Source organism: Erpetoichthys calabaricus, chromosome 12, assembly GCF_900747795.2.
Source record: "Erpetoichthys calabaricus chromosome 12, fErpCal1.3, whole genome shotgun sequence".
Taxonomy (NCBI): domain Eukaryota; kingdom Metazoa; phylum Chordata; class Cladistia; order Polypteriformes; family Polypteridae; genus Erpetoichthys; species Erpetoichthys calabaricus.
This window is the reverse complement of record NC_041405.2, coordinates 17,122,158-17,266,336: the sequence shown is the minus strand read 5'-3', so window position 1 is coordinate 17,266,336 and position 144,179 is coordinate 17,122,158. Positions and strand designations below refer to the sequence as shown.

The 144,179-nt window shown below is 40.5% G+C and overlaps 7 protein-coding genes across 9 annotated transcripts; 5 read left to right on the top strand and 2 right to left on the bottom strand.

The window, feature by feature from the left end:
* Positions 1-22,904: 22,904 nt before the first annotated feature.
* Positions 22,905-34,216, top strand: LOC114663023 (DELTA-sagatoxin-Srs1a-like). Its single transcript, XM_028816798.2, has 3 exons — positions 22,905-22,984; positions 25,307-25,439; positions 33,396-34,216. Exons 2-3 carry the CDS (start codon positions 25,312-25,314, stop codon positions 33,838-33,840), a joined length of 573 nt encoding a protein of 190 aa, XP_028672631.1. The 5' UTR covers positions 22,905-22,984; positions 25,307-25,311; the 3' UTR covers positions 33,841-34,216.
* A 21,316-nt stretch (positions 34,217-55,532) lies between these two features.
* On the top strand, positions 55,533-61,508 carry LOC114663025 (DELTA-sagatoxin-Srs1a-like). Its single transcript, XM_028816800.2, has 2 exons — positions 55,533-55,692; positions 60,916-61,508. Exons 1-2 carry the CDS (start codon positions 55,565-55,567, stop codon positions 61,346-61,348), a joined length of 561 nt encoding a protein of 186 aa, XP_028672633.1. The 5' UTR covers positions 55,533-55,564; the 3' UTR covers positions 61,349-61,508.
* Positions 61,509-65,851: 4,343 nt separating this feature from the next.
* Positions 65,852-70,170, top strand: LOC114662998 (zinc finger protein 3-like). Its single transcript, XM_028816759.2, has 2 exons — positions 65,852-66,424; positions 69,028-70,170. The coding sequence occupies exons 1-2, from the start codon at positions 65,992-65,994 to the stop codon at positions 70,026-70,028; spliced, it is 1,434 nt and encodes a 477-aa protein (XP_028672592.1). The 5' UTR covers positions 65,852-65,991; the 3' UTR covers positions 70,029-70,170.
* Positions 70,171-87,228: 17,058 nt separating this feature from the next.
* LOC114663003 (uncharacterized) lies at positions 87,229-93,457 on the bottom strand. Its single transcript, XM_028816764.2, has 3 exons — positions 92,714-93,457; positions 89,935-90,204; positions 87,229-88,205 (listed from the first exon to the last, which is right to left on the bottom strand). The coding sequence occupies exons 1-3, from the start codon at positions 93,300-93,302 to the stop codon at positions 87,706-87,708; spliced, it is 1,359 nt and encodes a 452-aa protein (XP_028672597.1). The 5' UTR covers positions 93,303-93,457; the 3' UTR covers positions 87,229-87,705.
* An 8,022-nt stretch (positions 93,458-101,479) lies between these two features.
* On the bottom strand, positions 101,480-111,684 carry LOC114662991 (zinc finger protein 658-like). Of its 3 annotated transcripts, none has more exons than XM_028816750.2 (2): positions 111,001-111,684; positions 101,480-103,592 (listed from the first exon to the last, which is right to left on the bottom strand). In XM_028816750.2, exons 1-2 carry the CDS (start codon positions 111,626-111,628, stop codon positions 102,712-102,714), a joined length of 1,509 nt encoding a protein of 502 aa, XP_028672583.1. In that variant the 5' UTR covers positions 111,629-111,684; the 3' UTR covers positions 101,480-102,711. The 3 variants fall into 3 exon arrangements, with proteins under 3 accessions (XP_028672583.1, XP_028672584.1, XP_051790404.1); XM_028816751.2 differs by having other exon boundaries at positions 101,480-103,589; XM_051934444.1 differs by having other exon boundaries at positions 101,481-103,576; positions 110,997-111,684.
* Positions 111,685-119,793: 8,109 nt separating this feature from the next.
* LOC114663019 (uncharacterized) lies at positions 119,794-125,372 on the top strand. The gene is made up of 2 exons (XM_028816793.2): positions 119,794-120,476; positions 124,025-125,372. Exons 1-2 carry the CDS (start codon positions 119,909-119,911, stop codon positions 124,231-124,233), a joined length of 777 nt encoding a protein of 258 aa, XP_028672626.1. The 5' UTR covers positions 119,794-119,908; the 3' UTR covers positions 124,234-125,372.
* Positions 125,373-128,419: 3,047 nt separating this feature from the next.
* On the top strand, positions 128,420-141,783 carry LOC114662990 (zinc finger protein 37-like). The gene is made up of 3 exons (XM_028816748.2): positions 128,420-129,432; positions 135,473-136,466; positions 141,463-141,783. Exons 1-2 carry the CDS (start codon positions 128,883-128,885, stop codon positions 136,462-136,464), a joined length of 1,542 nt encoding a protein of 513 aa, XP_028672581.1. The 5' UTR covers positions 128,420-128,882; the 3' UTR covers positions 136,465-136,466; positions 141,463-141,783.
* The last annotated feature ends 2,396 nt before the right edge of the window (positions 141,784-144,179 follow it).

The following is a 144,179-nucleotide window of genomic DNA, read 5'->3' as shown; positions in this document are numbered from 1 at the left end:
GCTGACAAGGCTCTATGTGATTAAAAAAAATAAATAAATCAATAAATAAATAATAATAAAAATGCATTACTCTCACTGACCATATTCTCGTCCATTCACTGTGTTCGTGGACGAAAAAGGGGGGATTAATGAATGCAGTTTTAACGCAACCACATACAGACAAACAAAGTGCTCATGAGCCCCCTAACAGTAAAGGTACCTCACACCGTTCGTTCTATTTTAGTAGAGGATTTAAGACCAGCGCTGGCAAACCGATCCAACATCAAAAACTGATTGAATCCCTCTTAGAAGCTATAACTAAACCATCAAAGTTAGCGATCGCTAAATGTCAAGCTCACATAGGAAAACAAGATCCTGTCAGCAAAGGAAACGAATTAGCTGATCACTTTGCTAAACAGGCTGCATATAATAACACACGAATTTCTTTATTCCAACAGAGAAATAACCAGGACCCTGATAATCAACTTGTTTCTTTACAGAGTGCAGCCACGGACAGAGAAAAAAGAAAATGGTCCAAAGAAGGGTCCCTCTCTGATGGAGTCTGGACCCATAGGCAAACTAACAAACCTTTCCTCCCAAAGGCTTCTTTCCCAGGTATGGCAAAAATCGCTCATGGTCTAGACCATGCTGGAAGGGACGCCATGATTCAGGATGTTGAAAAACACTGGGAAGCTGCAGGCTTTTCTACATATGCAGAGCAGCTGCAGGCGGTGTGCATTATGTCAAAAGTCTAATGTAGGAAAGGGCACCCAGGTAAGTCCAGGTAAGTCCCGCCATTACACCTAATCCAATGGGTCCGTTTGAACACCTCCAAATGGATTTTCATTGAACTAACTCCGTCTAAAGGTTACCGTTATTGTCTAGTAATTGTTGATGTGTTCTCCCGATGGGTAGAATTTTTTCCTGCTAAACACGCTGATGCTAAAACTGTAGCCAAAGCTTTAATCAAAGAAATTATTCCTAGGTGGGGCATACCACAGAAATTGCAAATTGATAATGGCACCCTAACATCTAAATTAGCCAAAATCTGTGAGCAGACAACTTTATCCTGGCCAGACACTTTGCCTCTGGCCTTAATGAGATTGAGGGCAAGAACACACCGGCAATTAGGACTGTCGCCGTTTGAAATTCTGACCGGACACCCATGCCGTTATGTGAAATGTTAACCTGCATACTGTGGACAATGATCTTCTCTCTTGTCTTACAGGTCTCCGAGCTTCTCTGAAAGAAGTCCACGAGCAGGTTAACCAGGCCTGGAGGACTAATCTTCCATCTAAAGACACGCCGATTCCCTTAGGCACTTGGATCCTCATCCATGACACTCGGACGAAACATTGGCATCAGCCGAGGTGGAGAGGACCGTTCCAAGTTCTTCTATCCACACCACATGCAGTGAAAACGGAAGGATTGCCCGCCTGGATTCACGCCTCACATTGCAAGAGATGGCACCCTTGATTGCTGTGCTACTATGCTTTCTTTTCCCTTGTCTACTGCCCTGGTCACCTTGACTTTCCTGTTAGGAATCACCACATCAGTGCAGGTTGATTTCTGCTCTATTATCAGCTGTGGGACTGGTCGACAAGCCCAGTGGACCTGGTCTGACAAATACATGTGTATGACTGTTACGAGGTATTATTGGGGGAGTAACTGTGACACCTGGCAATGGGTTTTTGCTAACACTGGAACTGAGAACTGGGGTTCTCAACCTTTTGAGGCCCAAAAATACGGTTTGAAAAATCGATTTTCTATCATAAAAGGACATGCTTCTCATAAATGTGTTGACAACCATTGTAACCCCTTGATCATCATTTTGAAGAACCCCTCTTTACATGACTCAGGAACCTATATATTAGGGGCATATGTATCTGGAACAGACCCTTTAGGGAGATTTCTAATTAAGATTGACAACCCTGTTACTAACACCTCATTCTCCTGCACACACACTTGTCTCCCCAACTTCTGGTTCAGACTTTTCTTCTGTTAAGATTATGAATATTTCCACCCTCTCATCCACTTTTTCAATTGAAACTGGCTATGGCGATCAGAACCGTTGGTTACAGTGGGTATTATATTTGGCTAAGCAAGTAAATCAATCTGATTGCTACGCCTGTGCTACGGCCAGGCTACATTTGGCTACCGTCCCTTTCCCTCTTTCTAATATTTACCCTGTTGGTCTTCCTTGTCTCCTTGCCCTTTTTACCTCTCCGTCCACACCAAAAGACTCTAACTGCATTACACTTTCTCTCCTCTCCCCCCCCACTCCTCAAATGACTCCCCCGATGTTCCAGTCTCATGAAGGCAATTATACCTGCTTCTCTAGTAATTATAGTTCCCCCTTCCAAAGTACTAATGTTGGTCATATCCCTTCTTCCTTCTGTTCCCAGACTTTCCAGGTTAACTCCACCTCATTTAATTCTACATTATCACTTTTCCTGTTGACACAGTCCACTCCGCGTGCTGATATTTGGTGGATGTGCAGTACATTAAAATTACTTGATATTCTTCCCCCTGTTTGGACTGGCACATGCACATTAACCCAACTTGTTATGCCATTCCACCTCCTCCCTTTGAATTCTCCTCGCGTGTCGTCCAGCTCTGGCCGACGTCGTCGACCCCGCTCTGCTGACCCCTCCACATTCTCTCTTCACGGCCCTGGTGTTTACTTTGATTCCATTGGTGTCCCTCACGGAGTCCCTGATAAATTTCAAGCGCGAGATCAAGTTGCTGCCGGATTTGAGTCTATTTTCCCCCAAATTACAATAAATAAAAATGTAGATTGGATTAATTACTTATATTACAACCAACAGCGTTTCCTGAATTTTACTAAAGAGGCTGTTGAAGGGATACATGAACAGCTTGATAGAACATCCCTTATGACTTGGCAAAATCGATTAGCATTAGATATGCTCCTTGCCGAAAAGGGGGGTGTACTGTATGTACTATGTTTGGTGATGCGTGCTGCACTTGCATCCCTAATAATACGGCTCCCGATGTATCAATCACCGTGCTTTGCCAGGTTTAACTGCCCTTTCAAATGAATTAGCTACCACTTCTGGCATTTCTAGCCCCTGGGGCTGATGGCTCAGGTCAGTTTTTATTTCACTGGCCGTTGCTTTTATCATTCTGTTACTTGTGGCCTGCTGTATAGTCCCCCTAATTAGATATATTGTGTCCCAGTATTTCACTAACTCCGTGGCCAAGGCTTATATGTTACATGAAGAATGCATGCTTCCCATTTCTAAGCTCAGCGCACAGCTTGGTCATATTACAACCAGAGGGGCGAACTGACAACGTGGTATACAAAGAGATCCTTAACAAATAATTATTGGTACATTTTCCCTCAGTTTATTATTTAAAATTTTAAAGCAGTACTTCACCACTGCGAAGCGTGGGTATTTTGCTAGTTTAACAATATTTTAGCAAAAAAATGCATGTATTTTGTATATTATGAGCATACCACTATATACATAACTGACATGTGGATGATGCAACATGAATAACATGAGATTTTCATTTCTACTTTGACATTTCTTACATTGTTTGCCATATTAGCTAGTATTAAATCACAAACTTTTTCTTTCAATTCTGCATGATGGCATGAGTAACATATTTCTCAGCCTTCATTTCAAATTACATTGGATTTTTGCTTTTTTTTTCATTTTCAGAGCTATTGATCTGCAGGAACTCTGAGTTTACTGGTCATGCAAAACATCTGGAAATCCTGAGTGTAGATGAAAAATTCACAAGACAGAGGAACCACTCACTCTCCTGAGGAGACAACCCATTTGTGGATCTGAGATAAACAAGTGAGGATGCTGAAATTCCATTTCTTGGCAGCCACCATTACCCCAGGTACCAGAAAAAACGGAATTGAGGTGAATAGTAAAACACCTGCCATTAATAAACAATGCCAAGCTGTTATGTTCACAGCAGGGAGTGTGCTACCTGACATTTTTTTCTGCAACCCTGTTTACATTGCAACTAAGTCACTCACCAAGCAACTTTTCTATTTGTTTGCACAGACTAAATCTTCATGTTTTGTATGAAAATGTTTCTAAAAGTAAGGGCGTGAGGGAACTTCGAAATGTTACCCTAACTGGTGCAACACTTTTGCAAAAGTGGATAAAGTAGAAGGTTGCAGTGGCATGCAATGCTTTAGTAGCATTTGATCACTTTAACAGTTTAATTCTGCCAACTTGCAATGGGCAAACACCACTGAATTTGCTTTGCCACGAGTTTAGTGAAAGTGCAGAAATGATCAGGAATTTTGGCAAACTCTGCAAAATGATTAATGTCAAAGGAGATGGTGAAACTGAACTAGCTTTGACTAGATTATAATGGAACAATAATTTTTTAACTGTGCCTGAGGGAAGTGTCTTCCAACTGTGATGAACCGATTATGGTGACCAAAAATATGATACTATAATAAATGACATTATAAAAATAATATAAAATTATATTCCGAGTTTACAGTGCTCTGAGTTCTTCATCTTTTTCTGTATCTCCCAAGTTATTTTCCCCACAACTAACACCCTCACAACCTGTGATGCAAGGGATAAGTGGGGACTGTCTCTGTCATTACACAATCTGCACCACATAACAAGGAGCACAACAGGCTTGATCCAGCCAAGACCAGAATGAGACCCCCACAGGCCCCTTAAGTGACTTAGCTCCTTATACTTTTAGCAATTTAACACTCTGATGGACACAGGGTCTTTTACTGCAGTGCAGTATTTCTAATTCTTGATTGTTTGGTCATTTCAATCCTCGAATAGTCCAACAAATTCATTGAGTGGCCCGGGAGGGTTTTGGAGCAGGGGTTCTTTTTTTTTTTTTTTTTTTTTTTTTTTAATTTTATTTATTAATTTTATTGTAATCATTCCATACAAATAGATGAATTTATAACAAAAAAAAATTGATTGAAGACAAATCAAACCCCACCCCTGAGAAGGAGAGCTTAGCCAAAGGAGAATTGCTTAGGGCTTTTTAATAAGGCAACAATAAACAAAAGAAAGGAAGAAATATATATAGGTAAATAAAAAATGGAGAAGGAAAATAAATACGGTAATAGTTATTTCTCTTATTCTAAAATAATATTGATTAGATCCTGCCAGGTTTTGAAAAAATTCTGTACAGATCCTCTAACTGAGAATTAGATTTTTTCCAGTTTCAAATAATATAAAACATCGGTTTCCCACTGACTTATCAGAGGAGAGTTAGGATTCTTCCAATTTAACAAAATAAGTCTGCGTGCCAAAAGTGTAGTGAATGCAATCACCGTTTGCTTGTCCTTCTCCACTTCAAGTCCGTCTGGAAGAACACCGAATACAGCTGTTAATGGGTTAGGAGGGATTGTGACCCCAAGGCTGTCTGAAAGGCACTCAAAAATTTTGGTCCAAAATTATGTTAGTTTGGTGCAGGCCCAGAACATGTGACCCAGTGAGGCAGGAGCTTTTTAATCCCAAAACTTTTCCAGGTGTTAAAAACTGGATATGTTTGCAAGGGTTGAAAGAGATGGTTCTCTTGCAGAGGTGCTGCAGATAAAAGATTTCCCATCTTAAAATGCTTTCTAAGTTGGTTCATATTCTGAGTGAATAAAGCACAATTGGGTTATTAGTATATTTGCGATAACTTGCATTTATTGGAGAGCAGAGCAGGGAGTATAAAGAAGTACTACAGGATTTTACTTCTATTGCGGACCAAGCCTGTGTATGTTCATTTTTTTGTGTCCAGGTTTTTATGGCTTGTATGTTTGCTGCCCAGTAATAAAACTGAAAATTAGGTAAAGCCATGCCACCTTCTGCCTGAGGTCTTTGTAGAGTCGCTCTTCGGATACGTGGGTGTTTTGAGTTCCAAATGAATGAGGTTATTGTTGAATCTAATTGCTTAAAAAATGATTTATTGATATATATTGGAATGTTTTGAAATAAAAAAAGAAGTTTAGGAAGGATATTCATCTTAACAACGTTAATTCTTCCGGCTAGAGTGAGATGAAGGGTTGACCATCTATGCAAGTCTTGCTTAATTTTTTCCATACAGACGGCAAAATTTTGTTGATAAAGAGCTTTATGTTTACTTGTGATATTTACCCCTAGGTATTTAAACTGATCTGCTATGGTAAAAGGTAGGGTGTCTAATCTAATATTATATGCTTGTGAATTCATTGGAAAGAGTATACTTTTATTCAGATTAATTCTTGAGACCAGATATCTTTTGAAATTCTGTTAGTGCTGTTAGAACTGCAGGCACAGTGTTTTCTGGGTCTGATATATATAAAACCATATCATCTGCATATAGAGAAATTTTCTGTTCCAGTCCTTCTCTGATAATCCCCTTTATCTGATAAGAATTTCGACAGTGAACTGCCAGTGGTTCAATGGCAATTGCAAACAGCAGTGGTGACAAGGGACATCCTTGTCTGGTACCACGTTCTAGCTTAAAGTAGTCTGAGCAAATGTTATTAATACAAACTGTAGCTTCTGGATTGGTATACAGTAGTTTGATCCATGCACAAATATTCGGGCCAAACCCAAATTTCTCCAATGCAGTGAAAAGGTAGTTCCATTCAATCATATTAAATGCTTTTTCTGCGTCTAATGAAAATGATATCTCTGGGGTGTTTGATTTTGCTGGTGAATATATAACATTAAACAAGCGTCGGAGATTGGAAGATAAGTGTCGGCCTTTAATACATCCAGTTTGATCCTGTGATATTACCGAGGGCAGCACTTTCTCCATCCTTCTAGCTAGAATTTTTTAGAGTATCTTAACATCATTATTCAGGAGTGAAATTGGTCTGCATGATGCACATTGTAACAAGTCCTTATTTTGTTTAGGAAAGACAGTGGTTAATGCTTGACAAAATGTTTGAGGTAGTATTTGGTTGTCTCTAGCTTCTGTAAATGTTGCCAATAAGAGGGGAGCTAGCTGAGTGGAGAATTTCCTATAAAATTCTATGGGGTAACCATCAGGGCCTGCTGATTTCCCGCTTTGAAGTGACTTTATGGCATCTAGTAATTCTGTTAGCGTCAGAGGTTTATCCAGTTCCTCAGCACTTAAAGCATCTATTTGTGGTGTATGTATTGTATCCAGAAATGCATTAGATTGTGTGTTGTCTTCTTTGAACTCAGTAGAATATAAGGATTTATAATAATCTCTAAATGCGTGCATTATATTTTTATGGTCAATGATTTCTTCTCCATTCGTGTTGGTGATTACTGGTATTGCATTGCGAACTTCTTGTTTGTGAATTTGTTGAGCTAAAAGCTTATTAGCTTTTTCTCCGTGTTCATAGTAATGATGTCTTGACTTATAAATAAGTTGTTCAGTTTCTTTAGTTGTTAAGATGTTAAGTTCTATATGAAGGGCCTGCCTTTTCCTTTGAAGAGCTTCACTTGGACGCCTGGCTTGTTCTTCATCTGTTCTAGTAATTTCGCTTCTTAGCTCTGACACTTTCTTGGTTTCTTATTTATTTCTGTGGGAAAGATATGAAATAATCTGTCCTCTTAAGAAGGCCTTTAGAGTTTCCCAGAGTGTTCCTGCAGAAACCTCTGTGGGCGTGTTTGTCTTTAGGAAGAAGCAGATTTGTTTGGATATAAATTCTGTGCAGTTCTCATCTGCCAATAAAAGAGGGTTAAGACGCCATCTGCGAGGTGAGTGTGAGGGGCTTAATGATTTTAGCTCCAAGACTAGAGGGGCATGGTCGGAGATAACAATTGTGTCATATTTGCACGATTTAATCGTAGGCAGGAAATTATTATCTATAAAAAAATAATCAATTCTTGAGTAGCTATAATGCACTGGTGAGTAGAACGAATAAGTTCTTGAGTTTGGGTTAAGAAACCTCCAGGGGTCTGAAAAGTTGTGGTCATTTAAAAACTGTGTAATTGTCCCCCCTGTCACAGGAGTCCTATCTAAGAGTGGATTTAAAACACAATTAAAGTCCCCAGCCATTATAATTTTATGAGTGTTCACATTGGGAATGGATGCAAATAGATTTTGCATGAATTCCTTATCATCAACATTGGGTGCATAAACATTTATCAAAATCATTTTACTGTTAAATAAGTTGCCCATGACCATCACATATCTCCCTTCAGGGTCCGATACTACATCTGATGCTACAAATTGAACTGTTCTGTGTATGAGAATTCCCACCCCTCTAGTTTTCTTTATAAAGCTAGAATGGAACATTTGGCCAGTCCAGTTTTTTTGTAGTCTGAACTGATCCTTGCTTAGTAAGTGGGTCTCCTGTAAAAAATACTATTTTAGCATTTAAGCCTGTTAGGTGAGAGCATACTTTCTTTCTCTTTAATTCGTGATTCAGTCCTTTAACATTCCAGCTCACAAAGTTAACTGTCCCATCATGGAGACATTGATTCTGAGTTTTTAATGTCATTTTATAGTCTTAACTGGTAGTGAGGCAGTTTTAATCTTAATTTCAAAATTCCCCATGAGTTATTGCATTTTAGCCTATTGTTGCATTGATATTAAAAGTTATAAGGATTAGAAGAATAGATTAGATATAGCCTGCTCTCCTTCTCTGGAGCACAGGTTCTGAATTGGTGAAAAGGCCACTGCTGTCATGAGTCCCAAGGCGCACACTCAGAACACCCTGATGGTGGATTTACCCCTGAAACTAGCAGTGAAGACATAACATTCAATGAATCTACACAAGAACAATGAAGTATTTTCATAATATTCTGATTCTGGTCGGCTGATGTGCCCTACAAATAAAGCTATTGTGAAGGTTTTTTTGTTTTTTTTCTGGTATATTTTTAAACACATACAGGGTGGGCGGCACTGTGACGCAGTGTTAGCGCTGCTGCCTTGCAGTTAGGAGACCTGGGTTCGCTTCCCGGGTCCTCCCTGTGTGGAGCTTGCATGTTCTCCCCATGTCTACGTGGGTTTCCTCCCACGGTCCAAGGACATGCAGGTTAGGAGCATTGCCAAACCTAAACTGTACGCTGGGTGTGTGTGTTTGTGTGTGCCCTGTGGTAGGCTGGCGCCCTGCCCAGGATTTGTTCCTGCCTTGCGCCCTGTGTTGGCTGGGATTGGCTCCAGCAGACCCCCGTGACCCTGTAGTTATGATATAGCGGGTTGGATAATGGTTGGATGGATGGACATACAGGGTGGAAATCCGTCTGGAGTACAGATTGGGTAGTGACATCACAATGTAAATTGTGTGGTGGACTATACTTATAGTACGCATGTGTGAAAGTTCTGTGTTTACACGATGCAAATCGTAATGGACAAGAATTCAGTGTTTTAAAGAAAATTACATTTCTGAATGTTGCTTAGTGTAATGGGCTATAAACCAGTGTTTTAAAGAAAAAGCAAAATTCCTGGAAAATTCTGCTACAGGTTATTGTTGATGGCTATCTACAGGACATAAATATTTACTTGTCTTGCAAAAGAGTCACCTGCTTTGAATAATTAGACTGATTTGATTAGTATTTCCTCCACGCACAATGTAATGATACAGAACTGCCTGCTTTCTTGGAAAATTAATGAGTTCTGGTTTCTATTCAAGTACTTCTTGATAGCTAACAACAATACTATTGTTGAACTAAAGTAAATGTGTTTACATTATTGTTCTGCAGAGGAAATTGGCATGCACCATTGTTTAACTGATCATCATGTTGATCTAGAGGTATGGTCTGAGACTCGTGACTACGTCCTGCTTCTTTTATGCTTTTAACAACATGTCGCTGTGACTACACCCTGTAACAGCAATGGCTTGTGCCTGGCCCAGGTTCCCCTAGGCCTGAAGCCGGTAACAAAAGTGCAGATCAGGTAGTAACATTTGTATCCAATATGGTTCTAACAGTTCTGGCCTTGAAAAGCATCATGGGGTGCTGGGAAAAAAAGAGGTCATCCAATTTTCAGAGAAAAATTTGGAGTACGGGGTTACTGGCGAGCCCAGCAAATATACTGCAAGAAACACTTTTGAGAATTTTGCCAAACAACACAACTGCCAACATCTAAGATCATGGTATTATGTTTATTTGAGAAGTTACTTTCTTCCAATTTGCACCCATTCTTGCAAGAATCCTTTAATATATATCCTGTCACACATGCACACCGAAGGGTCACTTGTCAGGCTCACCTAAAGTAAGTAGGGGTGCTGTTGCTAACGGTCTTGTCTCCTTTTTCCTTTACAGCCTTGAGGGCAATGAAGCCAAGAAAGCCCCACCTCTTCCAGTCCGCCATGTATAAAAGGAGAGACGCTCCTGGAAGGTGGTTTCTCATTTCGGAGTGCACCACGATAATGTGCATGATAATTTGACTGTCTGTCCTGTTGCACTGTAGACCCCATAGCCTACTTTGATAAAGACCATGCTTCATTGGCATTAGTGAGAGGTAAACAGGGATGGACTGGCATCATGAATTGTCTCTGTACATTTGTCTAGACTGGCACGCCACTATTGGACAGACACAAGCTATTCTTGAAACCCTTCAATGGATGTGTTGATTTAAAAGTTAAGTTGTGTACTGCGCTCAGGTTCAGTCCTGCAGACCTTTGCCCTGCTGCAGGTTTTTGTTTCCAGCAGATTCACAATCAGTGAATCATTTTTACTTTCGTCAATCTCATTTTTTTTAATTATCTGGCTTTTACTCATTCTCTTGTTCTGCATTCATTACCATTCAGTAATGTCAAACATGTTAGAACAATTAAGAAACATCTGTATTTCTGCCATGACTTTACACGTGTAACTTTGTTTTATTGTTTTCTTTATAACTCTCCCTCAATTTGGTCCAAATACCAAGAGCCGATGATAAGCACATCAGACTCCAGGGCCAACAACAATGAATGGAAAAGGACAGCGGCTATTTCAGTGTTACTCACTTATGCCCTTGTTAGTAAATACTGTCTTAAATAGCCACAATATTATAAAGCAAAGAAATAAAGTAAATAAAAATAAATAGAAGACTGGTGGGGCGGCACAGTGGCGCAGTGGGTAGCGCTGCTGCCTCGCAGTTGGGAGACCTGGGGACCTGGGTTCACTTCCCAGGTCCTCCCTGCGTGGAGTTTGCATGTTCTCCCCGTGTCTGCGTGGGTTTCCTCCCACAGTCCAAAGACATGCAGGTTAGGTGGATTGGCGATTCTAGATTGGCCCTAGTGTGTGCTTGGTGTGTGGGTGTGTTTGTGTGTGTCCTGCGGTGGGTTGGCACCCTGCCTGGGATTGGTTCCTGCCTTGTGCCCTGTGTTGGCTGGGATTGGCTCCAGCAGAAACTCCCGTGACCCTGTGTTCGGATTCAGCGGGTTGGAAAATGGATGGAGAAGACCGGTGTCCTTCAACATCTGCAATAAGATGCTGCAGATGTTCTATCAGACGGTTGTGACGAGTGCCCTCTTCTACGCGGTGGTGTGCTGGGGAGGCAGCATAAAGAAGAAGGATGTCTCACGTCTGGACAAACTGGTGAGGAAGGCAGGCTCTATTGTAGGCACGGTGCTGGACAGCTTGACATCTGTGGCAGAGCGACGGGCACTGAGCAGGCTCCTGTCAATCATGGAGAATCCACTGCATTCACTAAACAGTATCATCTCCAGACAAGAGGAGCAGCTTCAGTGACAGACTGCTGTCTCCGTCCTGCTCCACTGACAGACTGAGGAGATCGTTCCTCCCCCAAACCATGTGACTCTTCAATTCCACCCGGGGGGGTAAACGTTAATATTATTTAAAGTTATTGTCTGTTTTTCCCTGCATTTTTATTACTCTTTAATTTATTATTGTTTTTTGTATCAGTATGCTGCTGCTGGAGTATGTGAATTTCCCCTTGGGATTCATAAAGTATCCTATCTATCTATCTATCTATCTATCTATCTATCTATCTATCTATCTATCTATCTATCTATCTATCTATCTATCTATCTATCTATCTATCTATCTATCTATCTATCTATCTATCTATCTATCTATCTATCTATCTATCTATCTATCTATCTATCTAAAGATGCTGCTAAAATCACTTTAATTGTATTCACTATAGTAAGATCATCATTTCCATTTTTCAACCCACTTAGTCATGAACAAGGTCATAGAGTGGTGCTGGAGCCTAACCCAGCCAGCATAGGGCACAAGGCAGGAGCAAATCCTGTGGGCGCCAGTCCATCACAGGGCAGACACACACCCACCACACACAAGGGCCAATTTACTATCATCAAACCACCTAACCTGCATTTCTTTGGACTGTGGTAATAAACCATGCAGACACGGGGAGAACATGCAAACTCCATGCAGGGAGGACTTGGATGTGAACTCTGGTCTCCTTACTACAGTAAATTGCTATAAATAAACAACAAGCACCCCAATGTCATTGCTGGTAAAGGTAAGGGGGCAGCATTTCTCCTAGAAGATCATAGATAGATCTTAGAGAAAAACAAAAGGGTCATTTTGGGGCTGCATTTCCTACAGCTCTGAGAAGACCAAATGGCTTGGTGAGAATGACCCCAACTATGACAATCTACAAAGAACCACGACTGCTGGGCTTCAGCAAACACTCTGCATAGCCTGAGACTAACAAACAACAAAGGATTTTGCAAACATATTGACACAATTGGACTCTTAAAGGCCTTACAGGAATTGTCCTTCATTTGTTTCATTTACAGAAGAAAGAAAGATGATTTGTCTTTCGATTTGCAGGGGAATCAAGACATATGTTCATGCATTTGTTCAAATTTGCTGCACTAAATAGTAGATCATAAGTGATTTTACAAAAATACTTGTATGCTTCATATGCAAAGCAAAACTCTGGCTAAGCAAGTCTGAACAAAATCTTTAAATAAACCAAACACGAGAAGGTATGCTTCTCATTTATTAAAATGCTGGTATATTTGCATAACACAAGTAACTTGTATGTGCAAACCAGCTGAGGTACATTTGAATAACCTTTCTAAGAAAATGAGAACTTTAAATGTGGCCATGATAGACAGTTGCTTACATGAACTGGAAGGACTTAACTGTTGGCTGGCTTGGAGTAACATAAGCTCAGATGTCCACCTTCATAAACTCACTTAGGCAAGAAGAAAAGACCAAGTCATGGCTCTATTAGGTTTTACAGAGGAGTGTGAGATTGTGACAACCAGTGTTTTATTATATGGAACATTTCACGGATGAGCACAGAGGGGTAGCTACAGTGGTTTAAGTCCCTGCTGATTTCCTCTCATTGGCCCAAGTGCCCTTTTGCTCTCATTATGACATAAATGACCAGTTTTGAGTACACGTGTGCCCATCCTTTTCATCGTAGGAGACTGAGAAAAAACAGCAGTAAGTAATGTTTCTTTTTAAAGCTAGGTAGGCTACTCTTTACTATCCCATATTGAAATGATGGGTGGTTTTTTAAAATGATTGTGATTAACTACACAAGAAATGTGTAATAGATATTTGTATGCCACTCATGTTTGTATGAAGTTATGACAGAGCAGCTGGCTATAATGTCAGCACACAAGCCACACAGACACTTATTGAACAAATTATTAGGAGCACGTGCAATTATCTGTGCAATTATCTAAACCAGCGGACTCAAACTCTGATCCTGGAGGGCTGCAGTGGCTGCAGGTTTTCATTCTAACCCTTTTCTTAATTGGTGACCAGTTTTCTGTACTAATTAACTCCTTTTTCCTTCATTTAATTTGACTTGTTTTTTTAAGATTTGTTCCTCTGAATTGCTTCATGTCTTTCCTTAAATGGAACCCAAACAGAAATGAAATGTAAAGTGAGGGAGCCAACAGAAGACCAGCTAAGTCAGGGCCTCAAACTCCAACCAATTTCACTCCAACCAGTTGCTTCATTAGGTGCCGATTCTCGTTGTTAATTAAACCCGTTCTTTAATTCCATGGCTTGTTGCTGCTCTCATTGTGCAATAGCAGACATTTCTGATATTGTTGATTTCCCCTTTTCCAAGAGCACTGGTAAAATTTTTTGTGGATCTGAGCAGATTAGAATTCTTTATTTTCAGATATTGCATGATGGTCACAGTCTGCTGGTCCTGTTTTGGTTAGTTTTGTATCTCATTATTGTTTGACTGCTAATTAAGGAAAAAAAAAAACAATTGAGGGGTCTACAAGAGCAAGTCAATTAAAATGAATGCCAAAGAAGTTAATTAGCAGCGGGGTGGCACGGTGGGGCAGTGGTAGTGCTGCTGCTGCCTCACAGTAAGGAGACCCGGATTCGCTTCCTGGGTCCTCCCTGCGTGGAGTTTGCATGTTCTCCCCAAGTCTGCGTGGGTTTCTTCCGGGTGCTCCTGTTTCCTCCCCTAGTCCAAAGACATGCAGGTTAGGTGCATTGGCGATACTAACTTGTCCCTAGTGTGTGCTTGGTGTGTGTGTGTGTGTGCCCTGTGGTGGGCTGGCACCCTGCGCCCTGTGTTGGCTGGGATTGGCTCCAGCAGACCCCCATGACCCTGTACTTAGGATATAGTGGGTTGGTTAATGGATGGATGGATTAATTAGCAGCAAAAACAGGCCACTAATTAAGAAAAGGGTTAGAATGAAAACCTGCAGGCACTGCAACCGTCCAGGACTGGATTTTGAGACCACTGATCTAAACAGCCAATCATGTGGCAGCAATGCAATGCATAGCATCTTGCGGATCGTGGTCAGGAGCTTCAGTTAAAGATCACATCAAAACCAGAATGAGGACAAATGTGATCTCCGTGATTTTGATCATGTTGTGAGTGTTGATGCTAGATGAGCTGGTTTGAGTATTTCTGTATGACAACTATAAAACTTGCTTAGAATGAGGTAAAACAAACAAAGAAATATCCAGTGACCAGTGTGCAGAAATGCTTTGATGATAAGAGAGGTCAGAAGAGAATGCCAGACTGGTTTGAGCTGACAGAAAGACAACAATAACACAGATAAGAACTTTGTACAACTGTGGTGAGCAGAAAAGAATCTCAAAAAACACAACCTTGACGTGGTTGGGCTACAGCAGAAGATGATCATGTCAGGTTCCACTTCTGTCAGCCAGGAACAGCAACCCGAGGCTGCAGTGGGCACAGGCCACCAAAACTGTTGTGCTGAAGACTCTAAAATCATAGCCTGGTCTAATAAATATCACCACAACCACAAATGGTAGGGTCAGAATCTCGCACCAACTGCATGAATTCATGCACCCAACAGTCAACAGTCTAGGCTGTCCGTGGTGGTGTAATAGTGCTGAGAATGTTTTCTCAGGATACTTTAGGCCAATTAACACTAACTAATCATTGCTTGAATGCTATAGCGTGTTTGAGTATTCTTGCTGAACATGTCCATCACTTCCTGGCCGCATCTTCTAATGACTACTTTCAGCATGATAATGCATGTTACAAAACAGTACTGCACTGTTTTTGTGAACACAAAAATGAGTTCAGTGTTCTTCAGTGGCTCTCCCAGCCACTGGATCTGAATCCAATAGAACATCTTTTGGAATGAGTGAGGCAGAATGGAAGATTCACAGCATGAATGTGCTGCTAACAAATCCACAGACATTGTGTGATGAAATCAAGTCAACATGGACCAGGATCGCAAAGGAGTATCTTGAGGAATCCATGCCATGAAGAACAAAACAAGGCGTTCCTAATAATTTGCCCTTTGAGTGTGTCTACTCACTTTGCTTATAGTGGCAGATTTTCTATTTAGTTTGTTACTCTTATCAGGTGCACCTCATTTTTGTCACATTTGTTAAATAAGTGTTTTTCACAATGCACAGCATTTTAAGCCTATCAGCTCAAGTGTATTATAACCATCCATCCATCCATCCATCCATCCATCCATCCATCCATCCATCCATCCATCCATCCTCTTCCGCTTATCCGAGGTCGGGTCGCGGGGGCAGCAGCTTGAGCAGAGATGCCCAGACTTCCCTCTCCCCGGCCACTTCTTCTAGCTCTTCCGGGAGAATCCCAAGGCGTTCCCAGGCCAGCCAGGAGACATAGTCCCTCCAGCGTGTCCTGGGTCTTTCCTGGGGCCATCTCTCGGTTGGACGTGCCCGGAACACCTCACCAGGGAGGTGTCCAGGAGGCATCCCATACCCATAGCTCATGACCATAGGTGAGGGTAGGAACATAGATTGACTGGTAAATTGAGAGCTTTGCCTTACGGCTCAGCTCCTTTTTCACCATGACAGACCGATGCAGAGACCGCATCACTGCGGACGCCGCACCGATCCACCTGACGATCTCACGGTCCATTCTTCCCTCACTCGTGAACAAGACCCCCGAGATACTTGAACTCCTCCACTTGAGGCAGGATCTCACTCCCAACCCTGAGAGGATTATAACCAAGCATCTTTAAACAGTGGGCACATCTTCTGTGTATGCTTGCCATGAGAGATTAAAAATATTGGCATTGATTTCTGTTTGGGTTTCAAATTGTCTAAAACTTGGTTGGGTCTTCTAACAGAGCTTAAATCAAAACTCAATGTGGATAACGGCTCTCTGGTCTCCTGATTCTATCCATAGAGAAATCACCATTAACAAAGTGTGGTACAGTGTGTCAGCGGCTTGTGGCAGATCTGGGTTGGGGCAGGGTTTAATTTAAAAATAGTGCATCTCAAGCACATGAGTGTAGGTGAGCATAATCATGAAAAGAAGGGTGGCCACAGAGTGCTTAATGGGTAGAATTGGATGGTTAATTAATCAGCAGATGCCCTGCGTTGGAGCAAAGGGAAAGGCACTATGGGGGCAGATCTCACTCCTTGAGTGGTTCAGAGCAGGGGAGATCCTGGGCTCCCAGATCCTGTGGTGACTAATTGAGGTGGCAGGCTTGGTGGAACCCAACCAGTACTGGAGGAGATGGTTGGGATGAACATCACAAGGGGGAATGCATTCACTGATGTCTCAGTCCTGCTGATCAGGGGAGCTGAGAGAGAGAGAGAAAGAAAGATGCACTGAAGACAAGATGGTTCTGACTTGGAATTATTTATTGGTTTAATTTTACTTACAGAGCTGACCATGATGGTCTCTTATTGAACTATAACTATACCAAACTTTGATACTGATTGTTGTTAATGAAATGCATTTTGCACTTTTGCACTATAAACTTGTTGAGTTCTCACTTGCCATAGTCTATAGTAAATGGGTGATGCCCATGACTGTGGGAATGGAGCATCACACAAAGATAAAGTCATTGGCATCTATCTAAACGTTGGATTCAAAAGTAAGATTATTCAAACAAAACCCAAAAGCAAAAAGGTTTTTTGTTTTTTTTTTGTGTCTCAGAGGTCTTACTATGTAAAGTATATTGAAATTGTACTACAGGGTTTTGAAACAAATCTTGTTAGGTAAAATATCTCGTTTTGAGCTGTTGCCAACCAAAACGTCTTTGCGTACCACTGCAAATTATTGAATTCTTCAGATTTTTGTAAGTGGTGATGGTGTGTAGAGAGTTTACTGGTTGCACGACATTTGCCTTGGGTGTTGACAGATCTGTCTGAACAGCATGCATGCCATCAATATTTAATTCAGCCTTCAACTGTGTGTGCAGAATGCTGAATGTACTGAAGCTGAAATAAAGAGAGCCCATTGCAACTAAAAGATGACCTCATACTTAGAAATCCCAGTTGTTCACTAGAGATGAGGAGCCATCCCATACCTCAAACGGCTAAGCCATCCCGAGTTCATCTTCAGCAGTTCCAAATAATGACACTCAACTGGGAATGGCACTGCCTGTGTGATCACCCTGTTGGTGACACTGCGCTTGCTGTTCTTAACAAGAGAAAGAAGATTTGACCTCTTCTTACTTCCACAGAAGCTCTCAAGCCAGAAGTTCTCATGTGTGTGTTTTGTTACTTTGCTACAAAATTTAAACATTCTTTTTTTTTCCTTGAGCTTCTGTAAAGAATTATTTTTTTCTTGGGTACAAATAGTTTATCTATCTATCTATCTATCTATCTATCTATCTATCTATCTATCTATCTATCTATCTATCTATCTATCTATCTATCTATCTATCTATCTATCTATCTATCTATCTATCTATCTATCTATCTATCTATCTATCACAACTGCACCATTTCCATTTGCCAGGTAAGCCTTCATATCATCCCTTGTCTAGACTTCAGACTCAGTTTACTTCTGACCATGAGACAGCTGTAAAACCTTTAATCACTTTTGCTACTGGGGTGCTACAACATTCCCATTACCAGCTTCTGAAATCCATGACCCCATATTAAGGTTTCGAGATCCCTAAGCTCTAAGTCTCCAAAGCATGTCCTGAGTTGCTCATTCCCTCCAACCAGCAACTTTTCGCCTTTAAGTCATGGTCAGGGTAGTACCCACTATAATTTAAGGCATTAAGAGACTATTGGCATCCTGAACGTTCTCCCACACCATGACCTTAAGTGAACATTTACTCACCTTTCAAATGAAGATAAGACTCTTGACCATTAAATAAGGGGGAGAGGCAGATCTTCAATTCAAAAATGTAATCCCATGTTTCTTATTTGTGATTTGTGCTGATTTTTATGGAAGTATGTATTTAACAATATTTCAGCAAAAAATGCATGTATTTTGTATATTATGATCATACAATTTTATACATAACAGACATGTGGATGAGGCAACATGAGTAACATGAGATTTTCGTTTCTACCTTGACGTTTCTTAAATTGTTTGCCATATTAGCTAGTATTAAATCAATTTTTTTTTTCTTTCAATTCTGCACGATGATGTGAGTAAAATGTTTCTCAGCCATCATTTCAACCTGCATTTGGTTTTTGCATTTTGTTTTTTTTTCATTTTCAGATGTATTGATCTGCAGGCACTCTGATTTTACTGGTCATGCCACACATCTGGAAATCTATCTATCAATCTATCTTGCCAACTATTCTAAAACTAAACCCTCTATCTATCTATCTATCTATCTATCTATCTATCTATCTATCTATCTATCTATCTATCTATCTATCTATCTATCTATCTATCTATCTATCTATCTATCTATCTGATAATAACACAGTGGTGACTGTGGCTCCCTCATGGTTCCAGCAGTGTCAGGTGACAATTTGTGAGGAGCTTGGAAGTTTTCTTCAGGTACCCTGATTTTTCTCTCATACTTTCATATCTTTCAAGTATTTTACCATGATTATTCAAGGAGTGTCCCAGTCTCTATTACTGACTATTTATAAATCTCCAAAATGTAATGTGTCTTTTATTGAGAAATTCTTAGACATAGTATCTAAAATAATAAATAACTATAACAGGTTCCTAATTGTAGGTGATTTTAAAATTCATTTGGGTAACTAGTGTGACGGGCGGCACGGTGGCGCAGTGGGTAGCGCTGCTGCCTCACAATTAGGAGTCCCTGGTTCACTTCCCGGGTCCTCCTTGCTTGGAGTTTACATGTTCTCCCCGTGTCTGCGTGGGTTTCCTCCGGATACTCCAGTTTCCTCCCACAGTCCAAAGACATGCAGGTTAGGTGCATTGACGATTCTAAATTGGCCCTAGTGTGTGCTTGGTGTGTGTGTGTGTGCACCCTGCAGTGGGCTGGCACCCTGCCCAGGGTTTGTTTCCTGCTTTGTGCCCTGTGTTGGCTGGGATTGGCTTCAGCAGACCCCCGTGACCCTGTAGTTAAGATATAGCGGGTTGGATAATGGATGGATGGATGGATGAACTAGTGTGACCCGAAAGCAAGAGAATTCCTGAAGTTACTTCACTCTTTTGATCTTAGTCAGCACGTCAGCCAGCCCACACATAAGGAGGGGACACACGCTGGATTTAGTGATTTCACTAAAAGATTAAAAGATGACATGAGGCAGTTTGTGGATATTGGTATGTCGGACCATTTTGCATATTATTTAATTTAGAAATACTGATAACTGCAACTAATGAGAAGCGAATTGCTAAAAAATTATTTTGATACATCTGCAGCTTCAGTGTTTGCTATTATCCTGAACAAGCAGTCCAATTGTACTGCTTACCTCAATCGTGCTAATAGTGTTAACAGTAAGGTGGAAAATTTTTATGCTAAAGTGAGAGCTGCGGCTGACATAGTGGCAACAGAAAAGACGGTTAAGAAATCCTATTATGCCTTCAATGACACAAAGAGTTTCTGAGTTAAAGAGAATATGCCGGAGAGCTGAGCGTAAATGGAGAAAAACTAAACTGACAATCCGCTATGAAATACTGAAGGCTAAAATAACTAAATATAACAACACAGCCTGCCTGGAGAGTCAGTCCTATTTCACTAAAATTATAAATGATAATGCTGGTAATCCAAGAGTTTTATTCTCAGCTATTGATCTTTCCCAGATCACTCAATGGATACCTTCTAAAAGTACTAGTGAAACTTGTGAGGCTTTTTGCTATATTTTGTAAAAACAAATTAAATTATATTAGAAATAATATAGTACTACCCCCAAAGTTCATCCAGATGAATCCCAGAATGCCCTTTTAAGCAAGCTAAATTCTTTCACTGGAATATCCGAACTACGTAGAATTATTTCTCAGCTGAAACCCTCCACCTGAACCCTTGACCAGTACCAACAGGATTTTTTTGAAGAAGTCTCCGATGTCCTTACTGATAGTGTACTTGACATAGTGAAGTCATCATTAGATACGGGGGTCTTCCCTGACAGTCTTAAGACTGCAGTTGTTAAACTCTTGCTCACGAAAAATAATCTGTCTTTGACAACTTTAGACCAGTTTCTAACCTGCCTTTCTTAAATAAAATTCTAGAAAAAGCAGTAATTAAGCAGCTTACTGATTATTTGAATAAGCTTTATATTCTTGACAAGTTTCAGAAAGGTTTTAGAAAAAATCATTTTACAGTTACTGTGCTGGTTAAAGTAGCAAATGATTTGCGTGTTAATGCGGACAGAGGCCGTATATCTGTTCTTGTTCTCTTAGACTTGAGTGCAGCATTTGACACCATAGGCCACAGTTTTCTTAGAAATTACCTTAGACAATGGGTGGTCCTCTCTGGGAGCATCTTAATTTGGTTTCAAGTCTTAATGAACAGGTAGAAAATTCTTTGTTAGTTGTGGTGATTGTACTTTGGAGACCCATGATATTATACAGTATGTGGTGTACCACAAGGATCTATTCTGGGTCCGCTGCTTTTCTCAATCTAAATGGTTCCATTAGGTCAGATTATCTCAAAGTACAAGGTGAGCTACCACAGCTTTGCAGACAACACGCAGCTTTGTTTATCTATAGGCCTGATGACCCTGATACTCTTGGCTCTCTGATCCAATATTCTAGCAGTATTTCTGATTGGATGAGTAGAAACGTTTGCAAACTACTTAAGGAGAAAACAGAAATCATAGTGATTAGCCAACATAGAAATAGCGAGGTTATTAGAAATAAACTTGATCCCTTAGGTTTAAAAGTCAAGGCGGAAGTAAGGAATTTAGGGGTAATCATTGACTCTGACCGACACTTTCAATCACATATAACCAGATTACTTGGACAGCATTACTTCACATAGACCTCTTAGCATTACAAGACGCTGAAAATTAATTCATACTTTTGTTTTTATTTTACTAGATTACTGTAATGCACTCCTTAGAGGACTACCTAAGAAGACATCAATCAACTGCAATTAATGCAGAATGCAGCAGCAAGAATCTTAACTAGGAAAAAAAACTGAGCACATCTTACCAGTTTTAGCATCCTTACATTACATACATTGGTTATCATTTAGAATTGGCTTTAAAATTCCATGTCGTAACTTAAATCTTCTCATGGTGGTCTGCTTATAATTCCTAAAGCCAAGCTTAAAAGAAGTGGTGAGATGACCTTTTGCTGTTATACACCTACAACCTGGAATACTTCACCAACAGAAATTTTCCAGGCTAATACTGTGGAACACTTTAAAAATCTGCTAAAACAACATTATTTTCATATGGCTTTTTCGTAGCTACATTTCAGTTGAATCCCTAATAGACTCTATGGGCGTAGAATTTGTCATATTCTTCAGGGATCTGCATCTCTACTAATCCCCACCATTCTCTGCTTTTTTTTTCTGGTTCTTCTGTGGTGGCCACCACGTGATCAAGGCACCATGCACCCCCCCCTGAAATGAAGTAATGAAGGTGGGTATCCAGTTGTCCATGTGACCAACTTCATCAAATCCTATCACGTGAAGCATGAAAACAAAGGGGACTGATTTTGGAGCATTTATGTTAGATAGGTTACCCAGGTGAGGGCTGAGCGGTCTTTTTGGCCTTGGAACCCCTGCAGATTTTGTTTTTTTTCTCCAGTCTAGCTGAAGTTTTCTTTTGTTTTTACTGCCCTCCCAGCTGTCTGACCTTACCTTTTTTAATGTTACTTATTCTTTAATATTATTGCTTAATCTTACTTGTTTTTCTTTTCTTGTAATGTTCTCTTTGACATCTTTGTTGTATGAAAATGTGCTATGGGAATTAATGTTGTTCTTGTTGTTCAATGGAACTTTATGGTTCTTTACTAGATCATGTGGTTCCTTGACAAAGCACTACTTCACGGTGGTAAGAGTTCTTTGCTTATGAAATTTGTTCTTTGTGCTTTCAACAACTTCCTAATACAGTTGAAGTCAGAGGTTTCCATGCACTTAGGGTGAATTCATTTTAAAACTCACTTTATAACCCCTCCACAGATTGTATACTAAAAAACTGTAAGCAACTATTTTAATGTGCCACATCCTTTAATCCATCCATCCATCCATCCATCCATCTTTTTTCTCAGCTTGCTTACCCACATGTCATTATCAACAGTGCTATTCATACAGCTCCATGTTTTTGCTTTAAGAAAAAAAATGTGGGGAAAAAAAGTAAATGTCAAAGCTTGTAAAAACTTATAAGGTGGTGTTTACTTTTCTCTCCATTCAAAATTCTTTTGGTTACCTAATTTTGAAATGCGATACAAACCTGGCAATGACTGGAAAAGGGCGTGTTGAAGACTAGTACAGAAGGGCGTATAAAGAGAAGCGAGACGGCCAAAGGAGAAGAAACTTTTTGATATCTTTTTTACCTTCGTGGATCCGCAAGTCTCAATTATAAAAAAAATAAAAAGAAAGGTAAGATATATTTTATTGTTTTTTGGAAATATATTATTATCTATTGTGAGTATGCCAGTGTATGAATGATCAAATATGTCTAAAGCTAACTTAAGTTACTGAAATATATTTTAGAAAGATGTATTATTGATAGCAGTGGTAAATTTCATTGTTACAGCAATTCACTCTTATTAACAGTAAAAAAAGAAAAGAAAATAAAACTTAAAATATTTAAAGTCTGAAGAGTAAATTAAATAGGTTCACTAGCTATTAACAATTTAAAATAATAAAAAAAAAGAGTTTAACCACATGAGGGGTTGTAACATCTTATGACTTGCAGTTAAAAGGCCTCCATGTCGGAGTGCTACTGATTCAGTTTGGGCCTGCAGTGCTCCGCAGAGGGACACGGGTGTCATAAATGGGATTGGATTGCTCTTCATGGAAGTTGCAGCATTGCCATTTTATTGTATCTTAAGACTGGAAAAAATAATAACATTGAGTGTAAGATTTTAAAACCATAAAGGTATCAGTAGGTATGCATCTCTCTCTCTCTCTCTCTCTCTCTCTCTCTCTCTCTCTCTCTCTCTCTCTCTCTCTCTCTATCTATCTATCTATCTATCTATGAAAAACTTCTCAAAAACTAAAGAGAGTACAGGCAGGGTGGAGCTGGAGGAGAAGAAGAGTGTCAGGAGTGACTAATAACAGACAGGTACCAACAAGAGTGAAAGGGAAGGCCTACAGCAGCATTTCTCAACCTTTAAGTATTTGCGACCCAAGTTTTCATAACAGTTTTAATCACGTCCCCCTAATGTTTTTTTGAAAGGAGCCCACTAATACCAATTTGTTCTTTTTTAATTAATGATATGTCATAGATGCATATTTTATTATACCTACTTAACTTTTATCGACATTTATCTAACTCTATATTTATTTTTCTAGTATCAGAATGTAGTTCAAGTTAATTTGTTTTGGTTTCAACAGATGTATTTTTCATATTTTCAATTCTTGTTTTCTTTTTTTCACATCTTTGCGCCCCCATTTTTGTTACTTCGCGTGCCCCTAGGGAGGCCCGCCCCACAGTTTGAGAACCACTGGCCTACAGGTTAGTAGTGAGACCAGCTATGTTATATGTATGGGTGACGGTGGCACTAACGAAAAGACAGGAGACAGAGCTGGAGGTGGCAGAGTTAAAGATGTTAAGATTTGCATTGTGTGTGATGGGGATGGACAGGATTAGAAATGAGGACATTACAGGGTCAGCTCAGGTTAGACGGTTGGGAGACAAAGTCAGAGAGGTGAGATTGTGTTGGTTTGGACATGTGCAGAGGAGAGATGCTGGGTATATTGGGAAAAGGATACTAAGGATAGAGCTGCCAGGGAAGAGGAAAAGAGGAAGGCCTAAGAGAAGGTTTATGGTTGTGGTGAGAGGGGACATGCAGGTGATGGGTGTAACAGAACAAGATGATGAGGAAAGAAAGATATGGAATAAGATGATCTGCTGTGGTGACCCGTAACAGGCGAAGAAGAGAATGAAAAAAGTTGTGTTGTTATTTATCAAATTTTTAGGTGTTTTCTCCTCATATAAAACATGATTAGTACATGCAAATATTCTGTTTTTGTTTTAATTTCATAATATTTAATACAATTGATATTTGTAAAACAATGTCTCTTTGAAGGTGTCTACATCTATCTATCTATCTATCTATCTATCTATCTATCTATCTATCTATCTATCTATCTATCTATCTATCTATCTATCTATCTATCTATCTATCTATCTATCTATCTATCTATCTATCTATCTATCTATCTATCTATCTATCTATCTATCTATGTCTACACTATTCCCAGATTATTGTTGTCTTGGTAATTTGTATCTATAATTACTGGATGCCAGGTGGGCCACAGTGTTAGCCGTGCAGCTCAACTGATCCATCATCCTAGTCTGTGTGGAGTTTATGCATTTTCTCTGTATCTGTTTCGTGTTTTCTCAGAGTATCCCGGTTTTCCTACTACATGCATATCTTACCTCAAGTTCTGAACTGACCCATGTGAGTGTGGTGGTGTGTATGAAGTGGCTTGAGATGGACTGGCACAACTGTTTCATATCTTTCACACAAAGATACTGGAATAGACTCTGCCTCCTCACAAATGTGAGCTGGATTAAGAGTGTGAATGTTAAGTTGCTAATGTATAATGCATGGAGAGTACTTTGGAAAGACATTAGAGTTACATCAATATTTATTCAAGGGCTAAACAGGCTTATTTATTAAATAAGCATGACAATTTTAGAATTCCAAAACATTCAATTTTGCTGCATTTTATTGCATGTTTACTTTTCAGGCACAATGAATCTTGCATTTGGAGCCTCCCTTCAAGGCACGTCTGCAGAGCAGATTTCCAAAAGCATCAAAACCAATAGAAATGTGGTGATTGAAATATCCAACAATACAACTAAGTTCCTGACTAATCCGAAGTAAGCTTTTGTCTTGTATCTCTTTTCTTCATTGTTGTTCACGTCTGCCTGAATTTTATGAAAAATGTACTGTTTGTTTAAGAGAACATGATGTGTTCTTCATGTATACAAAGCCTCCGCAGGGTGTCTGGACTTTCCCTTAAAGATAGGGTGAAAAGCTCAGTCATCCGGGAGGGGCTCAGAGTAGAGCCTCTGCTCCTCCGCATCGAGAGGAGTCAGATGAGGTGGCTCGGGCATCTGATCAGGATGCCTCCTGGACGCCTCCCTGGTGAGGTGTTCCGGGCACGTCTAACCGGGAGGAGGCCCCGGGGAAGACCCAGGACACGCTGGAGGGACTATGTCTCTCGACTGGCCTGGGAACGCCTTGGGATTCTCCCGGAAGAGCTAGAAGAAGTGGCCGGGGAGAGGGAAGTCTGGGCATCTCTGCTCAAGCTGCTGCCCCCGCGACCCGACCTCGGATAAGCGGGAGACAATGGATGGATGGATGGATGTGTTGAAGCATTAGTTGTCAGGCATGCCTGACTTGTAATAAATGTATAAAGTCTATTTACAGTAAGCTCAGTTTGCCACACGTATGGGCGTGATGGGGTTGTGCAGTAAAACCGTTAAAACCCCAGCCTGGACTTCCTCCTTTTGCTCATGTAACAGTTACTCCCATCTTCACTTCCTTTATGTTCATTTATGTTGGGTAGAATGCCCAGAGGGGGCTGGGCGTTCTCATGGTCTGGTACCCCTGCAGATTTTATTTTTTTTCTCCAGCCGTCTGGAGTTTTTTTTGTTTTTTCTGTCCTCCCTGGCCATCGGACCTTACTTTTATTCTATGTTAATTAGTGTTGTCTTATTTTAATTCTTACATTGTCTTTTTTTTCTCTTTTCTTCATCATGTAAAGCACTTTGAGCTACATTATTTGTATGAAAATGTGCTATAGAAATAAATGTTGTTGTTGTTGTATCTATTACAGGTACATTGATTATGATACTATGAACCAACTGCAAGTGTATCTACAGTAGTAGCTATTGTCTGATTACTGATTTCTTGATAATCTAAGCCCATAATTAATGTATACCAGTATGGCACAGGGGCACAATGTCAGCCTGCAGCCTAACTGATCTAGCATTCTGGGTCTCAATACCATAACCCGCTGTGTGTGTGATGGTCTGCCCGGGGATATTCTGTGCTTAACACCTGCCATTACAGGCATAAGCTATATCTCGTAAAATTTTCCTCAGAATAAGGCAGATTTAAAAAAAGGGATGGTTTCAGGGTTATGCAGTGAATAACACAGCTGCCTGATCGACTCACAGTCTTGTGATGAGTGGTCACAATTTCCTTTAGGTATCCATGATGAACTAGCTGTTAAGGATCTGCAAACAATTTTTTGTATGCACTCACATTAAATGAGAACGGTACTTACTGTTATTTTCATTCATGCCTATTTATTTGTTTACCTGAAATGCTCAGCTCCCACTGGGCCAGTTTTATTGAAATTTGGTGTACTAAGATAGGAAAATTCAGTTTTTGTTGAGAGTCCCATTTAGAAAACATTAGCGACTGTCTATCCAAAAGGAACATTTTCTACAACCTCAATACCGGGTTCATTTATTGTTTTCATTTCAACTTGAGAGAGGCACTTTCAGCTTATAAATTTGTATACTTTTATCTTTTATAAGTCTGACAGCTGCTCCCAACAGCAAATTAAATCCCAATACAGGTTAATGCGGCATTGCACATACGTCTGGGAACACGAAATCACATTAGTAGGCTATGCAATCCTCTCCTATACCAGCTCAGTTCTTCTGCTGTTTGAAGCTGTACCAAGTAATCTAAACAACAGAGTGAAGAAAATGGAAAGCAAAATGTCCCTTTACTAATATAGAAATGCATAGAAGAGGAAACAGACTTCCTAGGTGTAGCTCTATAAGCACAGTACAGTAAGGTAGTGTGTACACAGTATTTATCTTACACTAAAAATAACCTTGTGGCTGTATTTTCTGCACATTGTAATAATTCCATGTAACACTGTCGCTATAATTTACCAGGAAATTGCCACAATAACTTGATATTTTCACCTACATCATATTGTAAGTCAGGTCAGGTTGGGGAGCATGCACTGGTAGAGAGCATTGCTGTACCCATAACATGACAAAACAGTTTGGGATCCCGGTTGGAAACCCCCGGGACACACATGCAGTCCAGTCCCATTTCCCGGTAATGACCCTCTATCTGCCACAGCCAGGTGTTACGTGGGCATCCCCTCGGCCTGGTCCAGTTGCTCGGGTCCTCAGCAATGAGGATCCTGCAAGCCAGATCCCCCTCGGGGAAATGCGCCAAATGGCCGCAGTGCTGTAACTGACAATGCAGGTAATGTGCCTCATTTGGGACACCATGAACAACACAAAGTCAGACCAGCGGTACCCAAGGATTCTCTGAAGAGACACAGTACCAAAGGAGTCCAGTCTTCTTCTCAGGTCACTGGATAGCGTCCATGTCTCACCACCACATAGCAAAACAAGAAACACCAGGACTGTAAAGACTTTTGTATAGATATCAGGAGCGCCACACACCCGTTTCCAGCGACCTCATGACCCCCCATGCTCTCCTAATTCGTCTACAGATATCATAGGAAGAGTCACCAGAGGAACAAATGTCACTGCCGAGGTAAGTAAACCTCTCAACAAGGTAGACACACTGATGATGGCTGTGCCCAAGAGGTCATTAAAGGCCTGGATTATATGGTATTGCGTCATATCGTAACATGGTATTAATGGCAGGTATTTTATGTTCTCTATGTCATGATTTCATTTTATGCTAATTGTTTAGTATAATCTTATACACATATCGTGTTTATTTTCTGAGGTCATGGATTCCGATTCCTTTTATTAACTGAATGGAATTTATAATGGTTTCAATTTTGTGTTTTGTTTTGCAACACCTTGGACACCATTTTGGGTCCTCAATTGCTGAAATTTTTAATTCCCATCATTAAGTCCACTTCCCATTTTTCTAGGAGGGAGGCCTCTGAGGTTGCAACTGGTGCTTAATCAATGCAATGGGATAAAAGGGCAACTAGGAACTCAGTTCTTATCTGATCTGCAGATACCAAAACTCTCAGACAAGCCTTTTGCAAACTCTACTTGCATGTTGCATTCACTTTTAGCCTCTTGCTTGTTTTCTCAACCTTGAATATTATCTGTCATTATGGCTTTCATTTCCTTTTGTTTTTAACCATTATTTTTTTCCCTATGTGCATCTTCTGCTCTTGCAGAAATTGCATTTTATTACCACTGTTAGTTTTTAATCCATCCATCCATCCATTCTCTTCCGCTTATCCGAGGTCGGGTCACGGGGGTAGCAGCTTGAGCAGAGATGCCCAGATTTCCCTCTCCCTGGCCACTTCTTCTAGCTCTTCCGGGAGAATCCCAAGGCGTTCCCAGTCCAGCCGGGAGACATAGTCCCTCCAGCGTCTCCTGGGTCTTCCCCGGGGCCTCCTCCCGGTTGGACGTGCCCAGAACACCTCACCAGGGAGGCGTCCAGGAGGCATCTTGATCAGAAGCCCGAGCCACCTCATCTGACTCCTCTCGATGCGGAGGAGCAGCGGCTCTACTCTGAGCCCCTCCCGGATGACTGAGCTTCTCACCCTATCTTTAAGGGGGAGCCCAGACACCCTGCAGAGGAAACTCATTTCAGCCGCTTGTATTCGCGATCTCGTTCTTTCGGTCACTACCCATAGCTCATGACCATAGGTGAGGGTAGGAACATAGATCGACCGGTAAATTGAGAGCTTTGCCTTATGGCTCAGCTCCTTTTTCACCACGACAGACTGATGCAGAGCCCGCATCACTGCAGACGCCGCACCGATCCGCCTGTCGATCTCACGCTCCATTAGTTTTTAATATAACTAATAATTATTATTATTAATAGTAATTATAAATTATTAGTTTAATAACTAATAATAATAGGGGCAGAGTGGTGGCTTTGAGGCTAAGGATCTGTGCTGGTATCCAGAAGGTTGCCAGTTCGAATCCCCGTCACTGCCAAAAAAGATCCTACTCTGCCTGGGCCCTGGAGCAAGACCTGTAATTGCTCCAGCGGTGCTGTACAATGGCTGACCCTGTGCTCTAACCCCAAGGGGTATGCGAAAACCAACAAATTCCTAATACAAGAAATTGTATAAGGCGAAATAAAGAACAAAAAAAAATTACAAAAAATATTGAATAAACAAAAATGGTATATCTATCTGTTTGATGAAGCAAATGAATAATAAGTAAAAAGCTACACCTTAAGTCCCTGAATACATATAAATATAGTATTGTGCAACTTGTACATTTCTAACTTAACTATATTATTGAAACAACATCTCTTGAAATGTTATTGTATGATGTTGAAAATTTTAGAATTTGTTGAATAAAATCTTTCCACCCATCTATCTTCCAAATCTGCTTTATCCAACATCCATCCATCCATCCATTTTCCAACCCGCTATATCCTAACTACCGGGTCACGGGGGTCCACTGGAGCCAATCCCAGCCAACAAAGGGCGCAAGGCAGGGAACAAATCCTGAGCAGGCCGCCAGCCCACCGCAGGACACACACACACACACACACACCAAGCACACACTAGGGACAATTTAGGATCACCAATGCACCTAACCTGCATGTCTTTGGACTGTGGGAGGAAACTGGAGCACCTGGAGGAAACCCATGCAGACACGGGAAGAATTATAGTGGACACCTAAACTGAAATGTGATTAGAGGAGCGTCCAAAAATTCTTCTTGATAAAATTAAATCTGAGTCCCCTAGATCCCTTCCACATCTCAGAAATGTGGAGTTTTAATTGATTGGAGGTGTCAAATAAGCCCATTATCTATAAGTGTAGGTGTGCTAGTGGTTCCACCCTACATTGGACTGTCACTCCACTCAAGGTAGCTTTATCACTTTAGAAAAATGCTACGGAATACTTCCCCACCACCATTGCTCTGTATAGAAAATGGAGAAAATCACTTTGACAGTAACCACTTCACATAACCACCACTTCTTCAACATGTAGACATTATTCATTCCTCACTGAGGGACTTTGTAGCTCCCACTTGCAACAAAAAGACAATTATCTCTGTACCCATGAAAACTAAAAAGGATCATCTCAATGACTACAAACTGGTGTCACTCACAGCCATTGTCATAAACTGCTTGGAGGTACATGTTCTGAGATGCAATCAATAGAATATTCCAAATATGAGGGACGTTCAAAAAGATTCCACACTTTTTTAACTCTATTTATTAAGAATTTCAAAAACAAATTACATCACTTTTCTACATGGTCGCCCTCATTTGCGATGCAATTTTCCCAGCGTCATACCAACTTTTTAATACCCAATTACTACTCCTCCCGCCTTCACCATTTCCAGTAAAAACATAAAAATGCAGAAACTTTTTGAATATGCCTCATAGTATGGCCCATTTCCAGTTTCTATGTTTTTATAACATGTTCTGCACTTCATATCATCCTGGTATATCTGGATAATAAAAACTGCCCTGCCAATGAACTCATGACAGCTTGACATTTTACACTATGTTGCACCATCAAAGCTGATCAGCAAGGTCCTAGATTTGGGACATCATCTGCAAGTGGATTTTGAACATCCTAACTTGCAGACCCTAGCACATGAAGAGCAGCTGCATCATAATGTTCATGTTGATCCTGAACACGGGTTAGTGTGCTGAGTCCCCTTCTGATTTTCATTTTCAACTAAATTTGTTGATGTCACCACTGCCATTTGCATGATCACCAATAATTATGAGAAGATTTAAAGAGAACTCATTTGCCTTCTGACACAACATTACCTGGACAACAATATATCCTTTGTGAAATGAACAGCCTCGACACCCACAAAATGGTTTGGGGCAGCCATCCATATATTGTCCCTGGCCACAAAAGGGTTTAGAATGAGCACTCAAGTGCACTGAATCGAGTCCTGAACTGAATTACTCTTCAAAACATGTAGGCTTTAAAGGCCTTGACCGGAAGTGACATTACAGAACCGGAAGTGACATTCCTCTGAGCGCTGGGGCCGGAAGTGACGTTCTTCTGGGTGCCAGAACCGGAAGTGATGTATTTACGGGTGAATCAGGCAGGTTTTCCACCCCCTGGCCTGGCGTGGAATTACCTTCACTTGGTCCATACAGCACCCTTCTACTCGTACATGTGTGACACCTTTAATGTCAGCAAAACTGAGGAGCTGGTCACAGAGGTCAAGAAGCACTGGCAGAAGACACACATCTGCTTAAGTAGAAATTTTTGGAGCCACCATCACTGAAAACCAGAAGTGAAAAGAACACATCCTAACTATTGTCAAGAAGGATCACCAACACCTTAACTTCCCTAGATGTCTGATGAAGGCCCACATTTGTCTGTCCAAGCTAACCAACCTCTACAGGTGCACAGTGGAGTTTTTCCTCAATAAATATGGCAGCATAGTATGGCACTTGATAAGTGCAGGGCAGCAAAACTACTACAAAGGGCACTATAAGGGGGTGGTGAAGGCAGCACAGAATAGTACTGGCACACAGCTCACATTTGGCCAAAACATATACTGTATAACAGTTTTAGTGTATTTTGTGGTCTACTTTATCTGTTTTGGTGTACTATTTCAATCACAAGTGTGTTTAGATATGCAATTAAGAATTTCAGAGTACTTTGCATACCTGAAAATAAATTTGAACTTGAATATGAACATGCTCAAACCACCTACACCTGAACACCAGCAAAACCAAGGAGCTGGTGGTGGATTTTAGGAGGCCCAGACCCCTCATAGACCCAGTGATCATCAAAGGTGACTGTGTGCAGATGGTGCAGACCTATAAATATCTGGGAGTGCAGCTGGATGATAAATTAGACTGGACTGCCAATACTGATGCGCTGTGCAAGAAAGGACAAAGCCGGTTATACTTCCTCAGAAGGCTGGCTTCCTTCAACATCTGCAATAAGATGCTGCAGATGTTCTATCAAACAGTTGTGGCGAGCGCCCTCTTCTACGCAGTGGTGTGCTGGGGAGGCAGCATTAAGAGGAAAGACGCCTCACGCCTGGACAAACTGGTGAGGAAGGCAGGCTCTACTGTTGGCATGGAGCTGGACAGTTTAACATCTGTGGCAGAGCGAAGGGCGCTCAGCAGACTCCTATCAATTATGGAGAATCCACTGCATCCACTTAATAGTATCATCTCCAGACAGAAGAGCAGCTTCAGCGACAGACTGCTGTCACTGTCCTGCTCCACTGACAGACTGAGGAGATCGTTCCTCCCCCAAACTATGCGACTCTTTAATTCCACCAGGGGGGGTAAACGTTAATATTTAACATTATACATAGTTATTGTCTGTTTTTTTCACCTGTATTATTATCATTCTTTAATTTAATATTATTTATTGTATCAGTATGCTGCTGCTGAAGAATGTGAATTTCCCATCGGGATTAATAAAGTATCTATCTATCTATCTATCTATCTATCTATCTATCTATCTATCTATCTATCTATCTATCTATCTATCTATCTATCTATCTATCTATCTATCTATCTATCTATCTATCTATCTATCTAATAGAAAATCCATACAAACGTGAAGAGAATATGCAGACGATTCAGGTCTCTGGAGCCATTAGACACGAATCACTATGCTGTTGTGCCCCCCATTTTGTCCACCTGTAAATATTTACTCAGTTGTTTAATACACAAAATGTACCATTTTTATGAAAACAGGCCATGTCCTGCCAAATGCCTTCAATACATTTTCTTACAGGGCCAAACTAAAGAAGTGGCGATATCCATAATAATGTAAGATGGCAGCATCTTTTGAATAAACTGTAATCTGTTCAAATTAGAAAGGGTGGGTTAAGATGGAGTTTTTGATTTTATTTAGTTGCCTAAACATGAGTTGTTTGTATCTTGTGTCTTCGAACAGGTACCACTGTCACAGCGGGTATAACAACACCCCTCTTCAACCTACAATCGAGCCGAAAAGTAGAGAGGCCTGCTCCTTCAGCAAAACGGGCGACTCGGCTTGTGGAAGTGTGGGAGTGATGACGTATGACATCTGTGCATCACCGAGACAAAGCGGCAATATGAAACTGGCTATCATGTTCAGTGTGCCTTATGATTATAGTTTGTACGAGAATTGGTTTGCAGTGGGCTTTTATGACCTCAGTAAGGGGTGTGATCACCATTTGTATCACGAAATGTACCAACAGGTCAAACCAGAGTTTAAAAGAGCCAAAGCTACCCAGGGCACTCTGAGTCATAGTGCCAACGGCCTTGATATCAAAGCAACAATGTCTAATGCCAAGCAATCAATAATGCAAGTGGAATTGTGGGAAAGCAATGTCAATTATTCTTCAGGGTATCCATGAAAAGCACAGCAGTCTTACATTCTTTGGGAATTGGCTTCATTATCAAATTGATGTGCTTTTAAAAATAAAACAGCTTTAGGCAATGAAATTCTGTAATTTCATAAAAAATAAAATGCTGTATGTCTTCCCTATGCTTGTGTGAGATTTCCAATGGAGAAGTTGGCCTCCTGTTTTCGCTTTGTCATTCTGGGATATTGAGTGCTGCTTGATGAGGGAAAAAATGAATTTATATAATTTTAGCATAAGACTGAAACATAACAATATAGTAAAAGGGCTTGAATACTTTCTGAGGGCAATGTGCATGTATTCATTTGTTTTAAAAATACTTTTAACAGTATTGTACCACAGTATCTGTTTAAATATATGTTTTCATGTATTTTATGGGTGTTCTTATAGTGTGCTAGTTAGTCGTAAGTACATTCTTTAAAATGCCATAAGGGGATCATTTTCGGTTACATAGAAGCACCAGCAAGACCCTTGATTTACTGTATTTAGATCCATAACAGGTTCCATCAATAATCATCAATAAATGGTAACAGATTTGGGAAACACCAGTGAGTTCCTGAGTATTTACCTTCACAATAACACAAGCTAAGCTCAGGTTATCTTCACTGTTGGTATCATCCTTGATAGCCTCCTAAACATGAAAGATTTCTGTTTTTCCACATATTAGGAACCTTTTCAACGCCTAAAAAACAACTTTACATGTAAAGAACTGTTCACAGAATGAAATGGTTCTTTGTCAAGCAAGAGTGCTATGGGGAACCACACAATCTAGTAAAGTGCCATTATGGAACCGTTATTTCTGAGAGTGTACATGAATACAAACGTTGAGCCATGAAGCAAGACAACTGTGACGAAAATACAGTAGTAAGCGAGCACAGAGAATGCATGCAAAATCCAAACTGATGCAAAGCGGACATACCTACTACCTTTCCAGTAAAACTCCTGTGTACTTGTAAAAATAAAGGTGCTTAAAGGGGGTCCCAAAAAAGCCATCCACATGAAGGCTCCAAAATGAACCTTTATTTATATAGATCCACTACAGGTTTAATAAACAGCCATACATATATGGTGTAGGAGGAGAAATGGCATTCCGGCTGCAAAAGAGAAGAAGCCATTACCCAGATGGGAGGCCAGAGCAACGACACAGCTGGATTGGCTGGTGGAACAAATAAATGACTTTGTACCCGGCCGGTGTAAATTAATGGAAGGACCAGAGATAGCGGGGCGGCACGGTGGTGCAGTTCGCTTCCCGGGTCCTCCCTGCGTGGAGTTTGCATGTTCTCCCCGTGTCTGCGTGGGTTTCCTCCATGTGCTCCGGTTTCCTCCCACAGTCCAAAGACATGCAGGTTAGGTGCATTGGTGATCCTAAATTGTCCCTGGTGTGGGTGTGTGTGTGTGTGCCCTGCGGTGGGCTGGTGCCCTGCCCAGGGTTTGTTTCCTGCCTTGCACCCTGTGTTGGCTGGGATTGGCTCTAGCAGACCCCCGTGACCCTGTAGTTAGGATATAGTGGGTTGGATAATGGATGGATGGATGGATGGACCAGAGATAGCTGGGAGTTGGGAGCAATTCAATCCCCCAATTTGATAGGTGGCAGTGGTCCTCACATAGGATCCTACTCAGTTGGGACAACTGTAGGGATGCTTGGGAGATGGAGTCTGGAAATGCAGCCCTTCAGGAGTCCGTACAGGCTGATAGAGGGCGCTGTCATGGGGAGGATCTTTCTACGTTCTTTATGTCTTGGAAGTGCTTCGAAGAAGATACAGCATGACATCGGAAACATTCTTGTGTCCGGCTTAAAAAGGAGCTCGCTGCCACTCATGGACAAGTCAGAGTCGGGGGGCAGCGAGCAGCACTCAATGGGAGGTAGAGAGGAGGAAGAATAATTGGTTATTATTTTGCATTTTGTATTATTATGGCTGATTACTGGAGAAGAGAAGTGCCTTGTGGAATAAAATCCTTGATTTTATTCATAAAGTGAGTGCTGTATTGCTGTGTATGTGGTTTGTGACTTTCTGGCGTCCCCTTGTGGTCACAATGTGATATATTTGATCGTGATTTTAAAGTGACTCCTGCTGCACACAATAACACTGAATACATTCAAGATTTTTTTTTTTTACTTTACATTATAGATGTGCATGTTAAACAAATATTAGGATGCTTTACCAAGCCCATAATAACACATTTCCTACGCAATGATCCCGTCCCAGACAGTAATTTTAGAAGCAGTCATTTTAAGAGTGTAAAGCAACTGCTGATTCTCTAGAACATAACATTGCTGCAGAGCAAAGCGCCGGGTCCTCTCACCGCCACGGGCTGACCTGCAGTTTCCAGTCAGACGTAACTTTACCAACTGGTGACAGGAGAGCATCCGTTACGTGTAAGGTGTAATAGTGAAATCTTAAAAAAATCACAGAAAGTACAAATTATGAAAATAGCACGTCATTTAAAGTTTTTGAATTTGAAGCAGAATTAGTTAATTTGTTTACAATAAAACCTATTGCAACTTTAATGTGAAGACATGAAATAAACGGGCCCGGTTCTCGAGGCGAAGCCGCCATCCTGCCATTTAATTTCATCCGCCCCCTCACCCTATGATACCTTCACTCGTTTTCTAAACCAGTGTATTTAAAATTTAAAATTTTCGCAATTTCCTTAATGTCACAATAAAATTAAAGAAAATTTCTTCGTAGGTAGAAGAAAACTTGACTTACGCATTTAACGAATCGGCGACAAGTTTAATAAATTCATCAGTAAAATTCCGAATATAAAGCGAGTGCCGATTAAAGACAATTTTCTTGAAAAAGACGCCGCCTCGTTTTCTCGCAAATACAAAATTTAACAAAAGTCTATTTCTTCACATCACAGCTGTGAAAGACATTTATAGGAAAACAAAATATTAATATGCATAAAAACAATTTGAAAAGTAAGAGTTTATTATTAAATTACATGTATTATAATTATTCCACTAAATAAAATATTACATTAAAATTGCACTCTCCTTGCTTTCTTACTTGCAAGTTTGTCAATAATGCCATCTAAGTTAATTTCTTCTGACAAATCTTGCTCTATTGCAATTAAACCTAAATTACTCAATCTCTCTTGGCACATCGACGATCTTAAGTAAGATTTAATTATTTTTAGTTTAGAGAAACTTCTTTCGCCTGTTGCAACTGTGATAGGCAGGGTTAAATATATTCTTAAGGCTACAGAAAGTTGGAAAATGATGAAATTAAACTATTTGCTTCAATAAATTTTTTTAAAGGATCAGTAATATCATCATTGTACATCATTAATTCATTTTCTTTGAAGCAATTTACCAACATTCGACGGGAAAAAATGAGCCCCGCTCCGAGTCTGCATTTTGTTGAGGGCGGCTATGTTCGGCCGCCTTCGTGCGCATCTTTGCAGAACCGGCAGAACCGGGCCTGTGAAATAATGTTTAAAAAACACAATTATAAACTTTTTAATTCTAAATTATGCATAAAAATCGTGAAATTGGTCAGTCAGATGTGAATTCTGAGAGCGTTCATTTTAATGATGATCTTTATAACAATTTTTTGGCAGCTCAGCAAATTCTGGACTTTGTTTTCATCCTGCGGGACTCTGCCGCGCCGGGCTGCCCAAAGTCATTTCAGCTATAACACAGTAAGAACTATCCATCCATCCATGTTCCAACCCGCTGAATCCGAACACAGGGTCACGGGGGTCTACTGGAGCCCAGGGCACAAGGCAGGAACCAATCCCGGGCAGGGTGCCAACCCACCGCAGGACACACACAAACACACCCAGCACACACTAGGGCCAATTTAGAATCACCAATCCATCTAACCAGCATGTCTTTGGACTGTGGGAGGAAACCGGAGCGCCCGGAGGAAACCCACGCAGACACGGGGAGAACATGCAAACTCCACGCAGGGAGGACCCAGGAAGCGAACCCAGGTCTCCCAACTGCGAGGCAGCAGCGCTACCCACTGCGCCACCGTGCCGCCACAGTAAGAACTAAAAAGTTGTAACTAAATAATAATATGCACTGGAAATGACAAATCCACAGTCAACATTTTTTTATTTTCAATTTAAAATCTAATCTCAGAAAAATTGGATTAATTAACTCTTCCGCTGGGTCGCGGTGCAGCTGGAGTCCTTCATTAAGCGCCATACTTAAGGAAGGAAAAATCAAGACTGCCAGCTCGTGGCAGTTTGTGTGTGTGTCATAACCCCAACCACCTCGTATACTGTATATCTCTCTCTCTGCTCCGATGTTTTACTTACTCTGAGCCAGCAGGTGGCACTGGTGTGCAAACAGTAACACAAAGGGGAAAAAAAAGTAAAGAAAACATTGGTGCCCACAGAAGGCAATGGCAAAAGAGTTAGGCAGAGGAACTCTGCGTTTGACTCTGGACTCTGGGGCGGGCGTCAAGGCCGCAGTGCGCATGTGCCTCGGTGTGTCCGCCGTGCATAAATTAACTGTGGTTTAGTAATATAGATAGCCTGGTCTGATAAATATCACCACAACCACAAATGGTAGGGTCAGAATCTTGCACCAACTATACGAATTCATGCACCCAACCTGCCTTAAGTCAACAGTCCAGGCTGTCGGTGATGGTGTAATAGTGCTGAGAATGTTTTCTCAGTATACTTTGGGCCAATTAACACTAACCAATCATTGCTTGAATGCTACAGCGTGTTTGAGTATTCTTGCTGAACATGTCCATAACTTCATGGCCGTATCTTCTAATGGCTACTTTCAGCATGATAATGTACCATGTTACAAAACAGAAGTATTCTTTCACTGGTTTTATGAACACAACAATGAGTTCAGTGTTCTTCAGCAGCTCTCCCAGCCACTGGATCTGAATCCAATAGAACATCTTTTGAAATGAGGCAGAATGGAAGATTCACAGCATGAATATGCTGCTAATAAACCCACAGACATTGTGTGATGCAATCAAGTCAACATGGACCAGGATCATAAAGAAGTATCTTGAGAAATCCATGCCATGAAGAGCATGACAAGGTCAATATTAGTATGGTGTCCCTAATAATTTTCTCTTTGAGTGTGTCTACTCACTTTGCTTATAGTGCCAGATTTTCTATTTAGTTTGTTACTCTTATCAGGTGCTCCTCATTTTTAGAAAATGTGTCACATTTGTTAAATAAGTGTTTTTCACAATGCACAGCATTTTCAGCCTATCAGCTCAAGTATATTATAACCAAGTATCTTTAAACAGTGGGCACATCCTCTGTGTAGGCTTATCATGAGAGATTTAAAAAATGGCATTGATTTCTGTTTGGATTTTAAACTGTCTGTACTATTCAGACTAAACTTGGTTGGGTCTACTAACAGAGCTTAACTCAAAAATCAATGTGGACAACGGCTCTCTGGTCTACTGATTCTATCCATAGAGAAATCACCATTAACAAAGTGTGGTACAGTGTGTCAGCGGCTTGTGGCAGATCAGATTTTTTTTTTAAATGGTGCACCTCAAGCACGTAAGTGTAGGTGAGCATAATCATGAAAAGAAGGGTGGCCACAGAGTGCTTAATGGGTAGAATTGAATGGTTAATTAATCATCAAGAGAAAGATGGCAGATGCTCTGCGTTGGAGCAAAGGGAAAGGCACTATGGGGGCAGATCACATTCCTTGAGTGGTTCAGAGCAGGGGAGATGCTGGGCTCCAAGATCCTGTGGTGACTAATTGAGGTTGCAAGACGAGGGAGCTGGGCTGGGTGGAACCCAACCAGTACTGGAGGAGATGGTTGGGATGAAAGTCACAAGGGGGGATGCATTCACTGATGTCTCAGTCCTGCTGAGCAGGGGAGCCGAGAGAGAGAGAGAGAAAGATGCATTGAAGACAAGATGGTTCTGACTTGGAATTATTTATTGGTTAAATTTTACTTACAGAGCTGACCATGATGGTCTTTTATTGAAGACCTCTTTAAACTATACCAAACTTTGATACTGATTGTTGTTAATGAAATGTATTTTGCACTTTTGCACTATAAACTTGTTGAGTTCTCACTTGCCGTAGTTTATAGTAAATGGGTGATGCCAATGACTATGGGAATGGAGCATCACACAAAGATAAAGTCATTGGCATCTATTTAAACATTGGATTCAAAAGAAAGATTATTCAAACAAAACCCAAAAGCAAAAGTTTATTTGTTTTTTTTTTGTTACTCAGAGATCTTACTATCTAAAGTATATTGAAATTGTACTACAGGGTTTTGAAACAAATCTTTTAGGTAAAATATTTTGTTTTGAGCTGTTGCCAACCAAAACATCTTTGCGCACCACTGTAAATAATTAAATTCTTCAGATTTTTGTAAGTGGTGATGGTGTGTAGAAAGTTTACTGGTTAGACAACATTTGGCTTGGGTGTTGACAGATCTGTCTGAACAGCATGCATGCCATCAATATTTAATTCAGCCTTCAACTGTGTGTTCAGAATGCTGAATGTACTGAGGCTGAAATAAAGAGAGCCCAGTGTAACTAAAAGATGACCTCATACACAGAAATCCCAGTTGTTCACTAGAGATGAGGAACTTTCTCATACCTCAAATGGCTAAGCCGTCCATACTCTGCCCTCTGAAACCAGCAGCCTGAGTTCATTTTCAGCAGTTCCAAATAATGACACTCAACTGGGAATGGCATTGCCTGTGTGATCACCCTGTTGGTGACACTGCGCTTGCTGTTCTTAACAAGAGACAGCAGATATGACCTCTTCTTACTTCCACCTATAAGCCTGTGCTTGACAGCAGAAGCTCTCAAGCCAGAAGTTCTTGTGTGTGTGTTTTGTTACTTTGTTACAAAATTTAAACATTCTTTTTTTTTCCTTGAGTGTCTGTAAAGTTTTAATTTTTTCTTGGGTGCAAATAGTCTATCTATCTATCTATCTATCTATCTATCTATCTATCTATCTATCTATCTATCTATCTATCTATCTATCTATCTATCTATCTATCTATCTATCTATCTATCTATCTATCTATCTATCTATCTATCTATCTATCTATCTATCTATCTATCTATCTATCTATCTATCTATCTATCACAACTGCACCATTTCCATTTGCCAGGTAAGCCTTCATATCATCCCTTGTCTAGACTTCAGACTCAGTTTACTTCTGACCATGAGACAGTTGTAAAACCTTTAATCAGTTTTGCTACTGAGACTCTGGGTGCTAGAACGTTCCCATTAGCAGCTTCTGAAATCCATGACCCCCCCTTAAGGTTTCAAGATCCTTAAGCTCTAAGTCTCCAAAGCATGTCCTGAGTTGCCCATTCCCTCCAACCAGCAAATTTTCTCCTTTAAGTCATGGTTAGGTTATTACCCACTATAATTTAGGCATTAAGATGCTATTGGAATCCTGAATATTCTCCCCCACCATGACCTTAAGTGAACATTTTCTCACCTTTCAAATGAAGATAAGACTCTTGACCATTAAATAAGGGGGAGAGGCAGATCTTCAATTCAAAAATTGAATCCCATGTTTCCTGTTTGTGATGTGTGCCGATTTTTATGGAAATATGTATTTAACAATATTTTAGCCAAAAATGCACATATTTTGTATATTAGATAGATAGATAGATAGATAGATAGATAGATAGATAGATAGATAGATAGATAGATAGATAGATAGATAGATAGATAGATACTTTATTAATCCCAGTGGAAAATTCACATTCTTCAGCAGCAGCATACTGATACAATAAATAATATTAAATTAAAGAATGATAATAATGCAGGTGAAAAACAGACAATAACTACAGTGGTGTAAAAAACTATTTGCCCCCTTCCTGATTTCTTATTCTTTTGCATGTTTGTCACACAAAATGTTTCTGATCATCAAACACATTTAACCATTAGTCAAATATAACACAAGTAAACACAAAATGCAGTTTTTAAATGATGGTGTTTATTATTTAGGGAGAAAAAAAATCCAAACCTACATGGACCTGTGTGAAAAAGTAATTGCCCCCTTGTTAAAAAATAACCTAACTGTGGTGTATCACACCTGAGTTCAATTTCCGTAGCCACCCCCAGGCCTGATTACTGCCACACCTGTTTCAATCAAGAAATCACTTAAATAGGAGCTGCCTGACACAGAGAAGTAGACCAAAAGCATCTCAAAAGCTAGACATCATGCCAAGATCCAAAGAAATTCAGGAACAAATGAGAACAGAAGTAATTGAGATCTATCAGTCTGGTAAAGGTTATAAAGCCATTTCTAAAGCTTTGGGACTCCAGCGAACCACAGTGAGAGCCATTATCCACAAATGGCAAAAACATGGAACAGTGGTGAACCTTCCCAGGATTGGCCGGCCGACCAAAATTACCCCAAGAGCGCAGAGACGACTCATCCGAGAGGTCACAAAAGACCCCAGGACAACATCTAAAGAACTGCAGGCCTCACTTGCCTCAATTAAGGTCAGTGTTCACGACTCCACCATAAGAAAGAGACTGGGCAAAAACGGCCTGCATGGCAGATTTCCAAGACGCAAACCACTGTTAAGCAAAAAGAACATTAGGGCTCGTCTCAATTTTGCTAAGAAACATCTCAATGATTGCCAAGACTTTTTGGAAAATACCTTGTGGACTGATGAGTCAAAAGTTGAACTTTTTGGAAGGCAAATGTCCCGTTACATCTGGCGTAAAAGGAACACAGCATTTCAGAAAAAGAACATCATACCAACAGTAAAATATGGTGGTGGTAGTGTGATGGTCTGGGGTTGTGTTGCTGCTTCAGGACCTGGAAGGCTTGCTGTGATAGATGGAACCATGAATTCTACTGTCTACCAAAAAATCCTGAAGGAGAATGTCCGGCCATCTGTTCGTCAACTCAAGCTGAAGCGATCTTGGGTGCTGCAACAGGACAATGACCCAAAACACACCAGCAAATCCACCTCTGAATGGCTGAAGAAAAACAAAATGAAGACTTTGGAGTGGCCTAGTCAAAGTCCTGACCTGAATCCAATTGAGATGCTATGGCATGACCTTAAAAAGGCGGTTCATGCTAGAAAACCCTCAAATAAAGCTGAATTACAACAATTTTGCAAAGATGAGTGGGCCAAAATTCCTCCACAGCGCTGTAAAAGACTCATTGCAAGTTATCGCAAACGCTTGATTGCAGTCATTGCTGCTAAGGGTGGCCCAACCAGTTATTAGGTTCAGGGGGCAATTACTTTTTCACACAGGGCCATGTAGGTTTGGATTTTTTTTTCTCCCTAAATAATAAAAACCACCATTTACAAACTGCATTTTGTGTTTACTTGTGTTATATTTCACTAATGGTTAAATGTGTTTGATGATCAGAAACATTTTGTGTGACAAACATGCAAAAGAATAAGAAATCAGGAAGGGGGCAAATAGTTATTCACACCACTGTATGTATAATGTTAAATGTTAATGTTTACCCCCCCGGGTGGAATTAAAGAGTCGCATAGTTTGGGGGAGGAACGATCTCCTCAATCTGTCAGTGGAGCAGGACAGTGACAGCAGTCTGTCACTGAAGCTGCTCTTCTGTCTGGAGATGATCCTGTTTAGTGGATGCAGTGGATTCTCCATAATTGATAGGAGCCTGCTGAGCGCCCTTCACTCTGCCACAGATGTTAAACTGTCCAGCTCCATGCCAACAATAGAGCCTGCCTTCCTCACCAGTTTGTCCAGGCGTGAGGCGTCTTTCCTCTTAATGCTGCCTCCCCAGCACACCACTGCGTAGAAGAGGGTGCTCGCCACAACCGTCTGATAGAACATCTGCAGCATCTTATTGCAGATGTTGAAGGACGCCAGCCTTCTAAGGAAGTATAACCGGCTCTGTCCTTTCTTGCACAGCGCATCAGTATTGGCAGTCCAGTTATTATACAATACACAGCATACAACTACATACATAACTGACATGTGGATGATGCAACATGAGTAACATGAGTTTTTCATTTCTACCTTGACATTTCGTACATTGTTTGCCATATTAGCTAGTATTAAATCACAAACTTTTTTTCTTTCAATTCTGCATGATGACATGAGTAACATGTTTCTCAGCCTTCATTTCAAGGTCAATTGGGTTTTTGCTTTTTGTTTTTTTTTTTTTTTTCATTTTCAGATATATTGATCTGCAGGAACTCTGAGTTTACTGGTCATGCAACACATCTGGAAATCCGAGTGTAGATGAAAAATTCACAAGACAGAGGGACTCCTCACTCTCCTGAGGAGACAACCCATTTGTGGATCTGAGATACACAAGTGAGGATGCTGAAATTCCATTTCTTGGCAGCCACCATTACCCCAGGTACCAGAAAAACCGGAATTGAGGTGAATAGTAAAACACCTCCCATTAATAAACAATGCCAAGCTGTTATGTTCACACCAGGGAGTGTGCTGCCTGACATTTTTTTCTGCAACCCTGTTTACATTGCAACTAAGTCACTCACCAAGCAATTTTTCTATTAGTTTGCACAGACTAAATCTTCATGTTTCATACGAAAGTGTTTCTAAAAGTAAGGGTGTGAGGGAACTTTGAAATGTTACCCTAACTGTTGCAACATTTCTGCACAAGTGGATAAAGTAGAAGGTTGCAATGGCATGCAATGCTTTAGTGGCATTTAATCACTTTAACAGTTTAATTCTGCCAACTTGCAATGAGCAAACATCACTGAATTTGCTTTGCCACAAGTTCAGTGAAAGTGCAGAAATGTTCAGGAATTTTGGCAAACTCTGCAAAATGATTAATTTCAAAGGGGATGGAGAAACTGAACTAGCTTTGACTAGATTATAATGGAACAATAGTTTTTTAACTGTGCCTGAGAGAAGCGTCTTCCAACTGTGCTGAACTAATTATGGTGACCAAAAATATGATGCAATAATAAATGACATGATTAAAATAATATAAAATTATATTCCGAGTTTACAGTGCTCTGAGTTCTTCATCTCTCTCTGTATCTCCCATGTTACTATCCCCACAACTAACACCCTCACAACCTGTGATGCAAGGGATAAGTGGGGACTGTCTCTGTCATTACACAATCTGCGCTACATAACAAGGAGCACAACAGGCTTGATCCAGCCAAGACCAGAATGAGACCCCCACAGGCCCCTTAAGTAACTTAGCTCCTTAACAGAGAGTTGATCATACTTTCAGTAATATAGCATGTTGATGGACACAGGGTCTTTTACTGTAGTGCAGTATTTCTAACTCTTGATTGTTTGGTTATTTCAATTCTCTAACACTCCATCCAATTCATTGAGTGGCCCGGGAGGATTTTGGAGCAGGGGTTCTGAATTGGTGAAAAGACCACTGCTGTCATGAGCCTCAAGGCACACACTCAGAACATCCTGATGGCGGATTTACCCCTGAATCTAGCGGTGAAGACACAGCATTCAATGAATCTACACAAGAACAATGAAGAATTTTTATAATATTCTGATTCTGTTCAGCTGGTGTGCCCTACAAATAAAGCTATTGTGAAGTTTTTTGTTTTTTTTTCTTTTTGGTATATTTTTAAACACATACAGGGTGGCGCAGTGGTAGAGCTGCTGCCTCACAGTTAGGAGACCCGGGTTCGCTTCCATGGTCCTCCCTGCGTGGAGTTTGCATGTTCTCCCCGTGTCTGCCTGGGTTTCCTCCCGTACTCTAGTTTCCTCCCACACTCCAAAGACATGCAGGTTAGGTGCATTTGCAATCCTAAATTGTCCCTAGTGTGTGCTTGGTGTTTGGGTGTGTGTGCCCTGCAGTGGGCTGGCGCCTGCCCGGGGTTTGTTTCCTGTCTTGTGCCCTGTGCAGGCTGGGATTGGCTCCAGTAAACCCCCGTGACTGTGTAGTTAGGATATATGGTTGGATAATGGATGGACAGATTAATTAGCAGCAAACACAGGCCACTAATTAAGAAAAGGGTTAGAATGAAAACCTGCAGCCACTGCAACCCTCCAGGACTGGATTTTGAGACCACTGATCTAAACAGCCAATCATGTGGCAGCAATGCAATGCATAGCATCTTGCCGATCGTGGTCAGGAGCTTCAGTTAAAGATCACATCAAAACCAGAATGGGGAAAAATGTGATCTCCGTGATTTTGACCATGTTATGAGTGTTGATGCTAGATGAGCTGGTTTGAATATTTCTGTAACTGAAAATTCCCTAGAATTTTCACAAATGACAACTGTAAAACTTGCTTAGAATGAGAAAAACAAGCAAAGAAATATCCAGTGACCAGTGTGCAGAAATGCTTTGATGATAAAAGAGATAAGAGGGGAATGCCAGACTGGTTTGAGCTGACAGAAAGACAACAATAACACAAATAAGAACTTTGTACAACTGTGGTGAGCAGAAAAGAATCTCAGAAAACACAACATTGACGTGGTTGGGTTACAGCAGAAGATGATCACGCTGGGTTCCACATCTGTCAGCCAGGAATAGCAAGCCAAGGCTGCAGTGGGCACAGGCCACCAAAACTGTTTTGCGAAGACTCTAAAATCATAGCCTGGTCTGATAAATATCATCACAACCACAAGTGGTAGGGTCAGAATCTTGCACCAACTATGTGAATTCATGCACCCAAGCTGCCTTAAGTCAACAGTCCAGGCTGTCGGTGGTGATGTAATAGTGCTGAGAATGTTTTCTCAGTATACTTTGGGCCAAATAACACTAACCAATCATTGCTTGAATGCTACAGCGTGTTTGAGTATTCTTGCTGAACATGTCCATAACTTCATGGCCGTATCTTCTAATGGCTACTTTCAGCATGATAATGTACCATGTTACAAAACAGAAGTATTCTTTCACTGGTTTTGTGAACACAACAATGAGCTCACTGTTCTTCAGCGGCTCTCCCAGCCACTGGATCTGAATCCAATAGAACATCTTTTGAAATGAGGCAGAATGGAAGATTCACAGCATGAATGTGCTACTAACAAATCCACAGACATTGTGTGATGCAATCAAGTCAACATGGACCAGGATCATAAAGAAGTATCTTGAGGAATCCATGCCATGAAGAGCATGACAAGGCCAATATTAGATAGATAGATAGATAGATAGATAGATAGATAGATAGATAGATAGATAGATAGATAGATAGATAGATAGATAGATAGATAGATAGATAGATAGATAGATAGATAGATAGATAGATAGATAGATAGATAGATAGATAGATAGATAGATAGATAGATAGATAGATAGATAGATAGATAGATACTTTATTAATCCCAATGGGAAATTCACATTCTTCAGCAGCAGCATACTGATACAATAAATAATATTAAATTAAAGAATGATAACAATGCAGGTGAAAAACAGAAAAACAGACAATAACTATGTATAATGTTGAATGTTAACGTTTACCCCTCTGGGTGGAATTAAAGAGTCGCATAGTTTGGGGGAGAAACGATCTCCTCAGTCTGTCAGTGGAGCAGGACAGTGACAGCAGTCTGTCGCTGAAGCTGCTCTTCTGTCTGGAGATGATACTATTAAGTGGATGCAGTGGATTCTCCATAATTTATAGGAGCCTGCTGAGCGCCCTTCGCTCTGCCACAGATGTTAAACTGTCCAGCTCCATGCCAACAATAGAGCTTGCCTTCCTCACCAGTTTGTCCAGACGTGAGGCGTCTTTCCTCTTAATGCTGCCTCCCCAGCACACCACTGCGTAGAAGAGGGCGCTCGCCACAACTGTCTGATAGAACATCTGCAGCATCTTATTGCAGATGTTGAAGGACGCCAGCCTTCTAAGGTAGTATAACCGGCTCTGTCCTTTCTTGCACAGCGCATCAGTATTGGCAGTCCAGTCTAATTTATCATCCAGCTGCACTCCCAGATATTTATAGGTCTGCACCATCTGCACACAGTCACCTTTGATGATCACTGGGTCTATGAGGGGTCTGGGCCTCCTAAAATCCACCACCAGCTCTTTGGTTTTGCTGGTGTTCAGGTGTAGGTGGTTTGAGTCGCACCATTTAACAAAGTCATTGATTAGGTCCCTATACTCCTCCTCCAGCCCATTCCTGATGCAGCCCACGATAGCAGTGTCATCAGCAAACTTTTGCACATGGCAGGACTCCGAGTTGTATTGGAAGTCCGATGTATATAGGCTGAACAGGACCGGAGAAAGTACAGTCCTCTGTGGCGCTCCTGTGTTGCTGACCACAAAGTCAGACGTGCAGTTCCCAAGACGCACATACTGAGGTCTGTCTTTAAGATAGTCCATGATCCATGCCACTAGGTATGAATCTAATCCCATCTCTGTCAGCTTGTCCCTAAGGAGCAGAGGTTGGATTGTGTTGAAGGCGCTAGAGAAGTCTAGAAACATAATTCTTACAGCACCACTACCTCTTTCCAAGTGAGAGAGGGATCGGTGTAGCATATAGATGATGGCATCCTCTGCTCCCACCTTCTCCTGATATGCAAACTGCAGAGGGTCAAGGGCGTGTTGAACCTGTGGCCTAAGGTGGTGAAGCAGCAGCCTCTCCATGGTCTTCATCACATGTGATGTCAGAGCAACAGGCCGAAAGTCATTCATCTCACTAGGACGTGATACCTTTGGGATTGGGGTGATACAAGATGTTTTCCAATATTAGTATGGTGTCCCTAATAATTTGCTCTTTGAGTGTGTCTACTCACTTTGCATATAATGCCAGATTTTCTATTTAGTTTGTTACTCTTATTAGAAATTTGTCACATTTGTTAAATAAGTGTTTTTCACAATGCACAGCATTTTCAGCCTGTCAGCTCAAGTATATTATAACCAAGTATCTTTAAACAGTGGGCACATCCTCTGTGTAGGCTTATCATGAGAGATTTAAAAAATGGCATTGATTTCTGTTTGGATTTTAAACTGTCTGTACTATTCAGACTAAACTTGGTTGGGTCTACTAACAGAGCTTAACTCAAAAATCAATGTGGACAACGGCTCTCTGGTCTACTGATTCTATCCGTAGAGAAATCACCATTAACAAAGTGTGGTACAGTGTGTCAGGGGCTTGTGGCAGATCTGGGTTGGGGCAGGGTTTTTTTTTAAAAATGGTGCACCTCAAGCACATGAGTGTAGGTGAGCATAATCATGAAAAGAAGTGTGGCCACAGAGTTCTTAATGGGTAGAATTGGATGGTTAATTAATCGACAGATGCCCTGCGTTGGAGCAAAGGGAAAGGCACTATGGGGGCAGATCACATTCCTTGAGTGGTTCAGAGCAGGGGAGATGCTGGGCTCCAAGATCCTGTGGTGACTAATTGAGGTTGCAAGACGAGGGAGCTGGGCTGGGTGGAACCCAACCAGTACTGGAGGAGATGGTTGGGATGAAAGTCACAAGGGGGGATGCATTCACTGATGTCTCAGTCCTGCTGAGCAGGGGAGCCGAGAGAGAGAGAGAGAAAGATGCATTGAAGACAAGATGGTTCTGACTTGGAATTATTTATTGGTTAAATTTTACTTACAGAGCTGACCATGATGGTCTTTTATTGAAGACCTCTTTAAACTATACCAAACTTTGATACTGATTGTTGTTAATGAAATGTATTTTGCACTTTTGCACTATAAACTTGTTGAGTTCTCACTTGCCGTAGTTTATAGTAAATGGGTGATGCCAATGACTATGGGAATGGAGCATCACACAAAGATAAAGTCATTGGCATCTATCTAAACATTGGATTCAAATGAAAGATTATTCAAACAAAAACCAAAAGCAAAAGTTTTTTTGTTTTTTTTTTGTTACTCAGAGATCTTACTATCTAAAGTATATTGAAATTGTACTACAGGGTTTTGAAACAAATCTTTTAGGTAAAATATTTTGTTTTGAGCTGTTGCCAACCAAAACATCTTTGCGCACCACTGTAAATAATTAAATTCTTCAGATTTTTGTAAGTGGTGATGGTGTGTAGAAAGTTTACTGGTTAGACAACATTTGGCTTGGGTGTTGACAGATCTGTCTGAACAGCATGCATGCCATCAATATTTAATTCAGCCTTCAACTGTGTGTGCAGAATGCTGAATGTACTGAGGCTGAAATAAAGAGAGCCCAGTGTAACTAAAAGATGACCTCATACACAGAAATCCCAGTTGTTCACTAGAGATGAGGAACCTTCTCACACCTCAAATGGCTAAGCCGTCCATACTCTGCCCTCTGAAACCAGCAGCCCGAGTTCATTTTCAGAAGTTCCAAATAATGACACTCAACTAGGAGTGGCACTGCCTGTGTGATCACCCTGTTGGTGACACTGCGCTTGCTGTTCTTAACAAGAGACAGCAGATATGACCTCTTCTTACTTCCACCTATAAGCCTGTGCTTGACAGCAGAAGCTCTCAAGCCAGAAGTTCTTGTGTGTGTGTTTTGTTACTTTGTTACAAAATTTAAACATTCTTTTTTTTTTTGTTTGAACTTCTGTAAAGTTTTAATTTCTTCTTGGGTACAAATTGTCTATCTATCTATCTATCTATCTATCTATCTATCTATCTATCTATCTATCTATCTATCTATCTATCTATCTATCTATCTATCTATCTATCTATCTATCTATCTATCTATCTGATAATGACACAGGGGTGACTGCGGCTCCCTCGTGGTTCCAGCAGGTCAGGTGACAATTTATGAGAAGCTTGCAAGTTTTCTTCAGGCACCCTGGTTTTTCTCTCACACTTTCACATCTTTCAAGTATTTTACCATGATTATTCAAGGAGTGTCCCAGTCTCTATTACTGACTATTTATAAATCTCCAAAATATAATGTGTCTTTTATTGAGGAATTCTTAGACTTAATATCTATAATAATAAATAACTAAACCAGGTTCCTAACTGTAGGTGATTCTAAAATTCATTTTGGTAACTAGTGTGACCCGAAAGCAAGAGAATTCCTGAAGTTACTGCACTCTTTTGATCTTAGTCAGCACGTCAGCCAGCCCACACATATGGAGGGGACACACGCTGGATTTAGTGATTTCACTAAAAGATTAAAAGATGACATGAGGCCGGTTGTGGATATTGGTATATCGGACTATTTTTGCATATTATTTAATTTAGAAATACTGATAACTGCAACTAATGAGAAGCGTATTGTTAAAAAAAATTATTTTGATACATCTGCAGCTTCAGTGTTTGCTATTATCTTGAACAAGCAGTCCAATTGTACTGCTTACCTCAATAGTGCTAATAGTGTTAACAGTAATGTGGAAACTTTTTATGCTAAAGTGAGAGCTGCGGCTGACATAGTGGCCACAGAAAAGATGGTTAAGAAATCCTATTATACCTTTGATGACACAAAGAGTGTCTGAGTTAAAGAGAATATGCTGGAGAGCTGAATGTAAATGGAGAAAATCTAAACTGACAGTCTACTATGAAATACTGAAGGCTAAAATAACTAAATATAACAACACAGCCTGCCTGAAGAAGCAGTCCTATTACTCTAAAATTATAAATGATAATGCTGGTAATCCAAGAGTTTTATTCTCAGCTATTGATCTTTCCCAGATCACTCAATGGATACCTTCTAAAAGTACTAGTGAAACTTGTGAGTCTTTTTGCTATATTTTGTAAAAACAAATTAAATTATATTAGAAATAATATAGTACTACCCCCAAAGTTCATCCTGCTGAATCCCAGAATGCTCTTGTAAGCAAGCTAAATTCCTTCACTGGAATATCCGAACTACGTAGAATAATTTCTCAGCTGAAACCCTCCACCTGAACCCTTGACCAGTACCAACAGGATTTTTTTTTGAAGAAGTCTCTGATGTCCTTACTGAGAGTGAAGTTATCATTAGATACGGGGGTCTTCCCTGACAGTCTTAAGACTGCAGTTGTTAAACTCGTGCTCATGAAAAATAATCTGTCTTTGACAACTTGAGACCAGTTTCTAACCTGCCTTTCTTAAGTAAAATTCTAGAAAAAGCAGTAATTAAGCAGCTTATTGATTATTTGAATAAGCTTTATATTCTTGACAAGTTTCAGACAGATTTTAGAACAAATCATTTTACAGTAACTGCTGGTTAAAGTAGCAAATGATTTGCGTGTTAATGTGGACAGAGGCCGTATATCTGTTCTTGTTCTCTTAGACTTGAGTGCAGCATTTGACACCATAGGCCACAGTTTTCTTAGAAATTACCTTAGACAATGGGTGGTCCTCTCTGGGAGCACCTCAATTTGATTTCAAGTCTTATTGAACAGATAGAAAATTCTTTGTTAGTTGTGGTGATTGTACTTTGGAGACCCATGATATTATACAGTATATGGTGTACCACAAGGATCTGTTCTGGGTCTGCTGCTTTTCTCAATCTAAATGGTTCCATTAGGTCGGATTATCTTGAAGCAGAAGGCGAGCTACCACAGCTTTTCAGACAACACGCAGCTTTATTTATCTATAGGCCTGATGACCCTGATACTCTTGGCTCTCTGATCCAATATTCTAGCAGTATTTCCAAGCTTAAAAGAAGTGGGGTTGCCTTTTGCTGTTATGCACCTAAAATCTGGAATACTTCGGCCAACAGAAATTTTCCAGGCTAATACTGTGGAACACTTTAAAAAAACTGCTAAGACAAAATTATTTTCATATGGCTTTTTTCGTAGCTACATTTCAGTTGAATTCCTAATAGACTATATGGGCGAAAAATTTTCATATTCTTCAGGGATCCACATCTCTACTAATCCCCACCATTCTCTGCTGTTTTGTCCGGTTCTTCTGTGGTGGAAATGAAGGAATGAAAGTGGGTGTCCAGTTATCCAAGAGACCAACTTCATCAAATCCTATCACGTGAAGCATGAAAACAAAGGGGACTGATTTAGGAGCATTTATGTTAGACAGATTACCCAGGTGAGGGCTGAGCGGTCTTTTTGGCCTTGGATCCCCTGCAGATTTTGTTTTTTTTCTCCAGTCTAGCTGAAGTTTTCTTTAGTTTTAACTGCCCTCCCAGCTGTCTGACCTTACCCTTTTTTCTGTTACTTATTCTTTAATATTATTGCTTAATCTTACTTGTTTTTCTTTTCTTTTAACTTTCTCTTTGTCATCTTTGTTGTATGAAAATGTACTATGGAAATAATTATTTTGGTTACCTAATTTTGAAATGCGATACAAAACCGGCAATGACTGGAAAAGGGCGTGTTGAAGACTAGCACGGAAGGGCGTATAAAGAGGAGAGAAAAGGCCAAAAGAGGAGAAACTTTTTGATATCTTTTTTACCTTTGTGGATCTGCAAGTGTCAATTATAAAAATAATAAAATAAAAAGAAAGGTAAGATATTTTTTATTGTTTTTTGGAAATATATTGTTATCTATTGCGAGTATGCCAGTGCAAGAATGATCAAATATTTCTAAAACTAACTTATGTTATTGAAATATATTTTAGAAAGATATATTATTGATAGCAGTGATAAATTGCATTGTTACAGCAATTCACTCTTATTAACAGTAAAAAAAAAGAAAAGAAAAAAACAGTGAAAATATTTAAAATCTAAAGAGTAAATTAAATAGGTTCACTAGCTTTTTTAAAAAAAATTTTGAATTTCCCCTTGGGATTAATAAAGTTATCTATCTATCTATCTATCTATCTATCTATCTATCTATCTATCTATCTATCTATCTATCTATCTATCTATCTATCTATCTATCTATCTGATAATGACACAGGGGTGACTGCGGCTCCCTCGTGGTTCCAGCAGGTCAGGTGACAATTTATGAGAAGCTTGCAAGTTTTCTTCAGGCACCCCAATTTTTCTCTCACACTTTCACATCTTTCAAGTATTCACATCTTTATTCAAGGAGTGTCCCAGTCTCTATTACTGACTATTTATAAATCTCCAAAATGTAATGTGTCTTTTATTGAGGAATTCTTAGACTTAGTATCTATAATAATAAATAACTATAACAGGTTCCTAATTGTAGGTGATTTTAAAATTCATTTGGGTAACTAGTGTGACAGGTGGCACGATGGCGCAGTGGGTAGCCCTGCTGCCTTGCAATTAGAAGCCCCTGGATCTCATCCCGGGTCCTCCCTGCGTGGAGTTTACATGTTCTCCCCGTGTCTATGTGGGTTTCCTCCAGGTACTCCAGTTTCCTCCCACAGTCCAAAGACATGCAGGTTGGGTGCATTGGCAATTCTAAATTGTCCCTAGTGTGTGCTTGGTGTGTGGGTGTGTGTGTGCGCGCCCTGCGGTGGGCTAGCACGCTGCCCAGGGTTTATTTCCTGCCTTGCAGAGAGAGTTTAACCACAGGTCGGGTGGTAACATCTTACGACTTGCAGTTAAAAGGCCTCCATGTCGGAGTGCTACTGATTCAGTCTGGGCTTGCAGTGCTCCGCAGAGGGACATGGGTGTCATAAATGGGATTGGATTGCTCTTCATGGAAGTTGCAGCATTGCCATTTTATTATATCTTAAGACTGGAAAAAATAATAACATTGAGTGTAAGATTTTAAAACCATAATGGTATCAAAAGGTATGCATCTCTCTCTCTCTCTCTCTCTTTCTCTGTCTATCTATGAAAAACTCTCAAAAATCGAAGGGCGTGCAGGCAGGGTGGAATGGGTGGAGAAGAGTGTCAGGAGTGATTTGTGACAGAAGGATATCAGCAAGAGTGAAAGGGAAGGTCTACAGGATGGTAGTGAGACCAGCTATGTTATATGGGTTGGAGATGGTGGCACTGACCAGAAAGCAGGAGACAGAGCTGGAGGTGGCAGAGTTAAAGATGCTAAGATTTTCATTGGGTGTGATGAGGATGGATGGGATTAGAAATGAGGACATTAGAGGGTCAGCTCAAGTTGGACAGTTGGGAGACAAAGTCAGAGAGGTGAGATTTTGTTGGTGTGGACATGTGCAGAGGAGAGATGAGGGGTATATTGGGAGAAGGGTACTAAGGATAGAGCTGCCAGGGAAGAGAAAAAGAGGAAGGCCTGCGAGAAGGTTTATGGATGTGATGAGAGAGGACATGCAGGTGATGGGAGTGACAGAGCAAGATGCAGAGGACAGAAAGATATGGAAGAAGATGATCCACTGTGGCAACCCATAACGGGAGCAGCCGAAAGAAGGCAAAGAAGAGAATGAAAAAAGTTCTGTTGTTATTAATCACATTTTTAGGTGTTTTCTCCTCATATTATCTATCTATCTATCTATCTATCTATCTATCTATCTATCTATCTATCTATCTATCTATCTATCTATCTATCTATCTATCTATCTATCTATCTATCTATGTAACACATTTATGTCTACATATTGAGTGTATAAATAGCAGTCACTATTGCCAGATTATTGTTTTCTTGGTAATTTGTATCAATAATTACTGGATGCCAGGGGGGCACAGTGTTAGCCATGCAGCTCAACTGGTTCATCATCCTTGTCTGTGTGGAGTTTATGTGTTTTCTCTGTGTCTGTTTCATGTTTTCTCAGAGTATTCTGGTTTTCCTACTTCATTTATTTCTTACCCCAAATTCTAAACTGACCCATGTGAGTGTGGTGGTGTGTATGAAGTGGCTTGAGATCGACTGGCACAACTGTTTCATATCTTTCACACAAATCTTCTGGAATAGGCTCTGTCTCCTCACAAATGTGAGCTGAATTAAGAGTGCAAATGTTAATATATTAATGTATAATGCATGGAGAGTACTTTGGAAAAGAGGTTAGAGTCTCATCAAGATATATTCAAGGGCTAAACAGGATTATTTACTAAATAAGCATGACAATTTTAGAATTCCAAACACAGGATAATTAATTCAGTTTTACTGCATTTTATTGCATGTTTACTTTTCAGGCACAATGAATCTTACATGTGGAGCCTCCCTTCAAGGCACGTCTGCAGAGAAAATTTCCAAAAGCATCAAAACCACCAGAAATGTGGTGATTGAAATATCCAACAATACAACTAAGTTCCTCACTAACCCAAAGTAAGCTTTTGTCTTGTATCTCTTTTCTTCATTTTTGTTCATGTCTTCCTGATTTTTATGAAAAATGTACTGTTTGTTTAAGAGAGCACAATATGTTCTTCATGTGTACAAAGAGAAAAGTAGGGTGTGTTGAAGCATTAGTTGTCAGGAATGCCTGACATGTAATAGATGTATAAAGTTTATTTACAGTAAGCTCAGTTTGCCACACGTATGGACGTGATGGGGCCACTAAAACCCCAGCCTGGACTTTCTCCTCTTGCTCATGAAAGAGTTACTCCCATCTATTACAGGTACATTGATTATGGTACCATGAACCGACTGTAAGTGTATCTACAGTAGTAACTATTGTCTGATTACTGATTTCTTGATAATCTGAGTCCATAATTAATGTATACCAGTATGGCACAGGGGCACAATGTCAGCCTGCAGCCTAACTGATCCAGCATCCTGGGTCTAAATACCGCAACCCGCTGTGTGTGTGACGGTCTGACCAGAGCTATTCTGTGCTTTACACCTGCCATAACTGGCATAAGCTGTATCTCTTAAAATTTTCCTCAGAATAAGGCAGATATAAAAAAGGGATGGTTTCAGGGTTATGCAGTGAATAACACAGCTGCCTGATTGACTCACAGTCTTGTGATGAGTGGTCACAATTTCCTTTAGGTATCATTTACAGTACTTTAGGTATCCATGATAAACTCACTGTTAAGGATCTGCAAACAATTTTTTGTATGCACTCACATTAAATGAGAACAGCACTTACTGTTGGTTCATTCATGCCTGTTTATTTGTTTAACCGAAATGCTCAGCTCCCACTGGGCCATTTTGTATTGAAATTTGGTGTACTAATTCATTGGAGAAAATGATAGAAAAATTCAATTTTTGTTGAGAGTCACATTTAGAAACCATTAGTGACTTCCTATCCAAAAGATACATTTTCTACCACCTCAATACCGGATTTATTTATTGTTTTTAATTTAACTTGAGAGAGGCACTTTCAGCTTATAAATTTGTATACTTTTATCTTTTATAAGTCTGACAGCTGCTTCCAACAGCAAAATAAATCCCAATGCAAGTTAGTGCGGCATTGCACATATGCCTAGGGAACACGACATCACATTATTAGGCTATGCAATCCTCTCCTGCTGTTTGAAGCTGTAGAAAGTAAACTAAACAACAGAGTGAAGAAAATGGAAAGCAAAATGTCCCTTCACTAATATAGAAATGCATAGAAGAGGAAACAGACTACCTAGGTGTAGCTCTCTAAGCACAGTACAGTAAGTTAGAGTGTACACAGTATTTATCTTACACTAAAAATAACCTTGTGGCTGCATTTTCTGCAGATTGTAATAACTCCATATACCACTGTCGCTATAATTTACCAGGAAATTTCCAAAATAACTTGGTATTTTCACCTACATCATATTGTAAGTCAGGTCTGGTTGGAGAGCATGCACTGGTACAGAGCATTGTTGTACCCACAACACAACAAAACAGTTTGGGATCCAGGTTGGCAGCCCACAGATCACACATGTAGTCCAGTCCCATCCCCCAGAAATGACAATCTACTTGTTGCAGCCAGGTATTATGTGGGCATCCCCTTGGCCTGGTCCAGCTGCTTGGGTCCTCAGCAATGAGGATCCTATGAGCTGGATCATCCTTGGGGAATTGCGCCACATGGCCATAGTGCTGTAACTGATGGTCCCTCACAATGCAGGTAATGTGCCTCATTTGGGACTCCATGAGCAACACAAAGTCAAACCAGCAGTACCCAAGGATTCTCTGATGTGAAACAGTACTGAAGGAGTTCAGTCTTCTTCTCAGGTAACTGGATAGCATCCATATCTCGCAACCATATAGCAAGACAGGAAGCCCCAGGACTCTAAAGACTTGGACCATCATCCTTTTGCATAGATATCGGGAGCACCACACACCTCTTTACAGTGACCTCATGACCCACTATGCTCTCCTAATCCGTCTACAGATATCATAGAAAGAGTCACCAGAGACACGAATGTCGCTGCCAAGGTAAGTAAACCTCTCGACAAGGTAGACACACTGATGATAGCTGTGCCCAAGAGGTGTGATGATGCGGGTTCTGCTCCATACTCCCATCCAGCTTCTGGGAGCTCTGAACCCAACACCATCGGTAATGTCACCGATGAGCTAGGCAGTGAAGACATCAACAATGAAGCAAGGGGATGGTTCAAAAAGTGCAAAGTGCTTTTATTAAAAAACAGTCAAAACAAAGTATTCAAATAAGTAGCACAGTGAATCAAAAATAAATAAATAATCAAATAAAAACCAGTGAACTGGTGGAGGTTAAAAACAATCAATAAATAAATGTCCATTAAAAGTCTCCATCCTTTAAAATGTCCTCTTCCGGCTTGGGTCATTGGGTTCTTTTAAAAAAGTCTGGCACCAGTCCCGCTTGCTGCTCTGTCTCCTGCTCTTTGGTCCCCACTGCCAGCTCATCCCACCACTGCCACCAAATCTGACAATGCGGATTCTGCTCCATGCTCCCATCTGGCTTCTGGGAGCTCTGAACCCAACACCATCTGTAATGTCACTGATGAGCTAGGCAGTGAAGACATTAAAAGTGAAGCAAGGTGATGGTGCAAAAAGTGCAGAGTGCTTTTATTAAAATCAGCAAATTCAAAAACAGTGTTCAAATAAATAGTGCAGTGTCTCTCAAAAAAAATCATTAAATAAATAATCCATAAAAACAAGTGAACGAGTGGAGGTTAAAAACACAATAGAAAAATCCTTTAAAACAATGGCCAGAAGCAGACTTTTAAAACACAAAGTCTGGTGCATTCTTCTTTGACCGGCAGCTCCCCTGCTTCTCCCTTCTGGGCCCCGCAACAGGGCAGTCACCCAACCAGCAAATGCAGCTCCCTCCTATTCTGGTCCAGTAGCTCTCTGATCCCTGGCTACGTCGGGCACCAGCCAGACCGAGACCTGTGTTCCCTCCCCAGTGGTCAGGGTGCTCACGTTGGGGCTCAACGCCCCCAAAGTCCCCATGACTGCTGCTGCCTTAAGCTAAGAAGCCTTACACGGTGAGCTGTCCATGATCCTGGTCACTCCTGCTCCTCTGAACAGCTCAGCAGGAGTGACCCAATCCATCCACCCCAAGTGTCGGGCAAACATTCTCTCAGGGCTCTCCTTCCAGCTGCCTGATTTTGCTCAAGAGAGCCTACTGTCGCTCGCTCACACCGGCTTTCCACTTCTCCAGCCTTCTTCTCCCTTAACCTCAGTCCTTCTCTCTTTTCTCCTTCTCTTTTGTCTTTTTCCCTCATCCGTCTCGCCCTTCTATCAAATATTTCGGGGACGTGGATCAGGTGTGGCAATTAGCAGCTCCCGGCAACAATTGTGGATGACTCTTTACCTGTACACTTAAGAGAGGACCGCCCGCATCACAAATCACCCGGGAACTGCTCCAGTCACACTTCCACGCCCCCTCTCTAAGCCACAAGTGTGCCGATTATTTATTTAAAAAGAATTTTTTATTAAGAATTTCAAAAACAAATTACATCACTTTTCTACATAGTCACCCCGATTTGCCATGCAATTTTCCCAGTGTTATACCAACTTTTTAATGCCCAATTACTACTCCTCCCGCCTTCACCATTTCCATCAAAAACATAAAAATGCAGAAACTTTTTGAACGTCCCTAGAAGTATGGTCCACTTCCTGTTTCCATGTTTTTATAACATATTCACATAAGTTCCCAAATCCCTAGCACTTCATATCATCCTGGTATATCTGGATAATAAAAACCGCCATGCTAATGAACTCATGACAGCTTGCACCATCAAAGCTGATCAGCAAGGTCCTAGATTTGGGACATCATCTGCAAGTGAATTTTGAACATCCTAACTTGTAGACTCCTAGCACGTGAAGACTGGCTACATTATAACGTTCATGTTCAGTTAGTGTGCCGAGTCCCCTTCTGATTTTCATTTTCAACTAAATTTGTTGATGTCACCACTGCCATTTGCATGATCACCAATAACTATGAGAAGATTTAAAGAGAACTCATGTGCCTTCTGACACAACATTGCCTGGACAACAATATATACTTTATGAAATGAACAGCCTCGACGCCCACAAAAAGGTTTGGGGCAGCCATCCATATATTGTCCCTGGTTGCAAAAGGGTTTAGAATGAGAACTCAAGTGCACTGAATCGAGTCCTGAACTGAACTGAATCACTCTTCAAAACATGGAGGCTTTAAAGGCCTTGACCAGAAGTGACGTTGCAAAACCGGAAGTGACGTTCCTCTGAGCACTGGAACTGGAAATGGCGTTCTTCTGGGTGCCAGAACTGGAAGTGTGTGACACCTTTAATGTCAGCAAAACTGGTCACAGAGGTCAAGAAGCACTGGCAGAAGACACTCACATCTGCTTCAGCAGACATTTTTGGAGCCACCATCACTGAAAACCTGAAGTGAAAAGAACACATCCTAACAATTGGCAAGAAGGATCACCAACACCTTTACTTCCCTAGATGTCTGATGAAGGCCCACATTTGTCTGTCCAAGCTAACCAACTTCTACAGATGCACAGTGGAGATTTTTTTCAATAAATATGGCAACTTAGTATGGCACTTGATAAGTGCAGGGCAGCAAGACCACTACAAAGGGCACTATAAGGGGGTGGTGAAGGCAGCACAGAATAGTACTGGCACACAGCTCACATTTGGCCAAAACATATACTGTATAACAGTTTTAATGTATTTTGTGGTCTACATTATCTGTTTTGGTGTACTATTTCTATCACAAGTGTGTTTAAATATGCAATTAAGAATTTCAGAGTACTTTGCATACCTGAACATAAATTTCAACTTGAATATGAACATCAATAAAAAATCCATACAAACGTGAAGAGAAAATGCAGACGATTCAGGTCTCTGGAGCCATTAGACACGAATCACTATGCTGTTGTGCCCCCCATTTTATCCACCTGTAAATATTTACTCAGTTGTTTAATACACAAAATGTACCTTGTTTATGAAAACAGGCCATGTCCTGCCAAATGCCTTCAATACATTTTCTTACAGGGCCAAACTAAAGAAGTGGCGATATCCATAATAACGTAAGATGGCAGCATCTTTTGAATAAACTGCAATCTGCACAAATTAGAAAGGGTGGGTTAAGATGGAGTTTTTGATTTTATTTAGTTGCCTAAACATGAGTTGTTTGTATCTTGTGTCTTCGAACAGGTACCACTGTCACAGCGGGTATAACAACACCCCTCTTCAACCTACAATCGAGCCGAGAAGTAGAGAGGCCTGCTCCTTCAGCAAAAAGAGGAGAATGGCTTGTGGAAGTGTGGGAGTGATGACGTATGACATCTGTGCATCACCGATACAAAGCGGCGATATGAAACTGGCTATCATGTTCAGTGTGCCTTATGATTATAATTGGTTCGAGAATTGGTTTGCGGTGGGCTTTTATGACCTCAGTAAGGGGTGTGATCACGATTTGTATGATGAAATGTACTATCAGGTCAAACCAGAGTTTAAAAGAGCCAAAGCTACCCAGTGCACTCTGAGTCATAGTACCAACGGCCTTGATATCAAAGTAGCAATGTCTAATGCCTGTGAATCAATAATGCAAGTGGAACTGTGGGAAAGCAATGTCAATTATTCTTGAGGGTATCCATGAAAAACATGGCAGTCTTACATTCTTTGGGAATTGGCTTCCTTTTTGTTTTAATATAAGCTTTAAGTTGATTCTTCATTATCATACTGATGTGCTTTTAAAAATAAAACAACTTTAGGTAATAAAATTCTGTAATTTGATAAAAATAAAATGCTGTATGTCTTCCCTGTGCTTGTGTGAGATTTTCAGTGGAGATGTTGGCTTCCTGTTTTCGCTTTGTCATTCTGGGGAATTGAGTGCTGCTTGATGAGGGAAAAAATGAATTTATATAATTTTAGCACAAGACTGAAACATAACAATATAGTTAAAGGGTTTGAATACTTCATTTGTTTTAAAAAGACTTTTGATAGTATTGTACCACAGTAACTGTTTAAATGTATGTTTTAATGTATTTTATGGGTGTTCCTACAGTGTACTAGTTAGTCATAAGTTCATTCTTAAAAATGCCATAAGGGAATAGTTTTTGATTACCAAAAGATCCATCCACATAGAGGCACCAGCAAGACCCTTGATTTACTGTATTTAGATCCATAACAGGTTCTATCAATAATCATCAATAAATGGTAACAGATTTGGGAAACACCAGTGGGTTCCTGAGTATTTCCCTTCACAATAACACAAGCTAAGCTCAGGTTATCTTCACTGTTGGTATTATTCTTTATAGCCTCCTAAACATGAAAGATTTCTGTTTTTCCACATATTAGGAACCTTTTCAAAACCTAAAAAACAACTTCATGTGTAAAGAACTGTTCACAGAATGAAATGGTTCTTTGTCAAGCAAGAGTTCTATGGGCAACCACACAATCTAATAAAGTGCCATTATGGAACCGTTATTTCTGAGAGTGTACATGAATACAAACGTTGAGCCATGAAGCAAGACAACCGTGACGAAAATACAGTAGTAAACGAGCACAGAGAATGCATGCAGAATCCGAACTGATGCAACGCGGACATACCTACTACCTTTCCAGTAAAACTGCTGTGTGCGCTTGTAAAAATAAAGGTGCTTCAGAGAGATGCTAAGAGGTTCCCGAAAGAACCATCCACATGAAGGCTCCAGAAAGAATCTTTACTTATATAAATCCACTACAGGTTTAATAAATAGCCATAAATATATGGTGTAGGAGGAGAACTGGCATTCCGGCTGCAAAAGAGAAGAAGCCATTACCCAGATGGGAGGCCAGAGCAACGACACAGCTGGATTGGCTGGTGGAACAAATAAATGACTTTGTACCCGGCCGGTGTAAATTAATTGAAGGACCAGAGATATCCAGGAGTTGGGAGCAATTCAATCCCCCCAATTTGATAGGTGGCAGTGGTCCTCACATAGGAACCCAGTTGGGGCAACTGTTGGGATGCTTGGGAGATGGAGTCTGGAAATGCAGCCCTGTGGGAACCCCTACAGGCTGATAGAGGGTGCTGTTGGAGAGGATCTTTCTACTTTCTTTATGTCCTCGAAGTGCTTCCCAGAAGATACAGCATGACATCGGAAACATTCTTGTGTCCGGCTTAAACAGGAGCCCGCTGCCACACATGGACGAGTCGGGGGGCAGCAGGCAGCACTCAGTGGGAGGTAGAGAGGAGGAAGAATAATTGGTTATTATTGTGTATTTTATATTAGTGTGGCTGATTGCAGGAGAAGAGAAGTGCCTTGTGGAATAAAATCCTTTATTTTATTCATAAAGTGAGTGCTGTGTTGCTGTGTCTGTGGTTTGTGACTTTCTGGCGCCCCCTCGTGGTCACAATGTGATATATTTGATCGTGTTTTTAAAGTGACTCCTGCAGCACAAAATAACACTGAATATGTTCAAGTTTTTTTGTTTTTTTTTTATTTGTCAGTATCTTGCTTAACTACCTTATATTATGGACGTGCATGTTAACCAAATATTAGGATGCTTTATAAAGCCCATAACAACAAATTTCATACGCAAAGAAATTGCCCCAGACAGTAATGGTTGTTTAATAACCCTACAAAGATTCACACAACTCAGAAAGTGTTATTTTAGAAGCAGTCATTTTAAGAGTGTAAAGGAACTGCTGATTCTTCAGCACATCACATTGCTGCAGAGCAAAGTGCCGGGTCCTCTCACTGCCACGGGCTGACCTGCAGTTTCCAGTCAGACGTAACTTTACCATCTGCAGAGGTGACAGAAGAGCAACCGTTATGTGAGAAGGTGTAAGAGTGAAATCTTAGAAAATCACAGAAAGTACAAGTTAGGAAAAATAGCACGTCATTTAAAATTTTTGAATTTGGAGCAGAATTAGTAGATTTGTTTACGGTTAAACCTATTGCATCTTTAATGTGAAGACATGAAATAAAGTTTACAAAATGTTTAAAATTACACAATTATTATAAACTTTCTAGTTCTAAACATACATACTGTATTATATATAAAAATCCTGAAATCCGTCATTCAAATGTGAATTCTGAGAGAATTTTAATTGCTTTCAGAATTAATTGTAATGATGATTTTTACACTCCCTGCGTGGAGTTTGCATGTTCTCCCCGTGTCTGCGTGGGTTTCCTCCGGGCGCTCCGGTTTCCTCCCACAGTCCAAAGACCTGCAGGTTAGGTGGATTGGCGATTCTAAATTGGCCCTAGTGTGTGCTTGGTGTGTGGGTGTGTTTGTGTGTGTCCTGCGGTGGGTTGGCACCCTGCCCGGGATTGGTTCCTGCCTTGTGCCCTGTGTTGGCTGGGATTGGCTGCAGCAGACCCCTGTGACCCTGTGTTCGGATTCAGCGGGTTGGAAAATGGATGGATGGATGGATGATCTTTACAACGATTTTTTGTTGGTTAAGTGATTGGCAGCTCAGCAAATTCTGGACTTTTTTCCATTCTGCGGGACTCTGCTTTTGTGTGCTTCCCAGAGTCATTTCAGCTGTGAAACAGTAAGAAGCAAAAAGTTGTAACTAAACAATAATATGCCCTGGAAATGAGAGATCTACTGTCATCATTTCTTTTCTTTCAATTTAAAATCTAATCTCAGTAAAATCTAATTAATTACCACTTCCGCAGGGTCGCAGTGCAGCTGGAGCCCATCAACAAGCGCCAGGTTCAAGGCAGGAAAAATAGAAATATCAAAACTGCCAGCTCGTGGCAGTTTGCGTGTGTGTGATATACCTCGTATGTCTGCTCAGATGTTTTACTTTCTTTCAGCCAGCAGGTGGCACTGGTGTGCAAACTGTAACACACATATTCGGTAGTCTGTAATAGTCTGTCTTGTCCATGTAGTACTGGAGAGCAAATATACAACATTGGTCACAAGGATGTTGGATTGTATAGGAAGCAGACAGACAAACAGACATTAAAAACTCTCCCTCTGACAAAATAATATGGATTCTTGAAATTTGGCTCAGGTTTCTCTCATTCTATTGATCATCATTGAGATGTTTCTACACCTTCTTTGGAATCCACCTGTAGTCAATTCAAATAACTGGACATGATTAGAAAAGGCACGCACCTCTCACTACGGTATCTGTGCACACTGCTCAGGAATGGGCAGGAGAAGCTGTACCTCTGCTGCCACCTGCTGGCTGAAATAGACCATATCGCCTTTCTCTCATGGCACCCCTGAGATTCTCCGTCCACTTTATCTTTTACACCTACTAAGTCAGAAATATCAAACCCCGGTCCTGGAGTGTGGTTGCAGTTTTTCATTCTTACCATTTTCTTAATTTACGACCAGTTTTTGTTAGTACTTAACTTCTTTCCCCTTCATTTTATTTGCCTTTCTTAAGATTCAGTCCTCTGAATTACTTATTTTCTTAAACGGCACCCAAACAGAAATGAGATGTGAAGTGAGCAAACAGATGACCAGCTAAGTGGGGGGCCTCAAACTCCAACCAGTTTCTTAATTAGAATCAAATTCTGTTTGTTAATTAAACCCGTTATTTGATTCCATGGCTCTCATTCTGATATGGCTGACATTTCCTGCTGATTTTCTATTTTCTAAGAACACAGTCAAAATGTTTTATGGACCTTCACCTTTTCTAGTTCTCAGATATTGTATGATAAACACCGATTAGCTGATCTTCACATCACATTTATTTTGTACTTAAATGTAATGTGATGGAAACGTTCTAATTATATTTTTATCGTGTTCATGGAAACACATGAAAATAACTATTTACAACTGAAACAGTTTTATGAGTTCAATTCTGCAAACCTGTAATAGAACAAAACAGATAGAAAGAATGAAACTGATAAGACTATGCATAGTTTTCATGATCTTACTCTTAGCTGCGCTCTGTAAATAGATTTATTAAAATCATTAAATCTATTGCCAAGTGATTGAAAATAGGAATAACAGCAAAAGATACTTTTTATGTGGGGGTAAAATGTAACATAACATAAATTTCCTTAAATAAAGCGATTAGATTCGTTTCTGGACTCAGCGAGAGGACGCGTTTCTTGCTGGAGTGCTGCAGGTGTCTGCCTAACGTTCTGATGACGTCACACATCTTGGTCCTCTGGCGCCCCCACACGATAATCGATCAAAACTCTGGGTTGGATTTTTATCGTCCACTGAGGTGTAGGATTTGTCCCTATTTCCTGGTAATTCTCCTTCACGGTGCCCGTCTGCATTATCCGGCAATTAAAAAGAAAAGTCTCATCTGCCAGTGGCAGCGTAGGCATGCTGGACGACGGGGCATCCGCTGCAGTCTTTAGAGTGCAGTTCGCTTCTCTCAAAGCGGCTTTGGATGCTGCACTGTGCGAGTTCGCCGACTCGGTTGACAGTCGCTTCTTGGACTTCCAACTGGAGAAAGAAAAGGAAATCGAGAGCTTAAAGCAGGAGCTGGAAAGTTCCCGCAGTGAAGTGAGATCGCTGCTTTGCCGAACGAGAGTCGCCCACAGGATAGCTAGTCAGTCCCATACAGACCGAAGTGCGAGGGACGCGACTAGAGATCGCGGAACCGAAGAAGGACTTGGGGACCATCCTTCGAGGAGACAGCAGTCTGGGCAGACTGAATTAGGAGATGAGTCCAAAGGGAGGCACCATTCATCGCTCATACTACCCGAGTGGGAGCGGATAGTCAGCGAGTGTGTGACAGACAGGCCGGCGTGGGGTAAGAACGTTAATGGGGGTCTTCAAGTGTGGAGAAAGAGCGAGGCGCGTGATGATCGTGTCGGTCGTCAACAACAAAATCAGTTCATCTGACTTCACCTGCGTCTTGTCAAGTCCTTCACGTTGTGTGGAATACATTCTGATTTTACACAATTATTTGTCAGCTCTGGTAAAGACAAGTGAAAAAAAAACACCTTTTGGTGAATTACTTTAATCCTGAGGAAAATATCCAACCATCCATTATCCAACCCGCTGAATCCGAACACAGGGTCACGGGGGTCTGCTGGAGCCAATCCCAGCCAACACAGGGCAGGAACTAGGAACCAATCCCGGGGAGGGTGCCAACCCACCGCAGGACATGAGGAAAATATGAAAGAAATCAAACCTTTAATTGCAGTAAATTTATTCTGCGATAAAATAATTCTTCATCAAGATATAATTATTCGTAACCATTTCTAATCGTTTGTAGTTTCTCCATTAGTGGTGGTTGAAGTGGCTCCCCACTCACTGTGTAAGCACTTTGAGTAGTGAGAAAAGCGCTATATAAATGTAAAGAAACTTAATTAATATTAATTTTATTTATTTATTTTTTTAGTGAGAGATTGAGGTAATTCACCAAAAGGTGATTTTTTTAAAGTCACTGCCCTCTGCGGTGTACCCAGTGATTGTCAATGGAAACTGTGTGGCTGTGTGTTTCATTTTATGCTCCTGTTAATGGTGACACACCTGAACTCAATCATTTCGAGGGGGTTCCACATACTCCTGGCCATGTAATGTACCTACCACTTTCTGATGGTTAGGTGTTATCAATGAACTCGGCAGTGTTATTTAATTTATGCCATTGACTTGATTCAAGTCAGCTGCACGACTCAGTGAAATTCTCTTTTCTTTTAAGGAGAGCAGCTTAGTCATTTAACAGCACCCTGCCCAAATCTGAATTTTTTTCATAATTTATGTCCTTTGAAAGGTTTACTTATTGGATTTGTATTTTCTCCATTCAGTTTTCCACCCTGTTGTGAAGGAGCTTCTCAGTCTTCATGGATGAAGAGTTCCTCCATAACATAGACTAAAAGAACAGAAGGAATCATGGTGCCAGAGATGCACCAAGCTGGTCACTGCATTGTTTACGTGCTGCTTCTAGCGTGTGATTAGATTGTGATGCAATTGATCAATGGACATTATAGCTATTGATGACATGTTAGGTTATACTACTTTTCTTTTTCTTTTTTGTTTTTTGGGTGGGGATGTTTTTTTCCTGAATCCTTTTATTCATGTTCACGAGTCTGAAATGTCAATGAATTATCTGAAGTAATTTTTGGATTAATTTACCATTTTCCTTTCTGTAGCTTTGTTTTCCCCAAATTACCAAAGTTTAGCAAATCTAGTATGCAAAATGGGATTCTGGCAAAACCTTGACACTTTGAGATGATTCTTCAGACAAATTGTTTTAAAAAGCCTCAGTTAAATGTTTAAGTTACTTATACAGTTGAACCATTTCTAAACGATCAGAAATTCTTCTCTATTCTTTGGGAAATTATAAGTTGATGTTTTCATCTTCCACACCATCACCACCAACTGTTTCAGCATAGTCTATTGATGCGCATTTAACCAATTTGCCGTGTAACCGATTGACATTTTTGCCGTTAATTTGTTTGACTTCATCGTTTCTCTGTGCTAGGATTGCCCATGTACTGATTTTTTCTGTTGATAACCCTTCGTGATGAAATTCTTCAATAAGATTTGGATATAATATGTCTTCTTTAATTGGGAACTTAAAGTGAGGAAAGCATAAAAATGTATAAGAGCTGAGAGAGCAGAAACTGTGTCTGACTAAAGTATTCACATGAATGAGAGGTGAGAGGTCAGTGTGCGTAGGCCGTTAACCGGAATTGGTCGAGAGGAAGGTGGGACTTGAAAAAATTTTCCAAAAAGTCTTGTCGCATCACAGGATTGTTTTATATAATAGAGAGTGTATAATTTGTATACACATTAATTACTATAAGCTAAACAATTGCCCACCAGTCCTGTGTTGATTTTGGAGTAAGTTGGTCTCACTATGGCATCATGTCACACAGGACAGTGTTTTTCAGCCTTTTAGGTGTCACAGCACACTTTTTTTTCCATGTTCATTTTCTTGTGTACCACCGTGGTGCTCCTTGGTGATTCGAGTGCGATAACCACAACTTGTTGACCCCCCTTCATGGTTTGAGCTTGATCGTCACACTCTGGAAAGGGGGATTCTGCCACAACCCACTTCCATTATAAATAATAGCAACTCTCGACCCACTGGTGGCAAACACACAACCCTCTGGTTGAGACTCACTGACACAGGATTATGTGCTTGACCGTAATTTGAACTAACAAGCTTAAGATGTTTAATAGGCCTAGTACACCCCACAACTTAAAACGGTCACCCTGCTTTAAATCTCTATTTTGTATAGAACCATATATACTCACAAGGTACTTTACCGTCTTCAACAGTGTTTTCACCTAATAGTTCTTGACTTGACTTGACTTGTTCTTCTGGGGACCCTCTTTAATTATTAAGTAGAAGTGAAGGTAATTAAAAGCTGCCAATTTAAGTGCATTCTTTATTTTTAACAGATAACAAAGAAGCTCAAGAGCCTTCAGGAAAAGAAATGTGTCACATGGACGACAAATGTTTGGACCAAACCTCTGCTGTTGCTGTTCATGACCCTCAGGAGGTGGCCGTCTCTCACTGCGTTGACACCGATGACTCAAAAGTGGACTTTGCTTACCTTGTGCAAGACAGGAAAGACCCAAACAAGGACAACATTAAAAAAGAGTTTTCTGAAACAGACAGCAATGTAGACGCGGTCTCCAATGTGCCATCCTTGGATCCTCCAGTTCAGAACGATCCTGAAACGTTTCCAGTTATTCATCAAGTGTCGATGGAGGGAAATGCCAAAGTGGAGTATAGACAAGGTGGAGAACTTCCAAATGATGGCATGACTGATGAAAGGTTTACATCCAGGGCCATCAACATTCAAAATAAAATGTTTTACTGTTCTGTATGCGGAAAGAGCTTCAACAAAAAAGCCAATATGCAGAGACACCAGAGAATCCATACAGGGGAGAAGCCATATACTTGCTCTGAATGTGGGAAGACCTTCACTTGGATTGAAGCCCTCAGAGCCCACCACCGAATTCACACAGGCGAGCGGCCATACAGTTGTTCTCAGTGTGGGAAGGCCTTTAGTCGGATAGACAACCTTAAAACACACCAGAGGATTCACACAGGGAAAAAGCCGTATAGCTGTACCGAATGTGCAAAGAGCTTCAGGCACATATCCACGCTGAAACGTCACGAGAGGATTCATGCAAGCCAGAAGACTTACAGCTGTACGGTCTGTGGGAAGGTCTTTATTCATTTCATTGACTTTATGAAGCACCAGAGAAATCATGGCGGGGAGAATCCTTTGACGGAATCCACAAGAGCTTTTAGAGTGACTAGCCATCTTAAAATGCCCCAAACAATTCATAATGGAGAAAAGCCATATTGTTGTGCACATTGTGGGAGGACGTTTAGATACATGTCCAACTGGATGCATCATGAGAGATGTCACGCAGGAGGGAAACAGTGACACTTGGATTTTCTGCAGGATAACACTAGGCAACAAAGATTTTGCTTCCTGAACAATTTTTGGTGTATCTTATGTATTTTGACCTGCTGGTCACAAAAATCATCTTTAAATGTTCATATCACATACCATTTTATTGTAATTGCCTGTTTCTGTGATTTCCAGTTATAAGTGGTGCCCACTAGAGGACACTGCAGCTCTTCCAACCCACAACACAAGTGCAGTCACACAGTCAAGGCTTCAGTAGAAGTGGTTTATTAAATCCAATCCCTTATACAGGTTTTAATCCTCCACAAACAGACTTCTGTCCACAATAAATCCTCCGCCTCTCCTCCAAGCAAGCTTTGCCCACCTCCTCCCAACTCACCTCAGCTGGATGAGGCCGGGTGGCTTCCTTTTATCTGTGGACCCAGGAGTACGTCAGATGTTAAATGACTACAGCCTGGCACCACTTCTTATAGCTCCTTCTGATGGCACCCCCACACTCTGACAGGGTTGTTCTCTGAGACTACATATCCCAAGGTGCCCTGTGAGAGTATAATGGGAGCTGTGCCCAAAGGGAAGCTGCCATCTAGCATACTGGGGGGATAAACAGCCCTCAGAGACAGTCCTTTCCTGTCTTTCCATTTTATCCCGGTACTGAAAACATATCTGTCCGGGGCACCTGTCCATCCACCTGGGGCTTCCCATTGAGGTAAGGATCCGTCCCTTCTCCTGGTCGGGATACCCATCAGTCCCGTTTGGCACTTACAAAGTATACATACACAATACAACAACTTCAAGTGGAACATCTGTGGGTATATCTGTAAGAATCAAGTCCTATGAATGGGTCTGCCACACTAAAGACCCTCATTAAATTAAAAAGAAGTGGACACTCCATAAGTGGGCTGAATGGTGTGGTACACAAGCCATTTATCAACCCAATAAAGATATTTGTGCCTCATCTTTACATAAAACTTGGACTGATGAAGAATTTCATAAAAGCAATGAACAAGACAGGTTAAGGATTTCAATATTTGAGAAAGGTGTTTCCACGAATAACTGAGGCCAAGATTTATTTTTTTTGGGGGGGGTTCACAAATCTGACAGGTCATCAATGACAATAGGTTTGAAGATCTGTGAGGGCCAGTTTATATTTATAACGCTCAGAATGTGTTCGCATGCACGCATCGTGGCTGCCACGCATTTCCAGCAGTCATTTGTGATGCATCCTCTGCACATCCTCAGAAATTAACGCGAAGCGTGCGCAAGTTGCAGTACCAGCAAAAAGTCGAGGGGCACAGTGTGGTAAAAGTTGGAACGTGACGTCAGAGTCTCAGTTCACTATCAACATATGACAGCACGCTGCTTTGCAGAATCTACAGGATCAACGAATGATGAATGGTTCGAAGAAGCGGTGAAGCAAAATGCTAACATAGAAATGTATTCGTGGTGCTTTTCTTTTTAAGCGTCACATATCTGCCAGTGTAATGGTGTGATACATTTTAAAGGTCTCACATACCATCTTCTATGCACTTTTTTAAAATTTTTGCTCCTTTAGAATGTACGGAAGCATACTTGAGCCACAGAGAAAAAATTATGGACACAGTGAAAAGTTCTATTTTGTGATTAAAGTGGAGCTTTAATCTTGAAATTTCCACTTTAATGCCATAGTGTATTTTCTCATTAAAATTGACCGTTGTAAACGTCATATTAAAACCAACCCAGTTGTTAATCGCTATGTGCTTTGGGGGCTTCCTCCTGAACTGACAGCAGCAATAGCAGAACAGAACACATAAAATGTATGATATTCCAGCTCTCTGCACATTTAAAATCCTTAGATTTATACTTGATATCACTTTCATGATGAAATGCATTAAAGTATTTATATTGCATTTTACAGATAAATCGTTAACTTCATTTAAATAGTGAATACTTTTAATGATTATACATGTGGGGCCACCATGGTGGTGGAGCGGTATCGCGTTGCTGCCTTGCAGTAGGGAGTCAAAGCCCTGATGTACCCTGCCTGGAGTTTGTGTGTTTTCCTGGTGGGTTTCCACAGTGTGTTCCGGTTTCCCTCCAAGGACATGCAGGATTGGGGATTTGGCGATACTACAAAAAGTTTCTTCACTTTTATATTTTTGTTGGAAAGGGTGACGAAGTAGTAATTGGCATTAAAAAATTGGTATGGCGCTGAGAAAATTACATTGCAAACAAAGGTGTGTAGAAAAGTGATGTCATTTGTTTATGAAATTCTTAATAAATAGAGTTAAAACAGTGCAGAAACTTTTTGAACGTCCCTTGTAAAATGACACTAGTGTATGTGTGTGCTTGTATTCACCATGCGATGAGCTGATGCCCCATCCAGGGATTGTTTCTGCCTCATGTCCAATGCTAGCTGTAATGCGCGCATCCCTGGATTGATGGATGTAATCATTAAACATCAATCCTTTTCAGAAATATTGTGGCAAGGGAATTTAATGGATGTTTCAGGCAATTCACAACACACAGCAAAACCAAACATTTTGTTTCTCACTGTGATAATATCTCACAGTGCCACCCAGTGGAATCCTCCGGATTTACGCAAGTATAAGTGCTTGCATAACAGTAGCGTCCACAGGCGCACGCATCATTTAATGTGAATTATAAACCTGGCTTTAGTGGTAATGGAGGAAATTGAATGGAAGGCATTTAAGGAAGTTGCTGAGAATTTTCTTGGCACTTAAGATTATCCAGCTGGCTGGTTTCAAGCTTTGAAAACCATGAGGTGCAACATGTCCCCAAAAATTGATTTCTTCATTCACAGTTGGACTTCTTCCCTGCTAATCTTGGACAGTCAGTGATGGATGGTTAATCAGACATTTGCAGTAATGGAAAAGAAACATCAAGGCAAGTGGATTCAATTGATTCTGGCTGACTATTGTTGGACACTGAAACGAGAAAAATCAGATGTAGAGAACAAATGGAAATAAGCAGAAAAATGATGCAATGTGTCACCACCATCAAGCGATCGAACACGCTAAATTCATAAAAGTGTATTTCACATTTCTCCAAATTCTTACATGAAATTATATTTGCATTCAGCTTTAAATGGGCTATTATAATCACCAAAAAATTTTCAGGATGCAAAACGTTTGGAAAAATAAAGTTGCCCAGTGTGATCTTCAGTGAAGTTACAAACTGAAAAAATAAACAATATTCAGGAGTCTTCTAGCGATAGTGTATGCTTTCGATTTATCGTCCTAGTAGTGTTACGTCTTGGGTTGTTCTGAGGAAATTCTGAGAGGTCACATATTTTGATGGAATATTCTGGAAGCACAACAGCTCATAAGCAGGTAGAGGCCACCCTACCATCTGGAAAAGTGATGGATGAACAGGTAAACCTCAGCACATGCTTTGGAACAAGCAAAAAGGTTTTGGGGGTCTAAAAAGGACTGTTGCTGTTGCTTGAAAATATGTGAATCCTTCATTTTTTATGTGTTAGATGACTAATAAATAATAAAAAAAATTCTACATTACAAATAACAGACACAAACAAACAAAATGTATAAGGTTTCATTATTTGAGAGAAGCCCAGTGATTCTTGTGTACAAAAGTAAGTGAACCTTTTCATTGCATAAGGACAAGTATCATGTTAAGTTAATGATTTCTGCAGATTCTAATCAGTCTCTCACCTCTGCTTTGATATGTTTTGTGGTTATTCCTCCTTACATTATCTATCTATCTATCTATCTATCTATCTATCTATCTATCTATCTATCTATCTATCTATCTATCTATCTATCTATCTATCTATCTATCTATCTATCTATCTATCTATCTTGCCTACTATACTAAAATGTAAATCTATCTATCTATCTATCTATCTATCTATCTATCTATCTATCTATCTATCTATCTATCTATCTATCTATCTATTGAATTCTGCCAAGTAGTGTACACTAAAATTTCTATCCTTGAGTAGATTTGCAAGGATTGCACACTAAAAGACCACTTTTTATGTTAGAACTGTTATGACTGATGATCATAATTTTTTCACACTTTGTTTGCAACTAATTTGCTCTTTTTTATGCATGTATGGGTATTTGGGGTCACACAATTCAGTCTTTACAAGGATTCATTGCTAAAATGTGATTTTCAGTAGTTCTCTTTTCTGCAGTACATACAGAAAAACCTCTTTCATAATTTTACTTACCATTTATTTTAGCTAAACATGGTTCTATTTTGTACTAAATTAATGAGTTCATCTAGAGTCTCTCTGGAGTCATGGCTAGTTAATTTGTCCTTGATTTCAGGAGCCAATTCCTTTTTAAACAAAGAGATCAGTGTTGTTTTGTCCCGCCCCATTTCTGCTGCCAGCATAACAAAAAGTAACAACGTACTTCCCCAGCTGTTCTGATTTATCAAACAAAGCGGTCAAAGTAGAATTAAGCCTTGAAAAACAGTCAGGAAAGAAGACCAGAATTCTACCAGCCTGGCCAAAGGAGACGCATCACAAGGCAGCCTTGCTTCCAGTTGATTGGCTGGTTATGGCCAACATCAAAGCCCAAAATTTGCATCAAAATTCAAAAAATACACTATGAAATGTCCCAAAAACATTCTAAATGTCCCACAAGAGAGGCGATTGCCTTCAATCCATGGCTTGAACAGATCAAGGCAATGAAGAAAGTTTGTAAATGAAAGACATACTGGAGGACTAGGAAATGTAAAACAAAATATTTCACAGCAGTGAGAAAAGCAAAAATGACTTGCCTAACTGGCAATCCAAAGCAAACAAATCCCAATATGAAATCCACAAGAAAATCCAAAAAGTAGTTGTGAGCCAGAGATCAAAATCAATAAAAGTACAAAACTCACAAATCCCACTGCATTGGACTTTAACTCTCAGCCTGTCTTTATAGGGCTGGGGACGGTACTTAAATTTAGATGGATTGGTGGCTCAGCCTCAAGGGGAGCCACCCACAAAATACAAGGACCATAAGAGAACCACAGAACAGACATAGATTCTACACAATAACTAAACAGAATACAATTAACCTATAATACATCATTATACAAAAAAAAGAACAGAACAACATCATACAAAATAATGGAAAACAACAACAATGAAAAGTGAAGAAAGAAAACAGAAAGTAGGCAATTTAAACAGCAGCAGGAATCTCTCTACTGTCGCCCTCAAGCAATGGCTTTGTCCACACACAGGGTGCGACCTTCCCAGTGTGTGTGTGGTGTTTATTTTATCCTTTTTACAGTCATTTCCTTTCAGATGTCCTTCTAGTCAGGTGTAAAAGAATTTTCCATAAATTATGGTCTAATCTATCTTTTATGTCCCCTGTGTGATCTCTTAGCCACAACCATCCTTCTTAAAACAAAATGTCAATTTCTGTCCAAAGCTGGTACTGCCTCCTTCTTTCTGTGCAGTTTATGCCCTGTCATACCTTTATCTTTAGTAGATTCAGAATGTAGTAGGACCCCTCCATAATTCAATTGGAAAATCATAATTTATTTTATCTAAAACTGGAAAAAGCAAATATTTGTGTGGAACAATGCAGAGCTTCCTTAGAATTTCAAGATTTTATTAATGCTATTCTAAGATAAGTTTGCTGAGCTCCTATCTCTGTCACTACTAAACATCTATTCTTTTAAATTATAAGAGATTGTATACCACAGTGGGCCTTTGCTTGCACACTGATTAGCACTCCACTCTGAGTGAGTTTGGGATTTTTAGTGTGGCTTATGATTCCCGATCTTAATTGTTTCTGTGATGCATGGGGTTGATTGCATTTCTGATTGAATACAATACAACACAACTTATTGTTTGAATGGCATTCTTCAGTGAGAGCAGGCGCAGAGCATTGTGATCAATTCTCAGTTAAAATACAAGTATAGATTTTACTAATTACTAAATACAAAACTGGTACGCATATAAATGCAGATTTGTTAAAACACACAAAGAACAAGGTAGAAACTGATTAAGCATAAATGGAAACCAACAACATCTGTCCATCAATTCACTAATAAACTATGGCCAGTTGACAATGGTGGAGAATAAAATTGTAATACAGGTTGGGAGCATGGAAAGTAAAAAATAAAGTCACAGTCTTGGAGATGTCGACCAACTAGCCGCCTACCCACTCCTGGGTTTTCTACAGGGGACTCAATGCTGGCTATCCAGTCTGATGAGAGAATCTTTCTATCCAATTATTCCAATGCTCCTTTATCTGAGATGGCTTTTCCATATACAGGACAGCAATGATACCAAGTGCCACATCCAGATACCGAAAAAAGGAAAAGAATAGGGGAAAGTTAGTAATGGTTTATAAATATTGTATTACTTTTATTTCTGTACAAATGACTAACAAACAGAAATGCAGTATGCACAGCTAATCGGCAGCTCTAGTCAGGGTATGCCAGACTAAAATAGTGAGCATTTAAAGGTTGAGAAAGAGTATCACTTATATTAGCAGGCAGATCTTTCTTCAGTTTCAGGACCCAGTAACTGAAACCTCAACCTCCCACTTTTATTTTATTAATCTTTAGTATCTTAAGTGGGCAGGCATTTTGAGATCTGTGCTCTTATTTGTAAGTAGTGATAAGCTCAGAGAAGTAAGCAGGGCCTTGGCCCTTTAAGGCTTTATAAGTTAAAAGGAGGACTTTGAAATCAGTCCTAAACTTAATTGGGAGGCCAGACTTGAGGACTGCAGTTATGTGTTTGTATTTTCTATTTCTTGTAATAATTCTTGCAGAATTATCTTGAATAAACCAAGAGCTGCATAAAAAAATTATTTGAACAGCCCGTGAGTAATATGCATTGCAGTAGTTAATCTTACTAGAAATAAATCAATATTGCATATGTAGAAAATGTCTTATCCTTCCAATATTTTAAGATGGAGAAAAACATGTTTTGTATAGTTTTGTAATGTACAGTATGTTTTAAATAACATTTTAGTGTCAAAAATAACGCTTAAATTGTGTGCCGATTCAGTAAAACTAATAGTGATTCTAACTGAGTTAAATAAAGTGTGAAACAATGCTGTTACAACCAGCATCATTCCCTCCAATGACAAACATTTCTGTAGTCGTTCTCAATCATCCACTCCTTTAACTCACTGGCACAATTAATTAAATACAGCACAGGAGAAACCTCATTTGGTCTCAAAGAAAGCAAATTTGATGTCATCTGTATAGTGGTGAAAATTATTATGTTTTTCAGTGTGTGGTGGTCTGAGGGAATAAGACTACAGGCGTGAAGAAATTTTGGTGTACCAACTTGGTCATTCCCATTTACTTTGAATAATACAACAAAAACACCACATGATGGAGTTAAAATAAAAACAAAAGAAATAGCCATCCTAAGATCGGAGTACAATCAAAGACAAATCTACTCATTGTTTTGCTATTCTCAAGAGTACTGTCTCTTCGATCTCTGAGTTGATATTTAGCGCCTTCTTCCTCATGGTTGCGCCTTTATGATCCATGAACCGGGAGGACTGGAATCAATTGCCCTCATCGGGTGGCTTCACAGTGCTGCAGAAGAAACAGAACTTAAGAGAATTAGCGACGGCACACCCTCTTGGCTTAGGGAGGTACTACATATTTGAGAAGAGCCCAGAGGATGACTCTCTGACACACATGCATGAGAAATGATGAAGTGGAAATAAAATAGATAGATAGATAGATGGCTTTGTAAGTCATTTTTTACTGAAACAAAAACAGTTTTGACGTCATAATATAAGACTGCTGTAATGCATTGATTTCGATCAAATAAAATTTTACATTAAAAAATTCACAGACAGAAGACATCCTCTCTGGTTTTTGCACTAAAAAATGCCTCCAACTGTCCTAAAGATGGGCATAGAGTCGCTGAAGACCCCATTGAAGAACTCGAAGAATATTATACCCTTCAACAGGCTTCCTCTTCCTTCAACATTATTTGTAAATGTGGGATTTAAAAGCTACATTTAAATGCAAGTTAAATGTATCCTTTCCTTTTACTATACTTCATTGTCTTAATATCTCTCCCACAGTGACTGGGGAGGTATAAAATAGTTTTCGTTAGACTGTAATTCTAAAATAACACATTACCAGGGATCATGTGCTGTATGTTGGATACAGTGGTGTGTCCTGGATTTTATAATGTCAGGTTTCTATTGTTGCTGAAACCTTCCCTTTGCTGGACTCACCTACTTTTAACGTTACAAAGTTACAGACGGTAGGGGCTTATCTTGAAAGCATTTGGTATTTAGAAGCAGACTCAGCCAATGCATTTTTCAACAAGTTTGCATAGCAAAACTCTTTACTTTAGACAACTGTGTAAGAGTCCCGGTGAAAGTGAGTCATCAATACCAATAAAAATGACTGCTTAATGTGGCTTGGCTGCCCTCTACATTTATTGTTTTCCACGCTAACTGATTCTGGAAATCCCCATTCTGTTATTTAAGACTTTATATGTACAGGAAGTTCCATAGATGAGAACATAATGATTCTAATCTTCAAGGACAGGGGATGAAATACAAGCAGACAGATAAAGAAAAACGTTTTTAGTTTTAATCACAGGCGGATTCAGAGCCAGATCCTCGGTGCAATGAGGGGGAGGCTATGTAGTCCTAGAATGCAGATTTTTTTTCCTTTTTAAGTAGAGAATGTTTTCTTTCAAAGTAAATTTTCACATACAATAAGCACAGTACATTTTTAAAATATGATGTTCACAGAATTCACTGACATCTATAAATATCAAAACTCTTCTCTTCATTTCAGGTTCTAGGATAATGAAATACAAGAGAAAAGAGGAAACAAAGTTAAGAAAAAGTATGAGAGGACATGTTTACAGCAACATTAACTTATATAACACATTTTCATACAAATGATGTAGCTCAAAGTGCTTTACGGGATGAAGAAAGAGAAAAAAAGACAAAATAAATAAGAAAAAACAATTAGGCAATTCTAATTAACCTAGAATAAAAGTAAGGTCCGATGGCCAGAGAGGACAGAAAAAAACAAAAAAAAACTCCAGACAACTGGAGAAAAAAAATCTGCAAGGGTTCCAAGGCCATGAGACCACCCAGCCCCCTCTAGGCATTCTACCTAACATAAATGACCTCAATCAGTCCTCATTGTATTCAGGGTTCACATGGAAGAACATTGTCCTAGTGAGCTGAATGACTTCCGGCCTGTTGCTCTGCCATCACATGTGATGAAGACCATGGAGAGGCTGCTTCACCACCTTAGGCCACAGGTTCAACACGCCCTCGACCCTCTGCAGTTTGCATATAAGGAGAAGGTGGGAGCGGAGGATGCCATCATCTATATGCTACACCGATCCCTCTCCCACTTGGACAGAGGCAGTGGTGCTGTAAGAATTATGTTTCTAGACTTCTCTAGCACCTTCAACACAATCCAACCTCTGCTCCTTAGGGACAAGCTGACAGAGATGGAAGTTGATTCATACCTGGTGGCATGGATCGTGAACTATCTTAAAGACAGACCTCAGTATGTGCGTCTTGGGAACTGCAGGTCTGACATTGTGGTCAGCAACACAGGAGCACCACAGGGGACTGTACTTTCTCCGGTCCTGTTCAGCCTATATACATCGGACTTCCAATACAACTCGGAGTCCTGCCACGTGCAAAAGTTCGTTGATGACACTGCTATCGTGGGCTGCATCAGGAGTGGGGAGGAAGAGGAGTATAGGGACCTAATCAATGACTTTGTTAAATGGTGCGACTCAAACCACCTACACCTGAACACCAGCAAAACCAAGGAGCTGGTGGTGGATTTTAGGAGGCCCAGACCCCTCATGGACCCCGTGATCATCAGAGGTGACTGTGTGCAGATGGTGCAGACCTATAAATATCTGGGAGTGTAGCTGGATTATAAATTAGACTGGACTGCCAATACTGATGCTCTGTGCAAGAATGGACAGAGTCGGTTATACTTCCTTAGAAGGCTGGCGTCCTTCAACATCTGCAATAAGATGCTGTAGATGTTCTATCAGACGGTTGTGGCGAGTGCCCTCTTCTATGCGGTGGTGTGCTGGGGAGGCAGCATTAAGAAGAAAGACGCCTCACACCTGGACAAACTGGTGAGGAAGGCAGGCTCCATTGTTGGCATGGAGCTGGACAGTTTGACATCTGTGGCAGAGTGACGGGCGCTGAGTAGACTCCTATCAATTATGGAGAATCCACTGCATCCATTAAATAGTATCATCTCAAGACAGAAGAGCAGCTTCAGCGACAGACTGCTGTCACTGTCCTGCTCAACTGACAGACTGAGGAGATCGTTCCTCCCCCAAACTATGCGACTCTTCAATTCCACCCGGGGGGGGGGGGGGTAAACGTTAACATTTAACATTATACAAAGTTATTGTCTGTTTTTTACCTGCATTATTATCAATCTTTAATTTAATATTATTTATTGTATCAGTATGCTGCTGCTGGAGAATGTGAATTTCCCCTTGGGATTAATAAAGTATCTATCTATCTATCTATCTATCTATCTATCTATCTATCTATCTATCTATCTATCTATCTATCTATCTATCTATCTATCTATCTATCTATCTATCTATCTATCTATCTATCTATCTATCTATCTATCTATCTATCTATCTATCTTTCTTGATGATGATGGTCATGTGGACTTCTGTCCTTTAATCCATCAATGTAGGGACATCACGGTGCCCCTGATCAGGTGGTGTTGGTGCAGATTGCCACTACAGAAAACCAGAAAAAGAACAACAGAGAAAGTAGGAGTTAGTACGGATCTCGGAACCACCATGAAAAAATAATAATAATTAATTGAATATACAGAGTATCAGGATTAAACTAAAATGAAGCCATGTTAAAGTAATGTGTTTTTAGCAGATTTTTAAAATGCTCCACTGTATTAGCCTGACGAATGCCTATTGGCAAGCTATTCCAGATTTTAAGTGCATAACAGCAGAAGGCCGCCTCACCACTTCTTTTAAGTTTAGCTCTTGGAATTCTAAGCAGACACTCATTTGAAGATCTAAGGTTACGATTTGGAGTGTAAGGTGAAAGACATTCTGAAATATAGGATGGAGTGAGATTATTTAAGGCTTTATAAACCATACTGTAAGCAGTATTTTAAAGTCAATTCTGAATGACACAGAGAAACCAATGTAGTGACATTAAAACTGGAGAAATGTGCTCGGATTTTCTTTAGATTTAAATAAATGCTTTGTATTTCAAACACACTGCTCTTAAGATTCCTGTAGCAAACAAGCTAAAAAAAATGGTGCAGGCCTCAAAATCAAACACAAAAAAAGCCACATATGCCCTGTGTACAGAAATTGGCGAACTGCATAGGCCTCATCCCAGGCAGCCTAGCCTCAGACTCAAATGGCAGGCACATGGCCTGCAATGATCCAAAAAACGGGGCTAAGGCTTTTTAAAGTCTCAATTTCAAAATATCCCAGGAGGAAAGGGAAACTTTAAATTTCTGGTCTGGTGGATAGGATAGCCCCATCCATAAAGCACAAGCAGCATAGGAGAGTACATATTACATAGATAGTAAATAAACAAACCAAATAATGTTTGCAAAAATGCATAAAATATAATAAAATATCTATATATATAAAATCCCTATGTGCGTCCAGGTGTCCGTGTGTGGGTGTCTTCTGATGAAGTGCGCATGCGCGGGGCACGGTGCGACTCGTGATATTACTGTCAGAGAAAGTTAGAGGCGTTTTACGGAAATACAAACCAGTATTACTGCGAGAGGAAATTAAAGGTACACAATACAGTGACGCATATTACAGCCACATACAAGCCAGTATTACTTCCAGAGGAGACTGAAGGCATAATACCGATGTGCACATCTGTATTACCGCCAGAGAAAATTAAAGGTATATTATGGACGTACAAGCCAGCGGATGTACAAGACGGTATCCTTCAAGAAGGGCGCGCACAAAAAGGCGATTGAAGTCGCCCTTTTGAGGCTCGCCTTTTTGTGCGCGCCCTTATTGAACAGAGCTGTACAAGACAGTATTGCTGTCACAGAAAATTAGACACACAATACACGGCGGCAGCCCACGAAGAACGGTCAGCTCAGCAAGTAAACATCAACAAAAGAAAGGCCGAAAGAAAGAAAAATACGACCAACAAAAAGAATGAGGTCAAAGTCCCTTGCCATTTAATATAGACTGTTCCTACTAATGTTTATGCACTACTGTTCTAGCGCCCGTTATTGTAACAGGCTAAATGACTAGTATATAAATAAAATAATAAAATATAATAAACAAATGAAACGTTATACCTAGAAATTATATATTTTATATGCTACTTACCCCATGTAGTTTGTAGTGATAGCGATGAAAATTTTTGTTGAGAAATTACATTATGAAGATTCAATTTTAATTCAACCCTGCAGTGACCAATTCTGTATAATGGCATAGTATATGAAAAAGATTCATGGAAAAAGGAAAAAAAAAATCACACATAACTTGTATGGCATGATCCACATGTCTTTTATATATTTGTATGTTCAAAATGTGCAAAATGTCTTCACTTTTTACTAAAATATTATTAATAGGTACTTCCTGCCTTCAATGTCAATAGTAGTGTTGATCAACAAAGCATTTCTCACAGCGAATATGCTGCGTGCGCCAGGGACATTGTTTGCCAAATATTTTCCTGGAAATTCGGCTATGTGGAAGGCTTAGGCAAATATTTTTTTTTCCAAGCACCTCATGCTTACCAAGCCCACCGTGATATTAAACAAGAGTAGCAGCTTCACGTAGAATTTTCACACATGCTTACTGTAAGATTGTTGCAGATATTGCCGTTGTTGGGATGCAAGTACCCAAGGAATATAAATAAATAAATGCCTTATTACTAATGATAATGATGTGCAACAACTTCCCCCAATTCTAACCAAGCTCATTTCACTAAGGGGAAATAAGGGGAAACACCACTCTTACACTTGTGGCTGTTTCAACCCCCTCCAGAGACTTCCATTCCACATGTCTTTAAAAAAATAAATAAACAAACTTGCGGTATTTCATTTGAGGGTTACATTGGTTGACCATAATGAGATTACAAATACTGTCACCTGATATATAACACTGAATCCTGTGGGCTGGCAGTGCAGCATCGCATGGCTAATTCTGCATGTCTGTCTATCCAAGACAAGCCTTAAAGAAGCCATCCCCCATGTACCCAGGTCAATGGTAAATAGCAAACTGAGAAGTGCTGGTAGATCTGAAAAGGCAGTAGTCCCTTAAGTTAACATTCTATATGTACTGATGCTGCAAGCAGAATTCCAGATCCCAGATCTCAGCCTCCAGACTCTCTAGAAATTCCTCAGAAGAGTACAGAATCAAAATAAGAATCAGAATCACATTTATTGGAAAGTATGCACACATACAAGGAATTTGACTCCAGTTTTGGTGACTGTGCAAGTATAGGTTGACATAATCGACATACACACAGCTGTTAGTCACACACCTGAGATAAAAAAAAAAACAAGACAGAGAATGTGAATAAATATATATATGCATACAAAATGCAGCGTACAACTCAGTGCAAGAAATGCTGAAATAAACACTGAAAAACAAGCATTAATAATACGTAAACAGTACTGCAAGACCATGGGAGGCCTGGGGAGTGTGGGTGCCCAGCTTAATTAAGCTGAATTAACCATTTGTGGGCTTGATGTCCTGTGAGAAAAAAATAAAACTGTTCTTATATCTGCTTGTTTTGGTGTAAATTAATCTATACCGTCTGGCCAATGGAAAAAGTTCAAAAAGGTTGTGATCTGGATGTGAGGGGTCAGTGATGATTTTCCCTGCCCTTGTCATGACTATGGAATAGTACAGGTCCTGTAAGGTAGAGTGGCAGATTATATTTTCAGCAGGCCTGATTGTTTGTTATAGCTTGCGTTTGTCATGTTTGTTGCTGAACTAAACCAGACTGTTATGGATGAGCTAAGAACAGACTCAATAAATTCTCTGTAGCACTAAATCAGAAGCTCCTGTGGAAGGCTGAACTTCCTCAACTGTTGTAGGAAGTACACTCATCATTGTGCCTTTTTTATGATGGGTGGAACTGCACTGTTATGATGAACCCTACATTATGGATACCAGAAATGTGAAGGTTTCCACAGCAGTATTAAGTACTGTATAGTGAGGGAAGATAATATTGTGGGATCTCTCCTAAGGCCCACTGTTATCTCCACAGTTTTGAAAGTATTAAACTCCAGATTGTTCTGAATACACCAAAGGGCCAGCTGCTCAACCTCCCATCTATACGCAGACTCATCATCATTCCAGATAAGCCCAATGATGGTTGTGTTGTCCGCATATTGGATAATTTTGACAGAGGGATCATTAGAGGTGCAGCCATTAGCGTAGAGGGAGAAGAGCAGTGGGAAGAGCACACGTCCCTAGGGAGCACCTGTGCTGCTTCTATGATAACTAGATGTGAGTTTCCCCAGTTTCACCTGCTGTTTCTTATTGGTCAGGAAATTGGTGATCCATTCACAGGTGCAGGCAGGGATGGAATGCTGGGTGACTTTCGAGTGGAGGAGTTCCAGAATTATTGTATTGAATGCCGAGATGAAGTTCACAAATAGAATCCTTGCGTATGGCCCTGGGCTGTCAAGATGTTGCAGGATGAAGTGCAGACCCATGTTGACTGCATTGTCCACCGATTGGCCCTCTCGATAAGCAAACTGAAGGGGGTCCAGCAAAGGAGAAGTGATATCCTTCATGTAGGCTAACTCCAGCCTCTCAAAGGTCTTCATGACCACAGATGTAAGAGCAACAGGCCTGTAGTCATTCAGTCCTGTTACACTGGATTTTTTGGGGACTGATATGATTGTGGGTTGTTTGAAGCATAAGAGAACTTCACACAGCTCTAATGATTTGTTGAAAATACGAATAAAGACAGGGGCAGTTGATCAGCACTGATTTTTAAGCAGGTGAGATCCCGTCAGGACCTGTTTGTTGCTTTCTTAGCATGCTATCCCATGGAAATCCAACACACATCCTCTTCAGAAATATTTAATGCAGGATGAGTGGAAGAATGTGTGTGGGGGCAGAGTCGTTAATGTCTGTACACTGAGAGAGCTGGAGATAATGTTGTCTGTTTTCCGGGTGCTTATCAAACCTGCAACAAAATGCCTTCAAATCTTCAGCTAGCTGGTAATTTAGTGCAATGCAGGGGGATGGTTTCCTGTAATTTGTAAGATTTTTGTCCTTTTCAAACTCATGCAGGGTCATTTGCTAAAAACTCATTTTTCTGATTTTCAGAGTGACTCTTTTTAGCCAATCTGATTTCTTTTGCCAGTGTGTTCTTTGCCTGTCTAAATAGTGGTCTATTCTATAGGCAGCTTGCATGGCTTGACAAAACTGCTTGAGTTTTGTAGTGAACCATAGTTTACTATTGTTAAATTATAACCAGGTCTTGGTGGAGACACACATATCTTCACAAAAGCTTACATAAGATGTTACTGTGTCTGCCAGTTCATGTAAGTTATCAGCAGTATCTTCAAATACACCCCAGTCTGTACCGTGAAAGCAGGCTGGCAGCTTCAGCTTTGCCTCAATACTCTATGTCCTCACTGTACTAATCACAGGTTTAGCAGATTTTAACTTACTCCTATAGGTTGGGAGTAAATGAGTTTTGGTTTAGAGAAACCCAAAGCTGCATGGGGGACAGCGTGACAAGCACGATTTAACACTGTATGGAAATGATCCAGTGTGTTTATGTCTCTGGTAGGGCACTTTATGTGCTGTATGAATTTGTATTTTGTTGGTTATTAGGAGCACGCGCTGATACAGCACATTGCCGCACCCACTACATGATAAATCAACTCAGGATCCCAGCCATGCAACGGATGGCACCTCAGCACCACATTAGTTCAGGTTGAATGGAATAGTGTGAGATTTTTTATGGTGACTGGAGTGCCAGTTCTGCCACCAACCCCCAGGTTTTTCTCTGCAGGTTGGAGGGCCTACTTGCCGGGCTGGATGCAGATTTACATCATACCCAGGACGGAACAATTGCAGGTTTAAGGGCCTGTGATGATGCGGGTTCTGCTCCATGCTTCCATCTGGCTTCTGGGGAGCTCTCGAACCCGACACCGTTGAGCTTGAGACAACAACAATGAAGCAAGGGGATGGTGCAAAAAGTGCAGAGCGCTTTTATTTAAAAACAAAACCAAAAACAGTGTCCAAATAAATAAGTGCAGTGTCTCAAATAGTTCTTAAATAAATAATTCATTAAAACAGGTGAACTTTGGAGGTTAAAATCCATTAAATAGATCCTTTTTAAAACGAGGTTAAAACAATGGCTGGAAGCAGTCTCGTCTTAAAACTCCAGTGCTTTCTTCTTTCTACTGGCGGCTCCCCTGCTTCTCCCATATGGGCCCCGCAACAGGGGAATCGCCTTACCAACAAATGCAGCTCCTTCCTATTCTGGTCTAGTAGCCTTCCGATCCCCGGCTAAGTAAGGCTCCAGCCGGACCGAGACTTGGGTTCCCTCCCCAGCGGCCAGGGCGCTAACGCTGTGGCTCAACATGTCCAAAGCCTCCTCGACTGCCGCCCCCTTCAATGGTAAGTCATCTCCTCTGCCAGTCACTCCAGCTCTTCAAAATAGCTGGAGCGACTGCTTCAATCTGCCATTTCCCAGACCCCCCCCAACTGAGAGTGAGCCAAACACTCCTCTGGGGCTCTCCTACCAGCTGCATTCAACCTTCAACGAGCCTGCTCTCATACCGGCTTTCTCCTTCCTGCCGCCTTCTTCTCCCTTAACCTCCGTTCCCGTTCTTTCTCGTTCGCTATCCGCCTCACGCTTCTACTATATATTACGGGGACGTGGATGAGGTGTGGGAATTAGCAGCTCCAGGCTTCAATCATGGATGCGCCGGGAACCACTCTGGCCACACTACCCTCTTTAAGCCACAAAGTGTGGCGATTATCTATTTAAAACTGGTCTTTTCAATTTGAGCTGTGGACCCGCTATACCCCAGGGCCTTGCTCAGGTGGCCCAATGGAGTAGAGTCACTTCTGGCTTTTACGGGATTTGAACCGGCAACCTTCCGATTACCAGTGCAGATCCCTACCTCAGAGCCACCACTCCGCCATATATAAAATGAATAAAAAGAAACAGAAGTCCCCTGAAGCAATCCCATATAAGCAGTGCAAAAACAGGCAGACAGCAAAAAGAAGACACAAACCAAAATCAGACCTACCACACCATTACGAAAATCAACATCCTTTTTTATTTTAGAATTCATTTAACATTTTAATCTTTCTTGTAAATAAAAAATGTTTTAATAATAGTAAACATATTAACTTCTTTATGACAGGAAATGTAGCAACGCCCTCCATAAAACAGTTCAAAGCGACAGCTCCAACCATACTAGGCCATAATAACAATGCATATTTATTACAATAAAACTAACACTTGAAATGACACCAAATACAGTGAAAAAACAACTTGGTCAAACGTATTTAACAAGGAGATGGTATGCCAGCTCTACAATCTAGAAATTTCTTTGTTTTTTTGCTTGTGGAATTCAAACTGTGTAGCAATCTGAAAAACCTTTCCACATTTTCTCAAAGGTTGTAAGCCATTCTGCATCCCTCTCAACAGTACAGGCTTTTTCCCTCCTATAGGCAGTTACTTGTAGTTCAACAAACATCTGGAATACAAGACTTTCCAAACTGTGTTCATCAACGTCGTTTAGATTTTCTGTGAATTTTCTGGTGCTGCTTAAGGTTCACAAGCCGGCTGCACGTTTTTCCACATTCCACACACTGGTGTTTTCTGTCTTTTTCCATCCTTTTAATGCGAGTTCTCCGATGTTTTGTGAGGTTTGAAATGTACTCAAACTCTTTCTCACGTTTGACACGTAGGTGTAATTGTTTTTTCGCATGTTCCTTATCTATATTTTTTTGAATACCTAAATGTTGTAATGAACACTCTGCAGCAGTGGGATGGAGTTTCACTTCAGAGATCACCTGGTCAAAACTGGAGTGGGGCTGCACCATACCATTATAGGAAACCAGAGAATTGTCCCTTTGTGTATCAAAAATATCATCAGAGCTTTCATGTTCAGTACGTGTGAGGTCAGTTTCAGAGGCTTCTGGTACATTCATGCTGCACACATCCAACAGCTGCAGGCCAAAGTAATCCATACCCTCTGCTGCTTGGAAAGTGACTTCAGGAGCTCCTAAAAACACAGAACACAACTGTTAAACATGACCACTGTAAAGGATTTAACTGAAAAGGTGAAATCACGTTTTTTGTTTTTTTCCCCCTCCAAGAACTACTAAAGAATTTTTGTATGTCATATATTTCAACATCATTTGGATAAACAGGTTCATGTTGTTTATTTCCTCGGCTAATAACTCCAAAACTCTATAAAGTAAGAAGGAAAACATTGAGAGTTGCTATCCACCTCCTTCCACTCTTTGTTAGGCCTTCTGCTTCACTTCATCCTCTGCACGTCCATCACAGTGCAACTCTTCACAAAGACATTCCCCATTTTTGCATGAAACACCTCAACCTCCAGAACGGCACAATTCTCCTTGCTGTCAGCTCGTTACTCGTCTTCTTTTCCTCTAATGAATCTCCACACACTAACCTTTAAATCTTTTGTGTGACTGTCAGACAACACAACTTCTGAGCAACTGGGAGTCAAACCCTAACAACAGATTTTATAAAATGGCTGCATGCCTAAAAACAAATCAAAATGGCATCGGGAATGGCACAAAATGATTTTCATGACTTTAAATACTTATTGGATGCAAAAACAAATGCCCTATTTGAACATTCATCCATCCATTTTCCAACCCACTGAATCTGAACACAGGGTCACGGGGGTCTGCTGGAGCCAATCCCAGCCAACACAGGGCACAAGGCAGGAACCAATCCTGGGCAGGGTGCCAACCCACCGCAGCTATTTGAACATCTTGTACTTGAAATCCCCGTGTGGGTACAACATATTTGTCCAAAACATCGCAAAAAGCATTGTGGGTGAGATGAACTTTTCTTCTTTTTTGTTATACCACAAAAGGAAATGGAATGAGATATCTGCATACAACACAATTTGGCCACATTTAACCAACTAAGTTTTTTATTCCTTCAAACGTTTGTATTAACGTCTGTGTATGTATGTGTTCATCATGGGGGTAAATATTGAGGACTTGTATACAAGTGTGGAGTGTGAGGTGCAATGGTTGACAATTAGTGCGCAGTACTATCATAGTTGAACTAGGGGTTCCCCCCCCTGCTCGTTTTGCACGCCAGCCACTTCACGTCTCTGCCGCTCATGTTGTGAAGAGGGGTGCTGAACGCACCTCAAGGAGACATGGTTGCTCCTTCGAAACCCCCTCTTAAATGATGATACAATGGGAAACAAAAGTGTTTTTTTCCTCCCGTTTGCTCGATCAGATGATCTGAATCTTGTGCGGCGCTTCAAACATTTAAAAGCCTGTACAGCAGCTGTCCTACTCTTTGTCTTTTATTTCCGGCCCCGGGGGTGGTTAAATCTATTGGCACAAAGTCCCGTCTTGAAAGACATGAGTTCTTGATATTTTTTTAGTTTATAATTTAAAAATGGAATAAGAATTTGAAAATCAAACAACATCACATTAAAGTTTGATAAATTCTGAAAAGAATGATACCAAACATATATATGTAGGTTTTAAAATAAGCCCAATTTAAAGCATGACAAACAATGTGACATAAAAATGTCACGGCTGCACTTTTAGGCTTAGGATTTTTTATATATGAGTAGATTGTACGCTATACTGTATATGAATGTATTTTTATTACTGTTAAAATGGCTTAATCAACAAAAACACATTTTTGTTTATTTCACTATACGCCCACAAACATATTCTCACACTTGACACCAAAGTATTTTTTTTTATGCTATTTATTAATAATTGGAGTACCTGAATCTTCTAATGAACACTTTGCTGCAGTGGGATGGAGATCCACTTCAGAGATTTCCTGCTCAGCATTGGTGTGGGCCTGCACCATACCGTCAGTGGAAGGCAGAGAATGGTCCCCGTGGGTGTCAGAAACATCCACGGAGGTTACATCTTCAGTATGTGAGAGGTCGATGTCTGACGCTTCTGGCATGTTCATGCTGCACACATTTAACAATTGCAGGCCAAAGTAATCCATACCCTCTGCTACACGGAAAGAGACTTCAGGAACTTCTGAAAACATAGAACAGAACTGTCAAACATGAAAAAACGAGTTCTCACACTATGTATCCACTGCATATTGCACACACTATGTACCCACTGCATATTGCACACACTATGTACCCACTGCATATTTCACAAAATTTAAAGAAAAAACTCTATAACTGGTCAGATTAAGTCACAGTTTCTTTCCATGATAACTACTGAAGAATTTTTGCATCTAACATATTTTCACAAAACTTCAATTGAGTTTTTCTTGGATTATTTCCTTTGTATAGAACAGCACAACTCTATAAGACACTGGTGGTTTTTGACCCCCTCCTTTGATGCTTTCTGAGGCCCCCTGCTTCACTTCATCCTCAAACCCCTATCACAGAACAAATCTTCACCCAGGCATTCCCCATTTTGTGCACAACACACTCAAACATCCTGAATGTCCCTATTATTCTTTCTGTCAGCTCTACTTGAAGTATTTGCATTTAATAGCTAAACTTTATATTATTCATTTTCATTGATGTAAACATTTTAATGCATACAGAAATGAAATTTATTTAAATATATTTTTTTAATTGAGATACATTACTATAGATGCTGTATTGCAGAGGTCCCCAACTCCAGTCCTGGAAGGCCCCAGTGGTTGCAGTTTTCATTCTAACCCTTTCCTTAATTAGTGACTTGTTTTTACTTCTTTTGAATTAATTTTATTTGACTTGCTCTTGGGCAGCACGGTGGCGCAGTGGTAGCGCTGCTTCCCGGGTCCTCCCTGCGTGGAGTTTACATGTTCTCCCTGTGTCTGCGTGGGTTTCCTCCAGGTGCTCCGGTTTCCTCCCATAGTCCAAAGACATGCAGGTTTGGTGCATTGGCGATTCTAAATTGTCCCTAGTGTGTGCTTGGGGTGTGTGTGTGTCCTGTGGTGGGCTGGCGCCCTGCCCAGGATTTGTTCCCTGCCTTGCGCCCTGTGTTGGCTGGAATTGTCTCCAGCAGACCCCCGTGACCCTGTAGTTAGGATATAGTGGGTTGGATAATGGATGGATGACTTGTTCTTGAAGACTCAGACCCCTGAATTGTTTCTTTTTTCCTTAAATAGCAGTTAAACAATAACAAGATACAAAATGAACCAAAACATGACCAGCAAACTGTGTCCATCATACAATACCTGAAAATAAAGAAAGATGAAGGTCTCAGGAATGCTGATCTTCTCAGGTCCCCAAAACATTTTAGCAGTGCTCTTAGAAAAGAGAAAATATCGGAAATGTCTGCTACTGCACAATGAAAGCAGCAACAAGCCTTGGAATTAAACAACGGGTTTAATTAACGACAAGACTCAGTGCCTAATTTAGCAACTGGTTGGAGTGAAATTGATTGGAGTTTCAGGTCCTGACTTAGTTGGTCTTCTGTTGGCTCACTCACTTCACATTTCATTTCTGTCTGGGTGCCATTTAAGGAAAGAAATTAAGCAATTCAGAGAAACAATGAAGAAATTCAAGGGAACAAATCTTAAAAAAAAAAAAAGTCCAGGAATAAATTTTCAAAAGAAGTTAATTAGCAGAAAAAACAGGTTACTAATTAAGAAAAGGGTTAGAATGAAAACTTGCTGTTACTGGGGCCCTCCAGAACCGGAATTGGGGACCCCTGCTATATTGGATATCAAAAATGGTATTGAATTTCAACAGTACTAATATTGAAGTTTGAAATTTTGGCATTTTAACAGCCCTAGCCATCATCATTGAAAAGATCAGCTTGTTCTATGATCTAGCTTTATTTTAGGACTAGAGGTCCAAGTGTTTCACTAGTGCCATATAACATTATCAAACTTGCCTAATCAGGTTCAGGCTGGCAGAGGTGCCAGTCTGTCCATAAGGCAGGAAACAGCACTCGATAGGCCATTGCAGGTACCGTTTTGTTTAACTTCTTTAAAATACAGTACATTTGAGTTTAACAGGTGTAATTAACAATTACCTTAATGACAATATATTTTTTATTTCTTTGGTATTTCCATTTTACATCACTAACATGACAAAGTGTTACTAATGAGGAATCTACTTAGTACTGTCTACTTGATAAAGATAATAGAACTGCATTTAACAGGTGCAGTATTCCTGTATGGTCACGTATATGTTAACAAATCTCTCCATGACCTTTACTACTTAAACCTTTAAAGACTTGCACACTAAGGATGTTTCCATTATTACTCTTTTACAGACTTTTTTTTTTTATTTTACCACTTGTGACGCACTTTGAGTTACACTCATGTCTGAAACTGTTAGGGAATTAAATGTATGCATATTTCTTAGCACAAACAAAAAACAATAAATTATACTTTGTACAGGCGACGGCGATGACCTTATAAACCTTGATGTAGACAAATAATCTGCCACCTGTTTGGATCGTGGGAAAAAAATAAAAATAAATAAACAAACACAGGGCTAAGTAAAATGATGAAAAGACATGCACTGCACCCAGAAATTAGCAGAAGAAGCTACGTTGCTGCCTCTCTCCCGCCCCAGACCCCCCAACGCACCTGCATCTCCGTTCCTGCCACTCCTTATACCCAGCTTTATTTCTTTGAGGGTGTCAAATAAACCCAAGCGTTCAGAAGATGCACCAGTATGAGAGTCCGGCTCATTCGAGTCCCGATTGTATTCGGTGGGTTGGAGGCTGGAGTCGCACAACGTGTCCGGCGACTGCTGCTGCACTGTCTGCCAGTCCTCGGCGACAGTAACGTTGGTTTCTCTGTTTGAATGTAAGGCTTTATGTGTCACGGCAGCTCGCAGAGTTTCAAGTTCACTTGTGAGTTTATCCACCTGCTGATTCAAGTCTTCCCTTTCTTTTTCAAATTCGGCAAATCGCTTCGTGACGAATTCCTCCAGCTCGGACATCGCGATCTCCGCTGTGGTTTTCACCGCTTCTTCTATTATTCTGGACATTTTCAAGGTATCAAAAGCGTTAGCGATGTCCTCCTTTTCACGTTCACTGCCTTTGCCTCCGTACACGGAACACTCGCTCTTCTTTAGTTTGTGTAGGACAATTCGAGATGTGGCTTTTGCAGCTCGCTCGATATTGCTGAGAAGCACCAACCGAATTCCACGGCACGACTCTTCCAGGTCCATGGCATCTATCCGAACTAAGTCCCACTTTCTTGTTCTTTTATGAATTGTTTGTCAGACATCCAAAATACCAGTGCTGACATCTTGAGTCAGCACGCGGGATACGATTACGAAGGATCGAATTGCAACGTGCAAAGCCAGGGCGTTCCTAAACAGAAACACCTAGATGGAGGGCCTCCATTGGAGGCGGTCTTATGGGCGTATGAGCCAATAATAAAGAGGCAGTGCAACCTGAAGGGGCGGTCGTCTGGGTTTATGAACCAATAAAAAAGAGAGAGGGCGTTCCTGAAAGCTAAACACAAACATGTTTTGCAGTATTTGGACTCTTATTGGACGCCAATTGTATTGCACATGCGTATTATTTTCGCGTGGTCCTGCCTGCGTTAGTTAACTTTTCTGCTCGTCTCTGGACCTTGGCCGGGATGACGCAAGGGAGCTTTTGTTTCTGCGTTCACAGTGGTGTGAAGCTCCAGGACCAGAGCGTCGTGCTCCGAGGTAAAACGCTGTTCCTTCGTTCCTTTTATCCTCAGTTTACAACAGGGAGCGACGCACAATGCTATAATCTTCCAAAAACGTAACGTTTTATTGCCAACTTACAACGTGCCCCTTTTAGCCTAACATATAACAAGCATCCGAATCAACTAACGACTGACTAATATCGTACTGTATATTGAACTCTTTGCCCTCTGATACTGATAACGAAACTCACACCCCACATTCAGAATGATCTGGATGTTAGCCTGATACGCTTCACCTTAGCAACATAGAACACAAGTATTTGACTGCAATATGTTGATTATAGTGGAAACACCAAGCTATTTTACTTAAATAAAAGTTAAAATGATCTTCTTTGAAGATCTTCTAGAATTCAGCAACTGGGTTCTTTCAAAAAGCCAATCTCGATGTCAGTACAGTCGTGATGTAAGGGGAAAATCGAGTTATGTCACAAAATAACACATCCGCTGTGCAGATTGAGCAGTGTTTTAAAATGGAAGGAGTGTTTGCCAGAGCGTAAATCTCCTTATCTATAACCAAAAACAAAACGAATATGATTAACAATAAACAATTGACAATACAACATATTGCAAACAATACAATATGGAGGAGGTTGAGTGCATGCGCTGATATCGAGTTGCCGCTCCCACCACACAAAGTGGCACCTGGATTGGGACCCAAGTACAGCAGGTGACACTTCAGCACCACACTGGAATAGTGTGTGCGTTTTTTACGGAGGGTGGAGTGCCAGTCCTGCCACAAACCTCCAAGTTGTCCCCATAAGTTGGAAGACCTCGTTCCAGAGCTGGATACCCAGGACGATAAAATATGGGGTACTTGATTAATTTGCATAAACATAAACTACTGCCATTGGGTCTTTTATCTTTCCTATTTTTAATATTTTGCATAACTTTAACATAAAACTGCATTGCTCTTTCAAACAGGTTGATATTTGGAATGGATGTCATTCATTTCATTTTATGCATGTCGTAACTCTCCATAGTCAATAGAAATAAAATCATAAGCTGTTTATTTATTCATCAATAATGCATTAAACAGAAGAGCCGATGTTAACAACATTTTGCATGTTCAACTGTGTGTATAATCTATAGGCCATACAGTTAATAATCAGGCTTACTTAGAAAAGAACAAAGCAGCAATGATGAATAAGGAACACAGGTGTTTTGGATATTACAGACAAATTACTATATGGTGTTTCACAGAGAGTGATTATAATAACCCAAAAACTAACACTGACACAATTCTCATCAGGCAGTAAGAGTGTGCTGGGGTTGAAGGAAGAAAGGAAGTTTTTTTTTGTTTTGTTTTTTTACCAGTCAAAGATCAATCTCATCCAAGACCACTGGTACAGCATTTTCATCTCAACTAATTTGGATAACAATATCATGGTTTTACTGGATTACAGCTTTTACAGCACATGAATTAGGAATCAAGGTTTTACCTAACAAGGAGTACCTGGCTTGGAGGGCCAATAGAATCTAACAGGGGAGGGGCTGACCATATAAAAAGGGTGATGGTGCAGTGACCAAGGAGGAAGAAAAGAAAAAAAAAAGTCAAGGAACAGAATCAGAGGAATATTGCAAAATTTGCTGGGGAACTACGACTTCTACAGGAGAAATTGTGCATGGATGACAAATAGACCTAAAGGATTTTTTCTGCTTCATGTTTTACATGGGAGAGGGCCTGACAAGCCTGAATAAGGAAGTTCCCTATATCGAGGTATGGCTCTGCGTAACCCTTACAATATCGAACATTAAAAAAGAAGTGTGATCCTATGGATAGACTTTCAATGAACTTTCCCTTTCAGTTAAAATAATTGTTGTTTGTATGTTTTTTTTTTTCAGTGGAGTATCTTATTTTATGTTGGGGGTGCACTGCAGAGTGGGTGTTATATAAGAAATGAAAGTTACAATAATTTATTACACTTATCATCTTGTATCAGTTGGTGTGCTCTGTATTTGTTGTGGGGTTAGTAGAAAGTAGTGTTGGTCACTTGCACTCTGGATTATTTATTTTTCTCTTTAGTTGCCACTCTAGGCATCAGCAGCACATTTTATAATTGTGCCGTCTCGGGGCAAGGAAAGTTCCAGAGAAAACTCAGTAGGTGGCTGGCCCTGTGTATCTCCTTGGCAGTATATGGGGATCATTGTGCTGGGGGATTTGTTTAATAGTTCAGGACTTAGGATGTTTCAGTCTTTACAAGCTAATTTTAATTTCCCTTGTTTTACTTTCTTTTTCTACCTCCAAATCTAATCAGTACTTAGAACATGTGTAATTTCTCTAATCACTCTTCTACCAAACCATTCATTCTAATCTCTATTTTGTTCCTTTCTTCCCCCCCAAAAAAGCCTTGTGTCTGCCCCTACTCTTCACTTTGTAAAGCATCTTAACAAAACCTCTACCTGTGATTTCTCTGTGGTTCAGAGGCCTTTCTCCTCTCTCTTCGACCCTCTTATAGGACACTCTTCTCCAATGTAAGCTTTTGCTTTAGAAATACCAACTATCAGCACACCCAGTTCAGAATTCTACAAGAACAACATTTATTTATATAGCACATTTTCATACAAATAATGCAGCTCAAAGTGCTTTACATGGCGAAGAAAGAGAAAAAAAAAGATGAAATAAATAAAAATTAGAATAAAGGAACACTAATTAACATAGAATAAGAGTAAGGTCCGATAGCCAGGGAGGACAGAAAAAACAAAAAAATAAAAACTCCAGATGGCTGGAGAAAAAAATAAAATCTGCAGGGGTTCCAGGCCATGAGACCACCTAACCTCCTCTAGGCATTCTACCTAACATAAATGACCTCAATCAGTCCTCATGGTATTCAGGGTTCTCAAGGAAGAACTTGATGATGACGGTCATTTAGACTTCTGGCCTTTAATCCATCAATGTAGGGACATCACAGTGCTTTGATCAGGTGGTGGTGGTGCAGGTCGCCACACCAGAAACCCAGAAAAAGAACAGAAGAGAAAGTAGGGATTAGTATGGATTTTGGAGCCACCATGAATAATCATGATAATTAATTGAATATACAGAGCATCAGGATTAAACTAAGATGAAGCTATGAGAAAGCCATGTTAAAGTAATGTGTTTTCAGCAGTATTTTAAAGTGTTCCACTGTAGTAGCCTGGCGAATTCCTATTGGCAAGCTATTCCAGATTTTAGGTGCATAACAGCATAAGGCCGCCTCACCACTTCTTTTTAAGTTTAGCTCTTGGAATTCTAAGCAGACACTGATTTGAGGAACTAAGGTTACGATTTGGTGTGTAAGGTGTAAGACATTCCGAAATATAAGATGGAGCGAGATTATTTAAGGCTTTGTAAACTATAAACAGGATTTTAAAGTCAATTTTAAATGACACAGGTAACCAATGTAGTGTCATCAAAACTGGAGAGATGTGCTTGGATTTTCTTTTCCTAGTTAAGATTCTAGTAGCTATATTCTGCCTGAGTTGCAATCGATTTATGTCTTTTTTGGGTAGTCCTGAGTGGAGAGCGTTGCAGTAATCTAGTCGACTGAAAACAAAAGCGTGGATTAATTTCTCAGCATCTTGCAATGTTATAAGGGGTCTAACTTTTGCTATATTTCTTAAGTGAAAAAATGCTGTCCTAGCAATCTGATTAATATGTGATTTAAAATTCAGGTCAGAGTCAATAGTTACCCTTAAATTCCTTACCTCCATTTTGACTTTTAATCTTAATGCATCAAGTTAATTTCTAATAACCTCATTATATCCATTATTGCCAATCACTAAAATTTCTGTTTTCTCTTTATTTAGTTTGAGAAAATTACTACTCATCCATTCAGAAACACAAGTAAGACATTGTGTCAGTGAATCAAGAGTTGGGGTCGTCAGGCGCTATTGATAAGTATAATTGTGTGTCATCAGCATAGCTGTGGTAGCTCACATTATGCCCCGAGATAATCTGACTTAACGGAAGCATGTAAATCGAAAAGAGCAGTGGACACAGGATAGAGCCTTGTGGAACACCATATAGAATATCATGTGTCTTTGAAGTATAATTACCACAACTTACAAAGAATTTTCTACCTTCCAGGTAGGATTCAAACCAATTTAAGACACTGCCAGAGAGGCCCATCCATTGACTAAGGCGATTTCTAAGAATATTGTGATCAATGGTATTGAATGCGGCACTCAGACCTAAGAGGATGAGAACAGATAAATGGCCTCTGTCTGCATTTACCCGCAAGTCATTTACTACTTTAACGAGTGCAGTTTCTGTACTGTGATATGTTCTGAAACCCTACACAGATTTGATCCTGCTCCCTTGTAAGTGCCATCTGATGGGCTTCACCATCGAGTCTGTTGGTCAATTAAGTCTCCCCCTGGTTTGTGTGGCACTTTTCTTCACATGTTCTGGCACTGCCCTCCTGTCTTTTCCTTTTGGACCCACGTACTGTATGCTACGTACTATCTTATTTTCTTTCCTTAAATATTCCTTTGTGGCCTCAAATATTTTTTCTTTTAGACCTCTTTTTGCCTCCGCTTAAACCTCCTCCTGAATGTAAAATATTCTGTCTTGGTACCCTACCAGTCAAACTTCCTTGCTTCCTGCTGGAAGGCACCTGAGTCTGTTTCTGTAGGCAATTGGCAGGCAATTTTCTTCTATAGTTTAATACATAACCCCACAACATAATGCTACCACCACCATGCTTCACAGTGGCTGTGGTTTGTTTGCATTTCGCCAAACATAGTGCTTGGAGTCTAATCCAAAAAGGTCAATTTCCATCTCATGTGACCATTGCACCTTTTTTCACATGGCAGCAGAATCTCTCATATGTGTTTTTGCATAGAGCAAACGAGACTGAATGTGGCACTTTTTCAGAAAATGTTTTTCCTTTGTTGCCACCTGCCATACAGGGCAGCTTGGTGTAAAGCTTGAGAGATTGTTGTCACATGCACAGATTGACCAATCCCAGCCATCCAGCCTTGTAAATCCTTTGAAGCTGCCTTTGGCCTCAGTGATTAATGCCCTTATAGCTCAGTCATCCAGTTTGGATGGACAGCCTGATCTAGGCAATGTTTTGGTAGTGCCATACACCTTCCACTTTTTAATGATGCTCTGAACAGTACCGAGAGGGATAGCTAAAGTCTTTGAAATCTTCTTGTAACTGTCTCCTAACTTGTGCCTTTCTACAAATTTATCCCAGAGGCCTTTTGACAGCACTTTCCCAAACATGTTGGTTTCTTTTCCAGAACCTTCAAGAGACAGCTAGTTTTATTCTGAGGCAATCAACACCTCTACAATTGAAATCAGCTGGGACAATTATCCTAGTGTTTGACGTGGCAGCTGATTGTTCCAATCTCATTAAGTTTAGAATGACATATTCTAAGGCACTGGTGTCAAACTCCAGTCCTGGAGGGCCGCAGTGACTGCAGGTTTTCATTCTAACTGTCTTCTTCATTAATGACCAGTTTTTGCTGCTAATTAACTTCTTTCTCTTTAGTTTTAATTAACGTGACTTAGGCCCCTTAGTTGTTTCTTTTTCCTTAATTAGCAGCCAAACAATAATGAGACACAAAACGAGCCACCACATGACCAGCTCACCTATGCCCATCACACAGTATCTGAAAATAAAGAAAGGTGATGGTCTTAGTAAGACTGATCTCTCAGGTCACCAAAACATTTTGATGGTGTTCTTAGAAAAAAACAGAAACTCAACAGTTTTGGGTATGTCTGCTGTGGCAGAATGAGAGCAGCATCAAGCCATGGAATTAAATAACTGGTTTAATTAACAGCAAGAATAATCGGCTTCTAGTTAAAAAACTGGTTGGACTTTGAAATCCCAGTTTAGTTGGTCATCTGTTGGCTCGTTTCAAGTCTCATTTCTGTTTGGCTGTCATTTAATGAAGAAAGGAATAAATTCAGAGGACTGAATCCTTAAAAACAAGGCTAATAAATAAACTGACGGAAAAAAGAAGTTAATTAGCAGTGAAAACTGATCAGAGATTAGGAAAAGGATTCGAATGAAAACCTGCAGCCACTGCTGCCCTCCAGGACCGGAGTTCGACACCCCTGTTAAGGGTATGGCCACTTTACCAAACCAGGTACTTCAATCATTGACTTTAAATAATTGTCCGAAATGTTTTAGAATCCTATTTTCATATTAACAAAGAGGATTATAATTTGTACTGTGAGATTTCTTTTGAGACCCTCCCCAGTGGAACACCACGCAGAAACACGATAGCCACGTCTGTTGAGGGGTACTTGTCCATTTCTGAGGAAACCGCAGGTTTGCAGTGCCACAGAAACAATTGCAAGCTGATCGCTGCAACGTGCAAAGCACCTGTCGCCCGATGGGTGATGCGGGGAGCATTATACCTTGGCCACTGACCAGACCCCGGCCCTATCCATTTGCCATGTCTGTGTATAGTAGAGTGGTAGATCCCGCTACAATAGATAACCTTTCTGTTCCTGTTTCGAGTTAAATAAAGCTGGTTTTGATAAAGTACTGAGACTCAGCCTCATCTTTGGGGTGCAAGACAGGGACTTGCGGTCACACTACATAAAGCTAAAAAAACTTGACTTATTTTATTTTCCGGGGTGTAATGTGACAAAAGGTATAGATTTCCACAGGGTATGATGACTTTCTATAGGCACTATGTATTATGCAATACTAGGGGGCTTTGCCACCTGCTTGCCCATCCCCTAGCCGGAGTGCGCTATGCGCCAGTCACTTCGCGCTCTGCCTCTCGCGTTGTGAAGAGGGGGGCTGAACATTCGCTAAGGAGATGCAGTCGCTCCTCTGAAACCCCCTCTTAAACGGTGATACAATGGGAAACAAATTTTTTTTTTTTACCTCCTCTACGCTCGATCAGCTGGCTTGGTGCTGCTGCTGCTGCTTGTGTCGTGCTGCGTGATTTGCACATCGCGCATCGCTTCGAACATTTAAAAGCCTATACAGTAGCTGTGCTTTTGTCTCACTGCCTTGTCTCATGGGACGTTAAAGTGTCTCCAAGAAAATCACGTCTCGACCCAAGATTTTTTTTATAATAGAGAGATAACTGTTTCCATGCCTCATTTGTATTTTTGTGGCTTTGTGTTACATATAGTGTATTGGATTCACTGTCATGCTATACTTCAGTCCAAATATAAATATAAAATAAGTTCTTCAGATTTTTTTAATGGCATATTTGTGCTTTTTCACATTCATATAAGTCTGTTTGATGTGTGCAAAATTAATTTTGTTACATTACTAACATTGCTAAGTCTGTTAGACGTGCTCACTAGGTGGACTAAGTTAGTAAACAACTTTGTTCCCCTTCTCCAACATCAAGAAGCACACTGCAACTGTACTTAGTCTTGATCTTGGGCGGCTGCTAGTTTGCAGCTCTTTGGAACACTGCAACAGTGCTAAACCCTAAAGTTAGTCTTGTTACAGTAAATTATGTACTAAAACTAGATCAACATTGGAACATCCTGAGCTCCCTGTACACTGCAACTGACCCTATATGCCCAAAAGGCATATCATTTTATTACAGGAATGATGAAAAGAAAATTAAAATGAAACACCTCATTATCTAGGCCAGAAGGTTTAAGGTCCAGTCCAGAATTTAAGAGGACAGGGGTATTCCATATATGGTGGGGAAGCAAATCAAACCTTAAAGAACCTCAGCCCCACACCCTTCCAGAGTCAAACACCCAAACAATGGCAAAAAACTAAAAATGTACAAATATTTTATTTGCCAGACACTTGCAGAGTGAACAAACAGGGAGTCTCCTTGTAAACAAAGTTGTAGTCATCTCAACAGGTTCCAAAAATCCAAAATACGTCAATCCACAAAAATGTGTAAGCCATCAGCAGATTAAAAAATAAAAAAGGTCATCCCACAAAGAAAATTTATTTAAGAAAAAAGTGAAAACTAACAACTAGGGAGGCAGCAGCATCACAGTACAGAAAGTATCATCCATGTTGTCAGTTAATACTCTTCTGATGGGTAGTTACGTCTCTAACACCATCACTACGTCTTTGTCTTTTTTTCTCTTCCAGCAACTCCTGTACTGTCTTGCCAGCACGGGTCTCATAAATTAAGTTTTATAAAAGCAAATAAGCCAATCCCATAAAATAGAATCTGCAGATAGCGAGGATTTGCTGTACATGGAAACAAAGCATCCCATGCAACAAATAGCACCAGCAATATTAGTGAAAGTTTAATGATGAAAAGTGATCCAATTGTTCTCGGTTCACACCAAGGTAACTCACAGCTATCCTGCCATTTCAGACAATGGGCTGGTATTTGTAGTTCCTCAGTCATGAGTCTGTTTACATGCACAGTTAATATTCCTCGAAAATGACTCCTAATCAACAATATCAGAAACAGGAAAATGCAGCCGCACAAAACTAATGGACATTTTTTATATGCTCCTGTAATTTAACGATCTCAGTAGTGCACAGACACTCTCAATTAGGAAGATTACATGTTCCATGCTCCTTGAAAATTATCTTTATGAGTAGGGCAGGTACGTTTTATAACAACCAATTTGTGCCAATCTTTTCAGATGAATGGCTTCACTCTGCAGCTGGATATACCCTGTAAGCCAACTGGTTAATGGCCTGAAACGTTGTTTTCTTAGCACATGAGGTCATCTGGAAATTTTATGCAGCAGTTCTTATAACCAGCAGCAATCCATCCACAGGCTGTCAGATTTTTTTTATTTGTTTCAGTTGATGCTGAAGGAAAAGGGGCAAGGGGGGTTAAGTAAATTAAATCGGGCAGATAAAGAGGAGTAACCCTATCAGAAAGTTAAATACGCTGCCCTCACATGCTGCATATGGGTTCACAATGACAATATGGCTTATTTGCTAGGACTGTTTTGAGGGTTGCAAAACAACGCCTTTTTCTTTTCGGTACAGTAATATGCTTTTTCATCCTGTGTGAATTGCTCGGTGGCGTTTAAGGTCAGTAGTCCTTCTGAAAGACTTTTCACAATTCGCACAGTGGTATGGTCTTTCCCCTGTGTGAATTCTCTGATGGAGTACAAGGTGTGTCGCCTGTCTGAAAGACTTTTTACATTCAGTGCACTGATACGGTTTTTCTCCCGTGTGAATTCTCTGGTGTAGTTTAAGGTGGGCAGCCTGTCTGAATGTCTTTCCACATTCATTACACCGGTACGGTTTTTCTCCAGTATGAATTCTTTGGTGTAGCTTAAGTTGCTTAGCCCCAGTGAACGATTTTCCACATTCAGTACACTGACATACTTTTTCTCTTGTGTGTGTTTTCTGCAGGGAGTATAGTTTATTTGAGTTTAAGCTTTTATCATAAATTTGCAAGTCTACAGTAGGGATCATGTTTAGCTTTTCCAGACATGACGTTTGTATGAATCCCTTTCCTAATTTCTCCTTACCTTGTTTACTCTCACTCACATTCTCCTCCGGTTCCAGTGACAAACCATCCTGCACTGGTTCCGGATTAACTTCCTTAACTACACAAATGCTAAATACATCTTCAGGTTTACCCTCCACAGGAAGCCTCTCTTTTTTAATATTGGAATAAAGTTCCTCCTCACAGTCCTCCTGCTTGACACTAATTAACTCCTCCTCATTAGTGAAAATGGTGCCTTGTGCTGTAACTTCCTTTGAAACTTCAGGTAAACCTGCTTTAGTGTCTTCTTCTTTAATGTAAGGAGACAGTGGCTCAGGGACCTCCACTCCAGTTTTTAATGTGTCCGCAGGTCTCAGCTCCATGTCGTGCAGGCCAGCGTGAGACGTTTCGTTTACATCATACAAAGGGCTTCCACGGTGTACTGCTTGAAAAACAGAACAAAAAAACATTTAATGAGGTTTTCTTTTTAAAAAAAAAAAAAAAACACCTTTAAAATATCATCCATTACATTAAATGGGCTCTCTCGAAGAAAGGGTATCCATTCACATTCAAAACACTGATAACACATCTACAGAACTTGTTTAATTCCAAATCCACTATTTAAAACAAGTCTAAAACTTATCAGACATATGAAAATAAAAAAAAAATTACTTGTATAAGTGAAAAGCAAAGTCTAGTTGTTCCCATTTACTGAACCTACTGTTCCAATGGTTTTATATTTGCCCTTACTGTGGTTTCATTGAGACCCAGAACCTTAGGTCCCATTCACACTTTAGAAATACCAAACTATGGAAATGTAAAACGCTTGAGACTGGAAATATGATAGACATAATTTCCTGTCACCACTTTGTGGGTTGTGAGGTGTTCTAGTATTGTGACATCATTATTGTGTCTCCAGCATGTCTCCTATGACTTTAGTGCTTTTAATCCTGAACAGGAGGTGTCATCAGCAGATATTGTGCTCGTCTTATTCTGCAGCAAAGGGAGTCTAGAGGACAATTCTGGATTCCAGGACTTGTCATCGTTATCTGGAAAAGGAAGGGTGATTGCCTCTATTATAGAAACTACAGGGGGATAACACTGCTGTCAGTGCTGGGTAAGGTCCTGTGTGACTTTGACTTTAAGTAGCAGAGATAAGCATAATATGCAGTTTTATTTTCATGAAGATTCACATCAAACAAGGGCTTTTGGTAAAGCTCAAAATGTTTACATTTGTTTAGCTTTGCAAATACTCTTTAACTAATATTAATTAATGAAACATTTATAGTCGACCCTCGATATAAGACCGACCTGACATGCGAACAACTTGGTTTACGACCAAAATTTTTATTTTGTATTACAACCAACGTCTTGAGTTACGACCCGAATGCGGTCACGTGTATCCGCTTGTGCGATTGTAATCAAACAGCCAAGAGCGTTTGTAAGCGTCAGTCGGAGCCCAGATACGTGTGTTTGTGGACGTAATTTTGGTCAGTGCACTGATTTATATAATTTATTTTGATAATTGCTATCAAAATGTCCCCAAAAAATCTAGAAAAGAAGCTAAGGAAGGAAGAGAAGGTAACGAAGGTAAAGAAAGCGATCACAAGCGAAACGAAGAAGCAAATTGTGCAGAAACATGAGAGTGGCGTTCGTGTGACCGATCTCACTAATATGTATAGCATGTCGAAATCCACCATCTCGACAATTTTACAAAGAAAAGATTTGTATAAGGAAGCTAGTATTGCTAAAGGTGTTACTCAGATTAGTAAGTCACGATCAACAGTGTTAGACGAGGTAGAAAAGCTATTATTAGTGTGAATAAACGAAAGGCAGATGGCAGGTGATAGCCTATCTGAGCCTATAATTTGTGCAAAAGCTAGGGCTATATAAAGGTTAAGCCATCAACAAGTGATAGTGCTGTGGGAGGTTTGGAATGCATTATGGGTATTTCCATTATTTCTTATGGGAAAAATAGTCTTGACTTACAACCTACTTGAGTTACAATCAGCCCTCGCGAATGAATTGAGTTTGTAAGTCAAGGGTCCACTGTATATTTAGTTAAATGCTTTTAGGTTTACGTTAAATATTTAGCATAAAGGCTGAAGGTTTCAGCACTAATTACTTTCCACAAGTATTGTTAACTTTATAAACAATTTGAAAGAAGCAACTTAAAAAAAAACTAAGATGATAATGATGCAGATGTCTTTTTTTTCTCTTTGAACCCATTTTATACTTTACATTTTATACAACAGAAAATAACAAAAAATGCTAACCACCCCAAAAAAAGACAACATTAAAATGGAATTTGAGGAAAAATAAAATGGAATTCACAGGGCCCTATACTTTTTGCTGTAATGGTGCCTCCTGACGCCACCCCGCCCTCTTACCTCTCTCTGTTCCAAATAAAAATGGCTTGTTATTATCTTGTGATTTTAAGTGCAGCAAATAACCTCTTCAGTTGAGAATTGTTTATAAGCACAACTGCTCACGACATTCAGCTATCATTTGGAATAATCAATACATTTTAATTGGGAATAAATCCATTTTCATATAAGAATGGTGTGAAAGGATATGCTTTGTGTCAAACCTTTTTAATTAGGAATGTGTTTTATACTCTTACCAAAATTTACAGACCAGCATAATATTGCATTTAAGCTTAAAAATTAATTTAAGGTTATTTATGCACTCCCCAGAAATTTTTTATCTATCTCTTTATCTATAAGAAAATGCTTAGGTCTGTCTGTCTTCAATATGTTCAATCTTGCGAACTACTGAGGCTAGAATCCATCCATTTTCCAACCCGCTGAATCCGAACACAGGGTCACGGGGGTCTGCTGGAGCCAATCCCAGCCAACACAGGGCACAAGGCAGGAACCAATCCCGGGCAGGGTGCCAACCCACCGCAGGACACACACAAACACACCCACACACCAAGCACACACTAGGGCCAATTTAGAATAGCCAATCGACCTAACCAGCATGTCTTTGGACTGTGGGAGGAAACCGGAGCGCCCAGAGGAAACCCACGCAGACACGGGGAGAACATGCAAACTCCACGCAGGGAGGACCCGGGAAGCGAACCCAGGTCCCCAGGTCTCCCAACTGCGAGGCAGCAGCGCTACCCACTGCGCCACCGTGACTGAGGCTAGAATCTTGATCAAAATTTTATGACCCATACATACTGGAATAGCCAAAAATTTGAGGTAGTGGCAACCCTACTTATAGCACAGTGATTGACAAACAAAGTGGCAAGGTGAATTAAAAAAAGTGCAACAATATCTGCTAAGTGTCAAGCAGATTATGGAGGTTAATGACATGATAGAGAAAACAGGAAGAAGAAGAAGCACAGAACCATCTGCTGAGTAGGCAGGAACAACAAAGACAGAGAAATGCATGTGATCATTAGATGTGTCATGCACGGAATATACTATGCAAGAACAACAAAGGTGGAGAGATGCACACAATGGTCACACACTGTACAGGTTCGAATACACAAGGAGGTGTGAGTCCATACATGTGTAAACAACTGGAAGAGAGTTTACTGTTCTTTGTGTGTAGCCTGTTCTCTTGAGCTATGACCTGATATGTTCTGGAAATTCAAATAAATGTAAGTAGTGGAAACCTGGTAACCAGAGAGGTTTGCAGTAATTAAGTGATGATCACTTCAAGACTGTCTATTGAAAGTTTATGAAACTTAAAACAAGATCACCACATGACCATCTACTGAAAGTCTATGGTACTTAAAGCATGTTCAACACAAGCCCATCTATTGATAAGATGCCTCTACGTAACATTTTTTGGAATTTTATCTATCTATCTATCTCAGGTCACAAGCTTTTGGTCAAGCCTGAGATCAAGGTTCTAGCCCCATTAGTTCATGAGTAATTGCGTGACAGATGGACAGACCTTAGCATCATATATACATACAAGGCTGCTCTTTGTGGACTACAGCTCTGCATTTAACACTGTCATTCCATCCCAGCTCATCACTAAACTCCTGGATCTGGTGCTTAACTCTTTACTGTGCAACTGGGTACTGAACTTCCTCACCGGCAGACCTCAGCAAGTGTGTATTGGTGGAAAAACCTCCTCCATCATCACCATCAACACTGGCACCCCGCATGGCAGCATGTTGAGCCCAGTGCTTGACTATCTCTACACCCATAACTGCGTAGCTAAGTACAGTTCTAACACCATCCTCAAGTTTGCTAACGATACCACTGTAATAGGTCTGATCAGCGAGGACGATGAGACGGCCTACAGGGAGAAGGTCAGACTCTTGGCAGAATGGTGTCAGGACAACAACCTCACCCTCAACATTAGCAAAACTAAGGAGACGATTGTGGATTTCTGCAAACAGGCAACAGAGCACAGCCCCTTCTACATCGGAGGTGAGGCTGTGGAACAGGTCAGCAGCTTTAGGTTCCTCGGAGTCATCCTCGCTGATGACCTTAAATGGTCAAGTAACACTGCGGCAGTAGTCAAGAAAGCACAACAACGCCTCTACTTCCTCAGGAGACTGAGTAAGGCCCGGATGTCCCCCACAAACCCATGAAGATTCTACAGGTGTACTGTGGAATCCATCCTGGTACAGCAACTGCTCAGTTCAGGACTGCAGATCTCTGCAGTGTGTGGTGAATACAGCACAGCAGATCACAGGGACACAGCTCCCTGCAATCCATGACATCCACACTACACACTGTCTCAGGAAAGTGAACCGTATCAGGCGGGACCCCAGCCACCCTGCACTGTCACTTATCACCTTCCTCCCATCTGGGAAGCGACTAAAGTCCATTTGGGTGCGCACCTCCAGGTTCAGGAACAGTTTCTACCCAACTGCAATCAGACTCATGAACAATCAGTAACCTTGTCTCTCCTCCACTGCTAACTGCACATATACTTCTGCCACTGTTTCTATTTATTCCTAGGATTCTGGTTTTATTTATTTACTTACTGTATTTATATTTCTTTATTTATTGTGTGTTTTTTTTTTGTCTATGTTCACTGTCTGTGGGGGCACATGCAACATTTCATTGTACATGGTACTTGTGCACATGACAAAGAATTGAATTGAACATACGCACACATCTATCTATCTATCTATATATAGATATAGATATATATTTTCTATGTATATTTCATCTCATATATATATATATATATATATATATATATATATATATATATATATATATATACACACATATATACACATATATTTTAATAAAACAATTATTTCATTTTTAACTTGGTTTTTATTTTAGATCCACGTGTTTCAGAAGGTACTTATAAAATCACATTGCTTATAGTCTTAGATTGAGAAAAAGGTTCCAACTCTTTCAGGTTCCATTGTTAAACTGCAAATGTATACATTTTCACATCAGGAATGCCATCCTTATATTGGATAATTCCATCTCTAATGCCCCCATTGGATGGTGTTCAGTGGTAGGGTATATAGAGTACATTGGAAAACTGACTGTTCTGTGCCATATTAATTTTTTCTAGCAAACAAGGTTAAAGTCGTCCACTTCAAAATCATAAATTTCACCCAGCCTTTCCAGTGATTCATAATGTTAACATATCTTCAAAGTGTACTTTCTGAAGGTCAAATGCTGGATACTCAATGCCGGAACAACAAAGACAGAGAAGTACCTTTAATTAAGAACATTAACCTCTTATATATATATATATTTATATATAGAGGTATATATATATATATTTGCCCCCTTCCTGATTTCTTAGTCTTTTGCATGTTTGTCACACAAAATGTTTCTGATCATCAAACACATTTAACCATTAGTCAAATATAACACAAGTAAACACAAAATGCAGTTTTTAAATGATGGTGTTTATTATTTAGGGAGAAAAAAAATCCAAACCTACATGGCCCTGTGTGAAAAAGTAATTGCCCCCTTGTTAAAAAATAACCTAACTGTGGTGTATCACACCGGAGTTCAATTTCCGTAGCCACCCCCAGGCCTGATTACTGCCACACCTGTTTCAATCAAGAAATCACTTAAATAGGAGCTGCCTGACACAGAGAAGTAGACCAAAAGCACCTCAAAAGCTAGACATCATGCCAAGATCCAAAGAAATTCAGGAACAAATGAGAACAGAAGTAATTGAGATCTATCAGTCTGGTAAAGGTTATAAAGCCATTTCTAAAGCTTTGGGACTCCAGCGAACCACAGTGAGAGCCATTATCCACAAATGGCAAAAACATGGAACAGTGGTGAACCTTCCCAGGAGTGGCCGGCCGACCAAAATTACCCCAAGAGCGCAGAGACGACTCATCCGAGAGGTCACAAAAGACCCAGGACAACGTCTAAAGAACTGCAGGCCTCACTTGCCTCAATTAAGGTCAGTGTTCACGACTCCACCATAAGACAGAGACTGGGCAAAAACGGCCTGCATGGCAGATTTCCAAGACGCAAACCACTGTTAAGCAAAAAGAACATTAGGGCTCGTCTCAATTTTGCTAAGAAACATCTCAATGATTGCCAAGACTTTTGGGAAAATACCTTGTGGACTGATGAGTCAAAAGTTGAACTTTTTGGAAGGCAAATGTCCCGTTACATCTGGCGTAAAAGGAACACAGCATTTCAGAAAAAGAACATCATACCAACAGTAAAATATGGTGGTGGTAGTGTGATGGTCTGGGGTTGTTTTGCTGCTTCAGGACCTGGAAGGCTTGCTGTGATAGATGGAACCATGAATTCTACTGTCTACCAAAAAATCCTGAAGGAGAATGTCCGGCCATCTGTTCGTCAACTCAAGCTGAAGCGATCTTGGGTGCTGCAACAGGACAATGACCCAAAACACACCAGCAAATCCACCTCTGAATGGCTGAGGAAAAACAAAATGAAGACTTTGGAGTGGCCTAGTCAAAGTCCTGACCTGAATCCAATTGAGATGCTATGGCATGACCTTAAAAAGGCGGTTCATGCTAGAAAACCCTCAAATAAAGCTGAATTACAACAATTTTGCAAAGATGAGTGGGCCAAAATTCCTCCAGAGCGCTGTAAAAGACTCATTGCAAGTTATCACAAACGCTTGATTGCAGTTATTGCTGCTAAGGGTGGCCCAACCAGTTATTAGGTTCAGGGGGCAATTACTTTTTCACACAGGGCCATGTAGGTTTGGATTTTTTTTTCTCCCTAAATAATAAAAACCACCATTTACAAACTGCATTTTGTGTTTACTTGTGTTATATTTGACTAATGGTTAAATGTGTTTGATGATCAGAAACATTTTGTGTGACAAACATGCAAAAGAATAAGAAATCAGGAAGGGGGCAAATAGTTTTTCACACCACTGTATATATATATATATATATATATATATATATATATATATATATATATATATATATGCACCTATTCAAAAATACTTCAGAATCACATTTTTATCACTTTCTACGATGACCAAATATATGTATCCTAGTCTGTTTAAATGTACTTATTTTTTTCTGTTTATAAATCTGAAGATAAAGTGATAGAAAATATAGTAAATGCTCTTTCCTTACTTGGTAAATATTATATACGTTAAATATACTATACGTATCAGAATGTTAAGACCTTCTTATGCACTTTTCTGTATGTATAAGAAATACTAGTAAAACCACAAAGGCAATACAAATTGCAGAGATTCTTGGCTGTTTTCGTGACAGATTCTAATTTTAATTTCTGGATTCCCCTATTTACCTAATGGTTTAGCTGTTGTGACTATTGCATGTGAAGTTTACTTTTTAATGTTTGTATACTAAGTTAGCTGATCAATTGTATTACTAATGTATTATAATATTGATACAAAAACCGAGATTGAAAAATTCAAATACAGTTTAAACACACCTTGATATCTGCTCCTCTGGATCGGTTTTTCTTGTGGGTCTGGATATGACCCCGGGGATGCGGAGGGTTTGACAGAACGGCACTCCTCTCCCGAGCACTCGCTAAGCTCCGCCTCCTGTTTGTATCCGGCGAATTTATGGATGAAGCCGTGTGACGTCACTGGCGCCAGGCTCCCCACAGCCCGTTCGCTCTTACCTTCGCGATCTGTGGGTTTGCCTCTCGCTTTACAATGCGAAACTAAGTGTCCACCCAGCGATCGTGCGTGGTTGTCTATGCATCCCACGTGTGTGGCACAGCGCAGTGTTTCCACTTGTTGTTTCAAGTTTACGTTTTCCTTCTCACATTCGGACACCCTTTTTTGTAGATCTGTAAATCGTCTGAAAATAAACTCCACGAGCTCGGACAGGGCAGTCTGCGCTATCCCCTTCACCGCCTCCTCTACCATGTCGGTCACTTTAAAATAATCTAAGACTCCGAGGGCTCCATTTCCCTGCTCCTCGCTTTTCACTGCATACGAATTGCGCTCTGCTAGTCTACGCAGGACAGTCTGTGAGGTCGTCTTGGCTGCTTGCTCAATGCTGGAGACGAGCTGCTCTTTCATTTTCCTGCAGGTCACTTCTTCGTCCATGGCAGTTACAGATTCTGCACACACGCCTAACCCTGGATGCCCTCTTTTGGGTTCCCTATTTTTCGACTTCAGGTTCTTCCATGGACATATAAACAAATTCCTTAGTCATACTGCCACCTGCCGTTGTGGTGGATTTAGACTTTTTAATGAAATTTTGCTTAGTCGGCGACCCAGTTTAAATGCCGTTTTTATGTAGACAATTGGACGTATACGAACCGCACATTTCCCAATGGCTATTATAATGCCAGCTTAATTTATTTCAGAATGCACAACTTTGACAGATATAGTGCTTAGAGTTCTGACCAAAGAGTCCAGATTTTGTCTCATTTGACCAGAGAATCTTTTTCATCATGCTCCTCATGCCCGGAATCCAAGTGGTTTGTCATATGTGTGACCTCCATTTAGCCACTCTACCATAAACTTCTGATTGGTTGAGTGCTACTGAGATGGTTGTCCTTCCAACGAGTTCTCCCATCTCAGCAGATGACTTCTGAAGCTCTTTTAGAGTGACCCATTAGGCTCTTGGTCACTTCTGTGACTAAGGTCCTTCTTGCCCAGTTACTCAGTCTGCATAGACGGAGAGTCCTGGTGCTTCCAAAGTCTTCAATTTCATAATTAATGATGTCACTGTGCTCATGGGAACATGCAATGCTTTAGAAATGGTTTTATCCCCTTGCTCTTTTCTATGCCTCCTCACAATTTGATCATGGAGGTCTACAGAGAGGTCCTTGGACTTCATAGTTTGGTTTATGTCTGGAAATGCAATGTGAATTTTAGACTTTAAATAGACAAGGTACATGTGTACCTTTCTAGATGTCCAATCTATGCAGTTTGCTACAGACAAACCCCATTTACATTCTAGTCACTTGTCAAGGAGAATCAAAGCAAACAAGATTCACTTGAGCACAATATGGAGTGCCAAAGTAAAGTGTCTGAATACTAATTGTGAAAGATCCACCCAGACACAGACACTGAGGGTCACGATGTCCAAACTCACACACGTTTATTCTCCCTTTTCCAAACAGCACAAACACAGTGCACAAACCACAATATGCAGTCCTTCTTTCTTCTTCTGCCGCCTCCACTCCTCTCCTGCAAGCTCTGTCCACTGCTGCCCAACTCCGGCTCCCCGAGTGGAATGAGGCAGCCTCTTTTATACAGCATCCGGAAGTGCTCCAGGTGCTCCCCAATTAACTTCTACCACACTCTTTCAGGTGAGGCGGAAGTGCTGCATGCTCAGACTCCGGAGCTGTCCCGGCGCCCCCTGGCCGCGGCCATGTCCCCCCCACAGGGTTGAGCTTCCAAGCTCTGTGGCCCCCGTGCAATCCAGGGAGGCTGCTCTCTTGCGTTCAGGGGAAGACACTGCCCCTCTCCTGGTCCTTCCCTTCTCCTCGTTGTCCCGGTGGGGCAAGGTCCCCAGACATCTATCGCATAATATAAATGAGAGACCTTTTTGAAAACACTGTCACTAATATGAGGACAAAACTTTCTTGAGAGCACCCTGACCTTTTCAGTCAAATTATCATGTGTTCAAATAATGTTTCTGCTTCATTTGTATAAACCACAGATATCATTTATTTTCAGTTTCTTCATTCCTTCCCTTTCTCACAAATTTTGTGGTGACAAAACATCTGCATGCAAGACAGACCACTTCTGATTCAGAATATTACCCACTGTACATTGTGAAATGATAGTGTTCCATTTTCTTTTGAAATGACTAACTTGTAGTTTGTGCATATTTTAACTTGAGGATCTGAAAACACTGGATACACGGGGTCAACCTATTAAAACTGAAGATCTTTAATAAAACATATGTCTACAATAAACCAAAAGCATACCTGATCAACCATTAGACGAAGACCAGAATGGCAACAATTTCAATGACCCAGACAAACACCAAAATTAGGATTTCTCTAGATCTCCTTCAGATGGTATTTGGTGTTTTACTGGAGAGCTTCCCAGTCCTTCGGCTTGTCCATCCCAGCCATTGCCATTTGTGTCACCACACCAGAAACTGTGCAAGAAAAGCTTGAGAACTCGTTCTGTTGTGGAGAATAAAATGAAAGACCTAATTATGCATGGCTGCAGAAAATTGATTTACTTTACTTAGGTAATTCTGCATAATAAAGAAGTAGTTAGAATTTATGTAATTTAGAGGCTTCATGATTTAAAACTATGCATGCTAGGGTGTAGCCTTTTCTGGAACATTTGTTTAAAGAAAAGCATGTGAAGATATTGTGAACTAGGCACAAATCAGCATAAGAATGAAGGCATACGAGGATTGTGGGATAAAGAATATTCAGAAGGACAGCATTCAGTTAATGTTTGTGTGCTTGGAGTCGCAAGTCCACAAAATTCTTCTACTTTGTTCATTACCAGAACAACATTAGATCCATAATGATACACTGTTTGAGTATTCTACTTTCGTACTGGCATATAACTTCTACAATTTTTTCCTACAACAAGGCATCTTCTATTTACGTGTGCATCATTTGGTTGAAAGACTGGCTGGTATGGATGTTCCTCTGTATGAGTATCTGGTGCTGTGTGAGTGTTTTAACCTGACCACAACTCTTTCCATATTCAGCAACTTAAGAAGGTATTTTTCTTGGTGGTTAACTTCCCTACGACTGCATATGTGCTCAGTCATAACCAGAGTTAAACTCATTAATTAGTCATGATGTTTTTGGTAGCAGCCCATTTAATTTTCATAAGAAGGGACGTTTATATGCAGGACATGGATTTGGATCTTTATCTGGATTACTGGCAGAACAAATTTAGTAGTCTTGTTCCATATCAGAATTATTTCAGACTGAACCTCTTAAAGATTTTGTTATTTTCAGTTTCTACATTGTTATGGCAAAATTGTCAAATCATAATAATAATTCAGGCATGCTCCTAATGAGACGACGGATAGTGTCCTGGGGATCTCCTCCCAGATCTGGACCAGGGCATCACTGAGCTCCTGGATTTCTTGTTTTTAGCATTAAAAAGGACAGAGCGCAGATTGTTCACGGGTTTGTGTGCAATTTTGATGCCTGATTTAAGCAGGATGCATGCTGCACCTTCAGACACACCGTGTTGATATATGTATATACAAGGTAGTCATGCTGCAGGCGACTTTTATCAGTGTTGCAGGGTAAAAGTCATTAAGTGCAAAATTATTTGTACCATGATTAAATTTAGTAATAAAATGTTTTTTGTGCCACACAATGAATCGGGATTCGAACCCAGGCGGACAGTAGGTTTGTTCCGGCATCCGGGATCAAACCACCGACCAAGGGTAGTGTGCACTCTACCACCTGAGCTGTATGGATCTTAGTTCCAAGGCAATAATAAACATAATGAAAGTTGTTTCTAGTTTAAGTCATGTATGAAAGTGTTATATGCCATAAAATGAACGACTTATCTTTATCAAAATAAAATTATGAATCATTAACACAATCAATGCATACTTAACGAATACGTAAACTATGTTTATTCAAGTATTTAAGTGGATATCCCTGGGTACACTACATTATTGATGTAAAGACCATCTTGATCCTCATGGCAATCTTTTCAAACTAAGAGCTTGATCTTCTTTCTTGAAGTTGCTCGAGATGAGGCAACATACAGTGTTTCTTTGAAGTTGAGCTTGAATTTCAGACGCATTTGCTCGACTTTCTCGAGTTGGAATGCGATCTTGTTGACGACTTGAATTTGCATCTTCCTCGTTTTCATGAAGTCTATTTTCTCGTAGTCTTTGTCGCTCTTGCTTTCTTCTTTCGACAATTTCACGTTCAGTTGCATTTAAACGGTTCTCTCGTTGTCGTAAACGTTCTTGTTCTCTTCTCTCAACAATTTCAACTTGAGTTGCGTTTGACCGACTTTCTTGTTGTCGTTGCCGTTCATGTTCATGTCTTTCAGCAACTTCAATTTCAGTGGCAGTAGAACGTTTTTGTTGCAATCGCAGACGCTCAATTTCGTGAACCAATTGTGTTTGTTCTTCCGTGTGGTTGCTTCTGTAAGCTGCAACTTGTTGGTGTTCATTTTGTCTCTGCTGCGAGATTAGAACACAAATAACAAAAAACATTTTATTACTAAATTTAATCATGGTACAAATAATTTTGCACTTAATGACTTTTACCCTGCAACACTGATAAAAGTCGCCTGCAGCCCGTCCTTGACGGGCACGATTACCTTGTCGTACTGCACGTCGCTGTTTATTCCACAGTTTTTGTTCTTCAGTAAAAATTCTTTTTGGTTTCTTCATTTTTGGCAATTCTTGAGGTGTAGTTTGAGCACTTGAAATATCCAAAATCTTATTTCTTTTTGCATTTTCGTCTTCTTTAGTCGAGTGACTTCCTTCAGCTTTTCTTTTAATCCGATTGGTCACTTGCTTCCCAGTGCTTCGTTCAGCCAATCAAAACACTGATGTAAACGTACCAACCAACCAACCGACAGACATGCTGAAATATATATATAGATATGTATATATATATATATATATATATATATATATATATATATATATATATATATATATATATATATATATATATATATATATATATATATATATATATATATATATATATATATATATATATATATATATATATATATAGGGCGGCACGGTGGTGCAGTGGGTAGCGCTGCTGCCTCGCAGTTGGGAGATCTGGGGACCTGGGTTCAATTCCCAGGTCCTCCCTGCGTGGAGTTTACATGTTCTCCCCGTGTCTGCGTGGGTTTCCTCTGGGCACTCCGGTTTCCTCCCACAGTCCAAAGACTGCAGGTTAGGTGGATTGGCGACTCAAAATTAGCCGTAGTGTGTGCTTGGTGTGTGGGTGTGTTTGTGTGTGTCCTGCGGTGGGTTGGCACCCTGCCCAGGATTGTTTCCTGCCTTGTGCCCTGTGTTGGCTGGGATTGGCTCCAGCAGACCCCTGTGACCCTGTGTTCGGATTCAGCGGGTTGGAAAATGGATGGATGGATGGATGGATATATATATATATATATATATATATATATATATATATATATACATATATATATATTTACAGGGTGGTCCAGATGTAACTATGCAATTATTGCATTGCATTGCATTAAAAGTTGCATAGTTACATCTGGACCACCCTATATATACGTGTGTATATATGTATATATACAGTACATGTATGTATGTATGTATATGTATATATGTGTGTGTGTGTGTGTGTATATATATATATATATATATATATATATATATATATATATATATAGGGCTATATTTTTTTAAGAAATTAAATTAAATTGCATGCTTAATGAAAGGTAAAATGTCACATCCTCTGTGGATTGGTAGCACGCTGTGAGGGATGGCCGGGTGCCTGGCCTAGCCTGAACACCCTCAGTCGGTTAGTACAAGGGGAGAAGGCATGCACAGGACATTGTCTCCCCTAGAACACTAGATGGCAGCCTCCCCGGGTTGCAGAAGTGCCTCAGATTCCCAGAGAGCATCATGGGAATTGCAGTTTTTTGGCTCACCCCTGTTGGGTGCCATGGGTGCCACCAGGGGGTGCTGCGGACACTAACAAGCCCTACTTCATGGGGTTCTCACGTTATCTGTAAGTGCTCCCAGGCCAAGCTTTTGGGACACCAGCAGTATTTCCAGGGATTACTTAAAAGGAGCTGCCTCCCATTACTCAAGGAGACAGAGGTGGGAGGTGGAGGACAAAGCTTGGAGGGAGAAGCAGAGGGGGCAGTGAAAGACACAGATAGTGAGAGACAGAGAAGAAGACAAAATTACTGCTGTGTGCTGAGATGTTATGTGTGTTATTTGTATTTGTCACTCTCCCAAAAAGCTGTGACTGTAGAAGCACCCGGGCAACAGTTGTCTGCACAGTCTCTCCATTCTGGTCAATGTAGCTTGCAACTTCTTTAGAATCCTCATAGATCTATTGGCAGCCTCCATCTCTGGCCGTCTTCTTACACAATCACTCACTTTTTGTGGTTTGCCCTCTCTGGCAGATTTACAGCTTTTTCTATTCCTTTACTGAATGGTCTGTGGCTTGGAAGTTTTCTTGTCTCCATCCCCTGACTTGTAGTTTTCAATCACCTTTTCATGGAGTTGCTTGGAGTGTTTTTTTTTTATTGGACATTGCTAACAGTAGTTGCATGGCATGCCTTTGGACAAGAGCAGACATATTATTCAAAGCCAATGTTTAAGTATAGCTGACTATTGATAAATATGTGGTCAAATATCACGTGATAGTTCAACACTTCAACTAAAGGCATTGTTTCCTTAAACCCCCCAATAGTGCATTCTGGAATTTTAACAAGGATATGTGTTTTTTTTTTTCATTTTCCATGTATATGTCAAATGCTTTTAATGAATTATTTTTAATGTAAAAACAGTAGTGTGATCTGATATGGAGTAAGAAAGAAATTAAGATTTCATACAAAGGTGTCAGTTGCTGTCTTTGAGAAGACCAGGTCTAACCAGATTAGAAAATGAAGACAAGACCCAGATGGACAACTGCATAAGAGGATAAGGACATCAGACTGTATAGTGTGAGAAAGAACCACTTTACAGGTCCTCAGTTGACTGCTTCATTAAAGACACACCAAATGCCTGTTGTAAAGACCAGCCCTGACACAGACAGACGTAGGACACAAGTTCAAAGCACGCAGGGTGTCAGAAAGTCCTTTGTCAGGTTGAATTGCGACCTCTAATGGCAGAATAAGGATGACAGTGCTAGGGTCCCTACTGCAACAATAATGTCCCAAGACCACCAGGATTTTAGTTTTCCTATAATTAATACACCAATCCAACATGTAACAAACCATATGCAGAGTGGAAACGCCAGGCACCAACTGCCTGGGGGTCCACGACTTGTACATCAGCCTTTCCAGCTGGTGGATGTCCCTCCTACGATTTCTGACACAGGGTTTTTATTTTCTTTCTCTTCCCTCGTCGAGAAAAGCCAAGAAAAATGACACCTTTTATTGGATAACTAAAAAGATTACAATATGCAAGCTTTCGAGGCAACTCAGGCCCCTTCTTCAGGCAAGAGTTTCCTCGAAAGCTTGCATACTGTAATCTTTTTAGTTAGCCAATAAAAGGTGTCATTTTGCTTGGCTTTTCTCTACATTCATAATGGCTAACACGGTACAACACCCTAATCTTCCCTCGTCGAGAACATCTTCCCCATTCCCACGAGTACACAACACGGTCCCAAGCACAATACAAAACGCTTTTCTTTCTGCTTTTCTCTTTCTTGCTCCTCCACTCTCCCTCCAGCAAGCACAAGCTTCATCTTCATCTTCCTCCTCCTCCTCCCGACTCTGGCTTCCTGACTAGCGGCTGCAGGCACCTTTTATAACTCACCGTAAGTGTGCTGGGTGTGGTAGAAGAGCTACAGCACCCCCTGGTGGCGCCCACGGATCCCAACGGGGCTGCACCAAATTCCAACTTCCATGAAGACCTGCGGGAGTCCTAGGCACCACTGCAACCCAGGGAGGCTGCCATCTTGTGTTACGGGGGAGGTACTGTCCTGACCAGGCTTGCTCCCCGGGGCCATAGAAGGGAGAGGCGTCCCGGCGCCGTCCGCCACACTGTGTCATCTGTAAAAGTGAAAAGACGACACTGGAGAGCTTACTGTATTGCGCTTTCCAGTCATCTTTAGTTCATTGTCGGTGTTCTTTTGCCCATTTTTACATTTTCTTTGTATTTGTCAGTTTCAGATGTGCCTTTTTTAAAACTCTGTCTCTATATTATATATAACATTTAAATTCCTAGTTGTGGATAAGACAAAAAGGGCTGAGAAACACTTTCTAGGTTTTTAATTGCAGGTGCTTTCCCATACTGTTAGTCAACATACCACAGACCAGATACACAAGAAACATTTTTCTCTAACGGCTGAACATTTTCGACTGGCAAATGATCGACATTTTTCATGCAGCATGCAAAGAATGCACAGCTGGGTTTATAAATTGGCTTCATGTGTGTTTGGTTTTATGTTCATTTGTGCGTTTTTTTCCAGACCTATCAGAGGTTTTGTGAATGAAGTGTGAAGATTTTGTCTGGAAATTAAAAGGTTGAAAGGTTTCAGGAAGTGTGGCTTAGCAATCGTGAAGTACTGTAAAGCATAGCTGGCAAATGGATTTTGACAAAATGATTGATGTTCATGTACACTCATCAGCGTTTGTTTCGTGAAAGTCGGTAGGTGGCAGTAAAGACAAGCGGTGGCAGTCAGACTACGTTTACTCTTCGAGGCAAAAGTCACAAACGCGATCGTTTGCGTCTTCGTCTAGCCAGTAAACATGGACGAGGGGGCGTCTTACCAGGAGATAAAAGAGTGGCTAGGCAGAGGCATCGACCGGATAGCGAAAGCGACCTCGCGGACCGTCGCGAACAAACTAGCGCATCTGAAAAACGAAGAGCTTCCCCGGTCCGTTGTAAAACGTGCTGAAGAGGACAGTCAAGCTTTGGAAACTACGCGTGACTTTAACTGCTGCATGTCCGTCTTAGTAGAAGAGGCAGTGATGGCGGCCGCGGAGATCCTCAACTCTGAATTTGAAGACTTGGTAAAGAAAAAATACGCGGATTTCCGTTCTGAAATCTGTGAATACGAAAAAGAGATTGAAAGCTTGAAGCAGCAACTGGAAATCCCCCATCCACAGTTAAAAGAGAGAGACATCGGGGATCCTGAAACTCATCCCATGGAGTGCACGCAGGGACCCCAAAATGGGGACTTCACGCAAGAGACGCAGCAAAAAGACTTGAATACTGATTGTATTGAAATGAAGACCACTCCTGTCAACGAAGATGCCCCTTGCTCGTCTCACAATCACGAAGGAACTGAACTGAGCTCGAGGAGTGGAGAACAAGGTGCGTGAGGGACATCAGCTTTCAGCTGTTTATTAATGACACCTCTTGGTGCCAGCCGGCTAAGCGCCACCAACTTTAAAAGGCCGCACGGGAGTGCAGTCTGCGCCTGCGCACTTAACAGACGGAGTAACCTATCGGTATCTGAGTGAAAGTGGAAGGAAGATCGTAATAAGTAGCCGTCATTACCTCTGGACGCAATACACATAGAATAGGGTTATTCGGAAAGATGGAAGAGAGGCATTGTGGTAGACTTTGCTGCTTTTATCAGTAAATTTGTGTACAATTTTATCGTAAACAAGTACGCGATGAATAGTCAGGACCATTAAGATAGTTCGAGGCGCGCTCTCGTACGCTTATTTAAAAGATGATTGTGATTTATAAAGGGTAAATTGCGTAGAAATATGCATACGACAGGTTTTATAAATCTGATTTTTGTCTCTTTTTTTGGCATGGGCATATTTTCACGGTCGTACTTTGGAATCCACGCAAAGTTTTATAAATGTGACCCCTCGTTACTCACGGAGAAATCAACCCGTGTTAACCTGGTTTCTCAGAGACCAAGAATTTTACATGGCATTTTAGAAACCAGGTTCCTCTGAATAAGTGGGTTAACAAAGCGCGTGTAAACGCACTGATTGTTTCAATGAAATTTCCACGGTCGCATTGTGTGAGCTTTTTTGATGGGTATCTGTAGTTTTCTGTCTACACTCCAAAGTATCGCATATTGCCTGTTCAGCGTTGGTTCTTGCTTTGACCGTAGTGCTACACACAACTTGAAATCAGATTTAAGAAATATTCAATCCAAAAATGATGCATCTTTTTGTTATTTAGCCAGCAGTCATGCCAAATGTACTTCAGAAGAGGTCATCTATCTAACGTTAAGCATGTTCAGCTTGGCCAGTACTTGGATGGGAGACCAACCAGGAAAAGCTTGGGTTGCTGCTGAACTAGCAACCCAGCAGGGGGCGCTTACCCTGTGATCTGAATGTGGATCCCAATGACCATAAAAGTGTGCTGTAAAAATGGCACCATCCTTCAAATGAGACGTAAAACCGAAGTCCAGACTCCTTGTGGTCATACAGGATCCCTGAGTATCCTTCGTAAAGGGTGAGGTGTCCAGGCTAAATTTACCACCTCGGCCTCCCCATTCGGCTCCACATTTCATCCCCTGTCTCTAACACGCTAACTATCTCTCTCCACTTCACCACACAGTTCAGGTGTGGTAAGTGTACTGGCACAAAAATGGCTGTCGTCGCATTATCCAGGTGGATGCTACTCAGTGTTGAGCAAGTTCACACCTCACAAGAACTCACTCAAGGTTCAGTTCACACAGATTAAAATGAATAAATTCATGTTCATAGTTCAACATTTCAATTTTGAACTCGTTCATGTTCAGTTCATTTTATACTTTTTAAGGAGTGAGAATAAATGACCCATGAGTTTACTTTTTTCAATTTTGCATGCCTTATATTAGGCTATTGCAGTGTTCTAGAATAAAATACAAAAATTATGAAGACTTTTTATTTAAATACACTTTATTGAGTTATACCCAGCAACCAACACGTATAACAATATATGCTAATATCCTCCCGGTCAAAAAAGAAATTAAATAGATAAATTACCACTGTATTTCCAACCGTGCGACACAATAGAATAGAGAATAGAATGCCTTTTTATTGTCACTATATACATGTACAAAGAGATTAAAAGCAGCTCCTTCAGTGCAGACATATATGTAGAACACAACAAGTAAATAAACAAATGGTGCAAAAAGTTGCAAAATAAGTTCTGCAACGCTATATAAATATGACTATTGGGTTATTGCACATAATTTAAATATTGCACAATAATGACGATCATGTGCAGTGAGTAGTGGATGTTGGACCCTGAGAGTAATGATCTTTTACAGTATACAGATATTACACAGTTATTATCAGTACCATTTAGATATTGGATATTGCACAGTTGATGTATAGAAGGAAGTCCAGGGGTTGGGGGGTTAGACTGTGTAGTCAGTGCTTGTGTGAGTTTAGAATGGTTATGGCTTTTGGGGAAAAAACTGTTCTTGAGTCTGTTTGTTCTTGTTGTGATGCACTTGTAGCGCCTCTCTGAAGGCAACAGGTCAAACAGATCAGAGCCAGGGTGGGAGCTGTCCTTGATGATGTTTTTTGCTCTGCTGAGGCAGCGGGAGGTTTAAATGTCCATCAGGGAGGGGAGAGGGCAGCCGATGATCTTCTGTGCTGCCTTTACTACTCGCTGAAGCCTCTCCCTGTCTGCCATGGTGCAGCACAAATGGTGACTGTGGAACCTGCGTGTAGGTGAACTACCCTGTTACACCGCCAGTCAAAATTCACGTCACATATTGCATGTCCAATGGGGAAAAATATAAAGTGGCCTTATGAAGTACGACATTGTCCTAAAAGAGAAAGTGGAGCTTCACCGCATTCTTGTGTCAGCAGGGGTGCAGCTTATGCACAAGCAGGCAGACACAGACAGGGCCGATTTGATTTCACGTTATTTTTTCTGGATACAAATAAAAAGGCAAAAAATTTGTACAAAATAAATATTCGTAAAAATCCACTATTTGTGCTTTTACAGTATTTGGGTTCGGCCCCACCCCTACATTACAGGGTAAGGCAAAACATTTCATCTGGACCTAAACCCGATCCAGAATGTCACCTAAAACTGAACTCGCTCACGTTCAAGCTCTTCACTTGCAAATATTTTACGTTAAGTTCACCGTTCTTAGGAAAATGAGCTTGTTCAATGAACGCCACGCTCTTTTGAATGAGTTCATGCATAACACTGATGCTACTCATTACTGGTGGGTGAAGTGCCCCCCCCCCCCCACTCTACGTAAGAGTGCTTTGAGTAGTGAGAAAAGCACTCTATAAATATAAAGAATTATTATTATAATTACCACATCTTTTGTAATGAAGACTGAGAAAAAATGTTTAATCTCGCATTGTCATTAGGTACAGAGATCAAAGAGTCCGTCCATCCATTCATCTTTCAAATCCACTTTTTCCTGGTTAGGGTTTTGTGCCCTAGAGAAGATGAACTGGTGCTCAAATATGAAAATGCTTGCTTTGTAAGGACCAGAACATGTGAGGCACACATTCAATTATTCATCTATCTTCCAAACCTGCTTATTGAGAGCATTGTCATCCAGGCAAAGCATTGGGCACAAAGCAGGAACGATGTGTGGATGGGACACACTGTGGGTGAACACATAGACAGACACACACATCAGAGCCAATCCACGTAACCTGCATGTCGTTGCATGGAGAGTACAGGCTGGGGTGCAGCGATCACCCGGCACTCGTACCCTGATCTCCTTATTGCGTTACTACTGTGCCATCTAATATCCACATACTTGACAAATATAATACTGAGGATGTAAATATGATTGCCCATATGCCATTTGTAGACTGCCATGCTATTTTTAAATGCTAACACAGACTGACCAGATGTGTGATGTCTGATACAGATGGTCGATGTTCCTAGCTCACCTTTCACAGTCTTATTCTGTCATCTTTTTTGCACAGGACCACCCGAAGCTTATTTCCAAGCTGCAGAAGGCATGGCTTACTTTGGCTTGCGGCTCCTGGAGGTGGGCAGTGTTGCCACGTGGGGCACCGCAGAAAGCATTTGGGAGAAAACTGAAGAAGGATTCACTGAGAAGATTTCTGATTGTGTTACGCCAAAAGATACTGTGGAGGTTCTGTGTGATGATGAGGAGCAGGCATCCATTTGAACAAAGGAGAAGATGATCAGTTGTTAATGAGGGGGGCCCTCTGAGCAGGAGCTTCCTTTACCTGGCAGGCCAGAGTGTTCCATTATGGAGTGTGCTGCTGAAGACACATCTACTGAAAATAAGATTTAAGGAAGCACATGTGAGGGTTCCTTGAGCTCAGGCCAGCAGAATTATGGGTATTGTGGTGAAATCGCAAGGGGGTTGACATGCCACAGCTGCATAATGGGTACCCAAAAACCTCTTGTAAATTACATCAAGGAATGCAGAGAGGAAAGAAATGCCAATGTAGTGAATGCAAACAGGCCTTCAAAGAAAGGCACAGGCTTAAACAACACCAGAGGACCCATTAAGAAGAAAAGCCACACAAGTGTCCCGAATGCAACAAGAGTTTTGACCGTAAATGTCACCAGAATAACACTGTACCAGTGTAATAAATGTGGCATAAATTTCCACTGTAGTAAAAGCCTGAAACGTCACCAGATATGTCACATGTATTAAAAAAACAGGCCAGCGTAAAGAATGTGTCAAAGCTTTGCTCAAAAGTCAGAAACTAAAAAAGCAGGGCAGAAAATCAACCAGAGAGGAAAATCATTCCTCAAGTGTGCCGAACATAAAAAGACACAAGGTGATAAAGAAAAGCATAAAAACTACCAAAGAGTCCACACAGTAGGAAAAACTCGACCAGTGTAACAAATCTGAGAAGCGCTTCAGCTGTAAATGAAAACCTTGAAGGCTGCCAAGTAAGTTGCAGAGTAGCAAATATGGCAGCCCTTTCACTGAGAGTTTACACCAGAGGCTTGAGTGCAGGGGAACAGCCAACCAAGTGTAATGTGGTAACTTCTAAGAGCCTTAAACGCCATGTGAGAATTCACACCGGACAAAAGCCGTACCAATGTACAGAATACAGAAAGATCATCTGTGAGAAGGTGGTTTACAACATAACGTGTAGTACTAGGGCATGGTATCGTGGCAGCCATTATGAATGCAGTGAGAAGTCATGCAAACTGACACCTTTGATTGGCTAACTAGAAAGATTACAATATGCAAGCTTTTGAGTCAACTCAGGCCCCTTCTTCTGGCAAAATGTAATCAGAAACTGGAGGTCTCTGTGTTTGTATACACACTAGGACAAATAACATTGGAAAACCTTTAAGACATCTTAAATGTAAAAAAATGAATAGACCTCTCCAGGCTAAGATTCATTTAGCAAGAGAGGAGAACAATGTATGGTGGAGATCTTTGGATAAGATAACTGTCCTACAAAGTCTTTTGAAGTTTCTGATGAGTTTTTCAATACAATATGGTTTAAATAGACAAGAGTTTTATGGCCTGATATGAGGATTGTTCACAGACAACCTGTCTACAGACCCACATTGTATTGAAAAACTCATCAGAAACTTCAAAAGACTTTGTAGGACAGTTATCTTATCCAAAGCTCTTGACCATACATTGTTCTCCTCTCTTGCTAAATTAATCTTAGCCTGGAGAGGTCTATTCATTTTTTTACATTTAAGATGTCTCACTTAAAGGTTTTCCAATGTTGTATCCATGCTGGTGTCTATACAAACACAGAGAACTCCAGTTTCAGTATTTCATCTTGCCTGAAGAAGGGGGGTGAGTTGCCTCAAAACCTTGCATATTGTAATCTCTTTTTTTAATTAGCCAATAAAAGGAGTCATTTTGCTTGACTTCTCACTACAAAAATACCTGGAAATTCACACCAGGGAAAAAATCGGTGTCAGGGTAGTAAGTGAGGAAGGAGATTCCAATGCGCCACAAAAATTAAAATCCACCAAAAAGTTCACACTGGAGAAAAGCCCGGATGTGAAAAATGTTTTCTTCAGGAACCAAATGTTAAAAATAACACCAGGAAATAAACACCAGAGAAAAAGCCCACATCATTGTCCCAAATGTGGAAAGAGTTTACCATCCAGAGAAGCGTCTTGAAGCAACTAGAAAATTCAAAACTGGAATGTAAGAATGTGGAAGGACATTCTGTTATTCTTTATTGTTTCACAGCCAAGAAATGGATCATCCATAAGTATAAGAACATTGTGTTTGGTGCTTCAGGTAAATCTAAAATATTACACCAGCCATTCCCCAGTTCAGTCCTGGGACTCCATTGTGGCTGCAGGTTTTCACTCCAGCCACTTTCTTACTTCTGACTAATAAGTGCCTGGCAGCCGTATAATCATTTTTTTATTTTTATTTTAAATAACTGATACTACTTTTCTATCTTTCTGTACACCAGTTCCTGTTTGCCACAGTCTGTGCTAAGACACCTCATGTGCAGTTTGAGTCTCCTGTGATGTCATGCTTAGTATTTGGCCTCTTGCTCTTAGTTGACCTCCATACCTCCTTCCCCTTCTGTGTGAACCAGGAGTTCCCAAGTTCATCCTGGGGGTACCACCGTGGCTGTGGGTTTTCATTCCAACCATTTTCAGAAAGAAATGGTTCAGCCTTAAATGATCACATTGTTCAATTAGTCTTTTTCTTCTCTGTTGTTGCATTTGGATATACACTATGTGCTATTATATGTACATTGTTTTCCATATCTTTAAATGTTAACTTTCTTTTACCAAATTCTTTTAAAGTTAACCTTTTTCCTGTGGAGTTTACTCCTTCAATTGTATCCAGATACTGACAACTAGTGATGGGCAGTACAGACACGGGTGCAAATGACACTGAAAAAGCCACTACTTCAATGTTATACTCATTTGTGTGCTGATCTATGATTTTTAATAAAACACTAAAGTCTGTATGTGTATCCAGTCCATCAGAGCAATCTGATTGCTAAGTGTATAGAGATGTAATGGTCCTGCAAAAACAACATCTCCAAAGCCAACTCTGCGCAGAGCCTGGAGCATACATTCTTGTTCTAGTGAATCATAGGATTTATAATCTTCTTCTTCTTCTTTTCCCACTTCTATCTGAGGTTGATGTGCCTGATCGACCTTCTCCATACAGTCTCGGTCCTGCACTTCCTCCCCAGTCAGACCCTTTTCCTTCAAATCTTCTTTTACTTTACCCATCCATCTCCATTTGGACCTCCCACCCTTTTTCTACCCCTGTACTTCCATTCCCATCACTCAAATTCATTGTCTCTCCTCATAACGTGTCCATTCCACCTACAATCAGCTTTGCTGCACTTTTGTTCTACCTCTGATTATCCCATTTCTTATTGCGTTCTTTTTTTTTTTTTTGTAACTCCACACATTCATCTCAACATTTTCATTTCTACCACATACGACTTCTTCTCCTGCGCTCCTTTTACTGCCCATGGATCAGCTCCTGGTCTTACCACTGTCTTAAAAATGGTTTACGGAAATTTTGCCCCCACTACATTTCGCCTCCATGATATTTGTCCCCCACCCAGTAACTTCTAATACCCACACCCAGACGTTTTGAGTGTTGGAAGTTTCTAGAAAAAATAAAGTGAATAATCGTTCTCAGCGTTCAAAACTGACTTTCCTAATTTAAACATTTTTGTAGCAAAATGATAAAGTTAGCAATAGTGCATCACTTAAATGTAAACATACATACATTTTTATTTCGATTAAAAGAATCCAAACGATTTTGCAAAAATCAATATCACATGCAGTTGCGAAAAAACATGTGAAATACAATTATGTACCAAATTTATATCTTTGTAATTTACCGGGGGCGAAATGTGGAGGACAACTTACCCGGACGCCCTTAAAAACCTCCCCTTTAAACTTTGCCTTTAATTCTTCAGTCACACAATACTATTGATACTTTCTTCCAATTGTTCCATCCCCATTGGTCTCCTTCCTGTGGTCCTACCTAACATTTCTTCATCTACTCTCCTTTTCTGTCCACCATTCATCCTCACTCTCAGATGACTGCACTTCATTTGAAACTTTCTCCCGAGACCTGTTGCTAAGCCCTTCTTCTTGTAATCTCCACCACATTATCCTCGGTGCTGCTTGCTCTGGTTTTATTCTCATGCTGACCCTGATCCCCCCAGTCCATCACCAGGATTTTTAACTGCACTGTCGCACTTTCCCCATACACGACCTTACAATTCTTTATCTCTTTCAAATAAGATCTTTAACATTTGGCTTTTCCTTCATCCATTTCTGTAAGCCACAAGCTGATTTACATGCCTTTCAAAAAATGTGTTAACTACAGTATCACTAAATCAAATGTCATGGCAAAATTCCAACTTTCTCACCCCTGCGCCTCATCCTCCTTGTTGGAGGAGCATCCGCCTGTAAAACTTTAGCCAAAACTGTAATGATGGAACCAATCAAATTAAAGTCGTTATAGTAATCCATCTGGATCTTTGACTATTCCGCATTAACCAATCGAAGGAACACGCAATTGGTTCGTAATATCCGGAATGTTGTGACGTCATCCGCCGTCGCCCGGAAAATGGGGTATTGGCCGTGAACAAAGGACATCAGCTATTAAGAGGGAGGAAATATATGTGGTTTTTTATTTAAACGGTATATTTTCGTGCTCATCCTCAGGATATATTGTTATGGCGAGGTCCTTCTAGCATCATTATTGAATATTCAAGAAAGTGAGAATTCCACAAGTTGTTTTGCCTGCTTTACCCGAGGCTCGTTGTAGTCGCCTTTGCAAATTTAAAACAAAAAAAAGTTTTCGGATTCGAAAATCTCGAGATGGAGTGCAGATTCTCTGGTGGCGTCTTTCAGGAGCAGCTGGCCTCTTTAAAAGCCGCTGTTGACTCCGCGCTCTCCGAGTTCACCACTTCGGTAGACAGTAGGATTGCAGAGTTTCTACAGGAACTTTCGGAGAAGGAGAAAGAAATCGAAAGCTTGACGCTGCAGCTGCACATCTCCCGGAGCGAAGTGAGGTCCATGCGGAAATATCTGCGCCTCGCTGACTGGAACCTCCCAAGGTGCTCACCCGGAACCCACCCGATGAGCGGCAGGACGCAGCTCTTCAGTGCGCCGGAGAAAGGGAAGACGATCGCTGCGCGGTCGGCTCGGACACCAGGATCAGGCGCCGTCCGGCACGTCCCACCGACCGCCAGCAATGAAACCGGGCAAGGCCGGTGTTATGCTCCGTCCACCACCACTGATCCTCCAGCCTCGGGAAGAGTAAAGGGGCTTACGGAACCAAGAGAAGCGCCTAGAGAGAACCGGGGAACGAAAAGCTGGTGCCACGCGCAGAATACGGGCACCCGCGACTGTGGCACAACAGTGTTTGGTAAGTGAGAGAAATGCACGAAAGAAAAGTTTATAGTGGAACGTGAAAGAGAAAGGCGATCGAGACCATTATGGTGTCCAGTCTACTGCGTGAAATATCGTTATTACTTGCATGTCTCCGCAGAGGAATTAAAAACAAAACAACACTAACAAAAAACAATCACACCAGGTATAGACAGCATCCGCGTTCTATTTGTGTGCGTGTTTGTATGAATGTATGTTAGTATGTGTGTGTGTATGCACATTTAAGTATATACAATGTTGTACACAATTATTTTGTGTTACGTATGTGTGTATCTTAACTATCCATCTCTCTCTCATTCATATAAATATATATATATATATATATATATATATATATATATATATAACGATACAGTTCCTGCCAAATAATACAAAGAGTACCATACAGCAGGGGTAGGCAACGTCGGTCCTGGAGTGCCACAGTATGTGCAGGTTTTTGTTCCAACCCAGTTCCTTAATGAGAACTCAAGCAATATGTGCTTCATCAGCAATAATTGAGTGACATTTTAATGCTTCATTTTAGTGGTCTCGCTTGTTAAGGTTCTCCAACCTTAATTGCTTATTTCAATCTTAAACTTCTGCATTCAGTGTTTTAATTGCTCCTTATTAGCAATAAGATGTAAAACAGGGGTAGGCAATGTCGGTCCTGGTGAGCCGCAGTGGCTACAGGTTTTCATTCCAACCCAATTGCTTAATTAGAAACCAATCATTGCCAATCTCAGACCTTATTTAATTTTATGGCTTGTTAGTCTGTGCAATGTAAGGCTTTTATATCGTAGATTTTTTTCCTTTCCAAGGATATCATCCAAATGATTTGAAGCCTAAAACAGATCATTTTCAGTCTGTCACATTTTTCTATTAAGTGTTTTATTAAATCAAACCGTGCATGATGAACACACACAGATGTAATTGGAAAAAAGCTAGCTGGAGAACTGCTGGCTGCTTTGTCTTTTACATCTTATTGCTAATAAGGAGCAATTAAAACACTGAATGCAGCAGTTTAAGATTGAAATAAGCAATTAAGGTTGGAGAACCTTAACAAGCGAGACCACTAAAATGAAGCATTAAAATGTCACGTAAGCAATATGTGCTTCATCAGCAATAATTGAGTTCTCGTTAAGGAACTGGGTTGGAACAAAAACCTGCACATACTGTGGCACTCCAGGACCGACGTTGCCTACCCCTGCCATACAGTATCACATATCTATGATCTGTTTCTGGAAACTGAGAGGACGTAGCGGATGTGTCCTGACTGGCCAAACAGCCACAATCGTTACCTGGTAGTTAGCCATCCAAATAATCAGATTGTGATTCAGACCTATGAATATGAATATATATATATAAATATAAATATATTTAAAAAAAAAAAAAAACTTGCGACAATACGTGATCTTTTGAAGAGAGACACTTTCACGTCCTGCGACACCGTCAAGTCACATCATCTACTGACATCCTTTGGAAGCAATTCACGCCCTACTTACAACCATTTTCAAACAAGAACAGGGTCATCTAACCACTCAGTTACAGTATTAATGCATATTTAAAAGTCGAATCTAATCGTCCCTTCTTTATTAAATCTAATCAAGCAAAACTTAGAATGGAACATATGCAAGGTCTCATTGATCACGTTCAAAATTCAAATATCAATAGTTCAGACAAATTCAAAATAGGTAAAGAAGTAATATTACCATCAGTAAGTATCCTCCATGGAAACTGTTGACTTTTTCAAAACATTTTGAACAGGCAAACATTAGATCTTCATGCCGACCGTGCCTATAGATTTCCATGGGGTGTACTTACCTGTTTCACAATATACAACACAAAAAATTTGACAAATAAAAATGCACCATTCGTTCCACACTGCTTGAATGTTAAGCTAATAGTTAAGCTGTTCCAATGTCTCATCCAGGTACTTACCATTTGCCAAGGTTTCTGCTTCAAGCACATGGGCTGGAAGTTTGTTCCGGATTCCCACATCTCTTTTGAGTAAAGAAGTGCTGCCTGGCCTCGGTCCTAAATGCAATTCCCCTTCATTTCCACTGATGTCCTTGAATATGTGATTCTTCCTTGAGCTGAAAGAATTCTGCTGGATTGGCTTTTTCAATGTCTTTGGCAGTTAGCCTGGATGAGGCCCCCATGCAGTCTCCTCTGCTCAGGACTAAACAGGTTTCCATTCTCGAGTCTGTCACAGTATGACGTCCTTAAATCGTGAGATGCACTTGGTTGCACAGCTTCAAATGCTGCTTGGTCTTTCTTGTATTGTGGTGACCAGAACTACGCCCAGTTCTCCAGATGTGGTCTCACTGGTGCATTATATAGTCTTAAGCATAATGTTCCTTGATTTATATTCCAACAGTTCTTATACAATAATCTAACATTATATTTTGTTTAGTAATTGTGTCTCAACATTGCTTGCATGATGTAAATGTTTATTTTTTTTTTATATTTTATTAAAATCAAATAACTTGCTGTACAAGCAATTTAGTTTAACAAAACTAGGTTTGAAACAAATGGACCCCCACCCAATGCATGATGTAAAGGTGGTCTCAACATGAACCCCAAGATCCTTTTGAGAGGTTCCTTTATTTAGGACAGTGTCTCCCATCTTGCAGTTGTAATTTATGGGTTTTTTTTTTTTTTTTTTGCACACATGTAGCACTTGGCACTTTTAAACTGCGTTTTGCAAGTGTTCATCAAGTTCTGAAGTGTGTCAAGATCTTTCTGAATTATTTTCTGCCTTCTCAACGTTTTCCATTCCTCCAATTTTAATATCCTCTGTGAATTTCACACATTTGCTGGATGTATACATACAGACACAGACACGCACACAGTTTCTTATGGTGCATTGTTTGTTCATACGATTGACTGTCACACATGCTAGTGATCCTGTAAATATCTGAAAACTCTTTATTTAACAGTTTATTCCTGAGGAACAACTCTGGCTCCAAGCCAGAATATTAAGATGGGCTTCTGAAATAGTAGGTGGTTGGGGGTTTGCACAAATCCAACATATAACACCCTAGCTGTGCCCCATGGCTGCACCCACATAGTAGCGAAACAGGACAAACTTTAAAAATCAGTAGACGTTGGCACTGTATCTGATCGTGTTCAGCTTTGACGGGAGAGCGCCTCCCGCTTGGGGAGAAAAGCACATGGCTGTGATATCTCTGCCAATGAGTAGGTACCTTCTAAAACACACGTTTTTGAGAGAGAGATCACGGGTACGTTACTCCTTAACAATCTCTAGATGATAATGTCTGTTGAACAAACGGGTGTTGTTTGCTAAGCAGAGGCAAGGTGCAATCCAACACATGGCGAGAGGTAGAGTGACTTGGAGGCTGGCGTGTGAGTGAGGAGGACCCCACCTGGCTCCATACTCCTGAGGTCCTGCCTCCCCCTCCTCTCGGCCCACAGCCTCTGTCCCAGATTAGTGCAAATATATCACTCCAGCAAGCGAACTATGATACTTAGCGCAATGAGAGAAGTCGCAAAAATCAACCGGAATGTTCAAGCAAATCCTAGAAAAAAAAAAAAGATCTCGATCCGTTAAGTAGTTCTCTTGTGAAAACGGACAGACAGACAGACATTAGATTTTATAGATCTATCTATTGTCAAAAAAATGAGACATAATCACATAAAGGTTTGGGGCAGCCATCCGTATAATTTGTTCTCCTGGCTGCAAAGTTGCTTTCTTTTGAAATATAGCACTAATGTGCTCACAACAGAGTCCAAAACAAGACTGAGGGAATAGGGAAAAGGGGCAGGTTTTTAAAGGGGAAGACAGGAAGTGAGGTCATAAGGATCAGGCCCATGTTCTTCAACCATTGGTTTGAACCCGGACATGACATCACAGGGGCCGGAGCCGGTAAGGTCTCCTTCCATTGGCTTGGTCCCGGGAGTGACGTCAAGAGAGCCAGGTGGAATCTCCCGTGTATGGTCTACAGGATAGGGGGGAAAAAGAGTCAGTGCACTCTGCCACATCCTGGCATGCCTCAGAACTGCCTTCACTCAAGCCCTTTAGCTGCCTCCCAGCTGACTATCTATCTATCTATCTATCTGAGTGGTGGCTCTGAGGCTAAGGATCTGCGCTGGTATCCCGAAGGTTGCCAGTTCGAATTCCCGTCAGTGCCAAAAGAGATCCTACTCTGCTGGGCCCTTGAGCAAGGCCCTTAACCTGTAATTGCTCCAGGGGGCACTGTACAATGGCTGACCCTGCGCTCTGACCCCAAGGGGTATGCGGAAAAAAAAACTAACAAACACTGTTGTAAGTCGCTCTGGATAAGAGCGTCTGCTAAATGATTTATATATTTTTTTTTTTAATCTATCTATCTATCTATCTATCTATCTATCTATCTATCTATCTATCTATCTATCTATCTATCTATCTATCTATACAGTACAATTTATTTCTGTAGATCCCAAAATCACACAAGAAGTGCCTGAATGGGCTTTAACAGGCCCTGCCTTTTGACAGCCTCCACCCACCCCCAGCCTCGACTCTCTTAAAAGACAAGGAAAAACTCCCAAAAAAACCCTAGTAGGGAAAAAATGGAAGAAACCTTGGGAAAGGCAGTTCAAAGAGAGATCCCTGTCCAATTATGTTGGGCGTGCAGTGGGTGTCAAAAAAAGGGGGTCAATACAATACACAGAACAGAACACATCCTCAATACAGTGTAAAAATAAAAATATTACAAGTACGGAGTAGAATTTAACAGTAGATGATACCACATAATATGATTTGGAATTGTTAAGAGTCCTGGAGACCTCAGCCATCAAGCTGTTCCCCAAGTTGGCCATACCACAGCTGAGACAGCCAATCCGATAAAAGGACCCCTCTACCCCATGATTCCTGCAATCCTCCCATCAAAGATGACTTTATCTTAGGCAGGCAAATCAACTTGGCCGGCCAAGTGCCACATTTGAATGCCGAGAAGAAAAACAGAATAGGTGAGGGTTAGTAACAAATTATAACTTTAGTGCTAATGACCAACAACAGAGATGCAGTCTGTACAGTTAATCAGCAGCTCTAGTCAGGGTGTGCTAAACTGAAGTAGTGAGTCTTCAGCCGGGATTTGACAGCTGAGACCAAATGGTCATCTCTTATAGTAGCAGGCAGACCATTCCACAGTTTAGGGGCCCTATAACTAAAACCTTGACCTCCCACTGTTATTTTTTTAATTCTTGGAATCATAAGCAGACAGACATCTTGAGATCTTAATGTGCGCTCTGGTTTGTAAGTCATGATAAGTTCAGACAAGTAAGCCAGAACCTCGGCCATTTAATGCTTTATGTGTTAAAAGGAGGATTTTGAAATCTGCCCTAAACTTAACTGGGAGCCAGTGTAAGGATTTAAGAACTGGAGTTATGTGTTCGTATTTTCTTGTTCTTGTAATAATTCTTGCAGCAGCATTTTGGATTAACTGGTGGCTGTATAAAAAACAATTTGAACATCCAGTGAACACCACATTGCAGTAGTCAATCCTACTACAAATAAATGCATGAATTAATTTCTCAGAATCCTGTTTATTTAGAAAGCGCCTTCATTTCCCAACATTTTTAAGATGGAAGAAACATGTTTTGGACAACTTTGTAATATGAGCTTTAAATGACATGCTAGATATATCTACAGAGATAGATAGAGATTATAGGTGTACTGCATATGTGTACTTATTATTATATGAGAGGAAATCAGAAAAATTGGTGAATGCAACAAAATGGCACATTAATGGAATTATTTAATTCATAATATGTACAAACCACGTGTTCAGAAAGCAGCTTACAGCTTTAAAGGCAACCCGAGAAGCTCTTTGAATCAACCACTTCTGTGTTTACTTCAGGAGTTATGTTAGCCAGATGCTTTAGCTCATGTTAAATTCTGAGCAACAGTTAAATATGTAGTAAGTAATTGGGAAGTTTGAAGAGCTTAGATTTCAAATAAAAGGGTTTGATGATAATAGGTATAACAAATAAATAATTTCATTTTTTTTTTTTTTTTTAATTTTTTTCGCCCCACACAGATACAGAGGAGGCGATGTCCCTCGTTACTAGAAAAACTTTGCCCATGGAAGAGCAGCCTTTTACTGGGGACTTGCGTGCAACTGTTCGGAAAACACCGGACCCATCATTTTGCAAAGGTGTCTCTGAGCAGAGCTCCAGCCACCATGAAGCTGAGGAGGCCAAAGCAGACATTTCTCATTTGCTTAGAAACAGCACTGTGTTGAGCTCGTTTCACATTCAGGACCAGGTCAGGAATTGTGAATCCCTCCAAGTCAAAGAGGAGCTCACCGAGACTGAAAACTACTTGTGTGTGAAAGTTGAAGTACCTATGGAAGAGGCATCGGCTGGGAGTGTCTCGGTTTCTCACCACTGTGAAGGAGTTCAAATGGAAAGCACAGAGGGCAGTAAATTCACAGGCCAAGAGCAGTACGGTCAAGTAGAGCTGGGCGTATATAAGGAGCCTTCAGAGGAGAATTACATTCCACGTTGGGCCATTCATCATCAAACCAATGAGTGCACAGACTCTGGAAATCATTTTTCACAGAACCCTAACTTACCAGATTATCAGGTAATTCACTCGGGGGAGAAACGCTTCATGTGTACCCAGTGTGGGAAGACATTCCATCATTCTTTAAACCTGAAGTCACACCAGCGGATTCACACAGGAGAGAAGCCGTACAGTTGCATGCGGTGTGGTAAAGCCTTCAGTCAGTTAACTAACCTTAAAATTCATGAGAGGATTCACACCGGAGAGAAGCCATATGGGTGCGATCAGTGCGGGAAGGTCTTTAACCAATCATCTCACCTTAAAATCCACCAGAGGATTCACACTGGGGAGAAGCCATACTGCTGTCCTGAATGTGGCAAAACATTCAATCAGTCGGCTCACCTCAAAATACATCGAAGAATTCACACAGGGGAGAAGCCCTACCCGTGCTCTGTGTGCGGGAAGAGCTTCAATCGATCGGCCCTCCTCAAGTCCCACCTGAGAATTCATGCAAGAGGAAAGTAGGGGTGAGTCTGAATATTTGCAGATTCACACAAGTGTACTTTTTTGTTTGCCTGTCATATTTGTTGAGAGAGTTTAGGAGCACACACTGATACAGCACATTGCTGTACCCACCACATGACAAACCAACTCAGGAACCCAGATTAGGATCCAAGTACAGCCATGTGGTGGGTGACATCTCAGCACCACACTAGTTCAGATGGAATGGAACAGTGTGAGTTTTTTTATGGTGGCCGGAGTGCCAATTCTGCCACCAACCTCCAAGTTTTCCCTGCAGGTTGGAGATTAACGTCATACCCAGGTCGGAGCAATTGCAGGTTAAGGGCCTTGCTCAAGGGCCCAACAGAGTAGAGTTACTTTTTTGGCATTTACGGGATTTGAACCAGAAACCTTTTGATTCCCAGTGCAAATCCCTAGCCTCAGAGACACCACTCTGCCCTCTATATATTTGTTAAGCCTACTTTCTTTTTACAAATACCATTGCTTGCATCATCATCAGAAAGGTGCCAGTCATCTCTCTATCACCACTATGTTATGTGAGAATCAGCCAAATACTTTTGGATAATTTAGTATGAGGACACAGATTACTCTAAAATTCTTAAAGTGAGATGTTCTCCCTTTGTATCAGGAATCAAGAACAGTGTTTGCAGAAATCGGGACTGAAGGTAGCAAATGGTTAGCTGGATTTAGCTGGACAATTGGCATTATGTTTGTTGCTCTTGTTGTGAAGGGTGAGCTTTTTCTCATACCTTTTGGATTCAATAAAATACAATTTCACAAATTCAACAATAAGTGTACGTTGGTTTCTTCTGAAAGATTCGTTAACTAGAGGCAGCAGAGTCATCCTATACCAAAACAGATTACATTCCTAGGAATCATCTTAGATCTTACCACCTGGGGCTTTGCCTTGTTGTGTTTTGTGGAATATTGACACCAGCCTTGGTTCACATACAACTGTGACCGGTCCTTTTACTCTTGTATGTGGTGCCTTGCAAAAATATTCAACCCTTTTGAAAGTCATAGCCGTTCAATGGATTTCAAAAGATACATAACAGATGTTCCTCCTAGAATTATTTTTATTGACAACATATGAAGTGCCGTAATGGTTTATTTTGTACCATTTCAGGTTGTTTATAGTCATAGTCATAGTAAATTGTCTAAACCAGCGGTCTCAAACTCCGGTCCTGGAAGGCCACAATGGCTGTAGGTTTTCATTCTAACCCTTTTCTTAATTGGTGACCAGTTTTTGTTGCTAATTAACTCCTTTTCCTTTAATTTTAATTGACTTGTTTTTTCAGATTTGTTCCCTTGAATTTCTTTATCATTCCTCTGAATTGCTTTGTTTCTTTCCTTAAACAGAAATGAAATGTGAAGTGAGAGAGCCAACAGAAGACCAACTAAGTCAGGGCCTCAAACTCCAACCAATTTCACTCCAACCAGTGGCTTAATTAGCAGTCGATTCTTGTTGTTAATTAAACCCGTTCTTTAATTCCACGGCTTGTTGCTGCTCTCATTGTGCAATAGCAGACATTTACGATATTGTTGATTCTCTCTTTTCTAAGAGCACCGGTAAAACGTTTTGTGGACCTGAGCAGGAATACACGAAAGAAAAGTTCATAGAGAATGAGAGAGAAAAAGAGTCGATCGAGTCCAGTGTGGTGTCCCGGCTACTGCATGAAATATCTTTCTTACTTGCCTATCTCCACAGAGCAATTAAAAATAAAACAACACTAACAAAAAACAAACACACCAGGTATAGACAGCGACAGCATTGTGTGTGTGTTTGTATGATTGTATGCTAGTGTGTGTATGCACATTTAAGTATATACAGTGTTATTCAGAATTATTTTATTTGTGTTATGTACAGTCAAAGTAAAAAGTATGTGAACCCCTAGGAATTCTCTATATTTATGTCTAATTCCCATATCAAACCTGGTCGTATCTTCATGTCAGTCACCATAATGAAAAAACACAGTCTCCTATAACTAAAGATACACAGATTTTCAGAGAATTTTTGACCATATTGAATAAATCATTCAAACTGTGAAACTGAAGGTTGGAAAAAGTAAGTGAACCCCAAGCTAATGACTTTTTAAAAAGCTCATTGCAGTCCGAATTTAGCACACCTGGAGTCCATTTAATGAAACGAGTTCAGAGATGTGGCCCAGAATTATTTTGATTGATAACAAACACTATAAAGTTTGAGTTTGAGTTTTTGACAAGAAGCATATCCAGATGGGAATCACACCTCACACAAAAGAGCTGTCTGAAGAGCTACGATTGAGAATTGTTCATCTACATAAGGCTGGAAAGGGTTACAAAGTCATCTCAAAGATTTGAAATATTCATCAGTCTGCTGTTAGGTGAGTTGTCATAAATGGAGACAATTTGGTTTTGTGGCTACTCTGCCTAGAAGTGGGCGCCCTGCCAAGATGACCTCGAGCACAATTTCAAATCAGCATTGAGGTGAAGAAGAACCCCAGAGTGACAGCAAAGGACTTAAAGAAGTCATTAGAACTGGCTAACATCTCTGTTCATGAGTCAACTATACACAGAACATTGAACAAGAAAGGAGTCCATGGCAGGACACCAAGAAGGAAGTTACTGCTATCAAAAAAGAACATTGCTGAACGCCTTGGACACTCCACAACGGTACTGGGAAAATGTTTTGTGGAGTGATGGAACCAAAATTGAACTATTTGGAAGGAACAAGCAGAACTTCATTTGACGTAAAAAGGGCACTGCATATCAACATCAAAACATCATCCCTACAGTAAAGTATGGTGGAGGGAACATCATGATTTGGGCCTATTTTGCTGTGTCAGGGCCTGGACAGCTTGCCATCATTGAGGGGAAAATGAATTCTCAAGTTTATCAACAAATTCTCCAGGATAATGTGAGGGTGTCTGTCTGTCAACTTAAGCTCAGAAGAGGCTGGGCGATGCAACAGGACAATGACCCCAAACATCACAGCAAATCCACAGCACAATAGCTTCAGAAGAACAAACTCGGCCTTTTGGAGTGGCCCAGTCAGAGCCCAGATCTCAGTCCTGTTAAAATGCTGTGGAATGACTTGGAGAGAGCCATACACAGAAGACAACCAAAGAATATGGAAGAGTTAAGGCAGTTCTGCATGGAAGAATGGGCTCAAATTCCCCCCACACCATGTGCAGGTCTGATCTGTAGTTACAGGAAGCGCCTGGTTGAGGTCATTGCTGCCAAAGGAGGGTCAACCAGTTATTAAATCCCAAGGTTCACTTACTTTTTCCACTACCACTGTGAACATTAAATACATTTGTAAAATAAAGACATGAAAGAGTAGAATTGTTTGTGTGTCATTGGCTTAAGCTCATTGTGATCTTCATCTAAGTCACAGGTCCTGATATACACATCACTTTTTATGACCAATTCACGCAGTAAACCAGATCATTTCAAAGGGTTCACATACTTTTTACTTTGACTATATATGTATATACTGTATATATATGTATATACTGTGTATATATATATATATATATATATATATATATATATATATATATTTATTGTCCCAGATGGCTGGGGATCCTACCCAGCCTGGATGGTCCCCAAGATGGACGATACCTCCCCTGGGCCACGAGAGGGCAGCTGCCCGGGTCTGCCTGTGGGCCACTGGAATGGAGCTGGGTTGCTCATCCCTATGGGAGGACATGGCCACCACCAGGGGGCGCCCGGACGGTTATGAAATCCTGGATGGCAGCACTTCTGCCACACCAGGAAGTGCTGCCGGAAGAAATCCCAGGGGCACCCGGAGTGCTTCCAGGTGCTCTCCTGACACTTCCGACCACACCAGGAAGTGTCGTCAGGTGGAGCACCTGGAGCTCATCTGGGTCATTATAAAAGGGGCCACCTCCCTCCAGTGGACGAGTCAGAGTTGGGAGGAAGGAGACGGAGCTTGTGAGGAGGGGAGTGGAGGTCAGAAGAAGAGAAAGGAAGAGAGTTGTTGGAGGAAGGCATTGTGGTGCTCAGGAGAAATAAAGAAGTGTGTTTTGGACATTCTGGTGTCTGTCTGTCTGTGTCCGGGGGTATGCTTTCCACAGTATATATACCGTAGATCTTCAACAAGATGGCTTATTTGTTGTTGTAGTGACATGACTCAGTTTTTCACATGAGTCAACCTCCATACAATAAATGGATGAATACTCATCACTGAATGTGGTTAATAGACAACGCTGGGCTTGGTTGGTCTGTTTTGATGCATACTGTATTTGCATCCTTAATGGATAAATTTTAGGATTTGCCCACTGTATCCATCAGGAGGCATTAGCTTCCTGGGAATGAGTTCTTTTGTAATTGTGGCGTGTTACATAACCCGAATCTATATAGATATAAAAAGGCGATACCCCTCCCTTAGTGATGCAGCATTTAATAACTCAGCTTTGTTTAGTGACGGCTTACGCTGCATAACAGATGAAGGAAGCCAATGGCAAGAACCTAATTCAGGGGTGGGGGCTCGTTGTGTAGAGTCTGCCATTTTCGCAGCTGCATTGGAAGGATTTTCAGGATCGGGTGACGTTATCTCCCAATCGTCTGTCGGTTTTAAAGGTGTGCCGGGCAGTGTTCCAAGGCTTTATACTCTTTCTTCATGTGCAGGCCCCACTTAGGTGAATCATGCCATTCCAAACCAGGCAAAAGAGGATGCAGTTTCATGCTGACTTTGACACACAAAAATAGTATACAACAGTCCTCAGTCTGTCTGCCCGGTTCCCAGTTCTGTCTGTCTGTCTTGTCTTAAAATGCTTGCCTAGCAGTTCTTATATGGTGAACTCCTGTGTGCTAAATCTGGCTCTGTGTAAACTGTGCACGCGAGTAGAAAAAGGCTGATTTATAAAATATATTTTCACAGAGCACAGTGACATATTAAACTTATACACATATTACACACACCATGTGAAATGTTACTCTTAAAATAATAAAACAGCCATATTAATTTCTGGGTTTTTTTTTTCCCTTTCTTTTCAGACTGCCTGCTTTAAATGTTCAAGGCCATGAACTTGGAATCCCCATTCTGGAGGAATGACTGGCGTTTCAGCCTTCAAGCTGGTGTTTTCGGTCATCCTTAAAGTCCATCAGTCCGTTTTATGACCTGTTTAATCCAGTCTTAGATGAATATCCTGATGGCCTTGGGTGCAAACATGGTGTAAAATATGCAGGAGCCAGAGGTAGTTCGGCCCCTCTGAATGAGGCTTGTGCCCCCATGAAAGGGTGATGTATGAACTTTTGTGAATGCTCTGGAACTTTGAGAAGCGACTGTTTCAAATTAAATTAATTAAAAATAATTTAAATTTGAAAATCAAAATAAATTATTTTTGTCATGTTTTTTGGTGTAGACTCGGTCTTTCAAAGCTTTGTGCCTGCCACCCATATTATAAACTCACTTTCCAAACTTCCAGTGAAAGCACACAGTTTTGGATGACTGGCCCAGCTTCCATATTTAAAATAGACAAGGTAAGTCCCCTAAGTAAGAAAGCATAACTTATATTCTGCAAGGCCTACCACTGACTGTGGTTGGGGATGTTGTGTGTGTGTTGGGTTCTCAAACGTGGTGAAATAACAGCCAGTCAGTCAGTCCATCATTATCCAACGTGTTTTATCCTAACACAGGGTCACGGGGGTCTGCTGGAGCCAATCCCAGCCAACACAGGGTGCAAGGCAGGAACAAATCCCTGGGCAGGGTGCCAGCCCACCACAGGATACACACACACATCAAGCACACACTAGGGACAATTTAGGATCACCAATGCCCCTAACCTGCATGTCTTTGGACTGTGGGAGAAAACCCACACAGACACAGGGACAACATGCAAACTCTACATAGGGAGGACCCAGAAAGCGAACCCAGGTCTCCGTACTGCGAGGCAGCAGCGCTACCACTGCACCACCGTGACATAACAGTAGCAACATTTATTTATCTAGCACAGAGATGAGGCGTGATGGCCCCACTATAAGCTGCAAAAGCAGCCCATGACTTGTACTGGTCATCCTAGAACAGTCTTATAACCCCCTGTCTAGCTAGTCCACCAAGTGGTCCTCTGCAGGCCCAAAATGGAGAACTAAAGTTCAAAATAGTAAGAGAGTTCCTGGAAGACTCAAAAAAAGCTTTTAAAAGAAGAGAACCATCAATCTCTGCCTTGTAGACACAAATCCAAACAAAGAATTGTAATAAATCAAAGTATGCTTTACCAAATAGGACAAAATACTGTATAACCAAAATGCTTGACATAACAAAAAAGGATTTGCCCTATAGGCAAATAATCCAAATTCCACATATTTGAATCCAAATGGAACTCAGAAATTTAAAAAACAGCCTCTGACTAAACTCAGTACAGCACTGCTGGGTTTCGGCTGCAGATAAAAGCTGGAAGGGATGCCTAGCAACGGTGATGTCAGAGTGGCCCCGCCTCCTGAGGCTCCACCCATAAAGTACAGGTCATGGATTTGCATTTATAGGGGCAGAATACACAAATCTGACAGAAATAACATCTAAACATGAAAAATGATAATTCAACATTAAATAAATACAAGCGAGAGCTGAAACGTAACAAGAGGGCACACACAGTGACTCCCACTGTGCCAGTTTAGAGTTGTCATTTGAACACACTGGTTTGTTATTGGGATACTTAGGGGGTGGGGGGGGAATTGGGCTGGATCAACTGGAGAAAAAAAAAAAAAGTAAAAAAGCACAGAGACGTGACATTTAGTGACCAGAGCTGGGTTCGAACCTACAAGCGAGAGCTGTGAGACAACATTAAATCAGGATAAGGTCTTTTGCCCTTCAGAAACAAGAATTCTGCATGTTGCTTGCAAATGATACTTCGATTTAAAAATTCTGCTTGGTTGATATCTTTGAACAATTTAAATATTATTAATTCCAACTGTCAAGGAAAACCTGAAAATGTGTTCTCTTCCATTGATAAAATCAAAGCTTTAAGAGATACGTTTGACTTGCGGGACACCAATGGGGTGCAAGTCATTGTACAGTTATATATGTTACCACATGTTTCACATGCCAAAGACTACACATACTGTATAAAAATATGGGTGGAGAAACACATCAGCATCAAGCCATTGTACAGTAAGTTCAGTCTTACATCTCTCACAGAGATATAGAAATTATTTGAAATATGTAACAATAACAGTTTAACATAAACATAAAGAAATGCTTCTTGAGAAATTATGGTAAGGTATGAAGAATGAATACCCTCAAATTTAGGAAAAAGCCCTGATAATCCACCTTAATAAAAGGATAAGTATCTATGTAGCTGTGTTTCTATTCAGATGTTATGTCTCTGTCATTCCAACAGATCGTGCATCAACAACATTAATGCTGCCTTTACAAATCATATATGAAATGGCACACATCAGAGACATATGCATTGCATTTTCCATTCCAACAAATGGTGCATCACAAACATTTGTAGAAATGCATTTTGTTACTATGTTTGTGATGCACCATCCGTTGGAAGGACAAATGCAAGGCATTTTATTACTCCAGGCATTACAAAATATATTCCAAATATCTGTGTCCGTCCACTTGCTATGTCTCTTTCATTCCAACAGATGGCGCATCACAAGCATTTATAGAAATGCATTTTTATTACTATAAATGTTTGTGATGCACCATCCGTTGGAAGGACAAATGCAAGGCATTTTATTACTACACTAGTCATTTAGCCCGT

What these genes read in the sequence shown, in the direction of transcription:
- LOC114663025 (XM_028816800.2), top strand. Translation starts at nt 55,565, where the DNA reads ATGAATCTTACATGTGGAGCCTCCCTTCAAGGCACGTCTGCAGAGAAA. An exon ending in AAGTTCCTCACTAACCCAAA is followed by an intron (nt 55,693 to 60,915) that starts GTAAGCTTTTGT and finishes GTCTTCGAACAG; the next exon opens with GTACCACTGTCACAGCGGGT.
- LOC114663003 (XM_028816764.2), bottom strand. Translation starts at nt 93,302, where the DNA reads ATGGACCTGGAAGAGTCGTGCCGTGGAATTCGGTTGGTGCTTCTCAGC. An exon ending in TGGCAGGAACGGAGATGCAG is followed by an intron (nt 90,205 to 92,713) that starts GTGCGTTGGGGG and finishes CTATGTTTTCAG; the next exon opens with AAGTTCCTGAAGTCTCTTTC. An exon ending in GTGTTCATTAGAAGATTCAG is followed by an intron (nt 88,206 to 89,934) that starts GTACTCCAATTA and finishes CTGTGTTTTTAG; the next exon opens with GAGCTCCTGAAGTCACTTTC.
- LOC114662990 (XM_028816748.2), top strand. Translation starts at nt 128,883, where the DNA reads ATGGAGTGCAGATTCTCTGGTGGCGTCTTTCAGGAGCAGCTGGCCTCT. An exon ending in CTGTGGCACAACAGTGTTTG is followed by an intron (nt 129,433 to 135,472) that starts GTAAGTGAGAGA and finishes CGCCCCACACAG; the next exon opens with ATACAGAGGAGGCGATGTCC.
- LOC114663023 (XM_028816798.2), top strand. Translation starts at nt 25,312, where the DNA reads ATGAATCTTGCATTTGGAGCCTCCCTTCAAGGCACGTCTGCAGAGCAG. An exon ending in AAGTTCCTGACTAATCCGAA is followed by an intron (nt 25,440 to 33,395) that starts GTAAGCTTTTGT and finishes GTCTTCGAACAG; the next exon opens with GTACCACTGTCACAGCGGGT.
- LOC114663019 (XM_028816793.2), top strand. Translation starts at nt 119,909, where the DNA reads ATGGACGAGGGGGCGTCTTACCAGGAGATAAAAGAGTGGCTAGGCAGA. An exon ending in CTCGAGGAGTGGAGAACAAG is followed by an intron (nt 120,477 to 124,024) that starts GTGCGTGAGGGA and finishes TTTTTTGCACAG; the next exon opens with GACCACCCGAAGCTTATTTC.
- LOC114662998 (XM_028816759.2), top strand. Translation starts at nt 65,992, where the DNA reads ATGCTGGACGACGGGGCATCCGCTGCAGTCTTTAGAGTGCAGTTCGCT. An exon ending in GACAGACAGGCCGGCGTGGG is followed by an intron (nt 66,425 to 69,027) that starts GTAAGAACGTTA and finishes TATTTTTAACAG; the next exon opens with ATAACAAAGAAGCTCAAGAG.
- LOC114662991 (XM_028816750.2), bottom strand. Translation starts at nt 111,628, where the DNA reads ATGGACGAAGAAGTGACCTGCAGGAAAATGAAAGAGCAGCTCGTCTCC. An exon ending in CCAGAGGAGCAGATATCAAG is followed by an intron (nt 103,593 to 111,000) that starts GTGTGTTTAAAC and finishes CTGTTTTTCAAG; the next exon opens with CAGTACACCGTGGAAGCCCT.